Source organism: Bos javanicus, chromosome 11 (genome assembly GCF_032452875.1).
Source record: "Bos javanicus breed banteng chromosome 11, ARS-OSU_banteng_1.0, whole genome shotgun sequence".
Lineage (NCBI taxonomy): Eukaryota > Metazoa > Chordata > Mammalia > Artiodactyla > Bovidae > Bos > Bos javanicus.
Window position 1 is genome coordinate 72137830 of NC_083878.1, and position 131343 is coordinate 72269172.

The following is a 131343-nucleotide window of genomic DNA, read 5'->3' on the forward strand; positions in this document are numbered from 1 at the left end:
ATTTGTTCTTTTATCTCTGTTCCCATTGCCACCAATTTAGTCCCAGCCTTTCTCATGCTTAGATTAAGAGCCCTTTAAAGCCCTTTGGCCTTCTCTCTCCAAACACACTGCGCACAAAGACTAGACCAATAAACTCCAAAGGCTCCACCAGGATAATACTGAAGTCTAAGCCACCCATTTTGGCACTTACGACCATTCTCTATCCTATCTAATGTTACTACTTAAAATCACTCTCCAACGAGGCAAGCAGCTTCCTCAAAAACCCTCCCCAAAGCAGTTCACTTTCTTCACCCCAGCAACCCCATAACATTTTTCCCTTCTCCCCGGGCACAATGCACGTCTGGGGCATCCTGAGGACCTCAAGCAATAGCTCTTCCACTCCCTTTTCATTTCTTCTCCACCCGCACAGACTGGGTCACAGAGAGAGGTCTTCATTTTCTTTGGTCAGAAAGACTATCTCACATCCTAATCGCATAGGCCTTACAAGGGTACTTCATGCTCTCAGAACAAATTATCACTAGTTAACTCTAATTGAACCGCATCGGGAGGATTTGTGGGAGTCCGAGGGCGCGGCGGAGAGACAGCTGACACTTTAGAGGATGAACCGGAAGTGCCCAGTTCCACACAAAAGAGCCTTAGACAAAACGCGAGAGGCCAGGCTAGGAGTGCGGAGGCGGGGGACAGCGGGGAACAGTTAGTGAGAGCTCCTGGCTAGGAGCAACCTAGCAGGCCGCCCCAGGCGGGCCGCGGCCGTTGGTGGGCGTGACTACGCCAATCTCGCGGGAGCGGCGGTTGGGCGGGCCGTTGTCCCCGCGGGCGGGGCGAGTTGCTAAGGAAATGACTGCCCGCAGCGCCGCGCCGCGCCGCGCCGCGCCGGCCGGGCGGGGTCTGAAGCGGCGCCGTTTCCGCTTCCGCTCCCTCTCTGCTCCCGTCCCGTTACCGCCTCCTGGCCCGCCTCGCGCCTTTTCACCGGTACCTTGCGTCGGCCGTGCAGTTTAGCTAGTTCTTGCCACGCGCGCACCCGGGGCCCCGGCTCCAGCGCCGGCACGGGTCGCGCTTCGTTCGCCTGCCCCTGAGGCCGCCGGTCAGCCGCCGCCATGGGTGCCTACCTCTCTCAGCCCAACACGGTGAAGTGCTCTGGAGACGGGGTCGGCGCTTCGCGCCTGCCGCTGCCCTACGGCTTCTCCGCCATGCAAGGCTGGCGCGTCTCCATGGAGGTGAGGCGGGAGGGGCCCATAGGCTGGCGGCTGCAGGGCGGGAACCCGACGGAGAAAGGGAGCGGGGGGATGGGGTCATCCCCGGGGGAGGGTCCTAAACGGGAGGCTGTGGCCGCAGCGGCAGTTTGTGAGGCGACAGCGAGAGCTGGGCCGGGGCCGAGAACGACCTGCGGTGCTAGGGGACCGTGTGACGGTGGCCAGCTTGGCGGCGAGCGCTCAGCCATGTGGGGAGAGGCACCTTCCGCCAACTGACCGACCTCCCCATGCCTTCGCGCCATCGTCTCGTGCCAACCCAGCTTTCCAGGCTCGTAAACGGTGTGAGGTTTAGTGTAGGAGTAAAGAAGAGAGGGACTGTTTATCCATTGACTTTTGCTCGGGAGAGGCGGATACATGTGAATGACTGTACTTCAGGAAAAAATGTGGTATGAGAGCTCTTTCTGGACGAGGAGTTTGACAGTGAAAGGAAGCCAGGCAAATAGTCTGTTTCAAATGCATATTACCTAGTTGCCTGGTTCTGGGCACCACATGTTAATTTCAGAGGTTTGACTTGACCTCCAAGAATTGTCACTCGTTTGTTTTTTCCCTCAGTGCCTTTTCTAGCCTTTGGAAAACTTGAATTGTGTCAGTCACTCTAATTTTTAAAAAAATTATGCGTAATTATTTTTTTTCTTACTCTGAATACCTCTACAGCTTAGTAGTTGTCGTTTGCCTGTGCTTGTTGTAGTTTATAATTTATTTTCTATAAAAAACTTTTTTTAATCTTAATCTACAGAAAACATCCTTTTATAGAAAATTGCACTGTTGATAAAATGGAAAAATTCTGGATTAAAAAGAATAGTGTTGGGCAAATGGATACGAAACTACAAAGGAGAACAGAGAAAACTGTAGTAGGAGGGAAAGGGAGAAAGACATGGTTAAGACCTGTTTTTGTGAAGAGTATTGTGAGGTCTAGGCAGAGGAGCCGGGGAAATGCTCTAATTATGTCTGGAATGGAGGGTTTATCCACTTAAACCAGGTGGGCTTCAGGTAGCAGCCAAATACTGTCTCCCTTGGGAATTTCTTCAAATCCCTCGCTCCTCCCTGTGGTTAGCTCTGGAATGACAACATAAACTTAAATGGTTTGTTCTCAGACTCAAATTTTATACCTCTAGCAGACTTTATCATTAGGTGTAAAATCTTGAAAAACAGAGAGGATCCTATAGTTCGTCTCACCAAGTTTGGCTCCCAGATTTTACAACTTAGAAATTGAGGCCCAAAGAGATTAGGATAGCTGTGCCTTGGTGGAAAGAATCTGTAGGATGGAAATTGTTTGACACGTTCTCATCTGTGTCAACCTGAAATAAAGCATTTATGTTTCTCTGTGGTGCACTGTATGGAGCTTACCAATTCAGTTGGGTGCTTGGAAAAAAGTAATTATCTGGCTGGTGGAAATGTCTTGATGGAGCTTTGAAAGGAAAGGCTTAATGTCAATCTTGTTTTGGGGTTAGTTGGTAATTTGGGGTTCCGGTTCTATGGCATTTTCTGTTAATATTGTAAGATTTGAGGTGACTGTCTCAGAGTAAGGCTTTTCCTTTGAGTTTCTCATTCCGTATTTTCCTCTTTTCCTCTCTGCTGTGGTTTTTTTCCACTTCTCTGATATTCTTTCTAGTTTTCTTCATGAATTGAGTTGCTTGGATATTCAATTTTCCAAGTCATTTGTCCAATGATTCTGTACTGTTTGCTTCTCTGTAGGGCATTTCCTTTTATTTTTGGTTTCTCCTCTGGTAATTGGAATATAAGTGTTTCATGAGAGGCTGTTTGGTTTGTAGAAATCTTACTAGACTATTCCTTAAATCCTAATCTTCCTCCTGAGAGATAACCACTTAGGGTTTTAAAATCTTATTTTGCTGGTTCTGAATTTCCATTTGTCTGAATAGTTAAATATACCTAATCAAATCCTCTTGATGTCCTGTTTGGGGTCGTGTTCTGCTGCATCCATAACATTTGCTTCTGGCTTTGTTTCCTTTCTCAAAGTATAATAGTTTCTTTGCTATGGCAAGAAAAGAACTTTGACTTCAACCTCTTGAGTGAAGAGCTACCTCTTAGCTTTTCAGAAAGTATACTCCTGTTCCTCTTAACCTTTGGGGCTTAATTCCACCAGTTTATTAATTCTATCAACCTTATTTGCCTAGTCCTAATGATTTAGTTGAGGTGAGTTTATCATAGCGGCACACATAATAAAGGTTACTGAAATCCTGATTGATGCATAGATTCAGCCTTAGAGAGTACTGTTTATCCCTTCTCTTGAGGCAAGATGGCAGCTACCAGTAGCTGGCATTTTATACTTTCTGCCCCTCTCTAGCCCCTCTTTCTGTGGAACCAGGGTGTTTTGAGGAGGGGTAATCAGATTACTACAGTTGATGTTCCCTTCCCTGCTTCCTTCTCCATGATTTGGAGGGACCCTTAAGCTGGTGGTGGTGGTGGTTGTTCAGTCGCATCCAACTCTTTGCGACTGCATGCATGGACTGCAGCGCTCCAGGCTTTCCTGTCCTTCATCATCTCCTGGAGTTTGCTCAAACTTATGTCCATTGAGTCGGTGATGCCATCCAACCATCTCATCATCTGTCATCCCCTTCTCTCTTGTTTTCAATCTTTCCCAGCATCAGAATCTTTTCCAGTGAGTCGGCCATTCGCATCAGGTGGCCAAAGTATTGGACCATCAGCTTCAGTATCAGTCCTTCCAGTGAATATTCAGGGTTGATTTCCTTTAGGATTGAATGTTTTGATCTTCTTGCTGTCCAGGGGACTCTCAAGAGTCTTCTCCAGCACCATGGTTCGAAAGCATCAATCCTTTGGCACTCAGCCTTTTTTATTATCCAGCTCTCACATCTGTACATGACTACTGGAAAAGTCATAGCTTTGACTATACAGACCTTTGTGGCAAAGTAATATCTCTGCTTTTTAATATACTGTCTAGGTTTGTCATTGGTTTCTTCCAAGAAGCAAGCGTCTTTTAATTTCATGGCTGCAGTCACCGTCCGCAGTGATTTTGGAGCCCAAGAAAAGAAAGTCTGTCACTGTCTTCATTGTTTCCCCATCTATTTGCCATGAAGTGACGAGACCGGATACCATGATCTTAGTTTTTTGAATGTTGAGTTTTTGTTTTTTTGTTTTTTTAATTCTACCAGTTTATTGCTACCAACCCATCTCCCTCCACCCTCATGCATGCATGTTCAGCCATGTAACCCCATGGACTGTAGCCCTCCAGGCTTCTCTGTCTATTGACTTTTCCAGGCAAGAGTACTGGGAGTGGGTTACTGTTTCCTTCTCCAAGGTGAATATTGAGTTTTAAGCCAGCTTTTTCACACTCTTTCACCTTCATCAAGAGGCTCTTTAATTCCTCTTCGCTTTCTGCCATAAGGGTGGTGTTATCTGCATATCTGAGGTTATTGATATTATTCTCTGCAACCTTGATTCCAGCTTGTATTTTGGGAGTTAACAGGTATGTTGTGGAAGGGTGCCTGAGAAATATTTATGGAAAGGCTCTTGAGTTTCCGGTGTCAAAGAGACTAGGGTAATTTTAGTTTTTGGTTATGAGGGTCTCTGAAGTGACAAGATTGTTTCCAGTTAGGAAGTTAAGATGTATATGTTTATATATATATAGTATGCATGTGTATATTATAAGCACTTATATTTACCCCCTTTTAAAGGCAGCATCAATGCATAACATAATTTTGAGTTGGATAGCTGTTGCCATATAGAAGCTGGCTTATTAATGGTCAGAGTGGGTCATCTAGAATTGAATGTACATAATGTTGAGCAGCGGAGAAGGCAATGGCACCCCACTTCAGTACTCTTGCTTGGAAAATCCCATGGGCGGAGGAGCCTGGTGGGCTGCAGTCCATGGGGTTGCACAGAGTCGGACACGACTGAAGTGACTTAGCAGACTTAGCAGTAATGTTGAGCAGAAAGTTCTTAAGCTACATGCATGACAGTTTCAATCATTATATTAATAGGAGGAATATAAAGTGAAATATCACAGGCTGTGGGCTTCCACTGAAGAGCGGGCATCTGAAGCTGAGGAGCATTTATTGTTTGATCCTCAGATTAGCGTCTCATCTCTGTGACTTAAAGCACTTTTTACTTATTGAACCAGATCAGAATTCCTTTGTCTAGGACATGGTTAAGCAACTTTCATAGAAGGGCATTCTTTTCATTTGATCAGCATGCAGTACCTTTTCTTCACGATTCAAAGATAGTATGAAATGATATCAAATGTATGCCCTTGAGTACAGAGAAGTTGTTTCCTACTATTCCTTTATAAGTTTTCAAAACAGCCATAAGTTAAAGTCAGAATGTATTTTTCAAGATTTCAAGAATATTTTACATAAATTATTTCTATTGCCCAGTCCTCTGGCAATTAATACCACTGTCAACCCCTGACCACCCTCTATTGGGTTATCTACTTAGAATTGTACAGCTTGAATTTGAGTGTAGAAATAAGATCGGATTAGTAGTTCTTGCTGTTATTAGCTATTGTTAAATTTGTGCTGTCTGGAAGCACAGATCTTTCGAACTGAACTAATAACATCTCTGATGTTTAGTGACACATTGTCATCTCAGTACCAATTACAGTGGAGTTTTCTGTTTCCCTCTAGATCTAGTTCAGAGATGGAGTATATCAGCTTTAATCACGTGTAATCCTTGAAAATGTATATTCAGGTTCTTTTTAAACAACTTTATTGTGCCATGTCCATTTAAAGTATACATTTCAACGGTCATCCAGGTTGTACATGAGTCAATCACTACTTCATTCCTTTTTATGGCTGAATCATCTTCCATTGTATGCACATTTTGTTTATTCATCAGTTGATGGACATTGGGATTTTCACATTTTGACTTATTTGAACAATGATGCAATGAACAATCATGTTCAAACTTGTGTGGAAATAGGTTTTATTTCTTTTGAGTGTATATCTAGGAGTTGAATTGCTGGGTCATAGAGTAACTCCCCAATGAAGGCAGTGGCACCCCACTCCAGTACTCTTGCTTGGAAAATCCCGTGGGCGGAGGAGCCTGGTAGGCTGCAGTCCATGGGGTCGCTAAGAGTCGGACACGACTGAGCGACTTCACTTTCACTTTTCACTTTCATGCATTGGAGAAGGAAATGGCAACCCACTCCATTGTTCTTGCCTGGAGAATCCCAGGGACAGGGGAGCCTGATGGGCTGCCGTCTATGGGGTCGCACAGAGTCAGACATGACTGAAGTGACTTAGCATAGCACAGCATAGCATAGCATAGCATAGCATAGTAACTCCCATGTTTAACATTTTGAGGAACTGCCTAACTACTTTCCAAAGTGGTGGTTCTGTTTACATTTCTACCAGCAGTATATGAGGGTGTCAGTTTCTCTACCTCCTCCTTATACCTGTTGCCCTTTTTTCTCCTGATTATAGCCATTCTTATGGATGTGAAATGATATTCTATTGTGATTTTGATTGTATTGCTGTGATGGCTAATGATGTTTGGCATCTTTCCTTGAGCTTATTGGCCATTTAGGTATTCTTGGAGAAATGTCTATTCATATCCTTTGTCTTTTTTTTTTTTTTTGCCATGCTTAGTGGCATGCGGGCATTCAGGATCTTAGTTCCCTAACCGGGTATCAAACCTGTGCCCCATGGAAGCCTGCAGAGTCTTAACCACTGGACCACCAGGGAAGCCCCTGTTGGTGACCTTTTAGGCACCAGAGTTTTAAATTTTGATGAAGTCCATTTAGGTGATCCATTTGGAGTTAATTTTTGTGTATGGTGTAAAGAAGGGGTACACCTTCATACTTTTGAATCTGGATATGTGTTTGTCCCAGCATCATTTATTTAGGATCCTATTCTTTTCCCTCTTTGAATTATCTTGGCATCATTGTTTAAGTTCAGTTCAGTTCAGTTGCTCAGTCGTGTCCAACTCTTTGTGACTCCACGAATCACAGCACACCAGGCCTCCCTGTCCATCACCAACTCCCGGAGTTTACTCAAACTTATGTCCATCGAGTCGGTGATGCCATCCAGCCATCTCATCCTCTGTCGTCCCCTTCTCCTCCTGCCCCCAATCCCTCCCAGCATCAGGGTCTTTTCCAGTGAGTCAACTCTTCGAATGAGGTGGCCAAAGTATTGGAGTTTCAGCTTCAACATCAGTCCTTCCAATGAACACCCAGGACTGATCTCCTTTGGAATGGACTGGTTGGATCTCCTTGCAGTCCAAGGGATTCTCAACAGTCTTCTCCAACACCACAGTTCAAAAGCATCAGTTCCTTGGCACTCAGCTTTCTTCACAGTCCAACTCTCACATCCATACATGTCCACTGGAAAAACCATAGCCTTGACTAGAGAGACCTTTGTCGGCAAAGTAATGTCTCTGCTCTTTAATATGCTATCTAGGTTGGTCATAACTTTCCTTCTAATGAGTAAGCGTCTTTTAATTTCATTTTCTGAATGTTGAGCTTTAAGCCAACTTTTTCACTCTCCACTTTCACCTTCATCAAGAGGCTTTTTAGTTCCTCTTCACTTTCTACCATAAGGGTGGTATCATCTGTATGTCTGAGGTTATTGATATTTCTCCCAGCAATCTTGATTCCAGCTTGTGCTTCTTCCAGCCCAGCATTTCTCATGATGTACTCTTTATAGAAGTTAAATAAGCCTGGTGACAATATACAGCTTTGACGTACTCCTTTTCCTATTTGGAACCAGTCTGTTGTTCCATGTCCAGTTCTAACTGTTGCTTCCTGACCTGCATACAGGTTTCTCAAGAGGCACAGTTGACCATAAGTATAAGGGTTTATTTCTGGACTATTCATTCCATTCCACTGATCTGTGTACCACACTGTCTTGGTTACTATAGCTATTTTTTTTTTCATTTCTTCTTTTTGAGTCCCTCGTATATCTGTATGAACTTTAGGATCAGTTTGTCAGTTTCACTGCAGAAGGCACCAGGGATTTTGATAGGGCTTATTCTGAATTTGTAGATCAGTTAATGAGTATTGCTATCTAAAGAGCCTCTTGATGAAAGTGAAAGAGGGGAGTGAAAAAGCTGGCTTAAAACTCAACATTCAAAAAACTTAAGATCATGACATCTGGTCCCATCACTTCATGGCAAATAGATGGAGAAACAATGGAAACAGAGACAGACTTTATTTTCTTGGGCTCCAAAATCACTGCAGATAGTGACTGCAGCCATGAAATTAACAAACGCTTGGCTCTTTGGAAAAAAACTATGACAAACCCAGACAGCATATTAAAAAGCAGAGACATTACTTTACTGGCAAAAGTCTGTATAGTCAAAGCTATGATTTTTCCGGTAGTCCTGTATGGATGTGAGAGTTGGAGCATAAAGAAGGTTGAGCGCCAAAGAATTTATGCTTTTGAACTGAGGTGTTGGAGAAGACTCTGGAGAGTCCCTTGGACTGCAAGGAGATCCAACCAGTCCATTCTGAAGGAGATCAGCCCTGGGATTTCTTTGGAGGGAATGATGCTGAAGCCGAAGCTCCAATACTTTGGCCACCTGATGCAAAGAACTGACTCATGAGTAAAGACCCTCATGCTGGGAAAGATTGAAGGCAGGAGGAGAAGGGGATGACAGAGGACAAGATGGTTGGATGGCATCACCAACTCAGAGGACATGAGTTTGAGCAAGCTCCGGGAGTTGGTGATGGACAGGGAAGCACAGTCCATCGGGTTGCAAAGAGTCGGATACGACTGAGTGACTGAACTATCTTAATGGTATTAAGCCTGTAGTTTTCTTGTGATGTCTGTCTGGTTTTGGTATCAGAATAATATTGGCCTCATAGAATGAGTTGGAAAGTGTTATCCCCTCTTTATTTTGGGAAGAGTTTGTGAAGAATTCATACTAATTTTTTAAATATTTGGTAGAGCTCACTGGTGATGCCATCTGAGCATGGGCTTTTGGTAGGAAGTTTGTTTGGTAAAATACACATAACATGAAATTTGCCATCTTAACCATTTAAAATATACAGATCAGTAGTGTTAAGTAAATTCACTTTGTTGTGCAACCAGTCTCCAGAACTCTTTTCATCTTTCAAAACTGAAACTCTATACCCACTAAACTACTCCCCATCCCCCTCCCACCCCCGTCCCCAGCCCCTAGCAACCACTACTATTCTACTTTCTGTCTATGAATTTCACTGCTCTGGATACCAAAGTACTGGCTGGCTTATTTCACTTAGCATCATGTCCTCAAGGTTCATCCATGTTGTAGCATATGTCAGAATTTCCTTTTTAAAGCTGAATGATATTCCTTGGCCCATATATACCACATTTTTTAAATTCATTCATCTGTTGGTGAACACGTGAGTTTTTCTACTTTTGGGCTATTGTGAACAAAGCTGCTGTGAACATAGGTGTGTCAATACCTCTTTGAGACCCTAATGGGAAGATGAAGATCAAGTTGTCTGGAGAAGGCCCACTTGGTGCTAGTTCACAGTGGCTGTGTTTAGCTGTGTCCTCACAAGGCAAAGGACTCAGCTGGTGTCTCTTATTATAAGAATACTAATCTCATTCATGAGAGCTCCTTCCTCATGACTTAATTGCCTCTCAAAGTCTGCACCTCTAAATACCATCACATTGCCAATGAAATTTCAATATATGAATGTTGGGGGGACATAAAACATTCAGTCTGTAACACAGTGGTAATACGTGCATATGATTTTTACAATCAGACAGTAATACATGACTTTTAAAAATAAAAAATGTAGTTCTCTTTCCAGCCACTTTGAAAATTTTTTCCTTGAGTTGCGAAGATTTAGATAAATTTAAGTATCAGAAATCTAAATGGTTGATCCAGTAACAAAGGAGCATTCATGGATGTATTTGTAACCTTAAGAATAATAAAGTGAAAGTGAAAATTGCTCAGTCGTATCCGACTCTATGCAACCATGTGGACTGTAGCCTGCCAGGCTCCTCTGTCCATGGAATTCTCCAGGCAGTTCTGCTGGAGTGGGTAGCTATTCCCTTCTCCAGGGGATCTTTCCAACCCAGGGATCGAATCCAACTCTCCCACATGCAGGTGGATTCTTTACTGTCTGAGCCAGTAGGGAAGCCCACAGGAAAGGTAAGCAGGAGTTTATTAAAAACAGATCCATTGTTTGTCTAGATGGTCAGAGGGGCTGTGTGATATATGATCTAATAAGGCAAGACCTGAGAGTCCTGATTCAGGTGACCTGTGTGTATTCTACATCATTTCTTTCAGATCATCTCGGTTATCGTGTTAGGACACATCTCTAGGTTTAGAATAGTAAACGAAGGAGGAGTTATCCCTAAGATATTTGTAAAACAGCCTGTTTTCATGCTGTTTTGGACCTACAACACTTTTCCCCTATGGGATTTGGATAACAATACAAGATAATATATGCTGAATGCCAAATTACTGATACAGTCAATATTAAAGAGAGTTCAGAAGAGGAATGATCACACAGTATTGGTGTGATCTCTTGGGAGGTGGTGAGACTAACTGGACCTTTAGGAAACAGTATAAATGGTAACAAATGGGGAGGAGAAAAGTGAGAGAAGGAAAAATATTAGAAGAGATAGGAGGAAAGATTGAGGTAGGCATGCTTACTATGCCAGGGTAGAGTGTAATAGTATCAAAAGTGTCAAGAGTAGTTTCTTTTGGGGAATGGTATGAGTTAAAACGGAGAAGGCAGTGGCACCCGACTCCGGTACTCTTGCCTGGAAAATCCCATGGACAGAGGGCCTGGTGGGCTGTAGTCCATGGTGTCGCTAAGAGTCAGACAGGACTGAGCGACTTCACTTTCACTTTTCACTTTCATGCATTGGAGAAGGAAATGGCAACCCACTCCAGTGTTCTTGCCTGGAGAATCCCAGGGACTGGGGAGCCTCATGGGCTGCCGTCTGTGGGGTCGCACAAAGTCAGACATGACTGAAGCGACTTAGCAGCAGCATGAGTTAAAGAGACTATAGGTTATGGAGATGAATAGAAATGATTATTGAGTGCCTTTAATTGCCAGTAAGTTGTATGGAATTAGTCTAATGCAGTAGGGTTCACTGAAGGGCCCGACAGTAAAACGTCACATTAGGGAGATTAATCTGGCAACTGGATGTATGTGGGCTGGATTACAGGAGATAGAGAGTAGAGACAGGAAAGGAGTTAAAATATTGAGTAAAGTAATCCAGGATCATAGTTCTGAGGGGGAAGTTAGCAGGACTCAGTGATAGATGTTGACAGATGGAAGTCAGGGAGGACTGATACTAGGTGTTGCCTAGGAGAGTTAAGATTCCATCCACAGGAATAAGACATGTAGGAGAAGCTGTGATTTTTGTGTGTGGGGGGGGGACTGACTGCTAAGTTCCTGTTTACATATGTTAAGTTTGAGGTGGAGAAGGGACATCCTGTGGAAACAGACAATTGGAGGTATAGAATTACAGTTCTTCACAGAACCCAAGAGAACTGTTGAGAAAGCTGACATGGTTTGCACTATTTAGTTTCATACAGTGGTTGGGGAGAATGAAGCCTGCAAAATGGCCGTTTGGGTTGCTGTTATGGTTATTGCCTGTTCTGTGACATATGATCTTGAGGGAGAAGGGTTTGTGTTTGAGAGGAAATGTTAATCTAGAAAGAGAAGAAATACTGCTTCTGAGGAAGACATGAAGGAGAGGTTAGACACTGCAATGGAGAAATTAGAAATCTTCCTAGGGAAGATGAGATATATCTTGAAATAAGACCTCAATCTAAGTAAAGTAAGAGGTTAGCTTATCTGCTAACTTGTTTTGTCACTAAGTCCCATCTGATTCTTTGCAACCCCATGGACTGTATCCCACCCACCAGGCTCCTCTCTCCGTGGAATTTCCTGGGCAAGAATATTGGAGTGGGTTGCCATTTCCTTCTCCAGGGGACCTTCCCTACTTAGAGATCAAACCTGTGTCTCCTTCACTGGCAGGCAGATTCTTTACTGCTGAGCCACCAGGGAAACCTATTTTCTGCTAAGAATGAACAGAAAATATCCGTGAGAACTTGAGTAGTGTGGAAAATGTTTGTGACTAACTGTGGTTCATATATTTAAGAGTCAGTGCGAATAGAGAAAAAAATTCTAAATGGAAGTAGTCACTGCAGTCAACATGATTTCATGACATTTTTATGACTAGCAATACTTAGTGGCTCAGATTCAAGGGTAAAGAAAGCAGTTGGTCGGGTTATACAAGGATGGATGAGTTTTTCTAGATTGCTAAGACACAGTGTTGAAATGCTTAGCTCTGACTCAGAAAGGGACAGAAAGACAAGGGTAAAGATAGGGAGGCTATGGTTGAAGATATAAGGGGGGAATTGAAGTGATTAGAGAAGGTAGAACAGTTCCAAGTGATGTAGATCCAAAGCCTTACTGAAAAGTGGAGGAGAACAAACCTAAGGCAGGAAGTGAATCTTTATTGTGGGCATTCCTTTTTGAGCAAAAGGAGAGAAGACAAATGTGAACCGGGTACAACATTCAGAGCAGGATACATGTATATACTTAAGTACTACATCCCAGTTTCCAAAGAATTTCTACACATTTTACATCATCATCATGATTGTCCTGTGAGGATATGAATAATGCAGATACTCTCATTCCATATTATAGAAATAATTATTACCCAAATTTCACTTTCCACTGTTTGGTATGCAATCTTACAGATTTCTTACATACAGATAATTTATGTTTTGCTTTTTATCACTTAATATGTTGTGAACTCATTTCTAAATGAACACATTCATCATTTCTAACAACTGCATATATTCCATTGGAGAGATGTACTATTTGTGATCTATTCATGGAAATTTAGATGGTTATTTTTTTTACTGTAAGTAATGCTATAATGAGCATTCTTTGTATCTTTTTATCCTTCTGTTAGTACTCTCATAAATCTAGAAGTCAAATTTCTAGATCAAAAGACATGTGCATTTTAATACATATTACCAAATTGCCTTCCAGGAAAACTGCTAATTTATATTCCTATTGATCAGAGTATGAGAATGTGTTTTTATCTTCACTCTTATTACTACTGGATACTGTTAATCTTTTTCATCATTCTAATTTGCACAAAAAGATAATTCCTTGGTTTTTTTTTTAATGTCCATTTGATTACTGTAGAGGGTAATTATTTTTCCAGTGTTCACTGATAGCTAGATCTTCTGCTTCAAAACCACATGATCTTGTGAGGAGCAATGAGAAGTCAGAGATTTTTTAAATAGAGGTGTGGGTTCAAAAGAGACAATACAGTTGTGATTTAGAATAGTGCTGCAGGACAGAGAAAGACCAGTTGATTCTCTTGTCCACTGGGAAGTAGTAGACAGGAAGAGTGCTAAACTCCTCTACCAAAAAGGTGCAATTAAAAGACATTTAATTTACTTTTGAAAAGCTGAACATTCCCATGGTCCCTCTTGCTCCCATTCATCTGTTTGCACCCTCATGCAGTTTATTTTTATTAGTTTTCTGTGTGTCCTTGTAGTATTAAAGTATGAGAAGACAGATGTCTATTCTTGTACTCCCTCTTACACAAAAAGCGGCTTACTAAATAAATACATTATTATATGCTTTGCTTGCTCTATTTAACAAAATATCTTGGAGATTGTCCATGGATTTTCTTTTTTTAAGGAAATCAGTATTTGTGGGTCTTGGAGAAGGCAATGGCACCCCACTCCAGTACTCTTGCTTGGAAAATCCCATGGACGGAGGAGCCTGGTGCTGCAGTCCATGGGGTTGCTGGGAGTCGGACACAACTGAGCGACCTGACTTTCACTTTTCACTCGCATGCATTTGAGAAGGAAACGGCAACCCACTCCAGTGTTCTTGCCTGGAGAATCCCAGGGATGGGGGAGCCTCATGGGCTGCCGTCTATGGGGTCGCACAGAGTCAGGCACGACTGAAGCTACTTAGCAGCAGCAGCAGCAGCAGTATTCACTAACATGATTTTAATTTACTGTTACTTTAATGTGTACAAACATAGACCTGGACATAAATTCCATGCCAACAAACCAAACTGCAAAATCAGCAGAACTAAAATCAGCATTAATGTGACACAGCTGTTTTGCTGAAACTAATCAGACACAGCACATCTTGGCACATAATGGATACTCAAATATTTGAATGAATGAATGGACGAACGAATGAATGAATTCTTAGGCACGTTAAAGTTTGAGAACCACTGTAGAAACAATCATAAAAGGCAAGAAAGATGTTGGTGAAAGGAGAGGAGGGGGCAGTATGATAAACCCTGGCTTAGAGGGATGGGTAGGTCAGCATGGCTGGTGGTAGAGTCGTTGGTAAAGTCGGGGAGAGGAGGAAGATGACTTTGGTGTGGGGTTCTCCAGATCTCAGGGATGAGGCTAAGAGGCAGTTGTGTCGATGACCACACAGGTCATCAAAGGCCTTCTGAGGATGCCCATTAGCTTCTGGGGCCCTTTCTCCTGGAGACAATCAGAGGGAAATAAAAGACTCCCTCCTTTTCATTTGCCTGTCTTAAAACCCTAAGTTTAATTTTCTAGCAGACTTATATAATGACAGCATAGTCTTATTTTAGGGACAGCAGAACTGATACACTCAGATTTCCTCTATCAATATAATTTTAAAAATGTAAATACTAAATACCTGAAAGACAAAGGAGAACTATTAACTTTACTAATTAATCAGAATAAATAGTTACATCCTTTTTGTCTGTAGAGAATATACCTATAAGACCATTGCAAATTTCTTTTCAAATGTGCTGTGCCTTCAGAATTAAATGATGTCTCAGTTCCAGCTGGGGGTGGGAGGTGGGACGACTCTTAGTGACCCCATGGACTATAGCCCTCTATGTTCCTCTGTCCATGGGATTATCTAGGCAAGAATACTGCAGTGGGTTGCCATTTCCTTCTGCATGGGATCTTCCCGACCCAGGGATCTAACCCACGTCTCCTTCATCAGCAGGCGGATTCTTTACCACTGAGCCACCTGGGAAAGTGAACAAGTACTGCATACAGTGTAGTTTAATAACTATTTGTTGGAAAGATTTTCTTTTGTAACTGTATCCTCTACCTAGCCTGGTGGGGTAATCTGTTTTGATGGTGCTTTTCTGGGGGTGGGAAGTGGGGTGGGGATGCTTCCACTCAGGCTGTCTTAGGCTTCTCCTAGAAATTTTGCAAGTAGGTAAGGATCTCGGGTCACTTTGTCACTTTTTGCTGTCCTCCCTATCATTTTCTTCCTTGAAGTTCACTGTCATAGAATGGGTCTGGAAGTGAATTTAAAGATCCTTTATTCTGGTTCTTCCCATAGTTGCCACAAATCCAAAAGGGTCAGGTCTAGAGTTCCAGCAGCCAAACATTCTGCCATTGAGACTGAGATCTCCTAGGCTGAGGCTGCTAGACTGCAGAGGTAGTGACCTGATTCATCTCTTCCCTTCTTCCCTCTCGCCTTCCTTTCCTTTTGCTCTCTCCCTCCCTTCCCTCCTTCCTCCCCGCTTCCTTTCTCCCACCCTTGTGCTGTTCTTATCATCCCATCTTCCTTTCTTGTTTCTAGGCCATGTAGGTCAGCCAGGGAAGGGTTTAGTGAGATTAAGATGTGAAGGCAGTCCTTCTGACCTGAGATGCACAAGGAAGAATATCCTTTGACCTTAAGAAATGCTAATTATGCTCTTTTTCGTAGGATGCTCACAACTGTATTCCTGAGCTGGACAGTGAGACAGCCATGTTTTCTGTCTATGATGGACATGGAGGTAACTTTAGCAGATCGTATTGGTAACATTCTGGGAACCCCAGTTCCAGGTCCTTTGTTCTTTTCTTTTCCAGAGTTCTGGTCCTCAGATACCATTTCCTGCCTAGTGCTGTTTTTCTCTATTCTGCCATTCCTTCTTCCCAGTAGGATATTTGATTTGTTCTTAATCTCACCAGGCCTTGTTTTAATACAAGAAGCCTTTCCCTATATTAACATTTGTCTCTTTTTCACTGAAAACTAAGTATACAGGTGAGAAAACACATGGGCAGTATTAACATAGCCCCGAGAGAGGTGATGGTGAAATCCATTTTCTTGGTCAGAACATCCCAAAACATTGTCGTTCAGATAGGTTTCAGATGTGCTAAGATATTCATCTCCTTAAGCTTTGGGATTCACTGGTGTGTTGATATTGTATCACTTTCTGTGTGTGCAAAGCTGTGCTCTGGGTGACTTTACCTTTCTTCTAGGGGAGGAAGTTGCCTTGTACTGTGCCAAATATCTTCCTGATATCATCAAAGATCAGAAGGCCTACAAAGAAGGCAAGCTACAGAAGGTCTGTCTTCCCACACTGTTCCTTGTCCACTTCTGCAGACTTTCTCTTTTTCTTTCCCCCCCACCCCCCATCCTTGGCTTTTCTTTTTTGATTGCTACCCAGCTGCTTCTTACTATATTTCTTAAAGAATTCTGTACCTAATTTCTTAAAAGAATTCTGTGCCTAAAATGAGCTTATTCCCACTTGGTCCTTTTTAGAGTGTCGTATTGATTCCCAAGTCTCTGAACTGTTTGTCTCTGAGTTATCTCACAGCTTGGTGGATCACTCTGATTTGCATCCCATTCTTGTGCCCAGGATTGTGTATAGGCAATTCATTTTGTACCTGCATAGTTTTTCTACACTTGGCTTTATACTATTTTGGTTATATTTAGGCTTTGGAAGATGCCTTCTTGGCTATTGATGCCAAGCTAACCACTGAGGAAGTCATTAAGGAGCTGGCACAGATTGCAGGGCGACCCACTGAAGACGAGGATGAAAAAGAAAAAGTTGCTGATGAAGATGATGGTGAGTGTGGCACCTTTTGTTTGAGAGGAAATCGGCATATTAAAGAACTATTCTTTAATATACATATAAATTACGTGTCAACTCTGAGAGAAGATGGCTTCCTTGAGAACTGGGAAATCCCCTGTATGTTAAAGAATCCCCTGTACTACAGGTGGTAATGAACAGGAGAGAGAGGATTAACCTTTGTTGAGTTCATAGTGTTGTAGTTGTAAGCATTTTTGTATACATTATCTTTTGTCATTGTGATGGGGTCTTTCTGGTTCCTTTAATGTTTATGTGATCTTTTCTTTTAAGATTGGAACGGCTGTTAGCCATACCAGCCAGTCATTAAGCCTGGGCCCTAGGCCTGGACTGGCGTTGTGGACTTCCTGGGTCCTCAGTCAGAATAGGGTTTCCAGCTTACCCATAAAACACGAGAGGTGATAGGTGACACATACAGTGACTAGTATTCCTTTGACTAAGAAGGGAGTGAAACACAAAGACCAAAGGAAATATCTGGAGGCTAATGTTGGTTGAGGAAAAGGAAGCAAAGGGCTGTTTTTCTGAGTTGTGATAAGAGACAGGAGCTACTTGAGAAGGGGAGGTGGTGGGCAAGTAAGTTGGAACTCAGGTCACAAGGGCCATGGAGGTAGTAAGGGACTGCTTCCCGGAGGAGTCTGGCATGGGGCGCTGATGTAGCATCTCCCCTGCAGTGGACAATGAGGAGGCTGCACTGCTGCATGAAGAGGCTACCATGACTATTGAAGAGCTGCTGACACGCTACGGGCAGAACTGTCACAAGGGTGCTCCCCACAGCAAATCTGGAGCTGGGACAGGCGAGGAACCAGGGTCCCAGGGCCTCAATGGGGAGGCAGGACCTGAGGACCCATCTAGGGAAACTTCTGCAGAGGAAAATGGCCCCACAGCCAAGGCTCACACAGGCCTTTCCTCCAACTCGGAATGTGGGACTGAGGCAGGCCAAGGTGGGGAGCCTGGCACTCCCACTGGTGAGGCTGGGCCTTCCTGCTCTTCAGCCTCCGACAAGCTGCCTCGAGTTGCTAAGTCCAAGTTCTTTGAGGACAGTGAGGATGAGTCAGATGAGGCGGAGGAGGAAGAGGAAGACAGCGAGGTAAGGGCCCATGGGGTCAGACAGATGCTGAAGTTGTAGAGAGGGCCTGGTTGATCGCCGTGCATAATTGCTTTCTACTCTTTTCTGTCTCCTATTTTGACAGCATCCCGCAAATATAGTTTAAGCTTTTTAAAAATTCATTATCTCTGCTAACACAGGTACCATTAGCGCCCTCTTACCTCTTCTTTTGTTGACATTGTAACAAATAGATTTAGTTCTAGCCTTTCAGAGTCTGTCTCCTACAGAGATAACAAGATGGTGTTCCTTTTGGATAGTTGGGTGTTTCTTTTTTCTGGGCAGCTTATTCTCTGGTCATGTTGCTGGAAGGTGCATTTGGCTAGCAGCCCTGGCCTTGTCCAAGGTTTCCTGCTAGTGACCACTGAACCTAGTTCAGGAAACCAGTATATCCATGCTAGCCCTCTCTCCCTTCCACCACATTTTTCCATCAGGATCTTATATATATGCATCTACTAGTGTTTTGAGAATCTGTGTTCAGTAAAGGCCTCTTGGTTCTGAGTGTGTTAGGGGGAGGGGCAAGGGGGTCACCCCAGCCTCAGTAGCCTGGGGTCGTCCCTCTGGCAGGAATGCAGTGAGGAAGAAGATGGCTACAGCAGTGAAGAGGCAGAGAATGAGGAAGACGAGGATGACACTGAGGAGGCTGAAGAGGATGATGAAGAAGAAGAGATGATGGTGCCTGGGATGGAAGGCAAAGAGGAGGTGTGTGGGGAGAGGGTGTGCAGTGAGTCTGAGAAAGCCAAGAGGCTAGGTGTGGTGAGTTCTCTGAGATTTTGGGAGAAGGGTCCCCTTTCTGTCTTAGCACTGAAGTCAGTGGTCATGGGGGGATTTACTCTACAAGGGGAACTAGGTCTTTTGAGTAGAATTGTCTCAGAAAAGGGGGAGAGCATGCTGTAGTTTCTGGAAAGATTAAATCTGTGCTCCTCCTGTCTGTTAAACCCCTCTTGGTGGTCCTAGGGAGAGGAGAAAATACAGGAGAATGATAAGAACTGTTATCCAGGAGCTCCTATGATGCTCCCTTTCTTCTTTTAAGCCTGGCTCTGACAGTGGTACAACAGCAGTGGTGGCTCTGATACGAGGGAAGCAGTTGATTGTAGCCAATGCAGGAGACTCCCGCTGTGTGGTGTCTGAGGCCGGCAAAGCTTTAGACATGTCCTATGACCACAAACCGGAGGATGAAGTGGAGCTAGCACGCATCAAGAATGCTGGGGGCAAGGTTACCATGGATGGGCGAGTCAACGGTGGCCTCAACCTCTCCAGAGCCATTGGTAAGTGCCAAGAAACTATGGGAAAGACTTCTGGGGTCTTGTTCTGTGTTCCAGATGCCTATAGCAAACTTTAACCTTCATAGCTCTTTTATTTTTCAAACTACTTTTGTATCTACTGTCTGTGTCCCTTAAACATCTCTGTGAAATAGGTAAGATAGGTATTGAAAAAGACAGGTTAGGGACTGACCTAAAGACAGGCCTGAAACCAGAAAAATTAGAACTCACTTCATGCCACTAGATAATAGAACTTTGTAAAGAATAGAAATGAATGACAGGGTTTGACTGGCCTCAAACACAAATCTGTGGGAGGTGCTCAGACTACTTACTCATCAACCAACCATTCCATTACTTCAGGAGACCACTTTTACAAGAGAAACAAGAACTTGCCACCAGAGGAACAGATGATTTCGGCCCTTCCTGACATCAAGGTGCTGACTCTCACAGATGATCATGAGTTTATGGTCATTGCCTGTGATGGCATATGGTGAGCACTGGCAGAACACCCTAAAATTCCCTTTTTTCCCTGCAGCGTTACTTCTCATGTGGGGCTCTGAGCTTCTTTATCTTCTTACTAATGACTGTAGTCCGCCCTTTTTCTCGGATTGCTCTAAAATTAGAGCCTATATAGGCAACTTGGTGTCAAGATCCCCAAGCAGAAGGCAGAGCTGACAGCAGTCTCTGTGGGTGTTTACATTGGCCTGGGGCATCTGTCAGGCTTCCCAGGTGGCGCAGTGGTCAAGAATACACCTGTCAGTGCAGGAGACGGGTTCAATCCCTTGTTTGGGAAGATACTCCTGGAAGAGATATTGGCAACCCACTCTAGTATTCTTACCTGGAGGATGCCATGGACAGAGGAGCCTGGTGGGTCCATAAGAGTTGGACACACTTGAGCAACTCAGCACGCACACATGGGGCATTTGTCACCTCTATCCATATTCTTCTACTCTGCCTTGGTGGGACTAAAAAAGATTCTTACTGTTGTTTATGACCCCAGGAATGTGATGAGCAGCCAGGAAGTTATAGACTTTATTCAATCGAAGATCAGCCAGCGCGATGAAAATGGGGAGCTTCGGTTACTGTCATCCATTGTGGAAGAGGTAAGTCCCAGGGTGGAAAGAGGGTGTCTGGTTTGTGTATCCAAAATTTTCTCTTTTAGCCTGAGTTAAAATCAGAGCCTGGGAATATCACTATTTACTGACATACTAAACTCTGACTAGAAAGATCCACTTTCCCTCATTTCCCTGACTTATCCTTATGCCTTATGGACTAGCATGTAGCCTGTTTTGTGGCACCTGTTGCCTGTTCCCTTCCTTCTGCCACCCTGTCTCAGCAAGGCCAGCCCTCTAAGATTTTAGGTTCCCAGAAAGTTTTCAAACCCTGCAGCTGAGCTGCCCCTTCCCTTTTGTAGCTGCTGGATCAATGCCTGGCACCAGACACTTCTGGGGACGGTACAGGGTGTGACAACATGACCTGCATCATCATTTGCTTCAAGCCCCGAAATACAGCAGCGCCTCAGCCAGAGAGTGGCAAGCGGAAACTGGAGGAGGTGCTGTCTACCGAGGGGGCTGAAGAAAATGGCAACAGTGACAAGAAGAAGGCCAAGCGGGACTAGCGGTTGTCCAGATCTCTGCCCACCTAGACTGTTTTCTGAGCCCTCCAGACTGAGACTGAGTTTTGTCTTTTTCCTTTAGCCTTAGCAGTGGTTATCAGGTGTGCAGGGAGAGCTGGGTGGCTTGGCTCAGCCCATTCCAAAGAGGGCTCTCCCTCCACACAGCAGCCTGGGAGCCTCTGCTGTCCTCCCCAGCCTCCTTGCTCCTTGGGGCTCATCACCGGTTCTGTGCCTGTGCTCTGTTGTGTTGGAGGGAAGGACTGATGGTTCTGGTTTTTACTCTGTGAACTTTATTTAAGGACATTCTTTTTTATTGGCGGCTCCATGGCCCCTAGCCGCTTGCACCTGCTCTCTGTTGTACACTTTCAATCAACTTTTTCAGACTAAAGGCCAAAACCTAATCGTGCCCATGGTGTCCTTTTTTTCTCTATTGCCATCTTCACTCACCCAGGGTGCCCTGGCTCCGTACTTAATTCCCACCAGAGTAACAGCTAGCGCGTGCGTGCGTGTGTGTGTGCACGCGCGCGCGCCTGCCTGCCTGTAGTGTAAGCTGGGGAGAAGCAGCCTGGGTATTCTAACTCCCTGAGCTGCTGACAGGCTGGCCTGCTGTCGCAGCTCTTCTCACCCCCTCCTAGAGTTAGGAATGATTTCCTTGTTCCTCCTGCGAGGAGTCAAAGGCTGGTGGCCTTTAAGTCTAAAGCTAGGGGTTGGGTTCGACCTGCCCTCCTTGCCGGCCAGGTTCCACCTGATTCCTGACTGGCTCTTCCGCTTGCTTTCGTCACAATCACTTCCTGGTCACAGTGTGGACGCTTTAGCTGCTTCTACTTTTCACGGACTACGCGTCCCGTGTGGCTCTGCGGCAGCGGAAGCGGAAGCGAGTACGGAGGTACCAGCTGGTCTCCGTAGGGGGGTAGGGGGCTCCATGAATGGACGCGGCGGCGGCGGCGGGAGCGGCCTGAGCTGGGCGCCGGGGCCAGGGCCGGGGGCTGCCCGGGGCTCGCGCCGTTGTATGGGGGCTGACTGCGGGCCCTGAGAGGAAGGGCGGGCGGGCCGAATTTAGAGGGCGGGGCCGGGCGGCCGCAGGCCGGAGGCGCGTCGGGCTGGAGCCGGTCACGATGCCCCGAAGGAAGCAAAGCCACCCGCAGCCCGTGAAATGCGAGGGGGTCAAAGGTCAGGGGTCAGGGGCCGTGAGGTGGGGAGGAGCGGGGGTGGGGTCAGTGGCGAGGGTTTAGGTCTGGGTGGAGGGCGACTCCTGAGGGATGGGGTGGGCGATCTGGACTCCTAGCTTCCCATCAAGGTACCCTAGAGGGTCTGCGAGTGCGGGAAGCACGGTCTGTGAGGGTTGTCTGCCCGGGTGCGGATGATGGGCTCGGTTCCTGAGGGAGAATCTACAAGCTCCCTCCCCTCTTCAGTGGATACCGAAGACTCCCTCGACGAAGGACCCGGGGCCCTGGTATTGGAGAGTGATTTGCTACTAGGCCAGGATCTGGAGTTTGAAGAAGAGGAGGAAGAGGAAGAGGAGGAAGGTGACCACAACAGCGACCAGCTCATGGGCTTCGAGAGAGACTCTGAAGGTGGGTTTGGGGGCACTTAAGAAAGTGACCACTGGAACCCCAGCCTTTAGAAGGTGGGTTAGGTTTAGTGCTTGTGAGCAAAACACGCATTCCTGCCAGTGCGACTGGTTTAGTGTAAGTTTAGATTTGAGCTAGATTTCTTCATTTGTCTGATGGTCCTTCACTTTGTTGATGTGAAGTTTTGGGGCCTGGTTCAAAGATGTTATGAATAGTACAGTGGAGGAATCACAAAGAGCGACTGACTACAAGTAAATGCCCTTTTAATAACCTTGTCTTGCTCCCTAGCCCATTCATTCATTAGGAGTTTAAGAGGTTTAGGGAAGCAACCTCATTCATGCTGGTACTTCTGACTCCATTTCACCTGCAACATAAACTCCTTTTGTACTGAGGTTTTAATCTCTACCCTCAAATATCCTTCACAGTCTTCCCTGTGATCTTAGCATCACCCCATCCTAAGTTGCTGCACTACTTATCTATCCACTTAATGTCACTTCTGGAAGATGCTTTTGAAAGTCATTGAAGGGATCCACATAAAAGGGAATCCATCCTTTAGGCTTAGAAGTAGTATTACACGCATTACTTTGTTTCTTCTTCACTCCAAATTTTGCCTCTTGAGGTAGTATGGAGCTGATTATAAATTAAAAACTGAGTCCTCACTGATGGATGAATTAGAAAAACGTCTCAGGCCTTTGCCTTGTGTATTTTTGCTTTCTTATCCCAAGAATTACTTGTTGATTGATTTCAATCGGTGGTCCACTGTGAACCACACATTTTTTTCCATTCCGTGAACCTATGTACAACTCTGTCATCACTGGGTTAGTCCAGGCTCAGAGGTAGCTAATTCATGTTGATTGTTTAGGGTCACTGAATTGAAGAGAAGGGTGGAGCCCAGCAAGTGGTGAGGCTACAAGTGAGAAAAAGGGAGTTTTGAGTCTGGTTCTGCCCTGTGTTGATGTCTCTTCTGTCTGTCTCACCAGGAGACTCTCTGGGGGCCAGGCCTGGGCTTCCCTACGGGCTGAGCGACGACGAGTCTGGGGGCGGCCGCGCACTAAGTGCGGAGAGTGAAGTTGAGGAGCCAACCAGGGGTCCAGGGGAGGCCAGGGGTGAGAGGCCAGGCCCAGCCTGCCAGCTGTGTGGGGGGCCCACAGGTGAGGGGCCGTGTTGTGGGGCAGGACCGGGTGGGGGGCCCCCGCTGCCCCCACGTCTACTGTATTCATGCCGCCTCTGCGCCTTCGTGTCCCACTACTCGAGCCACCTGAAGCGGCACATGCAGACACACAGCGGGGAGAAGCCGTTCCGCTGTGGCCGCTGCCCCTACGCCTCCGCCCAGCTCGTCAACCTGACACGACACACCCGCACCCACACTGGCGAGAAGCCCTACCGCTGTCCCCACTGCCCCTTTGCCTGCAGCAGCCTGGGCAACCTGAGGCGGCATCAGCGCACCCATGCAGGGCCCCCCACCCCTCCCTGCCCGACCTGTGGCTTCCGCTGCTGTGCTCCACGTCCTGCCCGGCCTCCCAGTCCCACAGAGCAGGAGGGGGCAGTGCCTCGGCGACCCGAAGGTAAAAAGCCAGGACTAAAGGACCTGGGACACGGGTGGGTGGCCTTAGGGGGTACCTGTGTTCATAGCCCAGGTCTCACTGTCCCCACAGATGCCCTGCTGCTTCCAGATCTGAGCCTCCATGTGTCACCAGGCGGTGCCAGCTTCCTGCCGGACTGTGGGCAGCTGCGGGGTGAAGGGGAAGGCCTGTGTGGGACTGGGTCAGAACCACTGCCAGAGCTGCTGTTCCCTTGGACCTGCCGGAACTGTGGGCAAGAGCTGGAGGAGGGGGAGGGCAGTCGACTGGGAGCAGCCACGTGTGGGCGCTGCATGCGAGGAGAGACTGGCGGTAGTGCCAGTGGGGGACCCCAGGGCCCCAGTGACAAAGGCTTCGCCTGCAGCCTCTGCCCCTTTGCCACTCATTATCCCAACCACTTGGCTCGGCACATGAAGACGCACAGTGGTGAGAAGCCCTTCCGTTGTGCCCGTTGTCCCTATGCCTCTGCTCACCTGGACAACCTGAAACGGCACCAGCGCGTCCACACGGGAGAGAAACCCTACAAGTGCCCCCTCTGCCCCTATGCCTGTGGTAACCTGGCCAACCTCAAACGTCATGGTCGGATCCACTCTGGGGACAAACCTTTTCGGTGTAGCCTTTGCAACTACAGCTGCAATCAGAGTATGAACCTCAAACGCCACATGCTGCGGCACACAGGCGAGAAGCCCTTCCGCTGTGCCACCTGCGCCTATACCACGGGCCACTGGGACAACTACAAGCGCCACCAGAAGGTGCATGGCCATGGTGGGGCGGGAGGGCCTGGCCTCTCTGCTTCTGAGGGCTGGGCCCCACCTCACAGTCCTCCCCCAGTTTTGAGCTCTCGGGGCCCGACAGCCCTGGGTGCCACCAGTAGCCGAGCTCTCCATACAGACTCACCCTGAACTAGGTCCTTCTGTCCCAGGGCTCCATGCAGTAGTCCTGACCCTCCTGTGTTTTATACAGACGGACCAGAAGCCACCTTCTCCTTCCTCCCCCGCTGGCCAGGGGGCTCCACACTGACTCACCTAGGCACTGTATGGACCAGCCCAAACCCCATGGGCAGGGGACCCATATGGACCAGGGGGCCTTGCCTTGACTGATGCACTTCATCAGCTCAGTGACAAGGGCCCTGTATTCATCTCCACTGCTCCCAGGGGCAGTGGAGGAACTGGCTGGGGGACTGTCCAGCCTCACACCTGTTTATTTAACTTATTTCAGTGCTTTATAATAAAGGAAACACTAACAAAGCCATGTCTATGCTGAGTTGGCTGCGACAAGCACGGCTCAGGCTCACCCTTAGCACAGCAGTGCATGCTGTGATGGGGGGAGCAGGGGCAGAGAGGGAACCAGAGGTAGGCAGCAATCAGGCTGAGTTTAATGATGGGGAGCTGGGCCAGACCGTACACAGACCTCTGCCCATCCCCTTGGCTCATGGCCCTGAGAAGCCAGAAGCAGCCTGGAGGGAACTGTGGTTCCTCCCCAGGCAGGTAGCCATGGTCCCGTGGACTTTGTGCAAAATACTAAATGCTAATTTGGCATTGAGGGCCAGCTCTAGGTGATCCTTTGTATAGCCAGCCCCAGGATTGGGGGGAGGGGGAGGGAGAGGTGGGTTAGGAGGCCCCTGGCTGAGAGGAGAAAAGGAGACAAGAAAAAGGGAAATGCCCCCAGTTTGGGAGGCAGGGCGGGATACAGGCACAGGGCAAGTTTCTGAACATTCTCCCAGGGCAGAGGGCAGACATCCAAGCGCTGGAGATCACAGGTCCTCGTCTCCAATGCCCTCGAAGGCAAAATTGCCATGGACGTCACTGGCACTGGCATCTGTACCAGGAGTGCCAATCCCCCGCAGGCTCACAGCACTCAGCTTGCTCTGGAATAAAGGGAGGGTTGGGGGTCAGAGGGCTTGAGCCTCCCTGAGATCCCCTACATACACCAACCTCACCAAGCCTCGTGGGAAACTCACTGAGAGTTTGACCATGGACTCCCGGCTGGCGTCCGGTGACTCCTGGGGAAGAGGAGGCAGCAGCATCAGAGACCTTGTGGGGAGGTCAGGCAAGGGCTGGGGGCTGGGGCACCGATCAGGGAGCAGTACTTACAAGCAACGGTGGTGACTTCACGGCTTGCTGGCTGTCTGAGCGTCTCAGGGTGCCCCCCACCCGCCGGCGCAGCATCTGGGGATGGAGATGTGAGGCGCTGGTAAGGGCAGGATCACTCCCATGGGAATCCTGAGCCTTTCCCTCCCTCTCAGAAGCGTCAGCCCTAGGACAAAAGGCAGGGAGAGCACAGCCACCGCGTACCTTCCTGATACTGCCACCAGATTTCTTCACCATCAGTTCATCTACCATGGACTGCAAGCAGATACTCATCATGATAGCCTGAGGACAAGGGGAGAGCTCAGCCTGACTAGAGTGGTCACCCTGAGCCCAGCACCCCTAGGACAAGGGCTCCCACTCACATGGAGTCCTGGAAGCCCTAGACTTGGGTATCTAAGAGAGACGGTGCAATGGGCTCCAGAGGAGGCCTGAGGGTGGGCTCACACCTGGGGGCTGGTGATGGTGACCCACTGTAGCCGGTCCTTGCTCATGAGGTATTCAAAAGCCAGTTCCAGGCGCACCTCACCCCGGCCCCGGCCGGGGCTGCTTGTGCCTCCACTGGGCAGTGGCACCTGGAGAAGAAGGGGGATCAGGTTGAGTTCGTTCTCAGCCTAAGAGACTGTGCCTCTTGCCTTGACCTACTCCAGCCCATTCCCAAAGCTCAAGGCTTGCCAGGCCTCCATCCCAAAGGCCCCCCCTCCTACCCCAACTCACAGAGGAGGTGACCCGCCAGCACCGCATGCGGGTGACCCGGAAGGAGCCTTCACGGAGTTGCTGGCCAGGCAGGCGGAGCTGGAGGCTGAGCTCACTGTTGCCTGCGCTCACCACCACCGGACAGTCCTTCTCTGGGAAGTCAGCCACACAGGCATCGAAGCGCAAGTAGCCGTAATGCCGCAGTGTCTGGGCCAGTCGCAGGAACTGAAACCCAGTCACCATGTGGGCGAGTCAGGAGGGGAAGCAGGACAGCCCAGAGGAAGCAACCCCTTGGAGGGAGATGGGGAGGCAAGGCTCACCTCCTTCTTGGAGACCTTCTCCTGCAGTGATTTGAGCTGCCGGTGCTGCTCCTTGGTGACCAGGATCCATCCACGCTCAATGTCTGCTACCGTCTACAGTGGAGACATGGTGTGAGGGGCAGGGGTCCAAAGAAAATGTCCAGTTACCTCTGTCCAGCCTGACCCCTAGCCCCACATCTGAGCCAGCTCTTTGCAGTGAGTCTTCTTGACCAATCAGCTTACAAAGCAGGGAGAGTACAGGCTGTGCCAGATGCCCTCAGAGTATGCTAGGAACTTCCCCGTGAACTGGCAGTAAAGACACGAAAGGAGTTTTCTCGGCAGAGTGGGACACCAGAGCCATTTTCAGGGGAAGGGTTCTGAGGCAGCTCCAAGCTCACCTGAGCATAAAGCAGGTTCAGGCCAACCCGGTTCTCCATGACATCGTCGTCATAGGCAGAGTCCCAATAACTGTGAGGCCAAGGGGTGGAAAGGGGTAATGGGGCTAAGCTGAGGGAAGGCAAGAGGTAGAAAGGAAAGGGGGGCAAAACAGGAGCAATCGGGAACTATGGGGTGAAGGCTGATAAAGTCGGAGGAAGCTTGGGAGGCCTGGTAGAAAAACCCAACACTACCCCCTTGCCCAGGTCACTCTGTCTCAATACATGGCCCCATAATCCAACCCAGCACTCTCCCTCCTCCCAGCCCACCCCTGACCTCTTCCTTAGCACAATCTTATACTCTTGACTCCGAAGACTGGTAACAGATACATAAGGCAGCTCAAACTCTTGCAACTTCCGTACAACTATGGGTTTAAAAAAAAAATGAAAATGTCAGACTCAGGGCAGGGAAAGCCCTGGGGAAATGACTGCCACATTCTTGGGGGAGACAGGGAGGCAAATTCACTACTCGAAACAGAGGGAAGTTGTAAAGTCCAGAGAAACTCACATGAAAAGGCTCCATCCTCTTTTTCTCGAACTAGAAAGAGACTGAAGTAGCCAATCAAATCATCTGGAAGATCCAGCTTTGCAGCCACAGCCTGGGGACAAGGAAGGAAGTACAACTCCTCAAATGGGGTGGTTCCAATCATCTTAAGCCTGGGAAGGAGTGCAGGGGGCACGGGGGAAGGAAGACCAGTGCAGAACAAGTGCCTCACCTCCAGGACATCCTCAGTCTGATCTGAAGTTAGCACGTTGACCAGAACTTTCTGCCCGTTGCTGAGTAGCACTTCCAAAGAGACCTCTTCTGTGGGGACCTGCTGTGTCTCCTGGTTGTGAACAAACATGGGAATGGAATGGGAGCACCTCCTTGTTAACTACATGCCCGGCGTCCAGCTCTGACCCCTTCCCAACTATGTATTTCTAGGTCCCTCCAGTGCCTTTATTCTCAGCTGCTTAATTATAAGCTGTGTTTCCGTGATTTCACTGGTACAGCAGAAGCCCCCTTCCATGAAAAGGTGCCAGAATAACTCCTCTGTACTGACCTGATTAAAATGACGTGGCCCTACAGGAAGGTGCTTCAACCTTAAATCTTGGTCCCCCAAAGCCTTACCTGCTGTGCCCGACGCAGGAAACTATTGAAGGTCTCACTGCTCCCAAGCAATGGGTCTTGCCGAACTGTGGGGACAAGAGAATGATGTTTTAGTAACTTATGGTTTCCTCTTGGCTCCTTCCAGTTCTCTTCTTGGTAGGCTCCCTTTCCTTGGCTGATGGTGGCCTATCACATATCCCAGCTGGCCTCACCCCACTCACTGTTCGCATAATTTTTTAACTTAATTTTTATTTTTTGGCTGACCGTGCAGTATGTGGGATCTTGGGTTCCCGACTAGGGATCAAACTGGCACCCTCAGCCTTGGAAGTGCTGTCTTAACCATTGTATTGCCAGGGAAGTCCCCTGCATAAATTCCTCACCTGCCCTACCCTTAGCTACCATCTAGTTAAGTACTATCTATAGAACTTAATGTTCATCTAAAGCACATCAGACACAAATGAAGTATGAAGTTCTCCCGATTAACTGAAAATGTTTTAAGACTGTTTAGTGCCGTATCAGTACTTCTTATAGACGTCAAGGCCAAAACTGCTTTTCTGATACCCAGATACTAGAGCATCCTTGCATGTTATTTACTTTTGCTTATTAAATCAAACAAGAGGCTTCCCAGCAGAGCCTTCTACAGAATCAGCTGTTTTGACTCTCCCCATAATCCTCAACAGAGTCAGCCTCTGTTCCCTTGAGCCACTCACCAGCTTGCATGTACTTCTCTAACTGCTCTCTCCTCTGTTCCACCTCAGCAGGTGTTAAAGAGAAAAGCTTCTTTGGGGGAAACGCAGGAAGCACATTTGCCCCATATTCCTTCCGAAGCTATTTGGAGAAAGAGATACAACTCTTTACATAAACATCACAAGTGACAAGAGGCAATCCACATTCATAATGTTCTCTTGGGCTCCCCTTCCTTTTCCTCAATCACTGCTCCCCTACCGACCCTGGTCACCCAGGAAATGATTCCTTTGGCAGGGGCAGCCATTCCTCTATCCTAGATATATGTCCTTTTCAATCTTACAGTGTGTGAGTCAGCCCCTTCACAGGGTGGGAAGGGTTTATATAGGGCCAGGGCCTAGTGAGCCCCTTGATTATCTAGCAAGGCTGTATTCATTGAACCCCTACAGGAAGCAAAGGGTTTTGTAAGGAGAGTTTATGTGCACAGTCAAGTAATAGCTAAGTATATTCACAAAGCATCTTAGGATTTAAAGGGACACTGCAGATCAATGAATCCATGTTTCAATTGGAGTAGCTAAGGCCCAAAGAAATCAGGCAGCTTGCTTAGAGTTGCACAACTAGTTATCAGTATAATCAAGACTCTACTGAATTAAATACAGAGCTCACAATCTGGTGAGAACAGAAACATTACATCACAGACACAGGATAACTGGAACAGCTACACCCAGTCAGGTGCATCAAGGAACACAGACCCAAACTGATGAATGGTTTGTATGAACCGGAAAAAGAATTTCAAGTTGCAGCTCAGCTGACAGAAGGAAAGTGCTTTGGCAGCCGAGGGGAAAGGGTGGGCGATCTCTCCATGCACAGGCACAGGCAGTGTACAGGCTGTGTAAGACGGGGGCAGAGAAGCAGGAAGGAGAATGTGAGTATAGACAGGGGTGGTTAGAGTGGCAGACATTAAGCTTCCTAGGGAGTTCCCCGGAAATGTCACACGACCAGATAAAGCACTAAATCCTCCCCTGCGGCTGTGATTAAAAGGGAACTACAGCCTACGGATAAGCGACGAGGCGGGAAATGGAGACGCTGGTGCCCAGGTGGAGGATAGGGCTTGACGCTGCCTCAAGGCAGGGGTGCCAGTCCCACCTGCTCGTGCAGCCCCAGGAGCTGGCTGTAGCGCACCCGACAGTGCAGGACTCCATTCACGTGAATGTTATAGGCCTAAGGACACAAAAGCAGGCAAGCATTTTAGGGTCGCGGTCTGGGCGGTCCCCTTGCGAACCCTGGCCGGAAGTGGCCTGGCACAGCTGCGCTGAGGAACGCGCCGAGATCTTCCGAGGATTGCCAGTCCATCTCCCCCAGAGCCAGGTCCCAAAGCAGAAGGGCCAGTCGGGGCAAACTCGAGCGCTCAGGCTGCAGTCTTCTTCCCTAAGAGGCCAGTGACGCCCACCAGAGTAGCCGCGGCCCAGCCGAGGGAGGCGATGCGGCCGAACAAAGGACCTACAGGAGCTGGGGCGACCTCTGGACGAATCTCAGACGTAATATAAGCTCCCAGCGAGGCCGTCGGGAGTCGGCGGCCTGTGACCAGGCCTGAAAGGTGGCAGCCAGACCTCGGAGGCCGCTCGGAGAGGCTCCGGCCCGTTATCCCCGCCCCTGCCCGATTGGGCTCCGGCCGCTCCTCACCACGTAGGCGGAGCCGCCGCTGTCCCCGCTGCGGGACTCGGTTTCAGGAATGGAAAAGTGCATATTCCCTGCAGCAGGGCCCGGCCGGGCTCCGGACTATAAGGGCCGCAGCGGCTTTGCACGCTCGCCTCCGCTTCTCAGCGCGTCCCCGCAGTCTCGCTCGCCATTTTGGGGGGTGGGGGTGGGCGCGAGATCGGCTATGGGAAGGGCTGGGAACGTCTGCTCTGGGACGCAGCGCCGCCTGGCATTCTGGGAATTGTAGTCTAAGGGATTAGGAGCCTGAAATTGCGATGGCCCTTATCGCGACCCGTAGCCCGGGGCGGGGCCCCAGTGCATGCAGGGGTTTGTAGTCCGCCTGGAGCTGCGCGACACGGCTGTCTACCCAGGGGGCGCTCTAGTCGCGGTGACCCCGGCGGGCGGAGCCTAGAACGAAGGGTGATGGCTACCGCGGCTGTGGCTGTTCGCGAGGGTGAGTGAAGGGCCGGGCGCACAAATAAGTACGTGAGCCAACGGCTCCAGAAGGCTATTGCTGGGCCCTGGGTCCTTTTGGGCCCCGTCATTTGGTTCCCGCGCCACGACGGACTCTGGCCGGCAGTGCCTCGGACACACTCTGCGCCGCGCACCGGCTTGTTTCTCCGGGAAGAGTGCGTGCTCGCTTCTTTCCCCCGCCCGGCTTCCCTTTGATCCGGCCGCGCACTGCGTCCCCACGCGGATCCCAGGCTCACCTCCCGCCTGGTGGCGGAGCCGAGCTCTGGTCATGCCGAGCCAGCAACCAGCTGTGCCGAGTACGAGTCCCCCCAAACCCTCCCGGAGCCTCTCTAGTTCACTTTGTGCCCTGTTTTCTGATGCAGACTCGGGATCTGGGATGAAGGCGGAGCTTGCTCCTCGGCCTGGGGTAAGTGAGGGTGCCCGCACAAGCTACCTACCCTGTCAGGCAGTACGCAGGAGCCTGTATCAACTTCATTCCGTCCCAGCCTCCATCCTTGTTCCACTTTATTTTTTGGTAAAGCCAGGAGATTTTTACAGAGTTTTGTCAGCCTTATGGTAGTGTGACTCTGACTTGAAGGAGAAACTTCTATCCCTGTAGGCTCTTAGCTTGTAACAAGGAGCTGGTGAAACTCAGGAAGGATTAGGGACCCTGTGGGAGTCTAGTAAGTATCCAGTAGTGTTTATTCATTTTTGGAATTATTGGGGAAGAGCAGTATTGTGTGTCTGTGTCTTAGGCAGAGGGGAGGGAGATGACCCAAGAAGAAAAGCTGCAGCTTCGGAAAGAAAAGAAACAGCAGAAGAAGAAACGGAAAGAGGAAAAGGGGGCAGAAACAGAAACTGGCTCCGCTGTATCTGCAGCCCAGTGTCAAGGTGTGGGGGCTTTTCAAAGGGCTGGGGTGTGAAACTGGTAAAGGGATGTGGTGGGAAAAAAGTGGGGGAGACAGGACAAAGTTGATTTGAACAAGTGAAAAGGAAAAGAGGCTTTGGTTGGGCATAGCTATTACTTACCTGCCCAAGAGGCTTGGGCACCTGCCTCTTCTACCTTTAGTAGGCCCAGCCAAACACCTGGCAGGACCGGACAGTCAGTTGGGCACTGCCAAGGAGAAAGTTCCAGCAGGTAGGAGTAAAGCTGAACTTCGAGCTGAACGGCGGGCCAAGCAAGAGGCTGAACGGGCCCTGAAGCAGGCAAGAAAAGGGGACCAAGGAGGGCCACCTCCTCAAGCCTGCCCCAGCACAGCTGGAGAAACCCCCTCAGGTATTGTCCCTTCATTTCAAGATCTCCATTGATTCAAAGGCCTATATTAGCTCAGGCTGTCCCACCAGAGAACAGCTGCCGGTTTTTACCTTGGTTCCCAGAGTTCACGGTTCTCCCGTCAGCCTCTTCCTACCGCTGTTTCTTCATCTACCTTTTTTCTCCAGTTTTCTACCCTGCCTCAAATTTCTCTTGATGTCCCTTATGCCCTGAAAGCAGATTTCTCTTTATCACCTACAGTGTCTTGAAGACATGATTGTTATCTTCTAGGAGTGAAGCGTCTGCCTGAGCATAGTCAGGTTGATGACCCCACACTTCTGAGAAGGCTTGTGAAAAAACCAGAGCGACAGCAGGTAAGAAGTGGGTTTGGAGTATGGCCAGAAAGAGCCTAGGGAGATGGAATAGAGGGAGGAAAGTTGCTCGGGGCAAAGTGAGACCTTGGAAAAGGATGAGTATTTGGGTCAAAGCGGGCTCACTGTCTTTTTCCTTCCCAGCATCATCCCACAGTTTTAAACTCTGGGCCTTTGGTCCTGTCCCCTTGTTTTGTCAAGGTTCCTACACGAAAGGATTATGGATCCAAAGTCAGTCTCTTCTCCCACCTACCCCAGTACAGCAGACAAAACTCTTTGACCCAGTTTATGAGGTAGGATTTTATGAAACTGTCATAACTTTTAAGTCTGAGGAGTTTTAGTAATTCTGTTTTCAAAATGACTGGAACCTGGAGGTTGGATCTGTGGAAAGAAGTATGAACACAAGGCAGAACTCTTGAGGAAATGGGGGTGTCTGTGCTAGTGAAGGAGGTTCATTTTCATCAGAGGCAGGTGGGCAGTAGGTGCTCAAGTTCCCTTGCAAAGTGTGTGACACCGCCATCCCATCAGCATCCCATCCTCTGTGATCCACCCAGCCATGGTGCGGCTCGGCCTGCAGTACTCCCAGGGCCTGGTCAGTGGCTCCAATGCCCGGTGCATCGCCCTGCTTCGTGCCTTGCAGCAGGTATGTCCCATCTTATTCCCTCTTATGACCTAGCCTCACCTTCTCCAACACTACCCCAGCTTCTCTCAGCCAGAGTCATTTCTAGGGGAAGATGAAATGACACCATCCTAGAAGACTCTCCTCAGAGAAGCTCACCCTATTCCCCTTTCAGAGACTTGTCAGGGGGCCTTTTTACTGATCAACCTGTGTACCTATAGGTGATTCAGGACTACACAACACCTCCCAGTGAAGAATTGTCAAGGGACCTAGTGAATAAACTAAAGCCCTACTTCAGGTAAGGATGACCACTGCATGTCTCCTCCCACTCTTTACCTTGTTCCGTCCTTTTCTTGAACCCTTTTTCTTGCTCTTCTATCTCTGTTTTTAATTTTTCTGTCTTCTCTTTCAAAAGATGTTTTGAAATATAAAAGCTTTGTGAGCTGTGAAGCGTTGCATGGATGCAAGATGTTGTTGTTGTTGTTGTTGTTGTTGTTGTAGCTTCCTGACTCAATGCCGTCCCCTGTCAGCCAGCATGTACAACGCCATCAAGTTCCTTAACAAGGAGATCACGGGTGTGAGCAGCTCTAAGCGGGAAGAGGAGGTGATGAGTATGAGGCATGAGCAAGGCATGCATGGGAGGATGGAGCTAGAAACATATTTGGGACTCCCAGGAAGGGCAGCTATCTGGTCTGCCTGGGCAGGGGTTAAGGAGGTGGTTGGACTGTCTAACCTGGGCCCCCTTTAGTCTCATTGTTATACACATGTTCAAGTATCTGGCATGATAATCAAAGGAAAAAAATGTCCATTTCTTGTTCCTTAAGTGTCTTACTCCACTAGGCCAAGTCAGAACTACGAGCAGCTATTGACAGATATATAAAAGAGAAGATTGTGCTTGCAGCTCAGGCAATCTCACGCTTTGCTTATAAGAAGATCAGTAATGGAGATGTGATCCTGGTATATGGATGGTATGGGCCAGACCCTACGACCAAGAAAACTGGGAAGTGAAATGATCTGAAGAAGGGACTGCCCCTTTGCCCTTTAGGAATGAGCTGACCATCAGTCAGTGACGTTTATAACTGAATCCTCCTCTCCCTTTGCTCCAGCTCATCTCTGGTATCACACATTCTTCAGGAGGCTTGGGCTAAGGGCCGGCAATTTCGCGTGGTAGTGGTGGACAGCCGGCCACGGCTGGAGGCAAAGCACACACTACGTTCTCTGGTCCGTGCTGGGGTCCCTGCCTCCTACCTGCTGATTCCTGCAGCTTCCTATGTGCTCCCAGAGGTGAGGGCAGAGTAAAGGGACTCCAAAGTGGAGTAAAAGGGTGCAGTAGTAAAGATGTAATCCCATCTTCCCAACATTGCAGTTACCTAGAAATCCTAAAACTCTGTAACCTTGTTGATAGCTAATAGAAAGAACATCTCTAGCACATTACACAGCATGTCTAGCTATGACAGGAACCTTATATTAAACTAGCAGCCACCACCAGGGAACCAGACAAAAGTAACTTCAGAGTTTAGTCTTCCTGTGGGTGGTGCAGTGAATCAGTGGTCAGGTGTTTTCCAAGGGCCATTATTACGATTTGTTACTCATTGTCTTAATGTTGCTGTCCTGGGTAGGAGTTGGAAACCTTATTCTGTATTGGTCACACATGATTTTTTTTTTTCCTTCTCTCTACTCTTCAAAATAGGTTTCTAAGGTGCTACTGGGAGCTCATGCTCTCCTGGCGAATGGGTCTGTGATGTCCCGGGTAGGGACAGCACAGCTGGCCCTGGTGGCACGGGCCCATAATGTACCAGTGCTGGTCTGCTGTGAAACATACAAGTTCTGTGAGCGTGTGCAGACTGACGCCTTTGTTTCTAATGAGCTAGGTAAGGAGGCCCAGGCGGGCAGAAGAGGAAGTTCCGGGGACCTGAGAAGATTTGGGAGGGAGAAGGGAGGTTGAACTACAACTTATTTTTTAAAAGTACATAAAAGGGTGTACCTCCCATTGCAGATGACCCTGATGATCTGCTGTGTGAGCGAGGAGAACATGTGGCCCTGGCTAACTGGCAGAACCACTCGTCGCTACGGTTGTTGAATCTGGTCTATGATGTGACCCCCCCAGAACTGGTAGACCTGGTGATCACAGAGCTGGGGATGATCCCTTGCAGTTCTGTACCTGTTGTCCTACGAGTCAAGAGTAGTGACCAGTGAGTGGCGGAACACAGGGTCAATAAATGACATACTCCCTACACTCAGCAACTCTGCTGCCTGTTATCTCTTTTAGCATCACCACCACTTAGGAGTCCAGACTCCCCAGTCCCTCTTAGCACCTGCTGCGAACCTCTAGACAAAACTTTATGGAAATGTTCTCAGGTGATTAGGTCCATGCCAGTGCTTTGGGGCCAAAGTGAAGGTCAGTATGGAGACCAAAAATTATCCCAAGTCATCAACCATTTATTGAGCATCTATGTGCCAGACACTGAGCTAGATATAAGGAGCAGTATAATAAGGACAAGTAGGAGTCCTACCCTTAGTATTTAGTGTTATTATTATATTAATGTTAAACAAATACAGTGGTATTTGTATTAAATAATGTTACAATTAATATATTAATATTTTATATTCTTAGTACTCAGTAGTTAACATGTGTTGGAAACTGTTGGCCCTTTCTTATTTACAGAGATGAATACCATCCTATGAAGTGAGATTTTACAGATGAGAAAACTGAGGCACAGAGAGTTGCCGTTACTTGCCCAATGTAACGCTAAGTAAACTGGCATGCGATCTCAGGCATTCTGGGTCTAGAGTCTGTGCCTTTAATTTTTATGCTGTGTGCTGTTAGGGAGTGCTCATCATGATGGAAGAAGACAGTGTCTACAGTATGAGATAAATTCTACTAGTAGTAATGAACAGAGTTCATTGGAAGCAACTCAGGAGATCTAGTGAGGTTGGGCAAGACTTCACAGCTAACATCTGACCTAGGCCTTGAAGGAGAAGAAATTTCCCAATTGGAAAAAGGATGAGAAGGCAGATCGGCAGAGGGAATAATTTAGACTACAGAATAGGCCTCAAAATGATCAGCCAGTTCCAAAGTGTCAAGTCATGCGGTAAAGCTAGAATGGAGGCTTGTGTGGAGAATTAGTGATAAAGCTGTTAACCTATTAGGTTGGATTAGGTTGAGATTGTGAGAGTCTGACCATTATGGTTAGCCTAAAAAACAGAAGAGTCATCCATTTTGTGTGTGTATATGTGTGTGTTTTATTGAAAAATTTCAAGCATCATAGAAGTACAGGGAACTATTCAAAGAATCCCCCTCACTAAATGCAGTAATTATCAAGATTTCCCATGAATGCTTTCTGTTTCCTTTTTTTTTTCCTTGCAGAAGTTGCATTAGAGCAAATCCCAGTCATTATATCATTTTACTCCTCCAAACATCAGCATATCTCTAAAAAATATGGAAACTTACCATGTTATTACATTTATTAAATTCTTGCTTATCTTTGTCTAATCCATAATCAGATTTCCTTCATTGTCTCAAAAGTGGCTTTTTACAGTTGAATCAGGATCCATACATTATCTGTGGTTATTATGTCTTGAATTTTTTGAATCAAAAGCAGTCTCCTCAGCCTTCCTTCTTTTCTCATGACATTTAACTTGTTCCAGGAACCAGGCTGATTGTGTTTCATACTGCCTCACATCAGGTTGGTTAGTCTATTTTCAGTGATGAATGGATCTGTTTTTGATTGTTGCCTGAATTATTTCATTAGAGGATGCAACATGGTAAATTTTTTCCCTAATTACATCATTCCACGCTTAGTAGCTGATAATCTTCTATAAAAAACTGTCTCTCATCAGTTCATTTCAGTTGCTAAGTCGTGTCCAGCTCTTTGTGACCCCATGGACTGCAGCATGCCAGGCTTCCCTGTCCATCACCAACTTCCAGAACTTGATCAAACTCATATTCATCGAGTTGGTGATGCCATCCAACCATCTCATCCTCTGTCTGTTGTCCCCTTTTCCTCCTGCCTTCAATCTTTCCCAGCATCAGGGTCTTTTCCAATGAGTCAGTTCTTTGCATCAAGTGGCCAAAGTATTGGAGCTTCAGCTTCGGCATTAGTCATCAGTTACTATTCTGAATTACTAATTCATGCTGGAAAGGCAAGATCAATGCTTAATTTTTTAATTGTCAATTTTCAGGCATTGATCACTAGTTACTTCCAATGCCATGCAATGAGAAGTTGAATTTTTGCTTTTTCTCTATAAAAATCATGAATTCTTTTTTTTTTTATATTGAGCATACCACTCAATCATCAAAATTAAGCAGAGGTTCAACAGGATCAGCCCTGTGCTTTAGAAAGCTAACTGGTAGAGATTAGAGATGGAAAAACAGATCAGTAAAAAAAGATTGCCCATCAATCAAAATCACAAGTGCGCCTAAATTTTGGTCCAGCAATTCTGCTTCTAGGAATTTATACATATAAAGTAACTTAGATACAAGGTTATTTACAGCAGCATCTTATTTTCACCCTTTTTGGCCCCTGTGAGGCGTGCCCCCTACAGTGGAAGCAGGGAGTCTTCAACACTGGACCAACAGGGAAGTCCATATGTAACAGAGCAAGACACCATGGGACCTTCCTAGACAGGCTTTCCCCTGCATCCTCTGCTTTAGCTCCTCTCTCAGGTAATTCAATAGTAGTATTTGATGCACATTTCCCAAGTTGTTTTGCAGATGTAAAACATCTTCCCTCTCCAACAGATGGAAGATGTTAACTACCATGAGCACACAGCTGAAACCTTTTGGGGCATTCAGGGCCTTTAGGTATGAGCCACTCAGCTCCTTGTATGGCCCTGCTGTAAACCTTTTTTTGTTCCAAACTCCCACGTTTCAGTTTGTTTGGCTTCATTGTGTATCAGGCACATGAACTTGCACTAACACATAGAGCAGCATTGTTTGTATTAGCAAAAGACTGGAAACCACCTAGATACCCATCAGTAATAAGAACTAACATTACATTTATATAATTACATACTAAGCAGTCATGGGGGCTTCCCAGGTGACTCTGTGTTAAAGAATCCGCCTACCAATGCAGGAGACTGCAGGTTCTATCCCTGGGTCAGGAAGATTCCCTAGGGAAGGAAATGGGAGCCCCATTCAAGTATTTCTTGCCTGGGAAATCCCATGAACAGAGGAGCCTGGTGGACTACAGTCTATGGGGTCTCAAAGAGTTGGACATGACTTAACAACTGAGCACACACAAGAAATCTAACGATAAGGAAGGTTTTTATATATAGCAATGGAATAGTCTCCAAGGTACACTCAGTTAAAAGTAAGGTGCAGGACAATGTAGATGCTGTTTGAATTAAAATGGGGAAAGATATATATGTATTTGCATGAGTATAAATAGAGAAAATGTCTTGGACTTGTAACAAGAAACTGCCTAGGTAGATGTGGTCCGGGAGACTGGAGAGAGAAGTGGAAAAGAGGCTTCACTATACCCTATGCATCTTTTGAATTTCGAATCATGTGAATGTCTTATCCCCCAAATAGATACAATTATTAATATGAGAAAGATTTTGCAATAGTTGAAGTCAAAGATAATCTAATCTGAGGCAATAGGAATGGCAAAGAGGTTTGTTCATTAGAGAAATAAATGCTTGAAACAAGTTTTTTAATGAAGAGAGAAATGCTTGAAATTGAGAGGAACCACAGCCTCCACTGCACCCACTTCAGCACCCTCACAAAGCCTGCCCTAAGCCACAGCACAGCCTTAGCTTGTTTTAGGCCACTTAAGACGAATGGGATGGGAGTCCCCTTGCTCTAGCTTTTAAATCCTGGCTAGCTTGAAGCGATTTAGCAGCAGCAGCAGCAGCTTCTCCCTTGTTTTTCATAAATATTTTGGGTAACCAAGGGAATTTAATAGATGAGATTATCTGGGAAAAGACTGGTTTACCCCATCCTTTCTTGTCCATTTTTGTATATCCTGAACTCTCCTATTCGGTATATGCAGACCTGTGTGATTTACAGCTTTAAATGCCTCAGGAAACGGCAGAAGTTTGTTACATTCTTTCTCCAACCACAACCGACCACCCAGGGAGGGAGTGGGGAGAGGCCTACGACCAAGGGGAGGGTCCAAGCCTGAGGATCATTTGAGTAGAGCGTCTCCAAGCCAGGCTTTTCTTCTGCTCCTCCCCTTCACTGTGTTTCGGTCTCGGGTCCATCCCTGGCTTACACTAGTGGCTGGATCTGCTGGGGGCTGCCCTTGGGGCGGAAGCCGGAGTCGTCCCCCCGCGGCCCGAGGCACGGATTCCTTTGTCTCCCAGGCTTCCGCTCGACGGCTCGGGGGTTGCGGGTAAGTACTCTCTGGTCTGCCCGGCCCTGCCAGCCACGGGCCAGTAGTCTCCACACAAAGCCAGGATTCAGCGCTCGGGAGCGACACTCGGGCCTGGGCGCCCGCACTCTCGAGGCTCGCATAGAAGCCGCGTGGGAACCCGCGGGGGCGCGACGGCCGTCAACGCGCAGGCGTCAGTCTTCCCTTCGGGACACTGCAATTCCCATAAGGCCGTGCCTCGTCCCCCGCGCCTCGGAGGCCCGGGAGCGGCGCCCGCTGCGACGGGCTTGGGGACGCTCGCCGCATTGCATTATGGAATACATAGTCTAATAGAAAACGTCCTGGGGCACAAATTCCCGGCCAAGCCCACGTGTTTACCTTGTGCACTGGGGGTGGGGGGGACGTCAATGAAGAGTAGCTACTAGATTTCGTCATAAAACGGCGACCAGACAGGCGGCGCCATCTTCGAACTTGGACTTCCGGAAGGACTTTGGTGAGGGTGAGTGTACCGCAGCGGGGTGTGAGGGGCCCCACGATTACTACCCCCCCTTCTTTTTTTGATAGCACTAAGACATTGGGAACCAATTCCGGCTCCGCTTTTCCGCCTCTGCTCAGCATCGCGACCTCCAGCCCCCGAGCTCCTACGGAAACCGCCGTGCTCCCCACCTCCCTAACCCACGGTGGCAGCCCCTATCTCTGATCTCCTCGGGTTTCGCCTTCTTTCCCAGTGAGGTGTCCGTAACATCTTATCCTGTGTCCGGGCCCCGGCGCTGCGAACATTGCAAACCTCGAACTCTGCGAACCTACTGTAGTCCTCAGCCTTAGGAAACTCACGGCTCACTTCCCGAACAGGCTAGTGGTGAAAGCTAACCCCACTCCCAGGACTGAGAAAGAGCAAGCGGTCACCCCTAGGGTGGTGGCGGGTCAGTCTTCTCATTGTAGTGTGTTCAGCCTCTTCCTCGGCGAGGTCCTTGTAACCCTGGGGGTTGTGCCCCGCGCGCTGCAACCCCATTGGCGCAGCCAGGGGCCAGTTATGTTTCCCAATCTAGTCCTTTTATCACGCAGCAACTTGGCTTTCTGTTCCGAAAGGGAGAGGTGGCGACTTGAGCTTCACCCGCGAAACTCACTTTGTTAAAAGTGCAGGGTGCAAGCCGAGGGCCCCAGCGGCATATTGTTACACAAACCTCATTCCTGTGCCTTCGTTCCTTTTTGCCACCCTTTCTTATCATCTGTAGTACTTTCTTAATTGTTTTCTTTAAATTGATTTAATTTTAAGGTTTAAGTGCTTTAGTCTTGATCTAACTAGTCCAGGGATTTCATGGACTAGTTACAGTTTTTTTAAATACAAGTTAAAATAAAAACATAATTAATCAAATAAAATTGTTCAATTTTGTATCAGAAGTCATCTTGCAGACCACCAGTTGTACCATGGGAACACTTTGGAAATAATGTATTAGACCATGCCGTGTGTGTAAAATAATTACATACCTGCAGAACAGTGTTACCTAATCATTTTCTGTGGTTGGGGAGATCAGGCTGGCGGCCTTGGAGCAGCATGGGAACCAGACAATTTGGGGTGCAGATTTAAAATTTTATAAATCCTGGTACAAATTTACTAAACCTCTTTTGCTTGTGTCCAAAATTTGTATTGTAAAGTCAAAAATGGAAATTAACCACTACACCCTGCTGCTGCCTTCTCTGAGAAGTGAATCCTTATAGAGATTCTTGTACCTTGAGAAGTTAGTCCTTAAATCAACAAAGGTTAATTATTGCACTTACCATGTACTAGTTTCTGGATACAATAATGAATCAGACAAGGTCCCTATCTTATGAAACTTATAAAGAAAATAACTATGGAATAAGTAAATATCCATATCTCTTATTAAAAAATTCCAGATGGACTAAACAGCTACATGTAAGATCTAAAACTAGAAAAATCATTAGAAAAAAATAAGATATATTATATTCTGATATTATCAATGGGGTAGGAAATACCTTTTTTAAAGACACAGGAATTTCTTGGTGGTCTAGTGGTTAGGACTCTCCACTTCCACTGCAGGAGGCAGGGGTTCAATCCCTGGTCTGCAGCTAAGATCCTATGTGAGGCAGGGTGGCCACAAAGACACAGAAGCCATAAAGGAGAAGACTGAGAAATTTAACTCATAAAATTTAACCTTAGTTTTGCAAGAAACATTATAAGCAAAGTTAAAAAAGGTAGATACCGAGAGAAAATATTCACAACATAAATAACTCCACAGATCAATAAGAAAATGATCAATTTGTCCTACAGAAATGGGCAATTCATAAAAGACATAGATGTCCAACATATAAAAAAGAAGTTGCTAACCTCAGTTATTATCAGGACAATGCAAATAAATGGGCTTCCCTGGTGGGTAAAGAATCTGCTTGCAATGAGGGAGACTTCAAATGGGTTGTCCTTGGGTCAGGAAAATCCCCTGAGGATAGGCATGGCAACCCACTCCAGTATTCTTGCCTGGAGAACCCACATGGACAGAGGAGCCTGGCAGGTTATAGTCCATGGGATCGCAAAGAGTCCAACATGACTGAGTGACTAAAAGCACACACAAGGAGGAATTTTTTCACCCATCAGGCTGGCAAAAATCGAAGATTGACAAGGGTAGTAAAATGCGTATACCCATTTTTACAGTTAATGGGAGTATAAATTGATTTTCATCTTGGCGACCTGTTTGGAAGTATCAAATTTTGAAATGTGTGTACGCTTTAACCCAGTAATTTCACTTCAGCTGATTATTCTAGAAAAATAATTTCTCATTACTGAAGAGATCTATACTTGAATATTCATTGCAGTAGTATTTGTAATAGTATTGTAATCCAATTGTTCATTAAAAGGGAAATACCCAAATAAACTATAATCCTATGGAACACCACATAGTAGCCCAGAAGAATGAGATGGATGTATGTGTACAGATACGGAGAAATCTTCAAGACATACAGAAGTTCTCTTAACTGATCTTCATTTAACTAACTCCCTCTGTTAACTGACATTCTCCTTTTCGTCTATAAAGCATACAAACTGATGCCCATGGCACACTGAATTCTCGAAGCCTATAGGTTTTTTTTCCTGTAGGTCTGATTACTCTCACTAGTTGATCTGAATGCTTGCCAAGAGTTATTGTATTGTTTCCCATCATTTTTAATGTCAATTGATTTGTCACTATATTTATATATTTGTGACATGTTTAAATTTTAAGGAAATTGAGTATGTACAAGTTACATTTCTATTAAAACTGAGTTGAAATATGGCAGATACACAGGTGTTTTATTGTTATTTACATTCTACACATATTTATAAGTATTTTGTATCAATTAAAGGTTTTATACAAACCTAAAAAAGAAAAAGCAAACTGAATTGAATATGGAAGGACAAAAGCAGTGAGTTTGCAAATAAGCAAAAAGCTGCCAACTACGTGTAAAGACAAGAAACAAGTGAATTGTTAAATTTTAGAAGGCGTTTGCTGCAGTTTAGAAGGAGGCAAGGGAAAGGAAAAGGATAAGCATCACCAGTTCCCTTGGGTGGGCCCAGAGGGGGCATGGAGCGAGAACATAACTGGAAAGCTTGACTTCAGAGTGGACGACGGACTCAGAAGCAGGGAGTGTTAGTTATTTGACAAGAAATTGAAGTATGGCTTTTGGTGGTTTTTTCTTTTTAAATATTTATTTGACTGTGTCAGGTCTTAGTTGTAGCACACAAAATCTTCTTTGTGGTGCACAGATTCTCTAGTTGTGGCACAGGGGCTCAGTTGCTCTGTGACACGAGAGTCTTAGTTCCTTGACTAGGGATCGAACCTGCCCCTGCATTGCAAGGCAAATTCTTGACCACTGGTTTTTAGTTTTTTAGTTTTTGTTTCAGAAATCTAAGACTTAGTCATTTGCTGAAGACTATGGGATTAGACACTAAAGGAGAGGGTGTGGGAGCTGACAGAAAGAAAGTGTGACTTTAGTGCCCAGCTAGCTTAGATGTACTGGTTGCAATGGGGGATTGGTTCATCCAGGACTTGAGTTTTGCCAGGCCTGTGAAACAAAAAGATGAAAGGAAGTTTGTAATATCAATAAGAATCTGATTAAAATAAAGGAGTCTAAACTACATGGGATATGGCTGACATAGGGAGAAACTCGAGTGATCAGTGGATAGTGGAGTAATTAACATGGTGAAGAGTAGATACAGTGATCATAGTTGGGCAGCCTGGCTGTAATGATGGGAGGTCGTGATCAGACAGTGGGTGTCTTAGTGATTTTGGAGGTTAAAAAAAGGTTTTATATGTTGGCATCCCGGGTGTGACAGTGGAGTGGATACCAGTGATTTAGCCAAATGTTACGGGCTTGGAAGGAACAAGGTTTTACAAGATGGGGAGGACTTTTTGGTCAAGAATTGGCACTGGAGAAGAACTGAGAAAACACTGATCCCACTTTCTACCCTGGGGTAAGTGGGATTCGAGAGAATGAGCAACCTCCACTTGAGAGCCTGGAAAGCTAGAAACTTCATTTCCTGGAATTTTTCCATTCAAGATTCTGAATATGATTTAGGTCTTACAAATCGAATATGCTCTTGAAGAACTCAAATTTAGACTTCAGTTTAGAGAGGAGGCAGGCCAGAGGGCATGCATTTTGCTTTTGCAGATTGTGGCAGTGACACAGTTCTGGATCTGCAAGCCAGAGAAGAGTCTGCCTCAGTTGGTCACTTTCTGATTATTGCAGAGGCAGCTTGTTTATGGAGCCATCACCTATGGCAGGGGCTTCTTGGTTCAGCTGTGACTCCCTACCGTGGCAGAGGAGAGGCCAGGTGGTTCTTGAACCAGCAGCTATGAACCACTTCTCAGTTTGATAAGTACTTATTCCTAAACTTTTTTGCCCCCTAACCCTTCCTCTATTCTGGGGATTACTTTTGTAATTTCTAGAAACTTGTAGAAGTTTCTGTATTTAGAATGTCATCCTGTTACCTTTACATGAATGACAATTAAGAATTCTCTTGATCCTTTTGTTTCTTTATCCTCTGGCATCAAATGTTTCTAAGAACTCCCAGGCTGACCTGATTGCCTCCCACCCCCATTTGTAGGAGAAATTTAGTCTTCATTCAGATATTTCTTAATGAGTCTTTATTGATTTTTGTGTCCTTTTTATATGATAAGCCCTTTTAACTTTAGGCTGAGATCTTCCTTTACTTCAGGAAAGTACACATTCTGTTTTTCATTTCAGGAAATTTTCTTTTGTTAGGTCTTTGAACATTTTTTCTGTTCCCATTTTTCTTCTCTGTTCTTTAGAAATAGCAATTATTCATATATTAGCTCCCCATTTTCTCTTTTCGCCCATACCATCTTCTCACTGCTGCTGCTGCTGCTAAGTTGCTTCAATCGTGTCCGACTCTGTGCGACCCCATAGATGGCAGCCTGCCAGGCTCCCCCATCCCTGGGATTCTCCAGGCAAGAACACTGGAGTGGGTTGCCATTTCCTTCAATGCAGGAAAGTGAAAAGTGAAAGTGAAGTCGCTCAGTCGTGTCTGACTCTTAGCGACCCCATGGACTGCAGCCTACCAGGCTCCTCCATCCATGGGAGTTTCCAAGCAAGAGTACTGGAGTGGGGTGCCATTGCCTTCCCCACTAGTCACCGTTATCTCTTTATAGTCTGCATGGTTTCTCTCAAATGCCTTTCATACCACTGATTGTCTTTTCAGTAGTTTCAACATTTTGCTTCTCCTCTGATTTTCATTTCTTTGATTTTATTCTTTTATTCAGTTTCTTTCCTTATGACTACCAGCTCTTTTTTTGCCTTGCCATTGTTTTATCTCTTCTTTGATCTCTTATTGGATTTCACAGTCTCTGGCTTTTTTGAAACTATAGAAGTTTTTGTTGGAAAATTTCTTGTTTTCTGGAGACATTCTTTGAAACAGTACTTTTCACCTTTTTCATTTGAGTCCTTTTTATTCTTTCTATAGCAACTAGGCGTAGGTCCCATTGGATCCTTTTTGCTTATTCCTGATTTTGAATGGAGTAGTTCTCTCCGGGTTTGCTGTTTACCAGAGAACAATGTGGGCTTCCCTGGTGGCTCAGTGGTAAAGAACCTACCTGCCAGTGCTAGAGATGGAGGTTCAATCCCTGGGTCAGGAAGATCCACTGGAGAAGGAAATAGCAACTCACTCTGGTCTTCTTTCCTGGGAAATCCCAGGGACAGAGGAGCCAGGCTACTGTCCATGGGGTTGCAAAGAACAGGATACCACTTGGCAACTAAACAGCAACAAAGAGAACAATGTAGGTGGAGTTTCATTGACCTCTATTTACCTTGATATTGTTATGTTGTATCTTTAGCATATGGTGTTATAATGTATCCTTAGCACCTGAGTTAGAGAGTCGGCTGTTGTTATAGTTCATAAGGATATCTTCTTGAAAAGAGACAGTAGGAAATTTTAATTTGTATGATATTTCTTATGGTATTTGTATTAACACACTTTCCACTGAGGCTGATGAATTCTTCATCCTTAAGACATATACAGATCTATGGAGGGATTCCTCCTTGAATCTGAGTTATTTCTTCCCTTTTGTCACAGACAGGTAGGTTATTCTGGTCGCAAACTGGGCCCTTGCAGTTCTCTGTTGCTCAGGTTTTTGGTGTGGCGGTCACTGTTTTGTTTATCATTGTCAGTTTTCTTTGGTCCGTAGTTGCATAGCTGACTTTTTGGGTTTGAAGAAAATGAAGATCCGTGACACTTTCAGTCTATTCTTCAATGTCTAAATAGTTTCTTAATGCAGTGGGATGTTCCTTAATTGTCTCATAGGCTACCACCTCCCCATCCAGCTGAAAGATTGCTAGCAGGACACTAGAAATTACCTATCCTTAAATAAATCTGCACCTTGACTAATATTCACAAAGATGGATGTTAGCTCTAGTCATCCTGTTCTCCTTCAGTTTGATCTAAATTGTATAGTATCTGGCAGCTATACTTTATAGTTTATTTTAGAAACTTGTGGCCTTTCCCTGCTTCATAACAGGTGATTTTTTTTTTTTTTTTCTTTCTCATTTTTTTTAAGAGAGGAATGATTCATTTCATTAGGTTTCAGGGAAAGGAGTTAAATAACTGTTCATTCACTTTAAATCATCTGAATAAAGCACTTAGAATAGTAGTTGGCATGTAGTAAGCATTTACTAAATGGTAGCTTGTTATTGTTTGTTCATTGTCAGTTCCATGAGATCAGGCACCTTGTCTGCCTTGCTTATTGTCATGTTACCAGATCCTAGAATAGTGCCTGTTATATAGAAGATGCTTAGGAATTACTGCTGAATGAATGAATGACCAGAGTTTGGGTTTCTGGTTGGTTGGGAAGGTGGGGTGGTGGGGGTGGTTGGAGGAACAATGATGAGAAGAGAAAGACAGGAGGTGGAAAAATCTGAGCTCTTACCAGAGCTTTTTCCTTCTCGTCATTTGTATGTCTCTTGCATGCAGGGGCAGCCATTTTTTGGGGTGCTAATGGATACCTACGGGGTCGGCTATATGGCTCTGGAGGAGGCCGGCCCCGTGGGGAACATGACTGTGGTAGACTCTCCTGGACAAGAGGTGCTGAACCAGCTTGACGTCAAGGCCTCCTCAGAAACAACCAGTGTGGAGGCTTCCATAGAGATGCCATTATCTACCCCTTTCCCTGGATATGAGGATTCTCTGGATGAGAGGAGGCTCCTTCCAGAGCAGGAAAGCCTCTCCAGACTGCAACAGCAAGGTGTGTCCCTTGATCTTTCAGCCTTTTAGCCCCGCATGCTCAGCTTAAGATGAACGAGAGCAGGTCAAGCTCATAGGACTTTACAACCTGGGTATGGTGTAATCTGTTCCAAAAAGGTTTGAGCTCTGGTCCCATCTCACAGACCCATATTCTTCTCTACAGATCTTTCTTCAGAGATGTCAAAGGTCCCAAAGCCTAGGGCCTCAAAGCCTGGCCCGAAGAGAGGTGGTAGGACACGGAAAGGCCCCAAAAGGCCCCAGCAGCCTAATTCTCCATCAGCCCCTCGGGTTCCTGGTCTCTTAGATCAATCCAACCCTCTGTCCACCCCCATGCCTAAGAAACGAGGTCGAAAGTCCAAGGCAGATCTGCTACTGCTGAAGTTGTCCAAAGGCCTAGATCAGCCAGAGTCTCCACATCCAAAGATGCCCCCTGAGGACTTTGAGACCCCTCCTGGGGAACGACCCCGCCGAAGGGCTGCCCAAGTGTAAGGATTGTGGGGCGCAGCTTGGTGGAGGGGGGCTGGGGTGAAGGGGTGGGGGTGGAGCAGATGCTGGAGAGATGAGTGGACTGTGGTGAGGTGTCAGGTAAGCAGGGGTGGTGCTGGCTTCTGGGCACTTGAGCAGTCTTCTAGGTCTTCAACAGCAGTTTCTGTCTGGTTAAATTCTGTGGGCGGTTTCTTTCTGTACCTCATCCTATCACATTTTCCGCTATTTCCTCCAAGTCTTCACTGCAGTTTTACTGTGCTGTATACGTCAGCATATATATGTCCTTCCATCCTTTCCATTTTCCCTCAATGATCTCTGACTGTGGTAGTGCTTCAGACTTGGACTCAGAAGACCTGGGTTCAGATTCCACATATGTGATCTGAATCCTCTTGTCCAAGTCACCTAACTTTCCTGGATTTCTGTTTCTACATCTATCAAAGGGGGAGGGAAAGTAATAGCCATTTCACACGGTCACTGGGAGGATCTAGTGAGATGAGAATTGGCCAAGCGTCAGGCAGAGTGGGCCCTGGGTGAAGTGGCTGTGCTATGGCTCTGACTCTGCCCTGTCCTGCAGGGCACTTCTGTATCTTCAGGAACTGGCGGAGGAGCTCTCAACAGCGCTGCCTACTCCAGTGTCCTGTCCTGAGGGCCCCCAGGTGAGCAGCCCTACCCAGCCGAAGATAATCCAGCCGCAGGCAGCCTGTCTCCGTGGAGAAGGGGATAACACCGCACGGGATGAAGACTTTGTTCTCCAGGTTGAGGCTGAAGAAGCAGAAGAAAGCGAGGCCCCAAGTGAGAACTCTTCTGACCCCGAGCCTGCAGCGCCCCGAAGCACTGCCCGAGGATCTACTCAGGTAACCTGAGTGGACAAGACCATGGAGGGAGAAATAGGAGCATTATTGGGAGGATCAGCAGGGTGCCCAGAAGGAAGGCTTTAGCCTAGTAACTAGGATGGCCAAAACAGGGGAAAGTTAAGAAAGAGCAACTTCAAACACAGTTGAGATTCTGGACGCTGAGGGTGTAACTAAACAAGATTATTTGTTCATACATTGAGCATCTCCTCTGAGCTAGGAAGCACAATCATGAATAAGACAGGGTCCTCCCGTACAAAGCTTACAGTATAATAAATGCTGCACCAGGAGGGAACAGAATGCTTTAGGCATATAGAGGAAGGGTGGTTAACTGCTTAGACTTCATAAAGAAATGCTCGTTGAGTTAGGTCTAGAAAGGAACTGAAGTTTGTCAGAGAGGATGATTTCCCAGAAACTGGTTATGGCTGCAGCATAGGGCCTGGGTTAACGTGGGGAAGATTAGACTAGAGAGGATGAAAGAAATGAAACTGGTAGGAGCCAATAGAGTATGTGCGTGTATAATTATGGTAAAATAGATATAACAAAATTTACTGTTTTAAAATGTACAATTCAGGGGCATTCAATGCATTCACAGTGTAGTGTAACCATCACCACTATCCATTTCTAAAACTTTTGTCATCCCAAACAGAAACTCTGTACAACAATGGTTTTTAGGTAGGAAAAGAACATGATCGGTTAGGAAAATAGGTTAATTTGCAGTTGACAATGAGAAGGCAGCTTCATTTCTCTAGGTGAGAGGTGGTAAGGGCCTAAACTAAGCAGTGGAGGAAGAAAAGATCAGGAGACAGAGATAAGAGATACATAAGAGGATTAATAGCAGTTGGGAGTTGAAGGAGAGGAAAGGGCAGGAGTTTCCAACTTTGATGGTGCTCTCATACGCTGAACTTGGGAACACAGAAAGGGTGGGGGATGCAGGAAGGGTGAAGGTGGGCAGGTGAAGTGATGAGTTTACTTTCTGACATGTCGAGCTGGAGGGGCCAATGGGTCAAGGGCCGTCCTTCTGGAGACGTCTGGTTGCCAGTCAGATATATAGGACCAGTGCTTTACTCCTCCCAGGGGCATTTAAGGGAGCACCAGAACCCTCTAGTAAAGATAAATGTCTCAATGCAACATCTTAAAAATCAAAATTAATGCAACAAATCTATGCTGAAGAAAATACAAAATTTTCAATAAAGGCAGGAAGTATACTAGTGATACTCACTTTTGCCTCAAGTTCTAATATGGCTCAGCACCACATTGTATGAGTCTAGATTTTGTAGAAAAGTTGAGACTGAGTAAAGGTTACATTTGCTAAGATGCAGTCAGGCATAAAAATGGGGGTCAAAGCCATGAGTCAAAAGGATGAGATTACCAGGAGTACATGTATTGAGGGTTGAGAAGACACAGGAACTCTAGGAAATACATTCAGTGACTAACCCTCAAAGGAGGGAGACTACCCCCAGGGCAGGAGCTTCAGGAAGCAAATAGGAGTGCTCTGAATTAAGTGCTGTAGAAACACACCGAGGAAGATGAACAGAAAATAGAGAGCAGGTTTTGCTGGAGAAGTAAGAGCAAAAGATGGAGAGGTCATTGTAATGGTTAAGATACAAATCTTTTAAGATGCCGATAGGAGAAAAATTAGAGAGCAAGTAGTACCAGGAGAAGAAAAAGCTGGGAAAGCTCTCTCCTGGGGACTTTCTCTAGCCTGTAAAATTCTGGGACTTACACTTTCTTCAATTTGATCCTCAGAAGCAGAAGCCACACGTTCGGGGAATGGCTCACAATGGCTTACCAAATCACATCATGGCCCCTGTTTGGAAGTGCCTTCATCTCACCAAGGATATGTGAGACTTGGGGAACGGGAGCTGGGGATGAAAGGTAGGGGTGGAGAACAAAGGAAGGCCGAGGACCCAGCCTAGCAGTGGGGCTGTGAGAAGTGGGGGCAAGCACCCGCAGTGTAGAACAGGGGGAAGACATTTGTAACTCAAAGGTCCTGCTCCAAAGGCAGAAGCTCTCAAGCTGTGCTGTCCAATTTGGTAGCTGCAAGCTGCACGAAGCCATTTAAATTTCATTTAAAATTAATGAAATATAATTAAAAGTCCAGTTTCTCAGTTGCTCTAGCCACATTTAAGTGCCCAATAGCTACTTGCAGCTTGTGTGTTAGATTAGCACAGATAACAGATTGCTCCCATCCTCAAAGAAAGTTATGGGGCAGTGCTGCTCTGGAATCTCTCCTTCACTAATGCTACTTCTGCTCCTCCAGCCGAGATCAGAAGCATTCATACTGGGAGTTTGCGGAATGGATTCCTTTAGCGTGGAAGTGGCGCTTGTTATCTGAACTGTAAGTTGAAGGGGCATCTTTGAAATCTAGGAGCGGGTGACACCCCTGGAGGCAGAAGGGTAACTGAGGACTCTAGATTGATCGTGGGAATCCCAGTATAGGTGAAACTTTTCCTCATTTAGACTGTTTGTTCCCTTTGCCATCCCCCAGTGAGGCAGCTCCCTACCTGCCCCAGGAGGAGAAGTCCCCGCTGTTTTCTGTACAACGTGAAGGACTTCCTGAAGATGGTACCCTCTACAGAATAAACAGGTGATGATCGCATCTCTTTTTTCTGATTCTGGGAGACAGAAGTAGGAAAAATGGATGTCAAAGGGGATGGGAGATTGGCCCTGTTCTTCCCTGAATGCTGGTCCAGTTGGTCCCAAGGCTAGGAGAGCTGCCTATATTTGCTCAGCCCCCTCTAATCTGCAGTGCTTCTCTCTGCTGGCCAGACTGAGGGAGCCTAGGGAGGTTGAGGGTGGAACAAGTTTTCAAGGTCATATCTACTCAGCTAGACGTGGACAGACTGGCCCTAGAGTGAACACTGTAGTGAATCAGAATGCATGGCCTGTCACCTTTGAAGGTGAGCCTGGAGCTAGACAGACCTGGGGAAGGGAAGGAGGAAGATAACATGGTGGCTAGGACTGGTCTCGCTTGTTGACTGTGAGTGATGATGCTCTGGTGCTTGCTTAGGTCAGGAGCTCCAGGTGGCGCTCCCATTCTGTCTGCATTCCTTTTTTTTTTTCTTTTTTAAGAGCAGTTTTAGGTTCACAACAAAACTGAGAGGCAGGTAGAGAGAGTTCCCATATACTCCCTCTCTCCCCACCACCGCTCCACCCCCACCCCGACACGCACAGCCTTCCCCATTATCAACAGTCCCTCACCAGAGTGGCGCATTTGCGCATTTGTTATAATCGATGAACCTGCACCAACACATCACAATCGCTCAAAGTCCATAGTTTACCTTTGGGTTCATTCTTACTGTTGTACACTTTATGGGTTTGGTTAAAGGTTTAATGACAGGTATCCATCATTATGGTATCATATAGAGTATTTGCATTGCCCTAAAAATACTCTGTGTTCTGCCTGTTCATCCCCTACCTCTCCCCTCCTCAGCCTCTGGTTATCACTGATCTTTTTACTGTTTCCATAGTTTCACCTTTTCCAGAATGTCTTATAATTGGAATCATACAGTATGTAGCCTTTTCAGGTGGGCTTCTTTCACTTAGTAATGTGCATTCAAGTTTCCTTCATGCCTTTTCATGGCTTGATAGGTCATTTCTTTTTAGTGCCAAGTAATATTCCATTGTCTGGATGTATCACAGTTGATCCATTCATCTACTGAAGTCCTTACTGCCTTTTACTAGCTCCTTTTTTTCATCTTTGCCTTTTCTATAGATTTAGCTCTATCACTGCACACCCAGAGCGCTTGGATGTGTCTTTCTTCACTGGGGGCCCACTCTGGGCTCTGGACTGGTGCCCAGTGCCAGAGGGGTCAGCAGCCTCGCAGTATGTGGCTCTTTTCTCCAGCCCTGACATGAATGAGACACACTCACTGAGCCAGCTGTATTCAGGCCCTGGGCTGCTCCAGCTCTGGGACCTTGGGACCTTGCAGCAAGAAAGCTGGTGAGGTGGGGCTGGGACACTGCCAGGGGAGAGTGGTGGAGGAAGAAAGAAGGGTGGGTCTGGGCTGGGGGCAGGGGAAGGCTCAGACTGGGTTGAGACAAGGGGAACACAGGCTCTGGAAGCTCTAGACCCTTCCTTCCTACCCATTCTCTGCACATGCTCTCTCTCTCAGTCTTGGCAACAGAGCCCACTTTGTCTACGGGATAGCTTGTGACCACGGCTGCATCTGGGACCTCAAGTTCTGCCCCAGTGGAGCATGGGAACTTCCAGGCACCCCTCGGAAGGTACTTCCCACTTGACTGTGGGGTGGCCTTTGGCCTCAGCCAGAACAAAGGGGCCCTGGGTCTTCCCAGAGTTGGAGAAAGGGAAGTTGGAGAGTGGGAGGTGGAGTTTGTCCAGCAGCTCCATATCAGATTTTCAGGGACCAGAAGCTCACGCATTTTCTGAGACATTCCTTCCAGCAGCAAGTCTCAGTGCAGATCTGGTGTCACCCTCTAGGCTCCTCTCCTGCCCCGACTGGGTCTCCTGGCTCTTGCCTGCTCAGATGGGAAGGTGCTGCTGTTCAGCCTGCCCCATCCCGAGGCCCTGCTGGCTCAGCAGCCCCTAGGTGAGTATTGCAGCAAGGAGGATGGGGCTGCTGGAGTTGTGGCCAGAGCTTAGAAGGGCCTGTCCACCCCCTCCCCCCGCACCCCGAAACTCCTCCAGGCCCAGTGTCTCCAGTGCAGAGCCTTACCCAGTCAGTCCTCCCATTCTGACTTCACTCTTCCCCATTCTTTTACTTCTCTCTTTTTCAGTCTTGTAACTGCCTTCTTTGAGCACATTGTCTTTGATCTCCCCACTTCCATGCTCTCCTGTGCTCTCAGGTCTTCCCCCTCTCACTGCCCCAGTTAACTGGCTGTGTGAGGAGCTGCCACAGGCTGAGACTGGTGCCTGGAGCTTGTCTCCTGCCATACTCCTCTTCCTCCCCCAACCCTGTCCTCACCTCTCCTCCCCTCACCACCAAACATACAGGAGAAAACGCTCTCTTTGTTGTGAAGGGAAGGAGAATATGGAGCTGAAGGTGAGCATGAAGAGGAAGGAGCAGAGAAAGGCAGCTCCCATTTGATTAAATTTACTTGTTTTTCAACAGTACTGCATGTTTAAAGAAGAGGGCCCCTGGGTTTAAACCCTGAGAAATTCCCTATTTAGTGGTTTCTGGTGTTAGGCATGGATTGAGGAGGGAGTGGGAATTAAGAAGTTAGGACAGAGGTGTACAGACAATTCTTTCAGGATGCTGGTCTGTGAAGGAGATCATAATAAAGAGGTCGGTGGCTGGAAGTGAATGAAGGGTAGAGGGGGAGGGTTCCTTTGCAGCCCACTGGTTAAGAAGCCACCCTTCCAATGCAAGGGGGCACAGGTTCAATCCCTGGTCAGAGAACTAAGGTCTCACATGCCACAAGGTGTGGCCAAAATAAGGGGTAAAGGAAGGCTTTGGTCTGTTCATTTGATTAACCAGAGACAAGAGTGCATGTTTTACTTCTATGCTTGCGAGTGACCCAATAGCAGGAGAGAAAGTGGAGAGTGCAGAAGGGGTGATCAGATGAGCCACGCTCTGGACAAGGAAAGCGAAGTTGAGAAGAGAGCAGAGTGGAGAGATTAGGCATTCTCATAGGAGGAAGGGCACAGTCAAGTAGAACAGGAAGAAGGATCTGGGGGCAGGCAGAGGCAAGTTCACACATTGATGGTGGCAAGAGAAAAGTGAGAGGGAGGGGCATTGTTGAGAGGGCAGGGGTGCTGGTCTGCGAGCTCAGCCTGGTTGGGACCCCAGCCGTCTGGATCTAGAACTTCAGTTTCTGCCCTTCTTCCTCACAGATGCAGTGAAGCCTGCCATCTATAAGGTGAGTGAGGAGCCTGCTCCCTTAAGCCAAGGCTCCATCTTCTAGAGCCTGCCTTACCAATTCCACAGTGAGTCTCCTTCCACCTCTGGAAAATCTCCCACCCCGTGCTGACTAAACACTGATTTGAGCCTTCATTCCAGACAGTAGTTATGCCTAATCCTGGTCTTGTCTCTCTGTCCCTGCAGGTTCACTGTGTGGCAACCCTCCAGGTAGGGTCTATGCAAGCTTCAGAACCCTCTGAGTGTGGTCAGTGCCTTAGCCTGGCTTGGATGCCCACCCGGCCCCACCACCACCTGGCTGCTGGATATTACAATGGTAAAAAACAAAACATAGGGAACTATTGCTCTTTAAATTTTTATATGTGCTTGTTTTTTGGTTGTTGTTTCCCTTTTGGTTCAGTGTTCAACATTATGGAGTTATAAAAATTCGTGCTTGTAGAAAAAATATAGAGAAGAGAAAAATATCACTAGACTTTTTCCACTCAGAAAAAAAAAAATTAAGAATAGATAAACATCATTTCTTGCTGTTCTCTATGCATGTATAAAAAGATTGGATGGAAAGAGAAAGAATTCTATAAAAATGGGATCATAAAGATCCTTTTAAGATTAAAAAGGAAAAGAATAAAAAGTTGTAAATAACATAAATTGGTATCATTAGGTTGTTACTGTTTTTAATTTTTTATTTGTTTGAATTAGATCTTAGTTGCATCACGTGGGATCCTTCCTTGTGGTGCACGGACTCTCTAGTTGTGCCAGGAGGGCCCAACTAAGTTGCTCTGTGGCTTGTGGTATCTTAATTCCCCAACCAGGGGTCAAACCTGAATCCCCAGCATTGCAAAGTGAATCCTTAACCAGCAGGCAAGTCCCAGTTGTTACTGGTTTTAAATAACAGTTTCACTTTTAGGCACACCAGTAGACTTTCTGCTGGGGATGAGGAAGTTAGCGCTCTTACCCTGCTTTTTCTCATCCCTCTCACCATCTCCTGTGTCCCTTTTGGTGGTCTTATTCTTACATTGTCAAGGTATGTGATACTTGATGCTGTTTTGCCATCTTAATTCCCAGAATTACCTAATCTTAACTCTATATTGAAAAGAGTGCCTGTCTCCACCAGACCTTTCATCTCAGGCTCCCCCTCCGTGGCTCTGTTATTTAAATTGCTTAGCTGTAATTCACCGTCAAGTTTTTTCAAGAAAGGCTCATAAGTGTTACATTTACTGAGTTTCTGTATAAAAAGGGGATGTCTTTTACATTGATCAAAGTTATACTTGTGATTACCTCATCCTCTGCCAGGCTGGTCAGCTTGCTTTGGATCAGCCCAGTTAGTTTATTTGTCCATTTGTTTTCTATTCCTCTACATGTTGCTTTTGGCTCTTTGCCTGTTCTCTTGGCCTGAGAGTAGAGTTGGCAAACATTTCTGTTCAGGTTCAGACAGTGGATATTTTATGCTTTGTGGGCTCTTTGGCCATTGTTGGAACTATCCACGTCTGCCATTGTAAAGAGAAAGCAGCCACAGACCTCAGGGAAACAAATGGGTGTGGTCGTGTTCCAGTCAAACTTACTTACCAAAACAGGCAGCAAGCTGTGTTTGGCCCACGGGCTATAGTTTGCCAACCCTTGTCCTAAAGGGTTTATCCTTAAAAAAAAAAAAAATACCCTTGACTTTTATTTACTGGGTGCATTCAACCTATCTTTCAATAATAGATCTCAAACTAAGCTATTACTTTTATGTTGATGAGCACTGGAACTAAAAATATCAGGTTGAGTCTTTAAACCATGGACGGAATGTTGGCTAGCTAATCATAATCCCTCCAGTCTTTCATAAGGGATCTGATCTGAGAGTAGAAGACATAGGTCCTAGGAGCCAGAGAAAGAAATTAGAGCAAGGAAAAGAGATTACTATGTGCTGTGCTCAGTCGTGTCCAACTCTTTGCCAGCCTATGGACTGTAGCCCACCAGGCTCCTCTGTCCATGGAATTTTACAGGCAAGAAGACGAGTGGGTTGCCCTTTCCTCCTCCAGAGAATCAAACCCATGTCACCTGCATCTTCTGCATTGGCAGGTGGATTCTTTACCACTGAGCCACCAGGGAAGCAATAACCTGACTTTAACACCTACACATTCTTTCCTGACCCTCAGGCATGGTGGTTTTATGGAACCTTCCCACGAACTCACCCCTGCAGCGGATACGGCTCTCTGATGGCTCCTTGAAGCTCTACCCGTTCCAGTGTTTCCTAGCCCATGACCAGGCTGTGCGTACTCTTCAGTGGTGCAAAGCTAACAGGTATTGAACAGGGGGGTGTGGAGGTGGGAGGTGAGGACAGGCTGACTCTTCCAGAGTTGTTCAGACTTGATCTTCTTCTCTCATCTTTCCACAGTCATTTCCTGGCCTCTGCAGGGAGTGACCGGAAAATCAAATTCTGGGACCTTCGACGACCTTATGAACCAATAAACTCTATCAAGCGCTTCTTGAGTACAGAGCTGGCCTGGCTGCTCCCCTACAATGGTGTCACTGTGGCTCAGGACAACTGCTATGCCTCGTACGGCAGGATGGAGAGAGGATGAGCTCTGGGGACAGGCCCTCGGGGTTGGGGTGCACTGTGCCAGATTATTGTGGGGAGAGGAGGGTTGTTTCACTTTGGGAGTCTGGATTCTGGGGGAAGAAAAGAGTCTAATCTTAGAAAAAGGAAGATTTTCTTTTCTTTATCTCTTACAGTTATGGACTTTTCTTTATCTCTTACAGTTATGGACTCTGTGGAATTCACTACATTGATGCTGGTTACCTTGGTTTCAAGGCCTATTTCACTGCTCCTCGAAAAGGCACTGTCTGGGTGAGCCCCTCTCTTCCAAACTTTCAGTACACAGGCAAACAGTTCCTAGTGGTAGTCAGAAAGAGGCCATAGGTTTGGAAAGAAAGAGAAGATAGGTGTGTGGTAATTGTCATCAAGGATATGGATTATGTTAAACTTATTTATGCTTGTTTATGTGAATATGTCTCTCCCCCCTCAGACTGTGCAGTTGTTACCAGTTCACAGAACTGAATTAATGAGTGAGTGAGTGAATGACAAATATCTGTCTCTTCCTATTAGAGTCTTTCAGGATCTGACTGGCTCGGGACAATAGCTGCAGGAGATATATCTGGAGAGCTCATTGCAGCTATATTGCCTGATATGGCACTGAACCCAACAAATGTCAAGCGACCTTTAGATCGAAGATTCGTACGTATATGAATATTTAATAGCACCATCTGTTGGGTCCTAATCTACCTGACCTCCCAAATTAGTGCTGCCAAGTAGCAGAAGAGTCTCCCCACCCCAGTATTCTCCCTAGAAGTCTTAGCATAGAGTTGTACATAATTTCCCCTACCTTCATGTATCTGAACATAGGTTTAAACATACCCTTTTCTTCTACCTTAAAGTCTTTCCTGCTCCAAACCAATTTTCTCTATTTTACTTTTATTTGGTCTTCAGTATTACAGGTCGTAATCTCATTCTTTTTTCTAGCCTATATATAAGGCAGATCTGATACCATATCAGGACAGTCCTGAAGGTCAAGACCACACTTCTGCTTCATCTGGGGCCCCAAACCCTCCCAAGGCTCGAACTTACACTGAAACGGTCAACCATCACTACTTGCTGTTTCAAGACACAGATTTGGTAAATTGAGGCCAGGAGAATGGGTGCAGCATTAGAAAACGTAGACGACGTGAGTCCTTGTATAGCAGGGGATCTGGAGGAGTTGCAGCAGAAAGATGTAAAACTAAGAATCTGCTCGCTTTCTCTCTCCTCTCATACCCTCCTCCCCAGCGTTCGTTCCACGGTCTGCCCCACAGAGAACCGATGCTGCGCATGCAGGAGGGAGAGGGGCAAACACGGCTCTGCCTGGACCGGCTGCAGCTGGAAGCTATTCATAAGGTAGGAACCTTACCTCTCATCTTCCCATCCTTGCTCTCATCTCCTCCCAACTCTGAGCCTGTGAGCCATGAAATCGGAGAGGAAAAGGTAACAGAGATGGCAAAGGAGGGGAAATAGCTCCACACCCTCATCCTCCAGAGCACGACAGACACTTCCTTCATGGTCTTCTCATCCTGATTCTCACCCCATCATGGTCCTGTTCTTTCAGATTGCGGCCCTTCTTTTTGCTCTTACGGCTAGGACTCACCCTGAAGTACCAACTCTGAGCATCGCTTTTGTTTTCTGTTCTTTTCACAGGTACGTTTCAGTCCAAACCTGGACTCTTACGGATGGCTGGTCTCTGGAGGGCAGTCGGGGCTGGTTCGGATCCATTTTGTCCGTGGACTCACCTGTCCACTGGGCCACCGTATGCAGCTTGAAAGCCGAGCCCATTTCAGTGCTATGTTCCAGCTGGCCTCCCCCTCTCCAGGGCCTGGCTTTCCTCCAACCAGCCATTGCCTTCTGCCCGGTCCCTAGTCATGGTCCCCACAGGACCCTTGGAATGAAGTCTGCCGAGAACAATTGGCTCCGAGCACACAGCCATAGGAACTGGGGCCTTCCTGGACAGTGATGCTGCCAGGCCTGGATCTTTAGACCTGCCTCCCCAGGACCCCTTAGATCCCTCTCCTTCCACAGACTTCTCCTGTCATCATGGCCCCCCGCGGGCAGGGGGGTTCTCCCTCCACAAACTCTCAAGTCTCAGCATAAAACTATGACTCACAAGAAACACTCAGCCTGTCCTAGGCCTGGGAGTCAAATTGCTCATATTGAGCATATTGTGAAGTGGGTAAAGCTAAGTAAAGGTACTGGGTGTTTTTGAGACCACATGTGAGTGGGTGTTTGGAGAACTGGAAAGGGTATCTGCATGAAGGCTCCTGTCTGACTATGTTCTGGATCCAATATTACTGCCTTCCTAACTTCCTCTTTAGAGTACCCAACACACAGGCCCACGAGCAGGTGATGGTAACTCATTGGACTGAAGCTGCTTATAGGACTTCCTTAACTAAGGAACACACCACAGACGCCCTGCCAACAGAAGAGTGGCTCAGATCTTACTTGCTCCTGCTTATGAAATATTCCCAATCACTGGTCATCTGACCCTTCTTGAGCACTCCTAGACAGTCATGTTTTTAAAATCTTCCTTTATATCAAGTCAAAGAGTACCTCTATACATTTTACCATGGGTGTTAGGAAATCTAGTCACTCTTCCCTGTGATTGCTCTTTTAAGTATTTAAAAATAGCTATCATGTGTTTCCCAAGTCTTTTCTTCTCTAGATTAAATATCATCAATTACTTTAACCATTCTTTTACACGTCATGATTTTTGATCCTTCTGTCACATTGTTGACTTATTAAACATATTTAGCTACTTTATTTCAATTCTCTGTATAGGAGGTATGTAAAATCCAAGCACAGTAATATATCTCATCTTGTGGGATGTTGCAGACTCATAGTGACTGCAATATTGCCTGTTAAGCAAGGATGGACCACCCTCCCACCCCACCCCACCCCCGCCACCAAGGAGAACTAGGCAAACAATAGTCTTCAAATGTATGAGTATAACCTGAGGTTTGGTTGTGGGGAGCAGGGCAAGAGTCAGATGACTTCAGGAAGTAGAGAAAAGCACACAGCCAGCTCCTATTGAAGGGAGTGGAGATTAGTTCAGTCAGTGCCTTCTTGGAACAAAACCTGCTGGCACTGTAGACTGGCCAAATATCTGGGAAGAACTTTCTGCCTCTTCAGTGGAGAATTTTATCATATGTCAAGAAAATTTCCTTTAAGGGGAAAGGAATCAAGTAGTTCAGTTCCTTTCCTGTGCAGAAGAGGAAACAGACCTGGAGGCAACCCAGACCATTAGCAGCAGAGGGACCACAACTCACGTCAGTGCCAAGTATTGCACCATCCTATTGTGCTAGCTCAGATTGTGCCAGTTTGTTTTTGTGACAGTTGGTAGGGAAGTGCTTTCCATTGCAGTGTTGCTTTGCTCATTCTACACAGCAGCCCCTTGGCACTGCATCATGAAATCCCACTTTCAGTGGTAGAAAGATGGGGCCTGGGGACCCATGTCATTGAGGCTGTAGGCTGGTATTGGCAGCCCTGCCCCTGCTGCCCGTTCTGCCCTCATCTCAGCCTCCAAAAGAAAATCAGGAAAATGCTGTCAGCCCTTGCTTGCTTTCTCTCCCGTAAACCATTTACTCCCCAGGCCACTCCCCTCCAACCATTCCTCGTCCATGGGTTCCTGTGCGATTCTTCCTTTGTGCCTTTGCTCTTGCTAGTCCCTCCTCCTGGAACGTCCTTTTCCACCATCTCCACCTAAGTACTGTTCATTGTTCAAGGTCCCAGTGCAAATTCTAACCTTCACCAAAGGGCTTCCCAGATTTCTCCAGTAAAATCTATTCTCTCCCATGTGTTCCCAAGAGGAAGGAAAGGAGGCTAAAGGAATATATATTGGGCACTTTCAAGAACTTTAACATATTACTTAATTTAACCCTAAAAAGTCAACATTGCCCCAATTTACTTGACAAAGATTCTGAGAGTTTAAGCATTCTGAAGAACGTCATAGAACTGCTGAGTGGTGGTAGTCTGACTTCAAACTACAACTTTCCAATTTGGCACATTTGGTCTCCTATTACATTTACTAGTGTAAATTTACTCTAGCATGGTGTTTTGTGTATAGAAACCTTTAGTTAAAAGTTTGTGATATCAAATTCTCTTGCTTCCTAACTGCATTTCTCCAGTATCTCTTATAGGATTCTCCCTGCCTTAATCATACAGGAATTGTGTAAATGGGGGGCTGGAACTAGTCAGGTAAAGAGCCTGAGTCAGACAAGGCTGCCTCCTGAAGTGTGAGCTCCCTGGGGATAATTAAGCGAAGGGTGCCAGGCTGACATCTGCCAGGGATCTTGCAAAAGTTTCCACTACCCTAGAAAGAATGTTGCAGTATATTCACAAACTGTTACAAATGTTAGAGCTGGAAATGGATTAGGAAATCACCTAATCTATTGGTTTCCAAACACTTGTAGTTGTGGGCCTCCTTATTTAAATGTGGGTTTTTCTAGAAATATATACATATTTTTATGTGGGTAGCCTTTCCCTTCTCCAGGGGATCTTCCCAACCCAGGGATTAGACCCAGTCAGTTCTCCTGCATTGCAGGCAGATTCTTTTACCAGCTGAGCCACAAGGGAAGCCCAAGAATACTGGAGTGGGTAGCCTATCCCTTCTCCAGCGGATCTTCCCAACTCAGGAATCGAACTGGGGTCTCCTGCATTGCAGACAGATTCTTTACCAACTGAACTATCAGGAAAGCCCTTAGAAATATATACATATTTTTAAAAGTTGAGATGAAGAACAGCTTGTGATAACCCTCTCCCCAAACATCTATAAATCCCTAAAACTGAGGAGCCCATGTATTGCAAGGAGATCCAAGCAGTCCATCCTAAAGGAAACCAGTCCTGAATATTCATTGGAAGGACTGATGCTGAAGCTGAAACTCCAATACTTTGGCCACCTGATGCGAAGAGCTGATTCATTTGAAAAGACCCTGATGCAGGGAAAGATTGAAGGTGGGAGAACGGATTGACAGAGGATGAGATGGTTGGATAGCATCACCAACTCAATGGACATAAGTTTGAGTAAACTCTGGGAGTTGGTGGATGGACAGGGAGGCCTGGTGTACTGCAGTCCATGGAGTCGGAAAGAGTCGGACACCACTGAGCGACTGAACTGAACTGAACTGAGGAGCCCAGTGTGAAAACCATTTCACAGATGAGGAACTTCAAGTCTAGAGATGACCAAGGCTGCAAGCCCGCTTAGTTATGAAACCAGCGCCTAAACCTGACGTTCTGGAAGAGTCCTCTTTACGCAGCATTTCTAAAGGCTGCTGCTGCTGCTAAGTCGCTTCAGTCATGTCCGATTCTGTGCGACCCCATAGACGGCAGCCCACCAGGCTCCGCCGTCCCTGGGATTCTCCAGGCAACAACACTGGAGTGGGTTGCCATTTCCTTCTCCAATGCATGAAAGTGAAAAGTGAAAGTGAAGTAGCTCAGTCGTGTCCGACTCTTCGCGACCCCATGGGCTGCAGCCTACCAGGCTCCTCGGTTCATGGGATTTTTCAGGCAAGAGTACTGGCGTGGGTTGCCATTGCCCTCTCCGTTCTAAAGGCTATTGTGGACAAAACATTGAACTAGTCGGCTAGGAGGACGACAAACCCGAAACAAGACCCAGTTCCACCCATTCAGGAGCTCACAGTTGAGGCTAGTGAAGAACTTACATTTTTCAAAAAGTAACACGCACATATAATTACGGCTAGCAAGTTTCCAAACTCTTGATTCCTGAGACCTAGAACTACGTCTGAACCTTGGCCAGTTCCAGGACACGGGAAAGGTGAGGGTCAATTCAAGTTAAGAGGCCCTGACACCGAGGAGAGAAGGGGCAGAAGGAGGTAGAGGGACCCTGGTGGGCTAGCGGGCTCAGCAACGAGACCTGGCGCAGAACCAGAAGGAACCCCTTTCTGCGGTTTCAGAGGCTGGGTCCACTCCTGTTCTGGCCCTGGACGCAGGGAAAGCCTAACAGTCAGCCGAGCGGACAGGGCGGGACTTGGGGCGGAAGTCCCTCCGCGCACTCAGGTCACGTGGGAGAGGCCGCGCTCGCGCCCAGGTGAGTAGCTGCAGATCCTCGGTCACAGGTTTAAAGAGACGTGTCCCGCGAGCGCCCATGGTGCGTGGGACCGTTGCAGGTTTAGGGAGTCAGGGAGTTTATTTCCGGCGTGGAGTTGGGCTCTGGAAGGATGCGGGCTGGTGCCGAGGCTCTGGAAGGATGCGGGCTGGTGCCAACTAAAAGTCTGAATCTGAGGACCCACAAGGCTCTGGGTGAAAGTCCGAGCAGACGTGTCCTGTGTGGTCCGGACGGAGACCACAGATAGCTCTGCTCCAGGGATGGGGGTGGGGTGGAGGGTGGCAGCCCCCGGGATTCTTCTCTTGGCCGATTGTCAAAGGCGACCCCTGTGACAGGAAGCTGTCCAGGAAGCCTCTGCCCCTTTAGAGCGGGAAGGAGAAGGAGTGGGCACAAGGGAGAAACAAAAGTCTCTTTAACTGTGAGGAGGGGCAGTGGGAGTGACCTCCCTCTCCTCTCGGCTTGGCAGGAAATGGCACTTTGGCGGGCCTACCAGCGGGCTCTGACTGCTCACCCGTGGAAGGTACAGGTCCTGACAGCTGGTGAGTGTCCTGTGGGACCTAGGTAATACCAGAGCAGGCTGATTTGGGAGGCAGAAGCTTGCTGCACACACTCCCTCCCCTCATTTCTTGCTTCTATTCAACGTCCTTGAAAGATTGGCTCTCACCCCAGTCTGTTTTGGAGGGAGGGTCCCCAAGGCTGTTTATAAGGAAAGGAGTAGGCATAGGTGACCTCGCTATAACATAGGATCTGAAAGCCCTCACAAACCTGAAGGGTCATCCCTTTAGGACAAAGGCATTGGCCCCAGGAGCCCTTAACTTAGAAAACGAACAGTAACAAAGGCTCCTTTAACAATTCACAGTGTGCAAAGCACTTTCAACACACATAAAGTCAGTGTGTTAAGATTACTTAAGTCCATGTTAGATCCCACACCTAATAAATGCTGGAATCAGACTCTTACCCCAGTTTATTTTTGTTAGTATTGTTCTTATTGGAAAATATATCTTAACACACAAAAGAATGATGAAGATATATGTGTGTAACATTTAAATAAAACTAAACTGAAAACTCCTGAATCTGTACCCAGTTTTGAGACCCCTTGAATGCCTGTCCTTAATTCATACACCCAAGAGATAATTACTTTTCCTGAATTTTGTTTAATATCGTTCTTTTGCTTGTCTTATAGTTTTACTGTCTATGGATGTATCCTCAAACAATATACTAATCGAGGATTTATTATTGCTCTAAATCCAGTGATTGAGTAGCGACCTCACAAAGGTAACCCAGTGATTTACCTGTGTTTGTTATCATCTTTATTTTGCAGATTAGCTGCCATGAGAGGAGATGTCATAAAGCTTTGTTTTATAGTGAGAGGGATTGGAAGGCCTGTGACTGTCGGGGCAGTGCAAGGGTCACAAGGCTATGGTGAGGTCTTGCCTGTGTTTAGAGGAAGAGAACAAGATTCTAATGAGGACTGTGGGCTTCTGAGAGGAAGATTGTTAAAAGTGGTGAGGGATGGGAGGCCTACTGAAAGCCAGAGTACAACAGTAATCCTTCTACTGGAATAGCCCCATGTCAGCACTAGAAGCTTCATTGAGTGACTGGCCAAGGAGTCTTGCCCCTCCCTGGGCCCCTCTCCAGCCTCCTGTGCCCAGCTACCCTCCATCCTGTCCTCGGAGTGTCCGTCAGCCGGCATGACTCACCTGGCTGCGCATGCGGTGACTCATGCTGGACTGGGTGGCTGTGATGGGAACTGACACGCTGGGCCCTTTGCCCAGCCTCAGATTCCCTTGGGGACCCTAACTGCTGGAAGGAAGGTTCTCCCTCTCTCCCTCGTGGCCATCAGGAATAGGGAGGGGAAGGACCGTCCTTGTGTTTCCCTCCCCAAGGGATCTGCAGTGGATCAAGGTAGGAGCTAGAGCTCCAAGAGGTCCAAGTGCAGCTATGTGGCTGAGCTGGGGGAACTGGTGGTTGGTGCTGGAGCCCTGGGGCTCCACACTCCCAATCTTCCTGAGGCTGTACCAACATCTCAACCTGAAGCAACCTCTAGTTAACACTTTTCTCAGACTTTCCCAAACCTTTCAGAATCTTCCTTCGCTGCAGCTCAGTGTATTCAAATCAAACTGCAAATAAAGGGGGAGGTGGATTTAGCTCACTGAGCTGTTTTTAGATCCCAACACAGTAGTTCCTAAGGTCCCTTGGGATAGCTCATCACACTGGAAAACAGAATAGAGATTTCAGACTTGGAGCTCAAAGACCAAGATTTGAATCTCCGAGCCATAACTCTTAGCTTTGTGAATCAAGACAAGATGATAAACCTCTCTGAGCCTTCGTTTCCTCATTTAGAATTTGAATTAAGTTATATGACCTCACAAAGTCAGTGTAGGGATTATCTCTGTGAAAAGGCTTTAGAAATCAAAAGGTGTTCAAGAAACTTAAAAGGTTCCAGGAGTTGGGCCTTTATATATGAGTGTTGGCAAGCCAAGCACAACAAGCTCTTCTTTTTGTAGTGGTGTTTGGGTTGGGTTTGTTCCACTTGCCATAAAGTTGGACTTGGATAGCCATCTACCTTGGTTCTCCAGAAAGTAGAGTCTGCAGCTTCAGGGCAGGTAGTTTGGTAGGAAATAATCCCATGGGAGGAGAAGGGAAAAAGGGACAGTCAATATAAGGATGCTTTATCAAATGGACATTGCTTAGGGCCCATGGCTACTCACCCCCTTAAAACTGACTGAGAGGCTCTTTTGAAATGCCTCTTAGGGTCTGTGGATGAATAGTCTTTTCTGGAAACAAGGAGAAACCTTTACCCACCAGCTCCATCCTGCATTGGCCAGAGGTTTGCCACATGGAGTATGGATGCCCGTGTTCTGTGCTCTACCACACTGCCCAGGCATGATGATCCCCAGCAGTAGCTCTGCCCGAAGTATGGGGCTTGTCTCAGATGTGAGCCCCTTGTCTCAGGACAAGGACCCATCAGGTGAACTGCAGTGGTGACTGAAACAGATGATTGAATCAAAAAGATCTGAGTTGGTTCAAAAGAAGTGTCTGATACACCCAGTATGGGCCAAGTCAGAGTCAGGAACAGGGCAGCCAGGGCAGAGTCTGAATCAGCCTTCTCCCCTCCTTTTTTGAGGGCCCTTCCAGCCTCCAGTGGGCCCAGGGCCCCGCTCCATCCATCTCAGGCCACTCTAGTGCTGCTATGGAAGCTTCTGCAGACACTGGTTTCCCTGGAGTCTGAATGTGCGAGCTCAGCGGACATTAGAGACCATTCAGCCCGGCCCCTGAAACCAAGAAAGAAACTGAGGCATGAGAGAGGAGTGACATGCGTTTAGGTTTGTGGGCAGTGGTAGAGCTGCCATTAGAAGCAGGGCGCCCCCAGGGCACTAACCCTGCTTGGTCTGGGCTTAGGTACCTGAGAAGCTGTGGAACTCTCCATGTTATCTTATTTTCTAGCAGTGAGAAGGGCTCAGGCCTCTCGCTGCTGGGCTTCAGCTCCCTCGGGGCTCTGCCAGACCAAGCCCCTACCCCAGGCAGCTATTTAATTGTTGGAGACTCCTGGAGAGAAGTGAGACGGCCCTCGGGCCCCCTGCCAGCAGCTCCACCTGCCAACCCAGGCCTCTCATAGTCAAGGACAGCTTCCTGCTCCTCATTCCAACTTCCTGCCCCTCGGTTTCTTCATTTTCCATTCATACTTTAGTTTCCTGCATCTAAGATTCTACACACAAAAGCCAGGAAAGGAACAAAACAGGGGAAGTAGATAATTTACCCCCACCTGTGCCTAGGAAGTGGGCATGGGAAGTTGGGGCTTTTCCACTCCCTGGCAGAGAGTGGTCCCAGATAGATCTGTGCTCAGAGGCAGGCTCTCCCAACCCCTACCCCCTCACCCTGCTGAATCTGGTGGTGAGTGACGGCATGAGAACTGGCACCTACCCAGGGGCATGATGTCACAGCCGCGCCAGCGTCTGCCTGCTGGGCTCTGCGCCCAGCCTGGCACTGGGGCATCACTGCCCGGCAGCCCCTTGTCCTGCCCCATCGGGGCTCAGGCATTATGTCTCTGCAGGCCTCCATTTCCAATACCCCTGAAACAAATCCAAGGAAAGGGAAGCCAGAGCACTGGAGGGTCCAGACCAACCAAATGGGTCCAAGAGGACTCCCTGAGCCTAGGGTGGTTTGGGTCTGTTTGGGTTTGGGGTTGGGGAAGGTGGGATGAGGAATCTGAAATGCCAGCCCTTCCTGCTCACACGATCACTTGGACCAGAAATGCAGGCTTAGACCAGAGCCTTAGATTGTGCTAGAGCTGCTGTTGGCCCAGGGGGCCTGATGATCTGTAGGCAGAGAAGGAGCTGGGCATGGTTCTGTCTGAAATGGACTGAACAGACAGGGCTACAGGCTCTATACCACCTCACTCCTGCTGCTGCCCTTTCACTTGGTAATATCTCAGGTCATGGTTTGGGGGCCTGGAATCCACTTCTCTCCAAGGCTGCAGGCTTCCGGGACCTGGCTGCAAGTCAGGGACTTTGGTTTTCACTCCTGCTGTGCCTTTAACGTGTTGTGTGACTGTGGTAAGCCACAAAGAGTGAAAACGGATGTCTCTTTGCGACTCTTCCCTTCCCAAGGGTATTGCTGCTTTCCCTCCCCACAGGGTGACAAGAAGCGGAGGTGATCACATTCTGGGGAGTAGCAGACAGGAAGTGTGTTAATCCAGGAAATGTCTGATATGCGGGCCTTTGGGCCCTTGTTTGGGCAGGAAGCTTCTGTGAGTCGAAGCCACAGGAGCCTCTCTGTGCCCACTGGCATCTGAGCCCAGGTCTCTGCCTCTGCTGGGAATTCCTGGCCTCCCATTTCCCCTTGAGAGGAGGCCTGTGTTCAGGCCCCAGCTCCCTTCCTTACTAAGTCGCCTCATCTCTCAAAGACATTCAGTGGAGAGGTAACCTCTATCTTCCAGACCGTTTGTGAAGATTAAATGTGTGAGAGTCCTTTGTATACTGTAAACATCTTGCCAGAGTAGAATGTCAAACTTTTAGTCCTTTTATTTAAGCAGCGACTTTATTCCTGTTCCACCCTCCCTGGGCCTTTTCAGGGTCACGTGGCCATAGCAGCTCCCTCCTCTCCCTTAGTGTTCAGCTGGTGACCCCAAGTTGTTAGAGGGGACAGGGAGCTAAGTGCTAACTGCATGGAGGGGAAGAAACCTTCAGCCCCAGTGCTTCTCACACCTTGAGCTGGTGTGCACCCTTCAGGCCAGACTTAGCATTCTCCATGTCCTTCCCAGGGCAGTCCTGTTGTCTGGGGTGGTCCATTTGACATTTCTCCTTGGCTATTTTCTGAGTCCCTGCCAGGCTTGATGTGGTGAGGAATAAGAGAACAAACACATCTAGGATTCTGTCCCTGCTAGCCATGTTTTGGGAAGAGCCTCTACCACTTCGGGAGTTTCAGGGAGAGGAGAGGCAGGGCTGCCTTGATGGGTATGCTTGGGGTCCCAGCAGCTGAGGCCAGCAGCCTCGGTCACAGTGGGTGCCCCTGCTCTCAGCCTTACTCAGCTGCCTCTGACAAGGCTACATGGGCAGGGCTGTTCCGGGGGTGCGTGGGGTGGGGAGCAGTGAGTATGCAGCCAGCACAGACGTCAGCACCAGCTCCGGGCCAAGGAGTGGGGTTGAAGGATGAGGATGTGTTTGCCCAAGGCTAATTGAGGGCACAGGGAAAGTGGTGGCTGCGGGGCTGGAGGGGGCTCTCATTACTCAGTGAGATGGACGGGCAAGCTAGAGGTCATACGGTTGCTCGCAAGTGGCCCTAGAAGTGTGTGTTTGCTATAAACCATCACCCACCATCACCGATGGGGGGGCTCTGTAAACAGTGATGATTTCTGTCTTGGTTTCTGGGTGTAGGCGTCCAACTAGGGCTGCTTGGAGCTGGGTGTCTGTGCAAGTGAGAGGAGGGCAAGCGGGTGCAAAGACCTGAGGAGAGATGGCCTTCATGCCTGTTGGCAGCTCGGTTTGAGCCTGTGAATAGGAAGTCTGGGTCGACCTGCCTGTGCTGGGAGGTGACCAGACCCTTCCTTGCAGGGTCTCTTAGCAGCTCAGCCAGTCATCCCCTGCCTGGGATCATTTGAGTACTTCAGTTTTAGAGTTATTCTTGCTATTCTCTACAAAGAGAACTCCCAAAACCAAGATGAAGGACATTGGCCAGGGTCCTGCCTTCAGTGGAGGAGAAAAATCCTCAGGATTCCTTACCATTCTGCACATGATCTGTTCATAGTACAGCATTCTGGAAGGAATACCATCTAGGAAATCAAGCCACCTGGTTCTTCTTGACTCTGCCACTTACTATGTGCCACTTCCTAGGCCTTCATTTCCAAGCCTCTGGAATAAGGGGTTTGCACAAAAATACCTGGAAGGCTTTTCCAGTTCCAACAGTCAGTGCTTCTCAGCCCTCAGCACCTCGGATTCTCCTTCCTCTACCTGCGGTTTCTGAGGCTAACTTCCCTTCACTGCTCACTGCAGAGTTCTTGGCCCTGGCCTGCTCCAGGCTGCTCATCCCAGTTTCTAACAGGACACATGTGAAGTGTCACCATCCTTGGGGAGGTGTCACCATCCTAGAAGCAGTGGGAAGGGACTGGCCATTTCCCCCAGATTGAAGCCCTTGGCCTCCGAGTGCCAGAGCCTCATTCATTCAGTAGACTTACCTCCCTCCTTGGGATGGCAGCTTGTCCCTGGGAGGTGTCCTGATGACACCTGTGTACCCCGCACAGGGTCTCTGATGGGCCTGGGTGACGTGATCTCACAGCAGCTGGTGGAGAGGCGAGGTCTGCGGGCACACCAAGCTGGCCGGACCCTGACAATGGCCTCCTTGGGCTGTGGCTTTGTGGTAAGTTTTGCCAACAGCAGGGCTGCCGGTGGATTGGACAGTGGTCTCAGTTCCTTGTCATCCTTTGGTTTCCATTGGACCCTCTCACATCTAAGCCAGCCCTGAGTGTCTGCTCCCCCTGGGGGTTGGTTTCTAATACTTGAGGGCGCAGCTTTGTGATGTAAAATCCTGGTGTCCCCTCCACATCCCTGTTCACCTCTCTGGGAGTTCCTTTCAGGGCCCTGTGGTAGGAGGCTGGTACAGAGTTTTGGACCGGCTCATTCCTGGCACCACCAAGGTGGATGCCCTAAAGAAGATGCTGCTGGATCAGGTGAGCGGAAGGCAAAGGGATTTGGGAAGGGTGAGCTGTGTTGCAGGAGGGCGAGGATTTAGGAGCTCACAGCACTTTAATTTCTCTTCCCTAGGGGGGCTTTGCCCCGTGTTTTCTGGGCTGTTTCCTCCCACTGGTTGGGACCCTCAATGGACTGTCAGCCCAGGACAACTGGGCCAAACTCCAGCGGGTGAGCTGGCCCGGTGTGGGGATGCTTTCTGGCTGGTGGACCGGCAGACCTGGGGGAATGATGCAGGGCAGGGTGGAGATGCAGGCAGAGCCCAGCTCTGGAGGAGAGGAGCTGGGAGGCTGTGGTGCAGTGGTGTCTTCTCTGAGCAGAAATCTGTGTGTGATACTCATGCCAGTTGGCAGTTGGCACCAGGAGGTCTGAGGTGCCCGGAAGTGCCAGTGTTCACTTGTTCCTTCTCTTGTCTCCTCAGGACTTTCCTGATGCCCTCATCACCAACTACTATGTAAGAGTTGGCACCTCAGCTGCCTCTTCTGCTTTCTTGAGTCCAGAAATGCCCAGGGATCAGGGGTTCTCCTGACACAAATCCCTCCATCGGGATTACTCCCTCATGCCCATGTGGGCACCATAATCAGGGAAGCACTCACCCAGTGCCATGTGTTTCTGTCTGAAGAAGCTGGAGTCAGACCAGGCAAGGCCGTGAGTCTGGCGTTGGGTGATGGAGGCAGCCCCCCAACCTTTCCCTTCTCTCTCTCGTAGCTCTGGCCTGCCGTGCAGTTGGCCAACTTCTACCTGGTTCCTCTTCATTACAGGTATGGCAAATCCCCATCCCACCCTTCAAGGAAGATGCATATTACGAACAGTTGGAGACAAAGTGATCCTCATTTTTAACCTTGAACTACCTTAGAACACCCCCCCCCGCCCCCACCCAGAACACCCTGCCCTGGTCAGAGCTCCTCAGACTCCTGAGCACTTTGTTCAGAATCTCGTATGTTAGAACGTCCCAGAGCATCTGCCTGCTGACCTCTCATCTTCCTAGGGAGGATCTTGCTCCACAGCCCTCATCTCCATCCCACCTGGGCTGTCTACCTTTGATGGCCTGACTGTAGGGACAGTACTACAGCCTAAGTTAGGCAGAAAGGTAGACCAGAGTCAAGTAGGAACATGGTCAGGTTAGCCCACTGAAAAATATTGTTTTACCCTAAATAATCAGGGTAGTGGCTGAAAACTCAGTAAAAATAAATATAGTGAAAACAAGATGAGTGGTTAAAATTATTGGAGGTGAGGGGGCTTTGGGAACAGGGGAAATCATGAAACTCTTCAGAGGAGACAAGGTCAGAATGGACATGAATAACTAAAAGGAATACAGACTTATGAACCAAATCAAACTTTAGAGTCATGGAAATGCTCTTTGAAACTAGAGTGAAGTATATTTAAAATAAAGAGAAGGAGGTACTGCTTTATATGGCAGGCAGCACATTTTTGGAAGATGAGATCTCAGCTATACAAGACAAACGTGTGTTTAGAAGGAGCTTGGATGGAGTATGGATAAGGAGCCATGCACGGCAAGATGGCTGCTGGGGGCAGTTAACTTAGAGGCTCTTGTCCAAGAGACAGAGCTCTGGGCCAGCACGAGCACCTGAGCTGGTTGTCGTCTCATCTGAGCCACACATCCCTCCATGGGGCTGAAGGAAGGAGACCTAGATCTGGACACTCTTGGAGATATTCGCTCTTTGTCTGCTGCCCTTTCCCTCCTCTCCCCTTGGCTTCCTCCTTATACTTCTCTTCTTCATGGCACCGTCCTTGTTCCTTAGGTTGGCTGTGGTCCAGTGTGTTGCTGTTATCTGGAACTCCTACCTGTCCTGGAAGGCACATCGGCTCTAAGTCGGCTTCACCCCATCACTTCCGCCTTGTAGTGATGCACCTTGACCCTGGAAGGGTTGGACCACCTCCTCAAAGTGGGCACATTGATCTTCCCAGGGTTCGGTGGCTGGTCAGAACTTAATGGGGTTAGCACCCTGAAATGGCCCATTTCACTCTTTAATGTAACCTGACTCCTATTGAAATGGCTAAAACCCACCATAAAAATTCATCGTAAATATTTGTTGAAACATATCATTTTGTCAACTTTAGATTATACGCACATCCTGGCAGATGCCACTTTTTCCCACTCTTCATAGACAGCTGTTTTCCTAACCCTTCCCAGCCCCAGTACAGCTCCAATTTTCGGGAGATCCCCTCAAACTCTTTATATGGTGCCTCTGTAAGTATATTTCTAAGTAGGTAATCTGGAAGCTGCAGAGGCAATGAGTAAGACCCAGCAGAAAATGACTGGGGAGTCTCATTTTCCAGGGTTTGGAAAGAAGTCTGGAGACCCCCAAACCCCAATCTTCTTTTACAGATGAGGACACTGAGGTCCATAGAAGTGAAGTGACCTGTCCACAGTGTGAGTTAGTAGCAGAGTAGAAAGACGAACATGTGCTATCATCGTTTGAATGTTTGTATCTCCCCAAGTTCATATGGTGAAAACCTAATGCCCAAGTTGATGGTATCAGAGGTGAGACCTTTGGGAAGTGGTTGGGTCATGAGGGTAGGGACCTGGTGGGATCTGTATGCTTACAAAAGAGGCCACCTGAGGAGACAGCAAGAAGCAGGTCCTCAGCAGACAGTAAACCTACTGGCACCGTGATCTTGGACTTCCCAGCCTCAAGAACTGTGAGGAAATAAATGCTTATCATTTATAAGCCACCCAGCTTATGGTATTTTTGTTATAGCAGCTCAAACAGACTAAGAAACCAAGTTTTCTTACTTCCTACTCAGTGATCTTAACCTGGAGGTCAGCGATAAAATAATATTGCTGCTTTGATTCCCAGGAGAAAATTTAACTTGGCTAAACTTCAGCTTTGAGGCAAACCAAGAAGCAGATGGACCAGCCTTTGTTATCTGAAAGCACCCCGACTCGAGAGGCCCTCTGTTTTTGGCGCGTCAGTCAAACAGCCCTAGGATTTAGATCCTGGGGCTGGAAGAAGATCAAGAATCCTGGCAGCTCAAACTGCCTCTTGGGTAGGGTACCATGGTGGTAGCTGAATGCCAGCAGTGCCATCCTGATTGCCTTCATTTATAGAACAGATAGCTGGGGCAAGGGACTGGATCTGAGCAGCACAGCATTTTCCCCAAGGTCCCTGGCCCCTTTCAGAGGCTGAGCACAAAGCCAGCACCATGGACAGCACCACAGTCCTGCCTCCCTTTCCTGTTCCAGAGAAGGCTGGAGATCTGGACTAGTCTGGGGACTTGCCGCCCCCCCCCCTAGTCCCTGATGGCTGTTCTAAGTGAGTGAAGGACTCTCGTGGCTCCCAGAGCAATCTTTAAGCCCAAGAAGGCTTCCCTTTCTCTTGAGTCCGGTGTCATTTCCAGAGACACAAAGTCTGGTGTCCTCTGGCGCGCTCCTGGGGTCTCGCAGCCATAGGGTCGGACTCAGAGTTGCGGCCGTCATTGCTCTACAATCAGTGCATGTTCCTCGCTGACGTCAGCCGGAGCTGTTCTGGCGCTATATAAGGCTGGCGAAGGTCCCGGGACAGACCCCGTGTTCCCCGAGGCGCCCTCAGCCCTCCCCGAGGGACAGAGACTGGAGCTCTATCCTGCAGGGTGCAGAGGCTCTGCTCTCCTGCGAACTGTGAGTGGCTTCTGCGCGTCTGCCCAGACTCCCTCAGCACCAGGACAGCTCTCAGCTCACCCAACGCGACACCCCAAGAGGGAGGCAGGGAGGGAGAAAAGGGTGGCACAGGACTGGGAGCGGCTGGGGCTGGTGGGAAGGCTGTGGGCACCGGACTGCAGTCGCAGGGGCCGGGCAGGGGCGCTGGACTTGCTCGGGAAGGGGAGCGGCGTCCCCTGAGACTGCCCGAGGCGCACCTCACACTGCGCTGCGCCTGTGTGTCCAGGGCCGGCGGGACCATGAAGACGGCGGGACGCGCGGCGTTGCTGGCCGCGCTGCTGCTCCTGGCACAGCTGCGCCCGGGGAGCAGCAGCCAGTGGAGCCCGGAGGAGGAGGCGGCGGCCGCCGGGGTCCGAGATCCGAGGCTGCGCTGGAGCCCTGGGACACGGAACCACGGCGGCGGGGCCCGCGCGCTCCTCTTGCTGCTGGCAGAGCGCTTCCCGCGCCGCCGGGCGGAGCAGGGCCGATGGGGATCCGGGACGGCAGGCGAGCGGCCGCGACGGGACGACCCTCCCCTGTCCATTGACCTCACCTTCCACCTGCTACGGACCCTGCTGGAACTCGCGCGGACGCAGAGCCAGAGGGAGCGCGCCGAGCAGAACCGCATCATATTCGACTCGGTGGGCAAGTGATCAGCGGGTCTAGGGCCCCGAGAATCTTGACCCCCAATGCTCCACCTCAGGGTTGAGACGTGAGCGACAGGAACTGACCAAGTCCTGCAGGGCTAGAGCGGCCTAGGGATACCCTGAGCACGATCCGCGTTACCGGTTTTTAATAAAAGTGCTGAAGAGCAGTTGGCCTCTGTTATGGGGGCGCGGGGAGCCACAGAAGGGTGTGAGCCCGTGGGAAAGTGGGGTCTCCCAGGCCGGCGAGAGGGAACCAAATGCTGTGGGAGGGCTCCGTGAGAACCGCTTTCTGCCAGGGTCCTGGGGTCCCCATCGTCTCCAAGTCTCCAGGAAGTCAAGACCCAGTGTCGCCGCACCACCCCCGACCCTCTTCTCTTGGCACTGGGCTCGCGAATACATGCCTAATATCAAGGAGGTGCCCCAAAAGGGTTCGTTCCGCTTCACCCCCCACCCCCACCCGTTCCCGCCCCAAGAGGTCCCAGATTTGGAGAAGAGCGGGATGGATGGTGATGCTATGTCTCTGAAGCAGAAACTCAGAGAGTGAGCAGTGAAAGGAGCTGCGGGTCGGGACGCATTAGCTCTTTATTGAGCCCCTCCCCCGCGGCGGGGCGCCGGGTTGGGTGGTACGGTGGTCTCTGCTCAGGTCGTTTACCATCCGAGCACCAGGACCCAGGTGCGCAGGATCCGCAACAGGAGCGAGTCAGTGCTGGCCTGTGCCTGGGAAAGCAAGCTCAGTGGGCGGGCGCTCCCAAGAAACAAGGCAATTCCGAAGCCCAGCTCACTTGTTTCTCTAGGCAGGAGGGTTTCTCATCCACTTCCCCCACCTAACCCGGTCTCCCACCAGCCCAGAGAGACGGATAGTGTTAAAGAAAGTTGTACTTCGGCCGGCGCGCTAGGGGGCGCGCCCCTCCTGGTTGAGGTTGGGAGTAGGGGCTCCAAGCGATCCCTGATGCCCCTGAGAGTACAATGGCCCGACGGTGGAAGGGGGTCCCCGCCAGGCCCCGCCGATGTCCACACTCACTTTCCCGCCCATCGGTCCGCTCTTCCTCTGGTCCTGCGTTGCCCTCTTCCCCTTCTACCGCGACCTCCTCATCCTCTTCCTCCCCAGAAGTGCCTAGGCCAGGAGAAGGCTGGGTGAGTTGGGGTCCCTTATTCTCTGGCCGTCTTACCCCCATCCCTCCCCGACCCAGAGGGTCTGGACGCCCAGTCCTAGTGGCCGGCCGCTCCCTCCGATCCTGGCTTCCTCACCTGGCTGGAAGTCGATGGTCCTCAGCATTTCGGCCACATGCTCCACGCTCACGGTGAATTGATCCATTCTTTCATAGCCCGGCTCTGGCCGGCCAGCCAGCTCCACCTTCGACATCGTCCCGACCCTGCAGCAGCCCAGAGGCTCAGCTGGAGACTCCCAGCACCACTACCCCCGCTTCCCACCCTTGCCAGTGGAGTCCCCACCCACCCCTTCCTCTCCCTTCCCGCTCCACCTACTCACTTATTGATCAACTCCTTGGCCTGCTGCAGGGAAGAAAGGAGGGTGAGATTAAGTACTGTGCCAACCTCCGGCAATATCCCATTTCTGATGCCCACCACTATCCTGCGGGTTAGGGGGGGATGCATGTCCCAATTTGTTAAGGAAAAAAATGGATAGAGAGGGTGACTTGCCCAAAGCCATGGGGCAAGTAGGAGCCAGAGGTAAGACTTGAACCTGGCTTCCCATCAGCCCTGGGATTTCTTTGGAAGGAATGATGCTAAAGCTGAAACTCCAGTACTTTGGCCACCTCATGCGAAGAGTTGACTCATTGGAAAAGATTCTGATGCTGGGAGGGATTGGGGGCAAGAGGAGAAGGGGACGACAGAGGATGAGATGGCTGGATGGCATCGCTGACTCGATGGACGTGAGTCTGAGTGAACTCCGGGAGTTGGTGATGGACAGGGAGGCCTGGCGTGCTGCGATTCATGGGGTCGCAAAGAGTCGGACATGACTGAGCGACTGATCTGATCTGATCCCAGTGCAAAGGCCCCCACTCCAGCCACTAGGTGGCCTGCCACTGCCCACCCCCCTCCCCCCAGGGCCCACCTGCAGGTAGAGCGCCATCTGCGGCTCCTCCATGGACTGGATGGCAGACTCCACCAGCTTAGAGGAGGCCTCCAGGTGGTCTCCGTACTGGCGGATGAGGCCCCTGACTCGCTGCAGCTTCTCCTCCTGCTCCCGGGCCAGCGCCTGCAGCAGCTCACCCTTCCGCTCCTCCAGTACTGCACACAGGCCCTCAAACCTCTGATTCAGCAACTGCTTCTGCCTCCGGCTGTTTTCCTGAAAAACCGGGAGTAAGGATGAGACCTCATAGCTGGGAGAGTACCAGGCTACTTGTAGCCTTGTCCCACTCCCCACTTAATGGACGTCACGAGGAACCAAGAAGAGATGTGACCTGTCAATTACAACCACAAATTAGTGGCAGAGACCAGACTCCACCCAAGGGCTGCTGGTTCCCAGATCTTTTCAGTAATAATACTGATATATACTTTGTTGAGGTTTAATTGAAATATAACATATTAGCTTCAGATGTACAAAATAATGATCCAATATTTGTGTATATTGTGAACTGATCACCACAATATGTCTAGTTAACATCCAGCACCATACATAGTGGACAAAAATGTTTCCCTGTGATGGGAACTTTTAAGATCTACTCTCTCAGAAAACAACACTATATATTTAAAGTTTCATGAGCGCTGCTGCCGAATTCTCTGACTCTGGTTTTTATTTGTATTATCTCACTTAATTCTCAAAAAGATCCATGGAGGTAGCCATCATATCATTCTCATCATCACTCTTTTACGTAGTTAAAAACAAGCAAACCCAAACACTGAGAACTTAAGTCACTGGACCAAAGTCACAGAGGAGGACAGAGCTGGGATTCATACCTAGCAGCCTGGGTAAGCACATTCTACTATTTGTGATTTACCTCCAGTAGCCCAGCAACTTTCCCTCCCTCCCTTTCCAGGCTCACCTCGATGGTCTGGCACACCTCCTCCATCTGTGTGATCACTGCTTGCACACGGTCATTGCCGGCCACCAGCATCGCGATGCCATCGCTGAGCTCACTCTGCCACACACAGAGGCTAGCACTCAGGGCTGGAGGACCTGGTCTGGAGCTAAGCTCCTCCCTCCCTGGCCAGGGCTACCCAGGAGAGGACTGTCCCCTCCACTACCACCATCAGGGCATTCTCAGGGCAACTCTGACAGAGATCTAGAGAGTTTGGAACCATTCAAGAAGTTTGGAAGCACATTCTATAAATTCTGGAAGGAAGTGGAGAGAGGAAGTCCTCCACCACCAAGTGAGGAAGAGACATTCACCAAATATCCACCAAATGCCAGGCACTGGGCTGCATGCTTTATCTTCCATCAATTTTGAAAAGGTCTTCAGGATTATCCATTAAGATAATATTGCCTCTTCTCCATTCTCTTTATTCTCTCATTCTGGGACTCTGATATCTAATCAGAGTATCTAATATATCTAGAGTATCAGATATATCTAATCATATATCTAATATGTTAGACCTTCTCATTCCCAACCTCCTGATCTCCCAGTGCTATATTCTAAGCTATTTTTTCAGTCCTCTCTTTCCTTTTTAAAATTTTTTTTTCTGGCCATGCTGTGTGGCTTGTGGCATCTTAGTTCCCCAACTCAGGCCCTCGAGAGCAAAAGCACAGAGTGCTAACCACTGGACAGCCAGGGAATCCCTAGTCCTCTCTTACTGAGAGAAAGTTGTCATTTAATTCATCCCTTGAATGTTTTGTTTTCTACAATTATATTTTCATTTCTAAAAGCTTTGTTCGGTTCTTCGTCAAATCTGCACTTTTGATAGTCTATTATTGCTTATTTTAAATTCCATTTTTAAAGCATTTTATACAAAGCTGACTTTACATTCTTTAATAATTCTAGTATCTTAATTTTTTGAGGGTCTAAATCTGAAAATATTGTTTCTGCTGCCTTCTCTCATGAGTACGTTTCTTTGTGTATCTTCAATCGTGAGCCCATCTTATGTTGATCTTAATCTAAGAAAAACCCAAGGCCTAAATTGAGGGTTTTTCCATCAAGCAGAATTTGCATTTGCTTTTGTCAAAAGCCAGGTGGCACAACTGATTACTTTAGGGATTCCTGGGATTCCAGTGTATCCTGTGATCCTTGGGGGTCTTTGTTGTAGGTCCCCCAAGTTTCAGGAGTTTGTAGGCATAGTCTCATCTGTCTAGTTCAGTAATAATTTGCCCTGTGGGAAATCCTGCCTTTCCCATGCTTATCATTCAGGGTTCTGTTCACATCTCACTCCCCCTCCTTCTCTCCCTACCCACACTTGGAGCTTTCCTTTACTTTCTACCTGTCTATCAATTTAATTTTTATTTTATTTTTTCAATTATTTTTTAAAAATTAACTGATTAATTTCTTTTTTTGGCCATACTGCATGGCATGTGGAATCTTGGTTCCCCAACCAGGGATTGAACCAGTGCCCCCTGCGTTGGAAGCTTAAACACCAGACCTCCAGAGGAGTCCCTTCATTTTTAATGTTTTATGTAGAATCTACTTATATGACAGTGAGATGGCCTTGAGAGTTCACCATACTGCATCCATTTCTCGTATGATCCTTATAACTCTCAAGTGTAAGGATTTTCATCCCCATTTTACAAGAGAGGAAGAATGTCAGGGTCAGAGAGCTCAAGTGACTTACCCAAGGTCACACACTGAGTTGGGACTTCAGCCCTGATCTGCCTGCCTTTGAAGTCAAGTGGAGTAAGAGGCTGCAGTTTGAGATCCCATCCTGTGTCCCCACCCCACCCCCCCATGCTTGCTCCCTCTGCTGCTTGATACCTTCTGGCGTTTGTAAATGGTGGGCAGTGGGGCCACCTCACAGTCCTTGTGGGCACCAAAGACCTTGCAGAGAGAGCAGGTGGGCACTTCACAGCTCAGACAGTAGATATTGATCTTCTCATCTTCATGCTCCTCACACATGAGGTGCTGCTCAGCCTTGGAATGCAGTGGCCTGTGGGGAGGCGGGCAGTGTGGGAGCAGGCAGGAGGGGCAAGCGTGTGAGGCCCCCTGAGCACTTTTTCTTCAGCCTCCACCAGCCCCTGCCACCCTCTGTGCCCTGACACCTGCTGCTGTGGCTGGGCAGGTGGGTGACTTCCTCTTCACTTGAGGGACAGAGCTATGTACAGGGTACAGGAGGCCTAGATCCAAGAGTAGTTTCTACTCCAGGCGGCAGGAAGTCCCACAGGGAGGGAGGTCATGGAGGGTTGACGAGGACCTTGCTGATGGATGGCCAGCACCCCCAGGTGAAGAGGGGGAAGCGCTGGCCAGGAATCAGAGGCCACCTGAGCTGGCGACCTGCCGAGCTGGCGGCAAGTCCCTCCTCCTCTCAGGTCCACTCCTCTCGTCACTAAACTGAAGGGGCAGGTTGACTGTTTCAGCTTCTCCCTGCTGGCCCTGATGGGCTCCCTGGCTATGTCCCAGGCCCTGCACTTTAGAGAAATGAGACCCTAACAGCTCACCGGGAGGACTCCTGCTTGTAAATGTCGATAATGTTCTCCACCAGCAGGTTCCGCTGCAGGCCGTAGACGCCATGTCGGTCCAGGACCACCTCGTGCCTGCAAGATGGGCAGCGGAAACGGCCCCCCGAAGACACGGTGGTGGAGCTCCGGGACTGCCACAGAGGGTTCGAGGCCTGTGGGTGCAGAGAGCATGACAGGAGGGCCCAGTGAGTTATGGGGGAACTGGAGGGGGTGGGAGGGAAAGTCACAGGGGCTGGGGAGTAGGACAGTGATGGAGGGGGAGGCAGCAGCTCTTTTTTTTTGGCCATGGTGTGCTGCATGGCATGTGGGGTCTTAGTTCCCCAAGCAGGGATTGAACCTGTGTCCCATGCACTGGGAGCACATAGTCTTAACCACTGGACCGCCAAGGAAGTTCCCACCCACTCTTTTCTATGGCTGGGCGCTCCTCTGAGAGCAGCCCCAGGTGGGTGGCCATGGAAATCTCTCCCACATTTGTCTCGTTACTCAGCCCACCCCTTTGAGTGTCGCTGCATCCAGAGCCTAGCTTGATCAGGCCTTGTCAGGACAAGACCTCCTCAAAGGGGCCCAGCTTGGGGCTGTGGGGAGACATTGACCTCAGCAGGAAGACCGAGAAGGGAAATGGTCTCTGAGTGGTGCAGCCAATAGCCTCCAGCCTAGGGCTCTCGTGGGCCACGTGTGGGGGAGATTCTTTGCAACCCCGGGCAGGGGCACAGAGACAAATGCTGAACAAGAGAGCAGACACATAGAGCCAGATAATCCAGGGAAATCTCTCCAGGCACAGGGAAGCAGGGCTCCTGGGTTCTCATGCTGCTCCTGTAGTGCCCTACTGTGCATGTCTGGGCAAGCATTCAGCCTCTGCACAATTAAGGACTAGACTGGATTATTCACTCTACCACAAATATTGAGTGTGCCAGGTAATTGCTAGGCTCTGGGGAAAAGATGACTATCCCTGCCCTCAGGAGGAGCAAACTCACAACTCCATCCAGTGGGCTGGGTGTTATGACAGGAGGAAGCTTGGAAGGAGGACTCACCAGATGGGATCAACAGTTCCTCCCATTTATACCCCTGAGAGGACCTGCTCCATCCCGTCCTAAAAAGGAGAGCCCTGCCATGGCTGAGGCCACAGAGGGTTGGCTCAGAATTGAGGACGTGATCGATCACCTGACCCAATAGGACCAATCAGTTTTTCTCTCTAGGAAATTGGAATGGAGACACAGAGGCTGAGGTGACTAGACCAGGTGCAGCTTTTGAACTGAAAAAAGAGCTGTGGAGTTGAGCTAAGAGCCGACATTGTGGCCATCCCGAAATCTGTACAAGTGGGCAGTGTGAGGGGTCAGACACTGTGAATAGAGAAGCCTGGTCTTCAGGGAAGAGAAAGAATCGATCTGGGGGGAGAAGTAGAGATGAAAGACTGGTGGAGACTGCTTGTTGTTCCTCAATATTCACTTCTTCTTCTTCAGTAATAGAGACCCTAGATTTTTAGTAAGACACACAGAATAAAGACCATGCAACAAAGCCTCCCTTCCAGCTGGGTGTGACGAGGTGACTGTGTTCTGGCCAATGGGATATAGATAGAAATGTTTTGTGCAATTTCTAGGAAGTATCTTCAATGTGAAAGGCATGCCCTACTTCTCCTCTTTTCTCCTTCCTGCTGACTGGAATGAAGATGAAATGGCATATGCTGAAGCAGCCGTCTAGAGCCATGCAGTAGCCACATGCTGAGAATGGCAAGATAAAAGGAGTCTCTGATGAGGCAGAACTGGACTGCCCACTTTCACTGGAGAGAAAAAAAGTTTTTCCTACTTGAAGTCACTGTTATTTTTGGTTTTCTGTCTTTTACAGCTGAACCTAATCCTAATTGACTGGAAGAACACTCCTAGAGAGTGATGGAGAGGGTAGTCATCTGTGACTTTGTGTGTTTACATGTATTTCCCACAGTTGGGCTCTATAAACTTCTCCAAATCCTTATCACATTTTGGCGGGATTTCTTTTTTTTATATCTATTTATTTTGGGGTTTGCTGGGTCTCTGTTGCTGTGCAGGTTTTTCTCTAGTTGTGGCAAGAGGGGCTATCTCTAGTTGTGATGCACAGGCTTCTCATTGCAGAAGCCTCTCTTGTTGCAGAGCACAGGCTCTAGAGTGCTTGGGCTTCAGTAGGTGTGGCTCCCGGGATCTAGAGCACAGGCTCAGTAGCTGTGTGCATGGGCTTAGTTGCTCAGAAGCACGTGAGATCTTCCTGGACCAGGGACTGAACCCGAGTCTCCTGCATTGGCCAGCAGATTCTTTACCACTGAGCCTTGAGGGAAACCCTTGGCGGGATCTCTTGAAAATTATAAGAAGTTAACACTTTAGCCCATCATAAAGCTAAAAAAGGTTAGCTTGAGATTATCCCAAGGCTGTGTTTGGGTAAATAAACATAAATCCTTTTTAGTAACTGGAATTGTATGAATATTGTTAAGTTTAGCTTAAAGACTGTGTTAAAGTGTGAGATCGCTGGGCTTTTGTTTGCTTGATACAATTATCTTTCAGTATTTAGAATCCAAGTGAGCAAGGTGGTGTTAGGAAAACTCTAAACCTGCAAACTCCTGGAATCTTACTTCTCTTTGATTTGCTGGTGGCAAGCATTTAAATATGCTTGGTGTCTGAGTGGGAGGAAAGGGGGCATATTATTTTGTATATAATTAAATTATTTTATTTTACTTTTGGCTGTGCTCGGTCTTCACTGCTGCACTTGGGTTTTCTCTAGTTGCGGAGGGCAGAGCACTCTTGGTTGTGGTGTGGTCTTCTCATTTCAGTGGCTTCTCTTGCAGAGCACAGGCTGTATGTGCATGGCTTCAGTAGTTGCAGCTCGAAGGCTCTAGGGCACAGGCTCAATAGTTGTGGAGCATGGGCCTAGTTGCCCTGTGGCATGTGGAATTTTCCCAGATCAGGAATCCAACTCGTGTCCCTTGCATTGGCAGGTGGATTCTTAACCACTGGACTACCAGGGAAGTCCAGGGCGCATATTCTAAAGTCTTGGCCCAGAGCAAAGACAGATTCCTAAAGCTTCTGCTAACCTCTGCCCCTCACAATGCACCCTTCCTCCATACTCATTATTTAACAGTCAGCACATGTTTTGAGGACCTATTACATGTCAAGCACTGTGCTAGGGGTTTCCCACACATTCTTGAATTTAACCCTCAAGAATTTCTTGTAAAGATGGTGGAAAAGGGACTTCCCTGGTGGTCCAGTGGCTAAGACTCTGAGCTCCCAATGCAGGGGCCAGGTTCCATCCCTGGTCAGGGAACTAGATCCCACATGCCCCAGCAAAGATTGAATGATCCTGTGTGCTGCAGCTAAGACTCAGAGCAGCCAAATAAATAAATAAATATTTTTTTAAAAAGATGGTGGAGGAGATGAACATTTACCCTCTAACCTGGACTACAAGAAATATAGTAAGAAATATACAAGTCTAACACCCATTGAACACTTAGTTTATGCCAGGCTTTGCTCTAAATCCTTTTATTTGTATTCAATTCATTTCATATCATTAGCTCCATTTCAAAGATGGGAAATTGTAGCCCAGAAAAGTTTAATAAATTTCCACATGGTCATCAGCCAGTTGGCGGCAAAATCAATATCTGAACTCAGGCACTCTGACCTCAGGGTCAGAGTAATCATTATACTCAGAATAATCATTATACTACATTGTCAGATACAATAAAATTTAGGTCCGTTGAAGAATGATGCCCAAAGCTAACATTTTTCTCTCTGAGCCTTAGGTGAAGTGTTTTAGTAAAAGAGTCATGAAGGACCAAGCATCATCCTTTCATATAGGAACCTTTCACATAGGAAAGAGAGGACAGCCTAAAAGTCAACTGTGCAACTGTGGATTGAAGTTATTTCAACAGAAATAAACAGAAGATGACTCATCATACCAAAACCCCGTGTGCCACAGAGTGCTAGCTGGCAACCAGAGTGACCTTCTTGTCTGTGGAGAGATAGTTCAAATCTCACAGGAGAACTCCTCCCATGGCTACACATGCCCCCATGGTAGATAATTCATCATAATTCATCAGACTCGTGTGAAAAATATTCTGAGGCAACATAACAAAACTGAGACACTCAACTGCCTACTAATCCAGGTCATACCCCTCTAGTCATCCAAGAAGCCAAAGAGGTAAACAGAGATTACAAACCAATGGCAACAGTCAGAGAGCCAGTCTGCTTTTGGAAGGAAGCCAAGGTCAACAGGGCTGAGTGACGAATTTACCCTCAGTACCAGATAAAGCTACCCCTATTTAAAGAAGACTGATAAACAGAGGAGATGCAACAGGAGATGCAAGCCAAGATAATCCAAAAAGGAAATGGAAAAGAAAGCATGATGAACAAGGGACAAAGATACCTTCTGGAAGAACTGCTTCAACAAACAGTTCAATTTCAATTAAAGAAATGAAAACAACTCTCAAATCCGTACATGACTAGTGGAAAAATCATAGCTTTGGCTAAACAGAACTTTGTCAGCAAAGTGATGTCTCTGCTTTTAATATGCTGTCTAGGTTTGTCATAGCTTTTCTTCCAAGAAGCAAGCGTCTTTTAATTTCATGGCTGCAGTTACCATCTGCAGTGATTTTGGAGCCTAAGAAAATAAAATCTGTCACTGTTTCCATTTCCCACCCATCTATTTGCCGTGAAGTTATGAGACCGGATGCCATGATCTTTGTTTTTCGAATGTTGAGTTTTAAGCCAGGTTTTTCACTCTCCTCTTTTACCCTTATCAAGAGGCTGTTTAGTTCCTCTTCACTTTCTGCCATTAGTGTGGTATCATCTGCATATGTGAGATTGTTGCTATTTTCCCCAGCAATCTTGATTCCAGCTTGTGCTTCATCCAGTCCAGCATTTCACATGATATAGTCTGCATATAAGTTAAATAAGGAGGGTGACAATATACAGCCTTGATGTACTCCTTTCCCAATTTTGAACCAGTCCATTGTTCCATGTCCAGTTCTAACTGTTGCTTCTTGACCTGCATACAGATTTCTCAGGAGGCAGGTAAGGTGGTCTTATATTCCCATCTCTTTAAGAATTTTCCATAGTTTGTTGTGATCCACACAGTCAAGGGCTTTAGTGTAGACAATGAAGCAGAAGTAGATGTTTTTTTGTAATTCCCTTGCTTTTACTGTGTCCAATGGATGTTGGCAATTTGATCTCTTGTTCCTCTGCCTTTACTAAATCCAGCTTGTACATCTGGAAGTTCTCAGTTCATGTACTGTTGAAGCCTAGCTTGAAGGATTTTGAGCACTACCTTGCTAGTAATAGAACTGTGCGCTTCTTGGAACGTTCTTTGGCATCACCTTTCTTTGGGACTGGAGTTAAAACTGACCTTTTTCAGTCCTGTGGCCACTGCTAACTTTCCAAACTTGCTGGCATATTGAGTGCAGCACTTTCACAGCATCATATTTTAGGATTTTCAATTGCTTAGCTGGAACTCCGTCACTTCTACTAGTTTTGTTCATAGTAATGCTTCCTAAGACCCACCTGACTTCACACTCCAGGATGTCTGGCTCTAGGTGAGTGACCAAACCATTGTGGTTATCCGGGGCATTAAGACCTTTTTTGTATAGTTCTTCTGTGTATTCTTGCCGTCTCTTCGTAATCTCTTCTGCTTCTTCTAGGTCCTTGCTGTTTCTGTCTTTTATTGTGCCCATCTTTGCATGAAATGTTCCCTTGGTGTCTCCAATTTTCTTGAAGAGATCTCTAGTCTTTCCCATTCTACTGTTTCCCTCTATTTCTTTGCATTGTTCACTTAAGAAGAAAGCATAGTCTCCCTGATTAAAGAAGAACCAGTCACAAAAGGACAAATACTGTATGACCCTTCTTATATGAGGTACCTAGAACGGTCAAACTCACAGAGATAGAAGGGTGGTTGTCAGGGGTTGGGGGAAGGGAAATGAGGAGTTATTATTTAATAGGTACGGAGTTTCCATTTGGGGGATGATGAGAGTTCTGGGATGGATAGTGGTGATGGTTGAACAACAACGTGAATATTCTTAATGCCACTGAACTGCACACTTAAGAATGGTTAAGACAGTAAATATTTTACTTTACCACAGTGCTACAAAAGAGAAGAAGAAGTAATCAAGACTTGTTGGGTTATCTTGGTGAGGATACACCCCAGTGTAGTGTATACACTACAGTGAGGACTCACCCCAGAGATTGACCTGAGGTGGGCTGGCAAGGCATGGTGCCTCATCACCACTTCCACACCTGCCAGAGAAATTTCCTTGGTGGCTCATCCCACTGGCTAATCCTGGCTAAACCATTCTCCCAGGACCAGGGGCTCTGAGAAGCAATTAATGCTTAAACAGTCAACCTCAGTCTCCTGTTTGAAGAGCACCTTTCTTGGAAGCTGGAGAGCACGCAGGGCAGGCAAGGGGGAGGGTTACTCCTCTCTGGCCACAGGCTGGTGCTGCTCCCTGGAGTAGATGCCACAGCTGAGCCCAGATTTGCCACTCATCCCTGGGTCCCAGAGTCCTCCCCTCTTCCACAGCTCAACTCCTCCTGCCATATTCTACCTCCGGTTGACTTTCCACCTAACCTCGAGGGCACCTCTTCCTTTTTGTAATGGCTTCAGCAATGTTTCCCCTACCCAACTCCACATCCAACTTCCTTTGCTAGAGTAGACCCTGAAGCGTATATGTGTGTGTGTGTATATATATATAGACACATACGTGTGTATATGTGTCCTTGGGTACTAGAGCTAAACTTGACTACTAATAAACAGTAAAGTTTTTCTTTTGGATTTTTGGAGGCTTCTGGCTCATGACATGACATGTTGCTAGCTTATGTAGCTCAGACTCCCTCACTGTGCTACCCAAGTGTGCATTGTTTCCCAAAATGTGGTGCACATACTGAGGACAGGTATGAAGATTTCAGGAGGCACAGGGATGGACATATGAATTCCTTAGGTGTTTGTTATTTAGTCGCTAAGTCGTGTCTGACTCTTTTGTGACCCCATGGACTGTAGCCCAACAGACTCCTCTGTCCATGGGATTTTTCAGGCAAGAATTCTGGAATGGGTTGGCATTTCCTTCTCCAGAGGATCTTCCCAACCCAGGGATTGAACCTGCAATGGCAGGCAGATTCTTTACCACTGAGACACCAGGGAAGCCCTCTTACGTGTTTACCTTAATCTATATTAGAAAAAAATAACCAGCCTATAAAACTGGTGCTTTTTTGTGGATTTTGTCATTTAGAATTATAAATATTTCATCTTTGAAGGTGAGTTCTTTTTTACAGAGTTATTTATTTGACTGTACCAGATCTTGTTTGGGGCATGCAGGTTCTTGGTACCTGCAAGATATAGTTCCCTGACCAAGGAATCCCTGCATTGGGAGCTCTGGGTCTGAATCACCACAGAAGTCCCCAAAGTGAGTTCTTTTAAGTAGAAATACTTAAGCATAGTACAAATGGCGTATACAGTTTTGGCAAAAATCAGGAAGATGACAGAGAATGAAGTTTGAGACATTTGCTCTAACCCTTTCCTAACTCCCTCCCCTAATCAAAACTTGTATGTCTTCTGTCCTAAACAGTTTGCAAATGCGAAGCGGCTACCTTGAGAAAGTCATCTGTACTAGACATGCAGATAAAATTGTTCCCCACTCTTGGTAGCATCTCTGTATTTTAATTGAGAGCATTTAATGCAAGATGATATAGGGAAAGTAGCAGTGATCTGAAGATGTGGTTTGGGATTTGCCATTTATGACCTTGGGAAAACAATTTCTCTTATGGCTCACATTTCCTCAGATCTAAAAAGAGGATTTGTACTTAGCAGTAGCTCCATTCAAAGGCTGATGTTCTCTGAGCAATGAGCCTTAATGGATATGTATATGGTAAGAACACTGACCAGTGTGGGGGAAGGGAGTTGTTAGTTTTTATAGCAACCTTCTCCTCTCACATCTTGCAGGTCACCATGTCCCTGTTTTGAATCCACTATCTCTCATTTGTGCCTCCCTCTAGCTGTCCCTCGAATGCTCTCTTCCTGTTTGATATTAAAAGTTCTTGAAATCCCATCTTCTCTGAAATAGCCCTAGTGTGTTTAGATGGACTTATACATTCTATAATTTTATATTATTTATGAGGCTTAAAATTTACATAATACAGGAGCTCCCTGGTGGTCCAGTGGCTAAGACTCCAAGATCCTAATGCAGGGGACCTGGGTTCCATCCCTGGTCAGGGTACTAGATCCCACATGCTGCAACTAAGCCCCAGCGCAGCCACAAAAAAAAATTCACAACACACCTGTATTATTTTTTTAACCAGAATAAACAGTAAAATTGTTTTTTCAGATAGTTAACATGCTGGTTATTTAATGCTGATGCTTAGTTGCTTCGGTTGTGTCTGACTCCACAGACTGCAGCCTGCCAGGCTCCTCTGTCCATGGGGTTTCTCCAGGCAAGAATACTGGAGTGGGTTGTCATGCCCTCCTCCAGGGGATCTTCCCGACCCAGGGATTGAACCCAGGTCTCCCGAACTGCCTGAAGATTCTTTACCACCTGAGCCACCAGGGAAGCCCGGTTATTTAATAGTAAAGACTAAATGAGTTACAATGGTATTACAATGCAACTATCTTTAACATGTTCTTAACATGGGGAGAGACTCATGAAAAAAGCAGGATCTAAGTCTATATAGACAGTAGGATCCAGATTTTGAAATGGGTGATGGGAGTTATAGGATTTTAAAATTTCTTATTTGTATTCATCTACATTTCCCAAATTGCTTTGTATAAACCATGAATTACTTTATAAAATGCATAAAATAAAAACTAAATATTTTTTGCAATAATTTCCACTGAGTGATAGAATTGTGGGTGATTCCTTCCTTTTTTAAAAAAATATAATTTTGAAATTTTGTACAAGGACCTCGTGTTTGGGGAAATAAATGTTTACTTTTTAAAAATACAATGCGCAATCCTGCTGTGAATGAACAGGGGGTATTAGAGTGCCAGAAGCATTAACAGGAGAAAAGATACTTAGCAGACCTATGTTAGTTTACTCCCTAGGTCATACACTGCTGCTGCTGCTAAGTCTGACCCCATAGACGACAGCCCACCAGGCTCCCCCGTCCCTGGGATTCTTCAGGCAAGAACACTGGATTGGGTTGCCATTTCCTGCCCTATCTCCTGGGCGGGGAATTCAGGCTCCATCACTCCATTACCTCCCTAAGGGGTTCTTATGTTCAGCCTCATCCCTGGGGGCCATTTCCCCATTAACTACCCTTCGGCCCAAGGAAGGGTAAGGGGAGAAGGGTTGTCAGTTATGTTAAGGGGGTTGTTCTTGTTGTTTTAAACAAACTGGAGAAGCATAAATAAATAAAGGGTTTATCTAAAAAAAAAAAAAAAAAGAACTGTGTGTCTATCTGGCCGGATGGAGACGTGGGAGATCTTACTTCCCTGACCAAGGGCGCCCCCTGCAGAGGAAGCGCAGAGTCTTCACCACTGGACCACCTTAGTTTAAGGAAAACCCTTAGTTTAAGGAAAGTGTTTAAGAAAATACCACTTGAAGACAGGGTAGACAGGAAGCAGGAGATGGTTATTAGAAAGAGTTTTAGGAAACCAAAGATACTAGAGGAGTTCAAATTACAGATAGAGGAGTCATGGGACAGAGGGAAGTTGAAAGGTAGATTTTACCATGAAGGGCTTTAAAAAAAAAAAAAATTGTAAAACCTTAGAGGGTTTTTAATCCAAGGGTAAAGAGCTGAACTTAATTTTGTAGGCCAAGTTTCTAAACTGCAAGAGAAAATCAGAGTGAATATTAATCAGAAGTGATTTGGATAAACGGGAGAGAAGACTGGCCATTGCTTCTGATGTAAAGGCCCAGGCTTCCCTGGTGGTCCAGTGGTGAAGACTCTGCGCTTCCACTGCAGGGGGCGCCCTTGGTCAGGGAAGTAAGGTCTCCCACGCCTCCATCCGGCTAGACACACAGATCAGAAGCAAGTCACAAGCAAGTCACCGTCTTGCCCTCAGACAGAAACAGAAAACCCTGCAAAGACCAGGGATGCCAGAGGTGGAATCTGGCCAATTGCGTGGATGTGAGTGGGCTGCCAGCGAGAGGAGGGAGAAAAAAAAATTCAGACCTTTCGAGGCTGGTGCTTGGGAAGACATTGGTGCCTGTGATGCTGCAGAACTTAAACCTGGGGGACACTGCTCCCCAGATGAGTAGAATTCAAGGGTTCTGTGAACCTTGATGGGAAAAATGACATCTTTATTTTCACTAACATCTAGAAATTGAGCACTTTCCTTTATTATGAAGGTAGGAAGTGGGGTGTGGAATTGGGTGGGGGAAACATTGCCAAAGCCATGAGCTGTCTCTCTTTTAAGCTATATTTCTTTGGTAATGGTCTGCAGCCTCCAATGGAAACATTCCATCTACAAAGATGCTCTGTGAATGCAGTTCCTCTATTGAATCTACACTTCTCTCAGAATCTTTCCCTCTTTCCTGGCTACCCAGAGTGATGCTGATTTGGGATACTTGCCCAGGACGTAAGGAGGGTTGTTGGCAGCTATCTCCCCTAAACTGTTGGCCTGGCCAATGATGAATAGTGGACCGTGCAGGTCCTCTGAGACAGAACCTCAGAATATACTAGAGAAACTGTGGGAAAACAGGGGCAGAAGACCACACATTTGAAGCAAGTTGAAGACCTTTAGAAGAATCCAGGAGGCAGCAAAAGCTGAGTTGTGGGTGGGGGAGGGGTTTTGAGAGGAGAGCTTGCTCTGCCCAACAGAACCTAGCAGTGAGCATGACACAGGGATTTGTGAAAAGAGGCTGGCTCAGAGGAGGACTGGTAAGCAGGAGAGTGAGCCATGGGACTTCCCTACTCGGTCCAGCAGTTAAGACGCCATGCTGCCAATACAGGGGGCGTGGGTTTGATCCCTGGTTGGGGAACTTAGATCCCACATGCCAGTGGTGCAGCCAGGACAAACAAGAAACAAAACAAAAAGAAGAGTGAGCCAAGATAGGACACTAGTAACTAGTAACTGAATGCAAAGTCCTGAAAGAATGGAAATATATGATGATGTTTCTTCCATTTGTGAAATCAGATTGTTAGAATTACAAGGATGTTAAACAGCAATTTAAAGCCCCTCTTTATCCATGTGTGTGTAAACAGGCTTGAAGAAGTGAAACAACCTGCTTTACAGTCATGGCCAATTAAGGAAGAAACCGGTAGGACTAGAGCCCAGGAGTGCTGAGTCTCGGTCTATGATTCTGTTTCCCAGTAAATCCAGTTTCTTTCCTCAAATAAGATCCTAAGCCGGCTACAAGATTAACATACTTCATAAAATTTCAATCAACCAATTTCCCATAAAAGAGACCTGCCCAAGTCTGGGCCGGGGAGGGACATCTCAGTGCCCTCAGTGACAGGTGGAAGTGGCTGAAGAGGAAGGCTGTGTAGGGTTTTCACCAGCTGGCCTGTACTTGATGGCAGCAGCCCTAACAATTAGACTGTATAGAACTGGAATTTGGGGGACTTCCCTGGTGGTCCAGTGGTTAAGAATCCACCTTGCGATGCAGGGGTCAAGGGTTTGATCCCTGGTCAGGGAACTAAGATCCCACACGCCATGGAACAATTAAGCCCTGCAAACCACAACCACTGAGCCTGCGCACCACTAATGGGGAGTCTGTGCACCACAATGAAAGATCTCACATGCTTCAACTAAGATCCAAAGCAACCTAAATACTAAAAAAAAAAGAAAGAAAGAAAAAAGGAACTTGAATTTGGGATGAAATAAAAGAGGTCATTTCTTTCCCAGTTTGCCCTTTATGACAGGAGGAGGCCCCTTTCTTGCTATTCCCATCTCTGTAACTCTCTCCCTACACGGACACCCTCCAGAAAAGCTGTTTCTGAACAACCTGCTCATAAGGCCTTCTAGTTGTCTGTTAAATTACAACAGGTTGCAGCTCATAAACAAGTGCCCACAGTGAAGTGGGGGCAGGTATAAAAATAAACCACAGGCTGTTTTAAAGCAGTTTAGGAAGGAATAGAGTTTACAAATTCAGAAACACATGGGAAGATGTTTATGTCAAATTCCCACACCGACAGCTTTCCCCTAGCCAAAATGCTTGGTTGCTGAGTGGGTGCAAGTGTGGGGAAAGAGAAAGAGAGAAATTAAAGGGGGTTAATGTGGTGTTTTGGTGTTTTATTCTGTTTAAATTCAGAGAGAGAGGGAGAGAGAAAGAGAACTGTATCACAGCTCTAAAGAAAATGAGTTAAATTGTGATGGCAACTATGTAAAAATATGTATAGAGACAAGCATAATATGCAAACATGAAAACAATTGCATTGGAGAAGGTGAGATTATGGATGATTTCCTCCCAAACCTTTAATACTCGTCAACATTTTCAATGAAAAAAAATTTTTTTTTTTGGTCCCACCATGGGATCTTAATTCCCCAGCCAGGGATTGAACCCAGGCCCTCAACAGTGAAAGAGTGGAGTCCTAACCACTGGACTGGCAAGTAATTACCTCAAAAATTTTGTTTCCTCTTTTGTTAACCTGATGCTCAGTTCAGTTGCTCAGTTGCATCCGACTCTTTGTGACCCCATTGACTGCAGCATGCCAGGCCTCCCTATACAGCACCAACTCCCAGAGTTTATTCAAACTCATGTCCATTGAGTCAGTGATGCCATCCAACCATCTCATCCTCTGTCATCCCCTTCTCCTCTCACCTTCAATCTTTTCCAGCAGCGGGGTCTCTTCAAATGAGTCAGTTCTTATAACCTGATGTTTTAAGATCACAATCCCTCCAAATACTAAATTTTTTTTTAGTATTTTAAAAATTATTTGGTTGTGATGGGTCTTAGTTGTGGCATGTGGGATCTTGTTCCCTGACCAGGGATCAAATGCAGGCCCCTTGCATTGGGAGTGCCGAGTCTTAGCCACTGGACCATCAGGGAAGTGCCTCCTTCCAAATTCCTTTTTGTTGTCCATCACAGTAGTTTTTTTAGGACAGCAAAACACTGAGCATCATCTAAATGTTTCAGAGCATGGGTGAAATAGACTGTGGCTCAGTCATGACAAGGGACCACTATATAGCTATTAAAAAGGAAGGTGCGTGTTGGAATGTGTGGCTATGGAACGACAGCCAAGAGAGTAAACCAAGGCAGGTATAGGATAAATTTAAATGCGTGCATACACATACACACACACACACAAACGTGTACCTAACTATGGAAAATTCCTGCAAGGGTACCCAAGAAAGTTGGTAATGGCTACTTCCATCTGGAGAAGGGAATTAGAGAGGGCCCAAGGTGAAGATTCACTTTTCATAATATAAATTCTTATAGTGTTGGAAAAAAATATGTGTGTGGGTGTGTAATATACTGGTATCACTTTTCTAAGTCCTTTTAACTTTCTAGGCAATGTTCTAAGTGTGTTCTTCCTAAGTAGTTTCAAGATATAGAAGTCCTATTCTCGTCCCCATACTTAGAAAACAGACAATCTGATTATGCCTAGAGTTGTCAAAATGTGGAGGCAATGTGTGAAAAAACTAAATATGCTCATCTTTCAGAGGGAGGTCTGCTGAGATGTATATACATAAGTGCAGCCAAAGAACTGGGTCAGCCTCCCACCAGGCCATCCCAAATAAAGCAGCAAGGAAATGAACTGCTTCACTCCTCTCCTTGGAGGGCCAGGGGTGCCCTGTACTTCAAAAGATACACATTAGTCCAGATCCACAGAACCATCCCGAAGCCCCGGGAACCATGTTATCTCCCAAATATTCTGCACAGGGTTCGACCCAAACAATTCCCAAGTCTCTCTGGGCTCAGATCAGTATTCCAGACCTTCAGGGAACCAAAACAGTGTGTCTGGATACAGAAAACTGACTTGAACATCTTCTGGTTGTGGTTTAGTTAATAAGTCGTGTCTTACTCTTGCAACCCTATGGACTGTAGCCCGCCAGGCTCCTCTGTCCATGGGATTTTCCAGGCAAGAATACTGGAGTGGGTTGCCATTTCCGTCTCCAGGGGATCTTCCAGACCCAGGGAAGAACATCTTCTAGCCTCCATATACAGGACTCCTCCCTGCATCTCTCTGCCCAGTGATACTGTGTGCCATGCACTTTAATATTCTGACCACTTTTTTTTTTTTTTTTTACAGAACATGTTACCTTCACTTTCAAAAGTTTTCTTTGCTTTCACATATTTCAGGCTCTAATGAAAGAATGTTTAACTACAAATTCATGAGAAGGGATGGCAAAACCTTTCTGTCATTCCCCTCTGGGCATCTCAGCCTGAAGGATGTTCAGAGTTAATCAGACCAAGGGAAAACCCAAGATGGTGGGTTGCACATGACTGAATGCCTGGGATGATCAGACCCTAGAGAGGGAAAACCACTGGCTCTGAGGTTGTCTGGAGCCAAATAATGACAGGTTTGAACACTGACAGGAATGGGAGATGGCAAAAGGCCTCGATGGGAAGATGGCAGGAGAGACCATGGAGCTCAGCGAAGACAGCAGACAACAAACAGTGGGCTGTGGGCGCAGCTGTAGAATGACCTGAATTAGCCAGCCCACTATTTTCCCCCAAACATGCTGCCCCTAAAGAACTTAAAAGGGAAGCATTCTCTTGGTTAAGTTAAATATCACTGTGTTCAACACGTTTCCCCATAATTTCTGACAGAGATGAAGACTGCATGTTCATGATGTTCCTTATCGCTGCCATGCCTACTAAGTCAGCCAGCTCTGGTCTATTCTGAGCTTTTACTTCATTGGTAAGGACACGTGTGTGTGTGTGTGTGTGTGTGTGTGTGTGCACGCGCCTTTATCCCTCACTCTCCCTGATCTTTGTTACATTTTAGAGATTACTAGAACCTACACCAGGGCATGGGGCAAGAAAGCAAGCCCACTTATATAAAACATTCTGATACGTGCTGCTTTTAGTTCTGAAACCAGGAGCTAAAATGAGATCTGTGAATTTGATTAGCTATGCTTTGCTCTGTGACCACACACAAGCCAAAATTGGTTCCATTTGGAGGAAGTAAAATGTATTCTCTGCCTTCTCCCTGCTTAAGTGACCTCGATCCCTTTTAACCAGCAGGTCTCTTGACTCACCAATCTGGGGAAGGACACAAGTGTCACCTCTAGTGGGGGTGAATTCCCAGTGTTCTGTCCACTAACTTTGCCTGCCCCCGTCCCAAGATGGATGCGCTCAGTCTTTTGCTTTAAATACAAATAATGTCACTGTCATCATGGACCTTTCTCACAGTCCACTTTTTAATGTTTCATTATCTCATTGCTATTTTCTCCAGATTTTCCATATTGTTCTTGAAATCTCAACTCCAAGCTGGAATGCAGAGTCACAGCACAGACTGTCACACAGCCTGGTTAGAGGATCACTTCCCTGTCCAGTTTCCATGTGGGTCTCCTTTTCTCTGTAGAGACCAGCATCCCAGGGCTGTCCATGCACAGGCTGTATGCTCATCAGCCTGCAGAGCGGCTGCTGACTCATGCTTACTTTGGGATCTGCTAGGACCCCTGGCTCTCCTTCTGCCTTTCAGCCAGGACAGCCACCACCAGCCTCCTTGGGGCGCCTTCCTCCCATCACCTTCTGGGCGCTTGGCACTGACCTGACAAGCCTCTCACCAGCCCGCCCTGCCCCGGCCCTGCCCCGGCCCACCTGGAAGACATCGTTGGCGCACTTGCGGCACAGGTTGTGCTGGCAGGGTAGGATCACCACCGGTTTGGAGAACATCTCCAGGCAGATGGGGCAAATGAGCTGCTTCTCCAGGTTGTCCATGCTGTGTGCATCCCCTAGCAGCGGCTTGAAACCCACCGTGAAGTTCATCCCCTCAGCGACTGTGCCTGCCCTGGCCTCGGCCCTGGTCTCGGCCTTCTCTCACTGCCTCTGGACCCTTCCTCGTGTACGTTCGGCAGTCTTCCGACTCTTTGTGTTCCCTTCTGTTGCTCACTCCTGAAACAGCTCTACGTCTCCTGTCCCTTCCTCAAAACAATTTGCCTTGTCCTTAGATAGCTGTTTTCAGACACTTCTCTGCCTCACCTTAGTTTCTGCTCTGTACCCTGGCCAGGCACACGTAGCTTTTTCTCGTCCTCTCTCCCTGAATGGCTCTGTCCCTGGAAACTTCTCCTTCTGTTTCCCAAACCCCTCTTGTCCACTCTGTGGGCAGCGCTGTTTGTCTCTCACTCCCCAGAGAGGAGATTAGTTTTTAACGTGGGGGTGGGGAACAAGGGGCATGTGTGTGTGACATTCCAACTCCCGATTTAGCTCCTGTAAGGCGAGCCACAGCTGTCACCGAGTGAGTGACCCTGACTCATTCGGGAATGGGTGACTCCCCAGAGCAAGAGTGGGGTGAACTTCACTGCAGTGGTGGAAGCCGAGGTGGGCAACAGAGGTGCTCTCACTCAGAAGCTCCTGTGAGCCCCCGACCCCCATGCTTGGGCCTGGGTGCCTCTTCCAGGTAGCGGCACAGAATCTCAACTGGCCTGTGTGACAGGCACCATACATGGCCTGGGTGAAAGGAGACATCCTGCTGGACCTATAGATAGAGACAACGAAATTTGTTGCCTCCAAGGCTTAGTCAGTGATTCTGACCATCTTCCTCTGAATCCTATGATTCAAAACAAGGGCACCAGAGAGAGAGGCTCTTTTTTGTACTTGCCCAGATCTTTCTTATATCCCCCTGCCCTAGGAAAAGAAGCCCAGGAGGCTGGAGCTGGCAGGTGCGCCAGGGCCTGAAACGACCTCATGAGCATATCCCTGAGAAAACACAGGATTCTGGTCCCTGAACACATCACTGGAGCCACGCCAAGGACATCTCTTGATTTGTTAGGAAATCTAGAGAAGTGGAGTTGGGCAGAAAGGACCTGGATGCCAGGGACCTATTTTGGGCACCGAGGAAATTGGTCTCCAGGAGAAATTTAGAGCACCGACAAAGTCTTCATCACAAGGCTCTGGGAAGCCTCTGCCCCAGCTCCACACATGTCCTGATCTCTGGCTCCCTGAGGCAGGCTAGTCTCAGACATGCCCACCTGTCCTCTACCTTTTTCTCCTTTTTCTTCTCTATCCCAGGCATGATTTGTCTTTTGGGGGCCCAACATATGCACTGGGTTTGGATTTTAAAAAGCTCTTTTATTGACTGATATTCCTTAGCCCTTCTCCCAGTCAGGAGAGAGAAGTTTGAGGAGTTCCTAGGTTCTGACCCTGCGAAGATGGGGAATGGTGTGATGAGGATACCAGACAGACAGTGCGATGAAGCACACATGGGGAAAGGGCCTGGACACATTCAGTCTTTACCCTATCACATTTTCATGCCCCTACTTTAAGCACAAAACATATAGTGATCAGCTTGTACAACATGAGACCAGAAGGATAGAAGCCGGCAGGCACTGCTGTGCTGTTCGGTCAACCCACAGGCCCCATGCTCATGGATGCTGTGCTAGCAGCTGCAGTCCAGGGAGAACTGAAAGGCGGGACAACGGCCTCTAAGCCTCAAATGCACTTATGCTCTTCCTGAGTTGTCTCATGGTGGTACGGGATGAGGCTGGCAATGCCAAGGGCAAGGGCACCAGAAGAAGATGAGACCAGCTCCCAGAAAGATTAACTCGCTGGGGAATGAGGCTGAACGAAGAGTTCTTGGCACACAGAGTTGCAACAAAGGCGGGTCACCTGACACAGCAGCTCCAGGACAGGATCCATCCTGCTTGGTGTTCAGGATCCAGAAGGAAGTCTCATAAGTGGCTGACACTACCGCTGACACTGGCTCAAGTTCCAAGGAAGGCACAGGAAAAACAATGTTCAGGAAGACTGTCACCCCTGCCTAAGACCTCACAAGGGTTGGGTAGGAGGGCTGCTCTCTAACAGGTTAAAATTGGGACTAGAGCTAAAAAGAAGAACAGCTGGGTGACCCTGTACGGCCAGGGTCAGTGACAGCATCAAGGACAAAGATGGGGTCCTCACTGGGATGGAGGCCATCAGTGCTTGTGAAGACGGGAGTCTTACACGCAGAAGGGGCAAATCAGGGTCAATGTCAGGACAGGGCTACTTGCTCCTCTCTTCCCCGAGTCCAGTGGCCTGGGCAGCAGAAGTCACCCTCACTGGCTCAGCATCTAAGGGCAGAAGAAGATGGCATCTTATTAACTAGAACGAATGATCATGCAGAATTTAAAGCAAACCCCCTACAGGGAAGGATACAATACCTGTAGTCCACACTATAAAGACATAACTTTCCATTAAAGACTCAGCTGAATTGTTTTTAGGGTGTATTTTTTCCTTACCCTTTAGTTATTGCCGCATTTCAGTTTTCATACCTCACTCTTCATCTTTTACTAATTATCATCACTAGAACCATCTTCCCCTCTTCTAAAATGTTCTCTGTGTCCTATGATGGATTGAAAAACACATATGTAGACATCTGGTAACAATTTTTTGGTCTGTTGTGTAGTTGCTAAGTTATGTCTGACTCTTTTGTGACCCCATGGACTGTAGCCCACCAGGTTCCTCTGCCCTTGAGATTTCCCAGGCAAGAATACTGTAGTGGGTTGCCATTTCCTTCTCCAGGGGATCTTCCTGACCCAGGGATCAACCTGAGTCTCCTGCCTTAGCAGGCAGATTCTTTACCACTGAGCCACCTGGGAAGCCCATTTTTTAGTCCACTGGTGAGAAAAGGGTTACCTTGCAGTTATGTATTCCTGTCACTAGATGGCACTGGTGTGAATTTCAGTCAACCCACACCTCAGTGGATCATCTCAGACACTACCTTTCTTGAGTAAATGCAAAGAACTGCATTCTCTAACTTGTCTTCAACTACTGCCTTTTCTAGGCACAGTCTCCCACCCCATTCCCTACCTTAATGCTCACTCCATCCATTAAGCTTAACAGTCATGGAAAGCGAACATTACATTTAAACTGTCAGTTTTGGGCATAAGCCCCTCAGAAACCAAGCGTACCCTCTTCTCTTTGTTCACTTGGCCCCAATACTGACGTGAGAGTTGGGGGTTCACAGTTGAGAGTTCAGGGTTTCACCCACAACCCTAATTCAGCTCTCACCCCAGTCCCAACCTGTGGTTCTCACCTGACCTGGGAGGCTGATGCTGGACATTTGACGCATTTTTTTTGTTAGCCATTTCCTCAGGTGGTGGCTTAAGTGCTCCACAGCAAAAGCAGCAGCAGCAGCAACAACAGCAACAGGTGAGTAGAGCACACAGGAGGACAAGTGTCTACAAGGTGGGAAAGAATGGCTTCAATCCAGCAGTTACTGTGTATTTCCATTCAAGCTCCACCCAGCCTCAATTCTTCCAGCACCCAGTATGAGACAATAGAAGCATTTGTTCTAGGAGAGGAGAATCAGCCATCCTAAGAGTGGAGGGTTGCCCCTCCTTCCTTATTTTTAAGGGACCAGAAAGAACTGTGTACCTTGAACCAACAACTATTCATTGTAAAATAGTATGTGACGCCTTCTTCGCCAAAGTGATCGTATATATATATCCCCAATGAGCCATGCCGGTCATAAATTTTCCGCTTCTTAGGGTCACTCAGTACGGCGTGGGCTGTGTTGATCTCCTTGAAGATTTCTGCTGCTTGAGCGTCCCCTGGATTCTTGTCTGGATGATACTTCAAGGCCAGTCTCCTAGCCAGGCAATACCCAAAAGAAGGGTGGGCAGAGGATGGGAGTGGTAGGGGTGAGAGGGTTATGATGAATGACAGGGATAAGTCTCTAGAGGGTGAAGAAAGAATGCATGAGAGGATGGAGGCAAGAAGCCCACATCTGCATTCCTCCACACGGAAGAGGATGATGGCCCCATCTGGCCCCAAAGTGGAGGTCTGGGTATTTAAAAATTGGGTCAGGGGACTTTCCTGGTGATCCAGTGGTTAAGAATCTGCTTTCCAATGCAGAGGACGTGGGTTTGATCCCTGGTCAGGGAACTTAGATCCCACTTAGGCAACTAAGCCAGTGCCTTCTAGAGCCTGCATGCCACAATGAAAGATCCTACATACCACAACAGAGACCTGATGCAGCCAAATAAATATTAAAAAAAAAAAAAAAAGGGTGAGAAAGCAAGGTACGAGGAGAAGGGTTTAAAGGGAAGAATTGCGAGATTTAATAAGGGGCTGAGGTCTGAACCTGTAGGCCTTCTTGACATCTTCAGGTGAGGCACCCTTCTTAAGCTCCAGCACTGCATAGAGGGTTGACCCAGACTTGGACAACTGGCGGGCGGCCTCGTCCACATGAGCCATGATCTGGGTGGGAGGAAGGGAAGCGTTTGTGAGAACTTCCCGGGTGGGGGCCACAGAGAAGTGAACTTCCAGTGACAGGAAACTCATCACCTTCAGGGGCGAGGCAGGCAAGGGGCTACCATGGGACAAATATCAGACAATGGTGAGTGGCACCTGTGACTAGCAGGAGAGCACAGGTGACAAGACATTTGAATTCAAATTTTACAGAGGAAACGTCTTCTCCTCAGCTTCCCCAGCGCCCACCAGATACACAGAGCTCAGAAACCCCACATTCTACAGAGGCAAAGAGGAGGTCTAAACCCTGCAAAAAGATCCATTTTGTCCAGAGCTACAAGGACTGTACAGAAGGAGTCCTGAGCCTGTCCAAGTCCTTGTTGGGTCTGAAAGCCCAACAGGATCCCAGTCTCAGAACAGGCTGGGTGGGGAATCCTGGCGGTCCACAATCTCCAAGGGAAGAACAAGTCAGACCAAACTGTGAGCTGCCTAAGAGAAGCCAGGCGTCTAGAAACCAGGCCGGAAGGCAGTGCCTGCACCTAGGCCAGACACTTTCTCCCTCCTAGCCTGCCCTCTCAAACCATCTCACCTCAGGGAGAACAGGGAGATGACTCAAGGATGACGGAAGAAGTGAAAACCGGAGCTGTTGGGGCTGACCAGAGAGGGAGCAGGGAGCCGCACCCCAGGGAGTGGGAGACAGCCTGGGAGGCCGTGGTCTGGGAGAACCAAGGCAACAGCTCAGAAGGGAGTGCTCTGGTTCCTCAGGTCCCCTCTGGCTCTGTGTGGACCCCTCATCCGGCCTGGCATCTACCTCATAGTCGCTCTATTCAGCCGGGAGGCCTCACGCGATCTCCATGAAGGTGTGAAACTTAACACGGCAGCGGTCCAGTGGCCAACCGAGCCTGCGCACTGCGTCAACACTACAGGTCACTTTTTGGCGCTGCCGGTAGGTCTTGGTTGGGGCTGGGGTGGGACTTATTTTGCTCACAGGAAGCCTGAGCGTAGGGATCTGCCTGTGCCCGTGGCCAAAGGCTGTGGGGTGTCAGTTTCTGCCCCAGCCGCGGGTGCAGCCTCCAGGGGCGTCCCTTCTCCCGTGGGAGGGGGAATCATTCATCCTGATCGGGGACTTGACCCATCGACTCAATTAAGGAAAGATAACAGGGCTTGCAGACCGTGGCTGTATGTGTTGTATGGTTGCTTCCAACCTTTCTCAAGATGTGTATTACCTTCCTAGTCTTCTTTCACAGAATTTAGAGGTCGCCACTTGGTCTTTTTTCTTTTCCTGTCCACGGGAAACTCCTACACATGCTTTAAGATCTACATCAAATGTCAGTATTCCTAAGAAACTTTCCTTCATTCCCTCAATTGTTCCCACCTTCCTCTATAAAAGCATTTATCCTATCGTATTGTAATTTATCTTGCATCTTCCTTTAAAATGATGTCTTGAACATTTCCAAAAGTCCTGCCTGTTCTTCAGAAACCCTTTAAATACTATTACATAAGGAAGATGTACCATAATATAATTACATAATCCAGATGGGATAATTGTTTCTAATCATATTAATAGTATAATGACCTTATGAAAATTATCTTTAATCTTTAAGAAAATCTTTTTTTTTCTTTAGTGTAGATTTCTGGAAGTGGAATTATTGGGTCAAAGCGAATTTGTTTTGAGGCTTTTGATCCGTATCACTAACTTTCTTTCTAGAAAGTTACCAAAAGTACCAATTTACCTCAACTAAGTTACATGCCACTTGCAGGGCATGAGGGCACCTATGGGTGGTTGGCCTCACTTCCTGTAATCTCCGCCAGGCTTGCATGAAGCTTACTACTTCATGATGTTGGTTTTCATAACTAAGGAACACCAGTGGTACCTGTAATGTGTAACTGAAAGAACTTTATTGTTTCAATACTATCTCTGTCACCTGTCTTTTGGCTTTTATTATCTCTTCCCTTTATTACTGTTACTTATGCACATTTACCTCCTCTTCTACAGATATTAATCCAGTGGTCATTGTGCTGGTTGCACATGGATTCAGTTGCACGCCAAAGATGTGAGTCATCTGAGCAAACTAAGAGCCCATGTTCAACATGCACAAGGAACACTGGATTAATCTATTTCTGTAGATCTGTGATCAGTGTAGGCATGGGGATGAAAACCTTTGGAATCACGCACCAGTTCGTAGGTTCTGGGTTAGATGAGTTTAGAGGTTAGTCACCCAAAGTAAAGGAGCTAAAATTGACAATTTTTTTTTTTACTATAGTATATTGCTTCAATATATTGTTCTATTTTATTACTGTTGTAATTTTTTTTAATTAAAAAAATTTTAACACTAAAAACATTTTGTATTGGGGTATAGCTGACTAACAATGTTGTGGTAGTTTCAGGAGAACAACAGAGGGACTCAGCCATACATGTACATGTATCCATTCTCTCCCAAGTCCCCCTCCCATCCAGGCTGGCACATAACATTGATAAAGTTGGCAATTTTTTGATGGTTTGTTCTCTAACTAACCTCCAGCTTTTTGTCACCATCATGGGATGACAGAACTAGTGGAACAGCCCAAGTCGTTTCTTCACCAGCACTTGGGAAGAGAGCAGAAGGCACTGGAAGTTCACTGTACTTACTCGAACTCCTGTCAGTCTACAGGCCCAGTGTGGTCTGGCCCCTGCCTCTCCCTCCAGCTCCATGAGTACCACTGTCTTGCTTGCCCAGGTCTCTGCCGCACCACTTTTCTGTCAGTTCTTAGAAGACACTGTGTTCCTTCCCCCTCCTCTGCGTGGAGAACTCCTCCCCAGGCTACATGCATGGCTGAGTTTAGAAGGCTGAGAGTCCTTCTAAATTGAGTTCCACTTCTCTCTCCCCATATCAAAACACCCTCACCATCATTTGTGAATATATATTTATTTGTATGTTGATTTCAGGTCTGCCTTCGCCAGTAGACAGTGAACTCCACGAGGGCAGGACCTTGTCCGTTTGTTCACCATTGTGTCCCCAACACCTGGAACCATGCCTGCTCATAGTAAGTGAATTAATGATTTGCTGAATGAGCAATAGCAGAGGGAGCCCTCTGCTGGTCCAATGGAGGTCCAGAGTTTGGGCCATAGCAAGAAATCCCTGGGACAGAAACGGTTAGCTGGAGAATCGGACAGGACTCAGAGTCAGCCTTTCCTCACACAGCCTGAGACAAGAAGACAGACACATGAGGGGTAAAGAGACTGAAGCGTTAGGAGAGAGTAATGGCAATTCTGGGCTCCTTGTTTCTCATTTGTCTTAGTTTTCCTCCAGTTCTTAACGTAGTTTCTGGAATATTGTAGATGCTCAGTAAATGTTGGTTAAATTGAATGAACAAACACACTTGTGTACCTTTTCAAAGCACTTTTACCTTATTGTCTCCTTTGATCCTCATAGCCCTGGGAGGTGGTGTGATCACATCCCTGCTTTATAGAAGTGAGCCTGAGAAAGAGGACAAATTATGTTCGGAGAAGGGTTAGTAAACATCTTTCACATCTTGTCAGAGGCTCCAGAATGTTATTACTTCTTATCACTGCCCTCTGACATTCTAATTAATTCTAATCATAGTTTGTGGCTCTTGAAATAGCCATTATCTTTAAGCCCTCTGCTCTCAAGGAGATGATATGGCAGCCAGCAGGCTGCAGAGATGGGAACAGAGCAGTCAGACTGGCCTGGCACTCTCTGGCCTGGGGCCCTCCCCTAGAAACAGAGCCCTTCCGACTCTCTTTTCTATGCACGGGGTCTCTTCTAACACCCAGCACAGAACTAGGAAGAACACTCAAGCCAGGAGTCTGAAGCCCTAGGTCTTCGTTTTGGCTCTGGCTCTAAAAGGCTGTGTGATCTTGGACAAGTCACTTAATCTCTGAGTCTCTTCCCACTTCTGTGAAGTCCTGGGCTGTTTCACAGGGTTGAGATCAAGACTAAGTTAAATTTAAGTTAAATTTGGTTGTAAAAAGTAATGGAAACAATTTAAATAACTGCTAAAGGATGATGATGGACTCAAATTTTTTCTGAAATCATTTGCCCTCCCACCATATCTTGAGTCAATGATCTTAGAAATTTACTACCTCATAGAGCCATGTGGTCTTTCCTGGAGAAAACCAAGAAGCATCCCTTATTTACCCACAAACAACTGAAGTTTTAGTCATATAGCTGGAATATACACATTCAGACAGCACACATTGGCATATTTATACCCAAAATATCACGCTCTCGAACATATGTGGTGGGAGAGAGAGATTGTAATTTGTCATACCCAATTCCCAGGTTCTAGAATTGTACAGATTTTGAGCTGGAAGGGACCTCAGAGACTTAACTCTTAACCAATGCCTAGATTTTTTAATAAAAGTGTGGCCCAGAGAGGATTAACCTGTACAAGGTCAATCTGTGAGTTCTAGACCTGTCTTCTGACTCCAAGTTCAGTTCATATACCACGTTGGCTCCTTATACACACCAGCTCTCTCCCCACTTTAAAATCTAGGTGTAGAAACGGACCAAAGTTGTAGTTGATATTCACTTGCTTTCATGATGATGTTAAAGCAGGTGATGTCCTGCTTTCGCTCCCCCCAGTTGAAGGCACATGTACTACATGTGGCTGAAAACACCTTTGGCCCAGTTTGTTTGCTGGTCCTCCCCAGGGCCATCGCCCATCCTCCCAACATCTCATGGTGGGAGGTGGAGGGCTTCCAACTGGAGAAGCTGCTTTATACCCCTGTCCTCTCTGCCCTGCAGCCTCAGGCTCTGAAGACATAAGGGCCGGCTAACAGGGCACATGGACAAAGGAGCCTGGTGGGCTACAGTCCACGGGGTCGCAAAGAGTTGGATGACTGAGAGACTAACACTTTCACTTTCACACTAACAGGGCACACCTGCCTTACCTGTAAAATGGAGATAATAGTCTGCCTCTTTGGGTTGTTAGGAAGATTAAACATTTAATTTGAACAATGCTTGGCACGTGGTAAGTGCTATGTCATCGTTGTCATCATCATCACTGCGGTACTTTCTCTCCTGTCTCCTCCCAATTTTGTAAAGAGAGAAGTTGCTTTTCATTCTGTCTCTGGGAATAAGGGGTAAATCAAGATCCTCCCTCTAAGAAGATTTGGAAATTGCCATTGGGATCCTTCCATTCCCTTTCTACATCCTTTCTCAGCCTCTCAGAACTCTATTTTCTCATTCCTCTACCCATTGCCTTCTGGCTATCCAAAATATCCCCCACAGTGCCACAGTGTTCCCCAAGCAGTCAAAACTCCAAAATTACCCCTCTCATTTTCTCTCCTTTAAATGTTTCTAATAAAAACGATCACCTCCCTAAAATGATCTCATCCCTAAGGGTTAGGTGGGAAGCAATTTGATTAAAACCCTGTAATTCAGCTTACAGTGAGAGCAACTATTAGAACCTCATCCCCTTAATTCTTATTAACACAAAAGGAATAACTGGCAGATTTTCAGGCAGTGTGACTGAATGAAGTGAAAAATATCAGGCTATGTTTTGGGAGGTGACTTTGGGCCTTAAATCACTTCTTTCTGTTCAACTCTACCAATTTCATGTCTTTTCAACTCTGGGGCTCTGCGTTGTTCTGAGTCTCCTCCTCCATCTCCAATAAGTTTCCTGTCCTCTTTGCTGGCTCCTCTCCCTTCCTTCATCTCCTGATTGTGGGTATTCTGTATGGTTCGGTCCTTAAGCTCCTGCTTCTGCACTTTCCTCTCTACTTCAGAGATGCAGTCTGTGGGTGTGGCTTCAGCTGGCACTGCTCCATTTTAGCTCACCTTAGAGCCATCCACACACAAGTCTTCCATTGCCTCAAAACCACACTCTGCAATCTGAGCTCATGACCTTGTCCCCACACTGGTTGTTCCTCTTGCTTTCTCCATTTGCAGTAATGTTACGACTCTTTCCAACAATGCTGCTCAAAACCCAAACATCAGTGGGCTGTGGACCATTATTTCCCCCAGATTCGGGCCAAAAATTCTTACTCGTTTCTTTTTTTTGTTTGTTTTAAAATTTTTATTTATTTATTTTTGGCTGTGCTGGGTCTTCATCCCTGTGTGGGCCTTTCTCTAGTTACAGTAAGCAGGGCCACTCTCTAGTTGCAGTGTGAGGGCTTCTCGTTGCAGAGGCTTCTCTTGCTGTAGAGCCCCGGCTCTGGGGCCCTTGAGCTTCAGTAGCTGTGGTATAGGGGCTCAGGAGTTGTGGCTTCCAGGCTCTAGAGCACAGGCTCAGTAGCTGTGGCCCACAGGCTTAGTTGCTCCGCAGCATGTTGAATCTTTCCAAACTACGAACCAAACCCATGTCTCCTGCATTGGCAGGTGGATTCTTTATCATTGAGCCATCCGGGGAGCCCAGTTCTTAATCATTTCTTTTTTCAAAATTGCTCTAGTTTTTTTCTTCTTCTCAGCTTCCACAATGCTGAAGCACCTCAGTTAGAGGGTTTCCATGTCACACTAACTGCTCTCCTAGCCTCCTAACTGCTCTTGCTACTGCCAGTCTCATGGTGTATACTGCTACCAGATCTTTGTAAAGCAGTGCCTCCATCATTACTATTCCTTTGCTCATAGCCTACAGGGTGCAAAACAACCCTTTAAATATGACAATGGGAACTTCCCTGGTGGTCCAATGACTAGGACCCTGAGCTCCCAATGCAGAGGCCTGATCAGGGAACTAGATCCTACCTGCCACAACTAAAAGATCCTGCATGCCCCAATGAAGATTCTTTGTACTGCAACTAAGACCTAGTGCAGCCAAATAAATAAATACAGAAGTCTATAAATTATGGCAATGAACACTTCGATTTGCTACCAAGTTGCCCATCCAAATGCATTGCGTGCTATTGCCCTAAACCTTCTGTAACCATCAGTCTTTTTTCCCTCCCTGTTCTTTCTATCCTCTATACCATTGCCCTCACACCAGTTCCTCTCATGAACTGTCCTTTTAATTAGTCAGTTCACTTACTCAACAAATACCTATTTAGCATTGCTCTATGCCTAGTACCTTAGATACAATGATAATCAGTTCTCATAGATTATGGCTTATTATGGAAGACAGACATTCATTAATATCTTCAACAAATATTTATTAGGTGCTATCAGGTGCCAGATACTCTTCTAGGTACCGGGGATATAGCAGCATACAAAACGGACAAAAATTTCTGACATCATGTAGCTTAAATTCTGGTGAGAGGAGATAGACAGTAAACAAGTAAAATATTCAGTATGTTGGGTGGTAATCATCACTATAGAGAAACATAAAGCAGGGGATGGAGATGGAAAATTTTTGAGGGAAGAATACAATTTTTAAAAAGAAAAACAGAGAAGGCCTGTAAAAGTGATATTCAAGTTAGGACCTGAAGCAGGTCCTCCGGTGAGTTGTGAAGACATCTGGCAGAGTGTACCTGGTGTGCTGTAGGACCCACATGCACAAAGGCCAGGGTGGCTGGGGATTGAGATGGGAGTAGTATGAAATGAGATCAGAGGAGTTGGACTGCATAGGGCTTTGTGGGCCAGTGGAAGCCCTTTGGCTGATACTGAGTGAGATGGAGAGTGAGGAAACAGGTCTAGTTGCCTAGCCTGGATTGAGGCTAGATGACAGGGCAACAAAAGCAGAAAAAGGAAGACAACTAGAAGGCTACTGCAATAATCAAGAAGGCAGACAAAGGTGGTTTGGACAAGGATGGGAACAGGATTTGCTGACAGATTGGATGTGGAGTATAAATAGAGAAGTCAAGGATGATTCTAAGGTTTCTGGTCTGTGCAAGTGGAAGGATGGAGTTCCCATGTTCTGCCCCAGGAGGACTGCTAGAAGGGAATGTTTGGGATGGGTTGATGATCAGGAGCTTGGTTTTAGATGAATCTTGAAACGCTTTTAGACATTAAAGAGGAGAAGTCAAATTGATCTGGGTATATGAGATCAGAGTTCAAGTGAGAGAGAGATCTGGGAATCGTCATGTAAGATGCCACTTATTTTTTAAAGTTTTTTCTTAATAGAAAGTTTCAAACACATATAAAAACAGAGTAGTCCAATGATCCTCCATGTACCTATACCCCAGCTTCAACAATCATTTCTTGCTGTTTCCAGGTAGTCTTTAGAACCTGTAGACTGGGTGATATCTCCATGGGACTGAGTGTAGAAAGGTAAGAGAAGAGGGTGACCAAGTCCTGGACTATTCCAGCATTAAAAGGTTGGGAAGATGAGGAGGAACCAGCAAAGACTGAAAATAAGCAGTCAATGACATAAGAGGAAAACTAGATTATGGCATCCTGAAAGCCAAGTGAAGAAATAAATAATCCCTGAATAATAATTTAATTATGGTATGATAAGTGCTAAGGAAGAAAAAGAAGTGTGCAATGAGAATGTATAACCTGCACTAGCCTGGTTTGGGGGAATCAGGGAAGGCTTCTTTGAGGAGGTGACGTTTAAGCTGCAGCCTTCCTTCTTCCTCTATGTCTCCAACTAAATCCTGCTTCCTCCATCCTGCTTCCACTCTGACAATCAGGTCTTCCTTTCTGGGATGGCTTTACGGGGGATTGTGTATCAAGCTGGGGACACAGTGGTGAGAAAGACAACACCTGTCTTCAGGCAGCTCCTGCTCCAGTGAAGAGACAGAAAAACAAATGATTTTGTTATCGTGTGGTGAGTGGTCCCAGCACCTAAGCACTGTGGGACCTTGAGATCACCAGGGAAGAGCAGGTAACCCACCTGGGACAGGGGATGGCGGGATCAGGAAAGGCTTTCTGGGGGTAACACTTCTGTATGTACCCTTCAGCCTGACATGGCCCTTTCACACATTAACCCTTGTCCACAGGCTTGGACTCCAAATCTTGCCCAAGATCTCTGGCTCAGCCTACATGCTGACCTCAGCACTGGGCCTTGCTCCCCTTTTCTCCCAATGTGAACTGGTCCGGCCCCCTGAAGCCTCCTTTTGAGCTGCTCTGTCACTGTGTGCTCTGGAAGCTGGCACTGACCTGTTCTTTTGAGAACCTCCAGGGCTCCCTGCCTCATCTCCTTTGGGACTAAGAATAGCCTAAGGACACACCTTACGGAAAATTAGTATCTGAGGAAGAAGAGCATCAAGAGTGGGTACATCAGTAACCCAAAACTGCAGAAGAGAAATCAAGTCAAAGCTAGGAGGGGAGAAAACACGTCCATCTTTTTCACCAGGAATCCCCAGGTGGGAGAGCAAGGTGCATGGCAGGAAATTACTGTTCAGTGAAGGTTGAATGAAGTGTTCCATACAGGGCACCAGCCCTAAGCTGTCCTAACTCCTGCACAGTCTTCCCATCTCCTGTCCAGGTGCAGAATGTCTTCCTCAGACCTGGCATTCAAGAGGACACTTTGCAAAGATTTTCACAGGGCCACTTGATGGTTTCTTGAGAAACAGGTGCAAGCTGTCTTTTTCAAAGCCAAGCTTATCTTGCATAAATTTCCAAGCAAAAGAAACTGTTGGTATTCTCCCAACCCGTTGCACTCAGCTTCCCCAGGCAGTATGTTCTAAGGCCAGGGAGCTGAGGGGAAGGGCAGCCCAGTGATCCATCTGCTCCGACGCCCCTTTCCCTTCCAGCCTTCTCGCTCCCTGCCGGGTGGCCGGTGAGCACATGCCAGCGTCTGCGCCCCCTCCCGGGCACCCGGGGCTGCTGTCCCTGAGCCTAGCAGGGGCTGCCCAGGAAAGGAAATCCCGGAGGAAGCCATTGTTGTTATCACATTCCCCTATTGTCGTCATTGGCTGAGGCGTGCCTAGCGGCCCCTGTCCCGCACAGGCTCCCGCGGTGTCTGCCCATTTTCCAGCTCGCTGGAGCCGGCCGCTCCGGGCGAGGCTACCGCATCCGAGCCCTGGAGGGAGCGGTGGCCCCCGCGTCTCTGCTCCAAGGCTCTCAGAGTTGGCCAAGTCCCAGGCCCGGTGCGGAGCTTCAAAAACAAACAAACAAACAACAACAACAACAAAACCCCGACGGTGCCAGGCGAGACTTGCCCGGGGACCTGAGCTAGGACATGATCTGCACCCTGATTATGACACAGACGAACAAGGTGACCTTGGCATGTGGCTTCCCCTCTCGCCGATTCAGTTTGCCTCCCCATAACTCACAGAGGAAGCTGAGGCCCCATGCTTCTCGGAGAGATTGAGGGAAGAAAGCCACCCCACCCTCGCTCCCTTGCCGCGCGTGGACTGTGGGCTGGGTCTCGCGCGGAGAGCTGGGGAGAGGCGAGCGCGTGGAGGAGAGGCTGGCGCGGGCCCCGCGCAGGGCGTGGGTGGAGGCGCGGCGCCCAGGGCGCGCGCAGACCCTTTAGTGCTTCCGTTCCTCACCGCTCCCCAGAGCTGTACAATCCCTCAGCGCTCGCCGCCCGCAAACCTTGGCACGAGCTGCACTCTCCCCCGCCAGAACAGCCAGCCCGCCGCCCAGTTTGCCTAATCCGTTCAAGCCTCACCTCCTCCGCGAAGCTCTCCCGGGTTAACCCCATCACTTCCAACCACTCAGTCTGGCATGTACTCCAGTTTTTTGTTGTTGTTGTTGTTTTAGGAAGCGCACACGCAGTCTCATTGTCTGGAAAAACAATATTGGGATTAGATGTCTATCATCAGAACCCTAAATTCATTCTGACAGGTGTTCACAAGTCCGGTGTATTCCGAAGGGTGCGTCTGATGGGTTTCTTGCCTGGGCTAACTAACCACTCCCACCCTCCACCTTCCGCATCCATGCTCACTCTTTCCCCCACTCCGACGAACCCTCCTCTTCAGAGAATGTCACAGCTTGGAGTGCACAATCCAGCACCATCCCCTTTTCATTCCACACTGGCGGCAGGTGTGAGGGGCAGGGAACAGTGTGCATTTGAAGTTTTAACTCCCAGCTCAGCCACCGACTTCGCTGTAAGCCACTCCTTACCCTGGCCTTTAGTTTAAATGAGGCAAAATGAGGTAATGCTTGGGAAGGTGCTATAGCTTTGAAAGTAAGGAATACACCTGCTGGCAAGCTGAGCGCTGCCTCCATGAACTTGGGGCTTGTGACCACTGAGAGGTGGCGCGCTCTTCCCTCCGGCTACCCCAGCCTCTAAGGGACAGAACTGCGGCCAGTCTCTGTCCAGTCGCCAGTGCGGCGCCCTGACCCGAGAGGGAGGGAGGATGGGGTTCCAGTCCCGGTCCTTTATTCATTGGTCGCATGACTTTGGACACCTCTTCCTCTGGGGCTCAGTTTATTCATCTGAAAAAATAGGGATAATAATTGATTGAAGGAGAGTTGGAAACTTTTTGTCACCCCATGTCTCTGTATAAAAATAATCATGAGCGGTACAGCGTTTGGCAGCCGACTTTGCTTGTGAATTCCGACCTCACATGCTTCACAGAGGGGTTTCTGGCCAGAGTCCCTGGAGTTCTCCCTGATTTGTCATACTGCTCACCCCACGTCCTTTTTCTGGTTCTCTCCTCCACACCTGTTTCTGCCTCAGTGTGTGGGGAGCTGGGGCCACGAGGTGACGGGTAGTGGAGAGGGGTTGAGATGCCCTGGGGTGGACCTGCACAAGTCGGTGTTCCTTGGGAGAAGATTGGTTGGGAGGTCCCCAAACTTGAAAGTGAAAGTCGCTCAGTCGTGTCTGACTCTTTGTGACCCCATGGACTGTAGCCTACCTGACTGCTCTGTCCATGGGATTCTCCAGGCAAGAATACTGGAGTGAGTAGCTGTACCCTCCTCCAGGGGAATCTTCCCAACCAAGGGGTCGAACCCAGGTCTCCCGCATTACAGGCAGATTCTTTAGTATCTGAGCCATCAGGGAAGCCCCCCAAGCTTGAGGAGCTCCGCTTAGGGCTGGTGGACCGGGCCACGGGCGGGACTAGTCAGCCTAGGGGCGGGGCTATGGAGATTAGCATTCTCTAGAACAGGGTCGGGGCTTAGAGAGCTCCCACCTCCTCACCTGGCTCTGGCGCCGGGAATAGAGCCACGTCTATGGGGACAGGGCCCCGGAGGCGGGGCTTAGGCGTGGAGAGGAGAGGCTGGGGAGCCTAGAGGCGGGGCTTGGGGAGCTCTCCCCACGCGGGGCGGGGCTCCGGCAGCCGCGGGAGCCGCAGTTCGGACTCCCAGCGCCACAGCCGCCGCAGTTGCCTTCACTCTGGTGGCCCCGCGGCCCTGCGGGGAGTCTGGGGGTCGGCCCGTCGTTCAGACTTGGCGCGGGGCCCGCCACGCCTCTCCCTCCCTCGGTGGGGCCTAGACGGTCGGGGGCCGCGGAGAAATGGAGCCGTCTCCCACTACGGGGGGCTCGGAGACCACTCGCCTGGTGGGCCCCCGAGACCGCGGCGGCGCTGGTGGCGGCCTGCGTTTGAAGAGGTAGGACGGATCTGGGTCGGCCCTCGGCTGAGGAGGGGCGCTACCCTTCTGCTTTCCTTCTATTTCGTTGTCTCTCTCGGCCGGCTGGCCTTCCCAGCGCACCGCGACCCCCTTGGCTTCGTGGCGGCCGGGCTCTGCCTCTCTGGCCGCGCAGACGCCCCCAGCTCGCACAGCCAGCCCCGGCCCCTACAGGCGGACACCCCGCTCTGGCTCCTCTCGGCCACCCTCCTCCCGGTCCCGAGAAACTGCTCCCGGGCCCGTCCCCCCAAGCCCCTCGACCTTTACCGCGAGCGACTGCCCCTCCGTCGGGCCGGAATCCGCTCCAGGAACCCCGATGTACCCATTGCTCCGGGAGCCCCTCGGAGTCCCATCTGCAGGCCCCCGGCCCTACCCTCCGAGCGCCCGGGTTCGGGGAGCAGCCTCCAGCTGTGGACACCCGGGCCGAAGATGGGCCCGGGCTCCGCAGCGGGTCTTGTCGGCTCCTGGAGTGGCGGGCGGCCGCGGGGAAGCGAGGGGGCGGTAAGGAAGGAGCAGGTGCGGTCTGGGCGGCGGGGGTATTCCCGGCTCCGCACAGACGGGGCCGGGGGCGGCGAGGTGTGAAATGAGGCGCGCCGAGCAGTCGGGACAGCGGGCCGGGGGCGGCCGGAGAACCGCCTCCGCGTCCCGCCGGCTTCGTCCGCCTTGTCCCTCCGAGCGGCCGCGCTGGGCCCTCCCTGGTCACCTCCGCCGGCCTTTTTGTCTGTTGGCCCACCGTCCGTTTATCTCGGGAATTTGACAGAGTCTCCGGCTTTTTCTTTTTCCTCATCTCTCCTTTTCCCTCCCAACCCCTGTCCCTTTGTCTCTGATGCGGTGCCTCTGTGTATTTCTCGCTCCTTCTCTGGGTGGAGGCCGTAAACCTGGATGGGTGGGCGAGTGGATGAGCAGAAGGGAGGGAAGACACCCCTCTGAATCCCTCCCACGGAGGACCACAGTTGTGGGGGCTCCAGCCGTGGCCTTAGCATGTCTTCACATCCCTTTTGACTCTGCTTCAAGACAGTCTCCCCTCTCTACCTGTCCCCTCTACCCCACTCAATATTATTTGTTGTTAGTCCGGGGTTTCAGAGGGCCAGGGAGAGAGAATTGTCTTTCTTTCTCTCTAAACAGCAGGTAGCCCCACTACACCCACACACCAACAATGAGGCTTCTTTAGTGCCCAATTAATGCCAAACAAAAGGGAGCAGCCTGTTGATGGCTGACTACCTTGATGCCTGGCTGCACTGTGTCTTCCCCAGGCCAGGAAGGGCATCTTGCCCACTGCCCCAAAGCCACTTACCCTCTGTTTGTTCTTCAGACCCGGATCTCTGACTCCCAGTTTCGCCTCATTCTCATATGACCATTAGTCACCAAATCCTGCAGTATTTTCTGAAAGAGGTTCTTCCCTACCTGCCTGCCCCTCCTCTAAAATTCTGCGCAGGGAGCCTCTGGCCTGGTCTGCTCTGGACCACTCCATCTCGTCTCCTCTCTTCCTCCCAGACTAGTGCATCAGCAAGGTCATTCATCTCACGGCTCAGGAACGATCAAATCAATCAGCGCATCTCCCTTTACGTTCCTTTGAGCCCATCACTTTCCTCCTCAGTCCTTCCCTTGATTCCTCACACTTACGCTCCAAGCTGCATATCTTGTCATTGTCATTCCACATGTCTGGAGCCCCTTTGTTTACCTCTGTGAGGTTCTCCTTATTCCCATTAGAGTTGGTCACTCCTTCCCCTGTGATGAAGTCCTTTGTTCATAACCCTTCCAGCCCCAGCTTCTCCTTGCATAGTAAGTCATTTGTGACACATGTCTCCCACCAGCCTGAGCTTCAGTACATGTACACTGCTACACTGCCCGGTATATCTTGTTGAAGAATGAGGACAGATTTCAAAGCCACCCTCATCTCCTGTCTCCTCTGGAAACACACCTGTATCCTACCCATCTAGATTCTAAGTCTTAGAAGGGGATTCCAAGAAGTTAATCTACCTGCCAGTTTTCCCTAGAAGCACCAAATGTGCCCTCTCCTTCCTCCCACCTAAATTCACCCATTGGCAGAGCTTTCCTCAACCAGAAGACCCCCAGGCACCCCTCCCCACTTTACTACTGGGATTGCCTTTCTATCATCTGGAGCCTTCATCTTCTCTCAAGGTTTTTCTTGTCACACCTCCATAGAATTCCCAGGACTGTACTTTTCTACTTAGGTCCTTTATGCTGTGGAAGGTTCTATTCTCCCCGCCCACCCCCACCCCCACCCCCCCGCTGCCACTGCCACCCCTCAGACTTTAGGTTGGGTGGTATCAGGGTCGAGAATTAGGGCAGAGTGGACTGAAAATTCAGTCAGTCTGAGCTCAGCCTCTCGCATCCCCAGGTGATGCTAGAGGTGAGGCCCCCCAGACCCATTCACTGGTCTAGGGAGGCTTATGGTCCTGTGCAGTTAAGGCGGCCTCTGCTGGATGCTTATGGTCCCACTGGTCCCACTAACGCACGACAGACTCCCAACCCAGCGCTCTTGCTGCTGCCACCCCAGCCACAACAGTCTGCACTGTCTCCTCCCCATGACAACCCAGCTCTGGAATCTGGCCAGTAATTCTCCGTGCCAAGAACTTCAGACTTTTTGGGTCCCCACATTCTACTCCTCTCTTAAAGGGCCACATTCAGCTGCATGTCTAGAGAGGGAAGTGGAAGGACCGGGAATGGAGGCACCCGGAGGTAGGTCCAGGAAGGAGGCAGGTCTGAGCCCCACCCAGCACTTTCACACCACTTCCCCATCGTACTGCCTTCACCGGCACATGCACCTCCTCTTTATCAAAAGCCTCTCTATCTGCCCAGGCCCTTCTCAGGGGCCTCCTTCGGTGTCCTTGGGCCTTCGGGTCCTTCGGACCTTCCCTGGTGTCTTCATTAGAGTCAGTGTATCCCTCTATCTGAACCCTGATAGCACTTTGTTTTCGCTGCTCTAAGGCAATGCTGCTGCTGCTGCTGCTAAGTCGCTTCAGTCGTGTCCGACTCTATTCGACCCCATAGACGGCAGCCCACCAGGCTCCCCCATCCCTGGGATTCTCCAGGCAATAACACTGGAGTGGGTTGCCATTTCCTTCTCCAATGCGTGAAAGTGAAAAGTGAAAGTGAAGTTGCTCAATTGTGTCCAACTCTGAGCGACCCCATGGACTGCAGCCCACCAGGCTCCTCCGTCCATGGGATTCTCCAGGCAAGAGTACTGGAGTGGGGTGCCATTGCCTTCTCCAGCTCTAAGGCAATAGCTACCTTCTAAAACATCTCACAGTACTTAGGTAGACATTTGTCTTGTTCACCAAAGGCTCCAAGAGATTAGAAAGGATACTCAGTTCATTTGTATTCCTTGTGATGCCTGTCATAATGACTTGATTTGGTTGGAGTCGAATCTCAGCTCGACCACTAACTAGCTGTGTCGCCTCCATAAGTCCCCTCCCTCTCTGAGCCTTGTCCGTCTAATTCCTTAGTAAGCGGTAGACTAGCTCATCTCTAAGGTGCTTTCCTTTGTGTTGTGAGACTCTGCGGCTCTGTATATGAAAGGAAAAGGGAGGCTGCGATCTGAGTCGTCCGTTCAGCCCCCATCTCTCCTGTGGCCCTCTGTGTACAAGGCTCCTGGTTTTGACCAGGACTGGGAAAAGGAGAGAGAGATGGGACATCTGCTGAAGCTAATCTAGGGGACCCAGGACCTGGGAGTGAGGAAGGAGCAGGCGAGCCCTTGAGCCAGGCCCCAGATTGAACTGTGTTGCCTGCCTCAGTCTCTTCACAGAGGCTCCTGAGCCCCTCCCCGAGGAGCCCAAACCTGTGGAGATGTCCTTCCACCACTGCCACCGGGACCCCCTGCCTCAGCCGGGTCTCACCCCGGAGAGGATGCAGGCGCAGAGGCAGCTGTGCACCGCCTGTGCTGTGTGCTGCGTCTTCATGGCTGGGGAGGTGGTTGGTAAGTTAGAGAGCAGCTCCTCCAACTCCATCCGCAGGATGCCTGCCTAAGTTCCTGGGTGGAGATGCAGACAAGATGGGGTTGGCTGGGACGGGGGAGCCGGGTGTCCAGGACTCAGGAAGTAGGAGAGGGTGAGGGACAGGCAGTACCAGGGGGACTCAGGACTGGCTTATCAGTACAAACTGGTCCTTTAAAAGCCCTATTGCTTATTAAAACATGTTATTGTTGGGACTTCCCTGGTGGTCCAGTGGCTAAGACTCCACGCTCCCAGTGCAGGGGGCCTGGGTTCAATCCCTGTCAGGGAACCAGAGCCCACATGTTGCAGCTAAAGATCCCGCATGCCACATCAAAGATGGAAGATCCTGCGTGCTGCCACTAAGACCTGGTGCAGCTGAATGTTTTAAAAGAAACTGTTATTGTAGAAAAACTAGAAAACGCGAATGAGTGAAAAGAAGATGTGTGATCCCATCACCAGAGAAAAACCACCATTCACATTTTGGTATATGTCCCCCCCAATCTCTTTTCCATGCCTCCACACGCACAGCATGATATTTGCTTAATGGAACCAGATGATACGTCACTTCACCCTTGCAGGTGGGTACTTGGCGCACAGCCTGGCCATTATGACTGACGCGGCCCACCTGTTGGCGGACGTGGGCAGCATGATGGGCAGCCTCTTCTCCCTCTGGCTCTCTACCCGTCCAGCCACCCGCACCATGACCTTTGGCTGGCACCGCTCAGGTAAGGTGCCTGCATGGCCTGAGAACCCTTCGACCTGGCCAGAAGGTACCTCTCAGGGTCCTGGGCCGCTCTCTAACAGCTTGTCTCCCCCTGCAGAGACTCTGGGGGCTCTGGCCTCTGTGGTCTCCCTCTGGATGGTCACTGGCATCCTCCTGTACCTGGCCTTCATCCGCCTGCTGCACAGCGACTACCACATCGAGGGGGGTGCCATGCTGCTGACCGCCAGCATTGCGGTCTGTGCCAATCTGCTGTACGTTCCAGTATGGAGCAGGCACCATGTCGGAGTGGGGGTGAGGGGTCCTCCTGCAGGCTTGGAGAGCAGACTATTCACCCAGCAGACCCGCAGCACATGCACGCAGTTCTTGCCTTGCTGCCCTGGGAATGTCTGAGAGGGGGTTGGGGTGGAGACCTAAAATTCAGGGTCAACAGACCTTGGTTAAAGGCCTGCTGGGTACTGGCCCCTCTGCTGGGGACCATCATCAATGTTGTCCATTTAAAGCACACAACCACCCCTACGAGGTAGGTAGTGTCACCCCTGACATTCAGTTAATGAGAGATGGTCGAGTGGTTAGGATTCCAGCTCTCATGGATGAGAGCCTGGGGTTTGATCCCTGTTCGGGGTGCTGAGATTCTGCAAACTACCCGGTGTGGCCAAAACAAATAACGAGAGGTGACAAGGGGCCTTGCCTGCCCAGGACATGTAGCAATTTCAGTAGCAGGGCCAAGATCTGAATCTACATCTCTAGTACCAAGTATTCCTCCCCCCAGGTGGCTCTGTTTGTCTCTCTTGGACAGCATTGCTTTCTTCTGAGGACTGGGAAAATAGGGAGAAAACAGGTAGAGAAAGGGCTCCTGGGAGGTGAGAGGAGGGGGCATGGAAGTGGGTGGAGGATGCTGGGAGCAGGCCACCTGGGCTGAGCTGCTCTGCTTCCCCCTCAGAATGGCTTTTGTGCTGCACCAGGCTGGGCCCCCCCACAGCCATGGGTCTAGGGGGGCAGAGTATGCACCGCTGGAGGAGGGGTCCGGGGAGCCCTTGCCTCTGGGGAACACCAGCGTCCGGGCGGCCTTTGTGCACGTGCTGGGAGACCTCCTGCAGAGCCTTGGGGTGCTGATTGCCTCCATCCTCATCTACTTCAAGGTACCATGTGTGCAAGCCTGCCCAGTCTTGCCCTCGCCTCTCTACATCCCAGCCCTGCCTTCCCTGGGTCCCCATCCCCACCCTACTCCACCTCCCAGCTCCATAGGACCCCTGGCCCAGGGTTATGGTCCCTTTCCCCTCTCAGGTCCTGTTTGTCCAGGGTGCCCCTAGATCTTCCCCTGAAAGGTTCCCAGTTCCCAGGCTCTTAGGGCTTTCTTTCTGTGCAGCCTCAGTACAAAGCAGCTGACCCCATCAGCACCTTCCTCTTCTCCATCTGTGCCCTTGGATCCACAGCTCCCACCCTGCGAGATGTTCTCCGTGTCCTCATGGAAGGTGAGTCCGATGATGCCGCTTTCCTACATCCCCCACACCGGGCCCTCCCTGACCCCACTCCAGTACTAGGCACCCCTCTTTCCTCTGAAGAGTGTGTGGAGAGAAGGCTTATTGCTGGAAGGAGGATTCAGGGATGGGGTGAACTGTGGGGATCAGGGTGAGTGGTACAGGATGGGGGAGGTGGGGTCCTGACCTCTGGGCAGGAGCAGCTTTGGCAGTAAGACGTGGTGGGTGCTACTTGCAGGGACCCCCCGAAGTGTGAGCTTTGAACCCGTTCGGGACACCTTGTTGTCGGTGCCGGGAGTCCGGGCAATCCATGAGCTGCACCTGTGGTCCCTGACGTTCACGCACTACGTCGCCTCCGCACACCTGGCCATTGGTGAGTCCACGCTAGCCCCAGCCAGTTACTTCCCAGAAACATTTCTCCTTTCCCCTCCCACCCTCCAAACACAGGAAGCTGGTCTGAATTACTGGGACTGTTCCCATCTCTCTGGCTTTCTCGACCTCTAGCTCTGTTTTTGTATCTCTCTCTCTCTCATGCATGTTGGCGCCCTAGACAAGGTGTTCCGGGGGAGGTTTCACCCTCTTTAAAGTAGTACAGGGCACCAGTAATCCTTTAAAAGATCACTGGTACCCACAGGTCTAAGTGGTGGGGCACAGAGAGGTAAATTGTGGCTTCTCACTCCATGTAACTTTTAAAAATGATGATTATGAAGACTGTATGGCAACTAGGAAAAATGTTTATGGTATAATGCTAAGAGAGAAAGCTGAATATAAAATTATAGCCACATTATGATTCAACTATTTAAAATATATAGGGTGACTCACAAGCTGACAAAGGATTTTTGAGTTTCTTCCAGATGCAAGAAGCAATCAGAGACTTGCAATTTGGATGCCAAAAATATTATACTCTGTAGGATATTTGATGGTAACTCTAGAGGGACAATGGGAACAGAATATTTGACATCTGGATCGTTGTGAAAAATCGGGTGGTATGGCTGCTGAAATACACAGCTGTACACTGACACCCAAAGAGAAGAAGCGAATAGCAAAATAAGAACAGTTTAGCGTGTTAGGCTAGTCAGTTAGGGATGAGTCTCCCCAAGCTTTTCTTTGAACAGTTGTACACTGTTCGTACAACAGAGAGAGAAAATAAAGCTCCCATTCAATCCTGGCTTTCATGCCATGCAAAACCCCTGCGTTCCCCTTCACCCATCCTTATCTGGACCCTGGCCTGGCTCCCCACTCCCCAGGGAGCTCGCTGTTTCTTATCACTCCCCCGCAGACTCCACGGCCGACCCCGAAGCTGTCCTAGCTGAAGCTACATCCCGGCTCCACTCCCGGTTTGGATTCTCCAGCTGTACCCTGCAGGTTGAGCAATACCAGCCTGAGATGGCCCAGTGCCTGCGCTGCCAGGAGCCCCCCCAAGCCTGAGCCCCAGCCCCAGCCATACCCCACTGCCAGGCCCAGGCTCTGCCCTGGACTCTCCTGCTTCCCTGCTCACGGAGAAGAGACAGAGCTTGGCCCGCACCCTTCCCCTCTCCCCTGCTTCCACCTACCACCTGCCCCCCCAGCCCCAGTGGGCAAGACCAAAGTGTGTGTGTCAGGGAGTAGGCCAGAGTCAGGCTGAGCAGGGAAATCAGTGCAGTGGTGGTGGGGGTGGGTAGAAGTCCTATGGTTCCCACTCCCCATGGTCTGGGGAATCCCCAGTGTCCTTTCTGTGCAGTTCATTTGTCTTCGTGGCAGCCTGGCTGGCTGGGGGCAACTGCCTGTCTATGTGCTGTCCATGTGCCTATGCCTGGGGGAGGTCAGCAGGGGCCCCCTCCCCATGTGGCCCTCGCTCTGTCTATGCAGGAGCCCCAAAGCCCGCACTTTGTCCGTGTGTTCTAGCCCTGTGGTTCTGTGTCTGTGTGTGTTTCTTGGTGCTGTGGCCTGTGTGTCTCTGTGCCTTGCGTGGCTGTGCTGTGATCTTTATGAGTCTGCACCATCCGTGTGTCTGTGTGGGATTCTGTCTGTCCATCCTTCTGTTGGTGCTGTGCCCTCAGCTGTCCCAGAGAGAGGGAGACTCCGCCGAAGCTCCGCCAATAAACTTGTGTCAACTGCACCTCTCAGCCCTGTGCTGACTCCTCGGGAGGGGGACGTAGAATCTGTCATCTGGGAACTGAGGGAATCCCTCGTCCAGAGTGACCTTGCACAGCCCCCCGCCCCCTTCCCAGCCCCTCCACCCTCAAAGATCTGTTGCAATGCCGTGTAGGCCAAAACCCCCCAGTCTCTTTACTACCTTCCCTTACTTGGCAGCATGGAATCTGGGTCCTTGACACAGGGGGACACCCACACATTCTGAGCTTGGTTGTAGGAGAAAGCCAGATGGCGAGGGCCAGGAGATCCCAGAGAGTCATTCTGACAGGGGAGGCTGGCGGGCCAGAAGCTGTGGCCATGTCGGGGAGTGATTGGACCACAGTGCTGACCTGGCTGTGTGCTCAAGCTGTGCGAGGTGCTGGGGAGCAGCCCCCAGTCCTGGCTGCCCTAACTCTGACTCCCAGCAACCAACTCGAGTCCAGGTTTAAGCTGGGGACCCCAAGGACCTCATTCATCACTACCCTTCCTTTGCCTTAAGAATCACGTATTTTGACAGATTTGACCTTAAAAGTCAGTCTCATTAAGGGATTGTTCATTTTCTCTTAAAAAAAAAAAAAATCAAACTCTATACTTTGATTTTGATCTAGAGCAAGAGTCCACTAGCCTTCCCATCCTAGGTTGATATAAATTCCAACCTGCAGCTGAGACCTGGAGCAATTTCATTAGCCCATGTATATTTCTCAAAGGCTTCTCCCCCGCAATGGAAATATCTTTATTATTAAGTTATCTTGATTTTTCACAATCAGGAAAGCAATCCACGTTTGCTTTAAAAACCTATCAAAAGAGGGACTTCCCTGATGGTCCAGTGGTTAGGACTCTGCACGTCCACTGCAGGTGCACCGGTTCCATCCCTGGCTGGGGAACTAAGATCCCACAATCCATGTGACCCAGTCCAAAATCAAAACCTATCAGAGGAAAATGTATACAGTGAATGCTTCCCATAAAATCTTACTCCCAGGGAGAATGGAGTCTGGAGTTTGGCGTCTGCTCACATTTTCTCATCTTCTACAAGAACATAAAAGGATTACTTTACAGTGAGAACATGTAACCTGCTTCTGTGATTCAGCTGTCCATCTGGGTGCATCTTTCCAAGTCAGTACACAGAGATTTCATCACTCATTTTAAGGTGTGGCCTTTGGACCCATTGAAGATAGGCCTCTTCACTCTGCTCTCCAGCTGCGGGCTTTGGACCAGCCTGGGTGAATTGTTCACTGCTGGCCGGCTAGCCTGAGTCGAGTATGGGAGGATGGGCTGGCAGTCTATCACACTTGGCGCCAAGGCTGCCCCAGCTGCAGTCTATGCTTTGCTAGTTCCTGATACTTTCTCATTTTACGACTCATTGACTATAGGCCCCAAGTGACAGGATGGGGGTGGGGAAGAGGGAGGAAATGAAAAGCGGAGAAAACGAGGACTAGATTTTCACACTAGGAACAGCCTTAAACAGCAGCCCTGCCCTATATGTACCAGGCTGAGTCCCCTTGCAGGGGAGGGGACAGACCTCACACAGAAAGCAATCCATCTCAGCCCCCCACCCATCCACTCCTGCAAAACAGAGGAAGAGAAAACGGAGGCTCAGAGAGGGAATGGGACTTACACAAGGTCACCCAGCAAGTGACTGGGGCAGGTGCAGAGCCTGGGCTCTCGCTCGCTCCCATCCAGGCCCTTGGAAGCTCTCACCCAGTTGAGTTTCTCAGGAAAACTCTTGCCCACTCCCTCCCAGCAACCTGCTGCTGCTAGTTCGCCCATCCTGGCACTCTGCGCTCAGACCCCTTGGTTCTGCCTCCGCCTTCTGCTCATACTCTGGTCACTGGTAACCCCGCTGCATTCCAGCTTTCCTAATTACTGAAAGAGGGGTGATGTGATGTTGTGGGTGTGAGTGTGCCTGGTATAGAGAGGGCATGGAGGAAAAGATTATCTTTTGTGTGGAATCTGAGAATCAGGGGGAGGATTTCAGGGCAAAGGGTGACCTGGCACCCTGACAGCGGAGACAGGAGCCCGCATTTATTGAGCTTATCCTTGGTGCCAGGCACTGCAAGGCAGAAAGTGTGATCTGTGCTTTATAGATGGAGAAACTGAGGCTGACCCTGCCCATGCAGCTAGTCACTGTCAGAGTGACTGTGCTGGCTGTCGGGGACAGGGAAGGACAGACAATCAGGAGCATTTGCCCATTTGTAGGGCACTCCCAAGGGAGTCCAGGAAATCCTTATCTGCAGGAGCTGCCTGTCCTCCCGATTATCTCCCCAACCCACCTCTCCACTCACTTACCCAGCAGGCCCATTCCTCTCGGTGTCCTTCCTTGATGATAAAAATGAATGGTGGAGGAAGAGGTGAGGAGAAAGGGCTGGGGAGAGGCGGGGACCAAGGGGAGGCTTGAGGAAGAGCAAAGCAGAGGAGGGGCCATCCGTCAGCCCAGCCCTGGCAGCTCTTTACACGGCTGGTTAATAATACCAGGGGAGGAGAGGGGAGAGGGCCCCTCTGGAGGCCCAGAGGGACCAGGAACAAGGGAGAACCAGAGGAATAGGAGGTGGACCAGAGGGTTCGAGTGCCGTTGTAGGAGAATTCGAGAGAGGCCAAGGAGCTAGAAGGAAAAACCAGAGTGGGAGGCGGTGGGTTGAAGGGCCTCATGCTTCGGAGACACGAGGGGGATGTGGGTGGTGGTGGGGGGGGGGGTGGGGGGCGGCGGGATCGGGGCAGCTGGGCTGGCCCTGTCCTCCTCACAGAGCTGCTCACCTGGGGGCAGCCGGACCAGCTGGCCGCAGGCGGGACCAGGCCTTCCTGTCTGAGGGGCAAGGGCTGAGGACTCAGGGAGCAGGGGGCAGCCTGTCTGTGGCCAAGAGCAAGCTCAGAGTGATAAAGGGTGTTCTCCTCCCTCCGGCGACCCTGCTGCCCCTTCCAGCACTTCCCTAAGATGTGGGCCCACCCTGGCTGCCTTGAGCCACGCTGTCTGTAACAAAAGAGGGAGCAGCGTCCCCCTGTGGCCTGTGGTAGCAGCCCAGGCAGCCGGAAGATTCTGGAGGGACTGGCAGGATCCCAAGTCATGCTGGGAAGACCCCTGCCCCTCTTCCTGGCAGATTCCCCCACCTCTGTGGGGAACTGCTTACGGAGTTCCTTTTATGGTTTTTTAGGGGATTTTGGGGGTTTGTTCTTTTTTTGGGGCCACACCATGCAGTTTGCTGGATCTGAGTTCCCCAACCAAGAATGGAATCTGGTCTCAGTAGTGAAAATGCCAAGTCCTAATCACTAGGCCAAACAGGGAATTCCCTAGAGAATTTCTTTTATATTTGAAAGACTTTTCCTCCCCAACTGTGAGAGCTCCCTGGGCCTCCCTGTCCCAGCTCTGAACCCCCAGACCATCCCCATGAGCACCTGATCAACACCTTCCAAAGGGTGCTGGGCAGTTCCCAAGTGCCTGTGGAGCAGAGCCCGGGTCTACACATGCAGCCCTGATCTCAAAGGCTCCCGCAAAGTGGGTCCTGTTGGCAGGACAGGTGAGAGAGAGTTGGGTGGGGAGCATGGGGAGGCAGAGGGGCCAAGGGCTGCCAGAGCCTGAGTCCCAGGCCTGCAGCTGCACTCCCCACCCTCCCTCTGCCCCAGCCCTCCTCCCGCTGCCCTCTGGCTATAGCATCTGCAGCCCCTTGTGTGGGTGGTGCTCACTCAGAGGACAAATCTCCTCTTGTCTGGGCTGAACTTCTGCACCTGGCACCAACCTAGAGGCCATGGTGGCCACCCTGGGCCACCCTCACACCTCACCGTAGGCTGTTCCTGGCCTCTCCTCATGAGCTAGAACTCCCAGTCCCTCTGTTACTAAGCTCCTACATGTTCGCGGCACAACAGGCCAATACAATTGAGCAATGAATTGCTGGGTCAGGAAATAGCGACTTTACTTGGAAAGTCGAAGACTGAGAAGATGGTGGGCTGGCGTCCCAAGGAACCATCACACTGGAGTTAGAATTGGGTCGTGTTTACTGTTTATGGCTGTGCCACATGGGGTGTGGGGTCTGAGCTCCTTGGGGATAGGGCCCACGCCTGTCCCTTGTGTTGACCACTAGACTGCCAGAGAAGTCCCTCTGACTTCTTCTGTCCTAAAAGGGGAGGACACGTGGTTGGTTGTTACAGACTTCTTGGTGCTGGAATCTTTTGTTCTTGGCAGCTGTTTAGGTAGCTCTGGTCACAGTGTTCCTATAAACCTCCAACAAGACAAATATTATTCTCTGTTCTGCAACTTTTTATCTCTGTGTGAATGGAAAAGTGTTAAACCTTTAAAGATCAGAACCTTGAGACTATCCTGTGTATTTTAGGCTATAGGCAACCTTCTTAATTTGTAGCAAAGGTAATATATGTGTATTAGTCGCTCAGTGGTGTCCGACTCTTTGTGAGTCCATTGACTGTAGCCCACCAGGCTTCTCTGTCCATGGAATTCTCCAGGCAAGAATATTGGAGTGGGTTGCTGTGCCCTTCTCCAGGGGATCTTCTGGACCCAGGGACTGAACCCAGGTATCCCGCATTGCAGACAGATTTTTTACAGTTTGAGCTACCCAGGAAGCCCCGGAAGCAAAGGTAATAATTAAAAAATAATAAAATTAAAACAAGCAAATGACAACCCAGATCCTCCTGGAAGATTTTATGGTTAATTCCTAAGTTAATTCTCCTCACAATTGGAGAAAAGTGCGACAGCCTCTGCCATCCTAGTCTAGAGCTATGCTCCTGAGGGAGACTGTAGGCTCGGGGTGTGGACGGGTTTCCTTTCTTAAAGGAAAAAAAAAAAATCTTCCTGGACTAGAACACGAAAGCTCTGTGTAGGTGATCTCCAGGTGCATCCCTTTTGAGTTTTCTTCTCTCCTCTGGTACCGTGCTCATGGCACCTGGTCCCAGGGTTTACTGCCTGACTTTCTCTAACCCAAACAGTCAGAGCATCCATTTCCATCCTCTGATTCCCTTTGGCTCAACCAAGACAGGCTAAAAATTTTAAAAGGACTGTCACCAAAAAGCCTAGGGAGGAATGAAAGAGAACCAAATCCAGGAAATAAAAGACAGCTAGAACTTCCCCAAATAAGCAGGTTTCAGACATTAACAACAGCAAACTTGCCTTTCCCTGACCTTGGAGTCTGCCCAGAGATCACCTCCTGGCTCCCTTGCATCTCGCCCACCTCTGCACCAGAGCAGGGTGAGATCTGGACCCGGTTGCACAGGATTTCTGAGAGGAGTGGCAAGGGGCTGAGGTTGCCTGGTAGATTGATAACAGCCCCTGAGGGAAGGCACTGCTTTCCTCGTGTTCGTCTCCCCAGCACCAAGCTCACGGCCTGGCACCCGAACTGATAGATGGAAGGAGGGGGAAGGAATGGGCGTGGGGTCAATACAAAGCCAGTAAAGTGCCCTCTTAGTCCTCAGGCAGGCCCCCATCCCTGTCTCAGCAAGCCCGTGCCTTACAGGCTGACTCCGCAGGATAAATTTGCAGCACAATTTTGTTGTTGTTCCATAGCTAAGTCGTGTTTGACTGTTTGCAAGCCCATGGACTGCAGCATGCCAGGCTTCCGGGTCCTTCACCACCTCCAGGAGTTTGCTCAAACTCATGTCCATTGAGTCGGTGATGCCAACCAACCATCTCATCCTCTGCCACCTCCTTCTCCTTGGTGAGAAGAGAAGGGAGTGGCAGAGGATGGTAAACAATCCTTATCTGCCCCTTCTCCTGTGGTGGCAACTAATTAGGTGCCTTCAAGAAGGAAGTAATTGATATTTCTAGAAAGGGTCGTCCAGGGTGGGTGGGGTGCCATGGCCCGGCCTGGACACTGTGTCCCCACAACCCTGCCACAAACTCATCGTGTCTAGCTTCCCCGAGCCCAAGGTGATGACCCATTAATTAATCTCCTGAGGATCCATCACAACTTTCCCAGCCTTTTCTAGACTTTCAGGTCCTAATCCCAAGATCTTTTATCCTTTGGCAAACAACCTCAGCTTCTAAGCCAGTCCCTCACTAAGCCCACGAACTTGGTGTCTCACCTTCTTCCCACAGAGCATCAGAGTAATAACTCTTGTGATTAAGTCCATGCCTCAGATTTCATTCTCTGTGGTCTCCTGCAGAATCTGTCCACACCTCTCTGCATGCCTAACATGCCTGAAATCCTGGGCCTCTCTGAGAGCTTTCTCCTGAGTTCTTCTCCACCCTTTCTGAGATTCAGGTTTTAGCTGATTGCTTTTGCTCCCATTCTCTTGGTGAACTAATACAGAGGCACATATTTAAAGAGTTTTCATTATCTTTATGTTGATGATTCTGGCATCAACAAATGTTACTTAAGCACCAACTATGTGCTCAATACTTTACTAGGTGCTTGGTGCTTGGGGTATATTAGTAACATCCATGTTCTCACGTATGTGTGCGCACTCAGTCATGTCCACTCTGCAACCCTGTGGACTGTAGCCTGCCAGGCTCTTCTGTCCTTAGAATTTTCCAGGCAAGAATACTAGAGTGGGTTGCCATTTCCTACTCCAGGGAATCTTCCCGACCCAGGGATTGAACCTACAGCTCTTGCTCCTCCTGCATTGGAAGGTGAATTCTTTACCACTGCACCAGCTGAGAAGCCTGCTGTTGTTATCACGTATAAATAACACAAGTGACCTCTGTCGCACTTGATCCAATTCCCCAGCTTTGTTACGGACGTGACATCTCCATACAGATGTCCCACAGCAGCTGAACAGTATTGTGCCCGAGCAGAATTCACCTGTCCCCACTCTAAGCTGGCTCCCTGTCTACACCCATCCCTGTTCTCCCAATCCCAAGATCCTGCAACACATCCTAACTGGACTCACTGATGATGGAATGGCTCCTACCCCCGTCTCTTCCAGGTGCTGCCTCCAGACTAGTCTTCCTAATGCACTCCGTCTCAGCCCTGCACCATCACCAGCACTGTCCCCCACAGTCCACAGGATGTTGTTATAGAATTACAGACATGTATCAATGGGCTTCCCCTGTGACTCAGATGGAAAAGAATCTGCTTGCAATGCGGGAGATCTAGGTTTGATCCCTGAGTTAGGAAGATCCCCTGAATGGAATGGCAACCCATTCTGTATTCTGGCCTGGAGAATTCCATGGACAGAGAAACCTGTCAGGCTACAGTCCATGGGATCACAAAGAGTCTGACATGGCTGAGTGACTGTCACTTCACTTCACTGATGCTACACTAACAACTTGCAATCCGCATGTCACTGGGAACTTCCAACTCTACCCTTTCAACTTAGAGCCTTGGGGCACCGACTGACTTGCCTAGGGCTGCAGGTCATTAGTGAAACGTGGCAGGAATGGGATGAAGATGGTCTAAGTTGAATACCTGTTATGAGAGGATTTCCTTCTTCACTGCAATAGGGAAGAATTTGGGGAAATGATTTTGCAAGGAAAAAAGGGAATACATTAGGTTAGACCTGTTTTTCACAGAGGTATGTATTTAAAGAGTTCATCCAAGAGTAAGTGTAAGTAAAAAAAGAATGTTAATATTTGTAAAGTGCTAGAATAGTGTTTGGAGAAGGCAGTGGCACCCCACTCCAGTACTCTTACCTGGAGAATCCCATGGACGGAGGAGCCTGGTGGGCTGCAGTCCATGGGGTCGCTCAGAGTCAGACACAACTGAACAAATTCACTTTCACGTACTGGAGAAGGAAATGGCAACCCACTCCAGTGTTCTTGCCTGGAGAATCCCAGGGATGGGGGAGCCTGGTGGGCTGCCGTCTATAGGGTCCCACAGAGTTGGGCAGGACTGAAGCAACTTAGCAGCAGCAGCAGCAGAACAGTGTTTGGCACATAACTAGAGCCGTGTTTATTTCTCTTTTTTTAAGGAATAGATCAAATCACTTAAGACTCTCAGGAGGAAAGGAGACTAGGAAACTTCATTTTTTAAAGCCTTATATGGTTAATGCCAATCACCTGGAGCACATGAGGTTGCTTCTTGATGGACATGAAATAGGCTCAGGCATGAGTGTTCTGTTTAAAGGTCTGTTTTCGTTTCTTACTGATAGCCTCTTTTTACTTCCCAGTGTCATAAGAGCTCCTTTCTGGTTGGAGGGGGAAAGAAGTGTATTCAGCTTGGAGCTGTGTTATGATTAGGAGAGCCAAAGGGAGGGGCAGAACACCTCCACCACTTAGCGCTGAGTGGAATGTGTGTGCCGCTTGGCAGCAAACACTGCTTCTACTGAGGATGAGCTGCACTGCGTCCTGTGGGAATCTGTGTGTGACAGAGTCCCCAGGACTTGGGAAAATAATCTCTGATTTCTTCGAATAGCCTACAAAGGGTAATGGAAGTTCTCGAAAGGAGTAGAAGCATTCTAAAACGGATACTCTCCTTTCCAACCAACCAGGTCCTCCAGGTACCCTGGGGAGAACTTGTCAGGGTCAGGGGTTTGAAGAGCCTGGAAAGGGTTAACATTAGGGGGACTGGAGACAGCTCAGTGCCCCAGACAAGCAGATGGTGTTATAGCCAGTCCTATCCTTCTTCAAACAGTGCCCATGGCTGTAAACTCCTATTTATGTGGTAATCTACCTGCAAACCTCAGTCTGGCTCATCAGACTCTTGACTCTTGACAGTACGGAGCAGAAGGGTTCTGCTGGGTCCAGGTACATTCTCTCACCGTACTGCAGACACAGAACTGCCACTGCTACATTCAAGAAAGTAAGATTCCTCACCCTCCTCCCATCCACCTGCCAAAGCTTGCCCCTTCCCTCAGGAACCAGCCCAAACCCCAGCTCCGTGGGCCTTCCTGACTCCAGGACACCTGGGCTGGTGTCCCTTCTGAGAACCAGCTTGCCACACATGCCTTAGACTTGTTCTCTGGGAGCTTAGATTTGTGTGACTTGTCTCTCCTATTGCCTTTGGATGCCCTGGAAGCCTGAAATAACTTTTTCCTTTTTATTAGAAAAGTGGGTTTGAAGTCAAGTGGTCCTGATATATGACTACAAGCGATGTGACTTTGGTCAAGTCACCTTTTCTAAGCATGTCTGCATCTGTAAATGGTTGGAAGTTTAGCATAGGATTAAATGACAAGGTGGAAAAATTCCTGCTTATGCTATGTTTTCAAAAAATGAGTTCTGTCTCCTTTTCCCATCTCTGAAACTTGCTAACCCCTCTTTTCCCAAAGCAGGTTCTTCCTGAACATTAGCAGTTTGGACCATTATGTGCCAATTCAATCTGTAGAAGTCGTTGGATGCCTCACTATCTAAGAGGCCTCAAAGTTGAGGGTGATAACCTTGTTTGTCCTTATACTCCCACTGCACATGGTGCTTTGTACCCAGAGGGTGCTAAGTTAGCCTGTTGGATCCAGAAATTTCTCTAATGCTACTGAAGTTAATGGAATGGAACAATTCACACACTTCCCCACCCCCCAGCCCAGGGTTCCCCAGCCAAAGGGCGCCTCAGCATCCCTGACCTGGTCCAGCCTAAAAAATCCAGCGAGGTGGTCTCCCAGGGAGAGTAGGTTGTGGGGGCAGGCTGGGGTTGGAGGTTGGGGGGGTGTGTGTGGTGCTCCTCCCAGGGATGGCAGCTGAGGTTCTGAGGATGCAATGGTCACCTGAGCCCCTGAGGAGAGGACTGACCACAGCAGAGGAGAATAAAGGCTTTCAGCAAGGGCTCCCAGACTCCTGGTCATGGACCAGGACCTTCCTGACTAGTGGCATTAAAGTACACAGTAAATGCAATAAGCTTGAATCATCCTGAAACTGTCCCCACCCCCCACCCCCGCTATGGGAAAACTGTCTTCCACAAAATCGGTGGTCCCTGGTGCCAAGAAGGTTGGGGACCGCTGGC

The 131343-nt window shown here is 48.4% G+C and overlaps 10 protein-coding genes across 39 annotated transcripts; 7 read left to right on the forward strand and 3 right to left on the reverse strand.

The window, feature by feature from the left end:
• The first annotated feature begins 828 nt into the window (after positions 1 to 828).
• On the forward strand, positions 829 to 21405 carry PPM1G (protein phosphatase, Mg2+/Mn2+ dependent 1G). Its single transcript, XM_061432988.1, has 10 exons — positions 829 to 1217; positions 15874 to 15943; positions 16410 to 16495; positions 16867 to 16999; positions 17692 to 18107; positions 18690 to 18824; positions 19156 to 19390; positions 19745 to 19874; positions 20385 to 20487; positions 20799 to 21405. The coding sequence occupies exons 1-10, from the start codon at positions 1098 to 1100 to the stop codon at positions 21000 to 21002; spliced, it is 1632 nt and encodes a 543-aa protein (XP_061288972.1). The 5' UTR covers positions 829 to 1097; the 3' UTR covers positions 21003 to 21405.
• A 379-nt stretch (positions 21406 to 21784) lies between these two features.
• On the forward strand, positions 21785 to 25397 carry ZNF513 (zinc finger protein 513). 4 transcript variants are annotated; one of them, XM_061432991.1, is made up of 5 exons: positions 21922 to 22169; positions 22412 to 22573; positions 23551 to 24135; positions 24226 to 24902; positions 25114 to 25397. In XM_061432991.1, exons 1-5 carry the CDS (start codon positions 22115 to 22117, stop codon positions 25168 to 25170), a joined length of 1536 nt encoding a protein of 511 aa, XP_061288975.1. In that variant the 5' UTR covers positions 21922 to 22114; the 3' UTR covers positions 25171 to 25397. The 4 variants fall into 4 exon arrangements, with proteins under 4 accessions (XP_061288977.1, XP_061288975.1, XP_061288973.1 ...); XM_061432993.1 differs by lacking the exon at positions 21922 to 22169 and adding an exon at positions 21785 to 21885 and having other exon boundaries at positions 24226 to 25397; XM_061432989.1 differs by having other exon boundaries at positions 21923 to 22169; positions 24226 to 25397.
• Positions 25398 to 25503: 106 nt separating this feature from the next.
• Positions 25504 to 31326, reverse strand: SNX17 (sorting nexin 17). 2 transcript variants are annotated; one of them, XM_061432994.1, is made up of 15 exons: positions 31124 to 31325; positions 30587 to 30661; positions 29467 to 29584; positions 28778 to 28842; positions 28383 to 28493; positions 28175 to 28265; positions 27944 to 28031; positions 27631 to 27700; positions 27254 to 27346; positions 26955 to 27158; positions 26687 to 26812; positions 26445 to 26522; positions 26244 to 26318; positions 26111 to 26152; positions 25504 to 26017 (listed from the first exon to the last, which is right to left on the reverse strand). In XM_061432994.1, exons 1-15 carry the CDS (start codon positions 31184 to 31186, stop codon positions 25904 to 25906), a joined length of 1413 nt encoding a protein of 470 aa, XP_061288978.1. In that variant the 5' UTR covers positions 31187 to 31325; the 3' UTR covers positions 25504 to 25903. The 2 variants fall into 2 exon arrangements, with proteins under 2 accessions (XP_061288978.1, XP_061288979.1); XM_061432995.1 differs by lacking the exon at positions 30587 to 30661 and having other exon boundaries at positions 31124 to 31326.
• Positions 31327 to 31457: 131 nt separating this feature from the next.
• Positions 31458 to 36073, forward strand: EIF2B4 (eukaryotic translation initiation factor 2B subunit delta). 6 transcript variants are annotated; one of them, XM_061432984.1, is made up of 13 exons: positions 31458 to 31592; positions 31975 to 32018; positions 32347 to 32482; positions 32661 to 32867; positions 33135 to 33217; positions 33416 to 33507; positions 33743 to 33857; positions 34055 to 34131; positions 34335 to 34437; positions 34674 to 34801; positions 34940 to 35117; positions 35524 to 35704; positions 35830 to 36073. In XM_061432984.1, the coding sequence occupies exons 1-13, from the start codon at positions 31562 to 31564 to the stop codon at positions 36027 to 36029; spliced, it is 1575 nt and encodes a 524-aa protein (XP_061288968.1). In that variant the 5' UTR covers positions 31458 to 31561; the 3' UTR covers positions 36030 to 36073. The 6 variants fall into 6 exon arrangements, with proteins under 6 accessions (XP_061288968.1, XP_061288969.1, XP_061288970.1 ...); XM_061432985.1 differs by having other exon boundaries at positions 31484 to 31592; positions 32664 to 32867; XM_061432986.1 differs by lacking the exon at positions 31458 to 31592 and adding an exon at positions 31599 to 31767.
• Positions 36074 to 39578: 3505 nt separating this feature from the next.
• GTF3C2 (general transcription factor IIIC subunit 2) lies at positions 39579 to 60299 on the forward strand. Of its 4 annotated transcripts, none has more exons than XM_061432974.1 (20): positions 39579 to 40168; positions 44885 to 45014; positions 47622 to 47892; positions 48055 to 48376; positions 48952 to 49231; positions 50978 to 51072; positions 51492 to 51569; positions 51720 to 51818; positions 52947 to 53174; positions 53347 to 53458; positions 53673 to 53781; positions 55026 to 55051; positions 55237 to 55366; positions 57186 to 57330; positions 57425 to 57586; positions 57790 to 57877; positions 58136 to 58264; positions 58550 to 58702; positions 58853 to 58960; positions 59258 to 60299. In XM_061432974.1, the coding sequence occupies exons 3-20, from the start codon at positions 47646 to 47648 to the stop codon at positions 59474 to 59476; spliced, it is 2730 nt and encodes a 909-aa protein (XP_061288958.1). In that variant the 5' UTR covers positions 39579 to 40168; positions 44885 to 45014; positions 47622 to 47645; the 3' UTR covers positions 59477 to 60299. The 4 variants fall into 4 exon arrangements, with proteins under 4 accessions (XP_061288958.1, XP_061288957.1, XP_061288956.1 ...); XM_061432972.1 differs by lacking the exon at positions 39579 to 40168 and adding an exon at positions 40190 to 40646; XM_061432973.1 differs by lacking the exon at positions 44885 to 45014.
• Positions 60300 to 63579: 3280 nt separating this feature from the next.
• MPV17 (mitochondrial inner membrane protein MPV17) lies at positions 63580 to 72922 on the forward strand. 10 transcript variants are annotated; one of them, XM_061433011.1, is made up of 8 exons: positions 63580 to 63656; positions 64141 to 64213; positions 70414 to 70529; positions 70747 to 70839; positions 70934 to 71029; positions 71280 to 71312; positions 71567 to 71619; positions 72622 to 72922. In XM_061433011.1, the coding sequence occupies exons 2-8, from the start codon at positions 64144 to 64146 to the stop codon at positions 72689 to 72691; spliced, it is 531 nt and encodes a 176-aa protein (XP_061288995.1). In that variant the 5' UTR covers positions 63580 to 63656; positions 64141 to 64143; the 3' UTR covers positions 72692 to 72922. The 10 variants fall into 10 exon arrangements, 9 of the variants coding, with proteins under 9 accessions (XP_061288995.1, XP_061288993.1, XP_061288998.1 ...); XM_061433010.1 differs by having other exon boundaries at positions 63624 to 63716; XM_061433016.1 differs by lacking the exon at positions 71280 to 71312 and adding an exon at positions 64858 to 64949 and having other exon boundaries at positions 63641 to 63656; positions 70737 to 70839.
• A 96-nt stretch (positions 72923 to 73018) lies between these two features.
• Positions 73019 to 75614, forward strand: UCN (urocortin). 2 transcript variants are annotated; one of them, XM_061433017.1, is made up of 2 exons: positions 73019 to 74480; positions 74746 to 75614. In XM_061433017.1, exon 2 carries the CDS (start codon positions 74759 to 74761, stop codon positions 75149 to 75151), a length of 393 nt encoding a protein of 130 aa, XP_061289001.1. In that variant the 5' UTR covers positions 73019 to 74480; positions 74746 to 74758; the 3' UTR covers positions 75152 to 75614. The 2 variants fall into 2 exon arrangements, with proteins under 2 accessions (XP_061289001.1, XP_061289003.1); XM_061433019.1 differs by having other exon boundaries at positions 74367 to 75614.
• Positions 75615 to 75709: 95 nt separating this feature from the next.
• On the reverse strand, positions 75710 to 96895 carry TRIM54 (tripartite motif containing 54). 2 transcript variants are annotated; one of them, XM_061433001.1, is made up of 9 exons: positions 96361 to 96895; positions 80688 to 80860; positions 80008 to 80179; positions 78151 to 78246; positions 77220 to 77453; positions 76635 to 76654; positions 76394 to 76518; positions 76167 to 76259; positions 75710 to 75862 (listed from the first exon to the last, which is right to left on the reverse strand). In XM_061433001.1, exons 1-9 carry the CDS (start codon positions 96526 to 96528, stop codon positions 75846 to 75848), a joined length of 1098 nt encoding a protein of 365 aa, XP_061288985.1. In that variant the 5' UTR covers positions 96529 to 96895; the 3' UTR covers positions 75710 to 75845. The 2 variants fall into 2 exon arrangements, with proteins under 2 accessions (XP_061288985.1, XP_061288984.1); XM_061433000.1 differs by having other exon boundaries at positions 76635 to 76657.
• Positions 96896 to 97809: 914 nt separating this feature from the next.
• On the reverse strand, positions 97810 to 115536 carry DNAJC5G (DnaJ heat shock protein family (Hsp40) member C5 gamma). Of its 5 annotated transcripts, none has more exons than XR_009739496.1 (8): positions 114562 to 115536; positions 111364 to 111479; positions 104317 to 104387; positions 100823 to 100938; positions 100114 to 100327; positions 99778 to 99917; positions 99009 to 99079; positions 97810 to 98807 (listed from the first exon to the last, which is right to left on the reverse strand). XR_009739496.1 is itself a non-coding variant. In XM_061433004.1 (8 exons), the coding sequence occupies exons 3-7, from the start codon at positions 104338 to 104340 to the stop codon at positions 99027 to 99029; spliced, it is 552 nt and encodes a 183-aa protein (XP_061288988.1). In that variant the 5' UTR covers positions 104341 to 104387; positions 111364 to 111479; positions 114562 to 115536; the 3' UTR covers positions 97810 to 98807; positions 99009 to 99026. The 5 variants fall into 5 exon arrangements, 4 of the variants coding, with proteins under 4 accessions (XP_061288988.1, XP_061288990.1, XP_061288987.1 ...); XM_061433004.1 differs by having other exon boundaries at positions 99773 to 99917; XM_061433006.1 differs by lacking the exon at positions 99009 to 99079.
• Positions 110337 to 121523, forward strand: SLC30A3 (solute carrier family 30 member 3). 3 transcript variants are annotated; one of them, XM_061432998.1, is made up of 8 exons: positions 110337 to 110964; positions 117026 to 117207; positions 117802 to 117948; positions 118045 to 118198; positions 118888 to 119086; positions 119314 to 119419; positions 119664 to 119798; positions 120705 to 121523. In XM_061432998.1, exons 2-8 carry the CDS (start codon positions 117078 to 117080, stop codon positions 120851 to 120853), a joined length of 1020 nt encoding a protein of 339 aa, XP_061288982.1. In that variant the 5' UTR covers positions 110337 to 110964; positions 117026 to 117077; the 3' UTR covers positions 120854 to 121523. The 3 variants fall into 3 exon arrangements, with proteins under 3 accessions (XP_061288982.1, XP_061288980.1, XP_061288981.1); XM_061432996.1 differs by lacking the exon at positions 110337 to 110964 and adding an exon at positions 112220 to 113249; XM_061432997.1 differs by lacking the exon at positions 110337 to 110964 and adding an exon at positions 115832 to 115970.
• Positions 121524 to 131343: the final 9820 nt, after the last annotated feature.

Coding starts and splice junctions, on each gene's coding strand:
- SNX17 (XM_061432994.1), bottom strand. CDS start 31,186: ATGCACTTTTCCATTCCTGAAACCGAGTCCCGCAGCGGGGACAGCGGC. Junction 28,843..29,466: donor AGAGAAGTACATGCAAGCTG/GTGAGTGGCTCA, acceptor TTGTCCCCACAG/TTCGGCAAGACCCATTGCTT. Junction 27,701..27,943: donor AAGATTGTGCTAAGGAAGAG/GTCAGGGGTGGG, acceptor TTGGCCTCACAG/TTATTGGGACTCTGCCTATG.
- DNAJC5G (XM_061433003.1), bottom strand. CDS start 104,340: ATGAGGATCAAAGGAGACAATAAG. Junction 100,939..104,316: donor GGATCAAAGGAGACAATAAG/GTAAAAGTGCTT, acceptor CCTCCCACCCAG/ATCATGGCTCATGTGGACGA. Junction 99,918..100,113: donor TGAATAGTTGTTGGTTCAAG/GTACACAGTTCT, acceptor CCCACCTTGTAG/ACACTTGTCCTCCTGTGTGC.
- PPM1G (XM_061432988.1), top strand. CDS start 1,098: ATGGGTGCCTACCTCTCTCAGCCCAACACGGTGAAGTGCTCTGGAGAC. Junction 15,944..16,409: donor TGTCTATGATGGACATGGAG/GTAACTTTAGCA, acceptor CCTTTCTTCTAG/GGGAGGAAGTTGCCTTGTAC. Junction 19,391..19,744: donor CAACCTCTCCAGAGCCATTG/GTAAGTGCCAAG, acceptor CCATTACTTCAG/GAGACCACTTTTACAAGAGA.
- UCN (XM_061433017.1), top strand. CDS start 74,759: ATGAAGACGGCGGGACGCGCGGCGTTGCTGGCCGCGCTGCTGCTCCTG.
- SLC30A3 (XM_061432996.1), top strand. CDS start 113,155: ATGGAGCCGTCTCCCACTACGGGGGGCTCGGAGACCACTCGCCTGGTG. Junction 117,949..118,044: donor CTTTGGCTGGCACCGCTCAG/GTAAGGTGCCTG, acceptor CTCCCCCTGCAG/AGACTCTGGGGGCTCTGGCC. Junction 119,799..120,704: donor CTCCGCACACCTGGCCATTG/GTGAGTCCACGC, acceptor ACTCCCCCGCAG/ACTCCACGGCCGACCCCGAA.
- MPV17 (XM_061433007.1), top strand. Junction 64,214..70,413: donor GGTACAGGTCCTGACAGCTG/GTGAGTGTCCTG, acceptor TACCCCGCACAG/GGTCTCTGATGGGCCTGGGT. Junction 71,030..71,566: donor ACTGGGCCAAACTCCAGCGG/GTGAGCTGGCCC, acceptor TCTCTCTCGTAG/CTCTGGCCTGCCGTGCAGTT.
- TRIM54 (XM_061433000.1), bottom strand. CDS start 96,528: ATGAACTTCACGGTGGGTTTCAAGCCGCTGCTAGGGGATGCACACAGC. Junction 80,861..96,360: donor GCGCCAACGATGTCTTCCAG/GTGGGCCGGGGC, acceptor CTGCACCCACAG/GCCTCGAACCCTCTGTGGCA. Junction 76,519..76,634: donor GCCAAGGAGTTGATCAATAA/GTGAGTAGGTGG, acceptor GGGCTGCTGCAG/GGTCGGGACGATGTCGAAGG.
- GTF3C2 (XM_061432974.1), top strand. CDS start 47,646: ATGGATACCTACGGGGTCGGCTATATGGCTCTGGAGGAGGCCGGCCCC. Junction 53,782..55,025: donor GCTGGCTCAGCAGCCCCTAG/GTGAGTATTGCA, acceptor TCTTCCTCACAG/ATGCAGTGAAGCCTGCCATC. Junction 57,587..57,789: donor CAGGACAACTGCTATGCCTC/GTACGGCAGGAT, acceptor TATCTCTTACAG/TTATGGACTCTGTGGAATTC.
- ZNF513 (XM_061432989.1), top strand. CDS start 22,115: ATGCCCCGAAGGAAGCAAAGCCACCCGCAGCCCGTGAAATGCGAGGGG. Junction 22,170..22,411: donor GAAATGCGAGGGGGTCAAAG/GTCAGGGGTCAG, acceptor TCCCCTCTTCAG/TGGATACCGAAGACTCCCTC. Junction 22,574..23,550: donor CTTCGAGAGAGACTCTGAAG/GTGGGTTTGGGG, acceptor CTGTCTCACCAG/GAGACTCTCTGGGGGCCAGG.
- EIF2B4 (XM_061432982.1), top strand. CDS start 31,881: ATGCCGAGCCAGCAACCAGCTGTGCCGAGTACGAGTCCCCCCAAACCC. Junction 32,483..32,660: donor ATCTGCAGCCCAGTGTCAAG/GTGTGGGGGCTT, acceptor TTCTACCTTTAG/TAGGCCCAGCCAAACACCTG. Junction 35,705..35,829: donor CTTTGTTTCTAATGAGCTAG/GTAAGGAGGCCC, acceptor CTCCCATTGCAG/ATGACCCTGATGATCTGCTG.